This window comes from Lampetra fluviatilis, chromosome 8 (assembly GCF_964198595.1).
Source record: "Lampetra fluviatilis chromosome 8, kcLamFluv1.1, whole genome shotgun sequence".
Lineage (NCBI taxonomy): Eukaryota > Metazoa > Chordata > Hyperoartia > Petromyzontiformes > Petromyzontidae > Lampetra > Lampetra fluviatilis.
In genome coordinates this window covers 4,057,973-4,182,133 of record NC_136282.1, presented here as the reverse complement: position 1 = coordinate 4,182,133, position 124,161 = coordinate 4,057,973, and the positions used below count along the sequence as shown (strand labels likewise).

Here is a 124,161-nt window from a genome sequence, read left to right as displayed (position 1 = left end):
TTTTTGTACCAGTTGAAAGGGTAAAAACCTATTACTATATTTTGCCACTGGTAAAGTTCTCATAGTGTAAATGCTTACCCCGAGCTCTCAATACTCTGATAGTGCGCTATCTTTGAGTTGTACGCCTTTTGGGGTCATCTGGTCCAACACCAATGGAGACTAGGCTCTAAGAAAAGCTGTCTCGGGTATGGACCAATCAACTTCAAGGACAGTGCATATCATTATCATCATCAGAGTTGTTTATTTTTGTTTGCATTTTGACTGCTTGTGTTGTGGTTATTGCAAACATGATGCCTTGTATAAAGGTGTCAGTTTTTGTACCAGTTGAAAGGGTAAAAACCTATTACTATAAGTGTTAAATCGTGAATGTATAATTATTATCTAGATTTATATAATTCCTTCACCAAGGCGCTTTACAGGATTGATCAAATTGTACGCAAGATGATAATGGTTTGAGATGAAGAGTGGTGTTATTAAAAGTGGCGGTGTGTAGTTTTAGTGACAGTAGAACAGGCGGGGATGGTTGGGGTAGGCCTGGTCGTATCTAAAGGGCGGATAAATATTGAGGCATCGTATTTGGAAGACAAAGGGGGATGGCCAAGGGTGGGGACTGGGCAGTGGAAGAGGGCCTCTGCGAGCGAGTCCCCTGCACCGCAGACGACGTTCACGTCCGTGCAGCACAGCAGCAGATCCCCGGCCGGACCCACAGCGAGGAAGAGCGTGTAGCGCCGACTCGGCTCGTCTTCACGCTCAGCATGCCGACACGGCAAAGACTCCCCCGGCAGGAGCTCAGTCGCAGGTCCCTCCCATGCCGGGGGCCGCACGAAGTCTCGATGCCCTTGGGTAGCTGTAGCCCAGGCGGATGTGCGGCCCAGCGAAGGAGCCGCCCGACACTGGCGACGTAGCAGCCCAGCGAGCAATGGCCGGCGGCCAGGCCGCCAAGAGGATGCCGGGTGGACGTGTGAATAGGCAGGGGATACAAAGGGGGGGGGGGGGTTGCACCTCCAACCTGCCAGCTAGCGTCGTGCTTCCGCCATCCTGCTTCCAAAGTACATTCACCCATAGCCCAGTGGTGCTGGCTCAGTATTGGACTGTTGTTGGCTTCTGTAATGCACTGCCATACATATTAATGCAACAATTCTATGAGAATTGTAGATATTTAGGTCGTGTGGAATGTAACCATTGCGGGGAGCGGCAGTGTTGCGGTTGGTACGCTGCACTACGAACCCGGCCACCCGAGTTCGATTCCCACTCATGGCCAACAGTGATGATTATCTGAATCGGTCCTGGGCCTCCCCTAGGTCGATTTAGCCTCAAATGAGAATTTTTCACTTCTTTTCGCACCGTACATACCCAACCATGCGGATCGGAAATGCAGTGTGTAAACATCACCATTGAGGAGACAAAGGAGGTCGGGCGTGGTGCTGGCCTTCCAACCCCCTTGTGTGCCCTGCCGACCATAGTGCTCGCTAACAGCATTTGCCCTAACAGTCTGTTAAGGCTATACAGGGGATCTGTCTTTGGTGTAACCATAACAGTGGTATACCACGAAGGAGAGTGAACTCGGGTGGGCCAAAGGGATTCTAGATTTGAAGCTTTCGTGACTGCAAGGATTCATACTCTTAGGTTTTTTCGGTAAAGTCACGTAGGAAAAAATAAATATTAAAAATAATCATAGAAATAAAATAATAAATCACGACGTTTCGGAGGCAACACAAGTCTCCGTCATCAGTTGGGACCGTCACAGCTATAAGTCCCTCCCCCCTCCCCCTTAACTTGTATTTAAGAGCGTCTCTTGGAATTTTGCGTCACTTGATACAGTAAATTTAGCTGTGACGGTCCCACCTGATGACGGAGACTTGTGTTGCCTCCGAAACGTCGTGATTTATTATGTTATTTATATTAGTAGTTCTATCATTTTATTATTTATTTTTATCTACGTGACTTTACCGAAAATACCTAAGAGTATGAGCCAAAGGGACATTTGGTGGTGCAGGGCCTGCCCCAGCACACACCTAGCACCTTGCGTGGTGGAGAAACAAGAGCAGCACGGCATATAAAAAACACACCGAGGTCGTATCTCACAAAAGGTTTTAATGTTATGTGATCGACAAACCTCCCCCCCCCCCCCCCCATTTGCAGGTGTGGATCCATATCTGGCATCTGGAATTAGCATTCAGGTACATTACAGGATTAACATTCATTGCATATTACCAATGTACATTGTTATAATAATAGGGTTTTCCCCTTTTTTTTCTGGCAACAAAACTGAAACCTTTTTACAAGGATTCATGTCTGCATTAATCACAATACTTGCAGTCAAATGCAAACAAAAAAACACACTATGATAATATATGCATTGTCCTTGAAATTGATTTGTCCACACCAAGGGACGGCTTTCTTTTGAGCCTCGACCCAATTGGTGCTCGACCAGAGGACGCCAAAAGGCGTACATCTCAAAGACAATGCACTATCAAAGTAATGAGGGCTCGGGGTGAGGGGAAAAACCCTATTATTATATTTTGGTACTGGCAAAGGAGGTCTAAGAATGTACATTGTTTGTTATTACTTTACATTTTCAATTCAGTTTTACATACACTACCAATATGAATCTAGATTTGAAGTTTTTGTGAATGCAGGAGCTGAGAACTGATGGGGAGAGATTTGTGTTAACTATTATAGTAAAGTCACGTAGGTATAAAATACAAGTGATTTAATTTTATTGTATACCTACGTGACTTTACCGAAAGAACCAAAGAGTATGGATCCCTTCAGTCACGAAAACTTCAAATCTAGATTATTATAGTAAACAATACAAAATGCTGCACAGTAGCAGAAAATTATACATTACTCTTCATCTTCTAGCATATGACAAGTCGGTGTAAATTATACATCCGGGGTTAAGCTTGTGAGCCATGTGATAGCTTTGGGAGTAGCGCTAATACTGTCCAGTCCAACGGAGAGCAGGCCTAAAATGCAGTTGTTTGTGATGCGGTCCATTGTTTGATTCGAGTGGCCACAGTTATTGAACTGTGGGTCATATTAACTTTTTCCACTTGAGGAAGAGGTGTGCGCAGTCACTGTTCTGAAGTGGTTGATGAAGCCACCACAGTTTTCTTGGTAGATCAAAGCCGTGCGGAGCAGTGGTGGTGCCCTCGTTGAGGCTATTGTTAGGAACTTCAGTAAAACTCCACAGCATTCGCCAGCGGCCTTCAGTTGATCCCGTTCCGTCCAATATCCAATTGTCTCGCGCAATCCCAGATTGGTTTCCAGGATCTCGGACGAGTTTGTGGAGGGTCGAGCAGCTCTTGGTGTAATGGGAGGACAATGCTTTCTTGGATTTTGTCCCACTTGGCTTGATATCACAGCATCCCTGTGGAAGTTTGCTGGCCCAATGTTGGCCAAAACAGGAAGCCACTTGGTGGGAGTACGTTTCAGTGTGCCCACTATTGTTCTTTACTTGTGAACAACCCAAATGCTGATACTCCTAATAATAAGCCATTCTGTTTGGGTCATAGTCACATTTATACGAATACAGCCAATTTTAAATGGCACAAATGTGCTGATATTTTTTTCTCTAAATTCACCATGTACAAAATGTCCGAGTGTGATAAAAGAAAAACACGATTGTTTGTCGACATTAGTTCCAACTTGTAACAAGCCAGCTTTCAGACCGTCATTTTTTCTTTCAAATGAACTTGTCAGAACTTCGATCACATCGATGTTCTGAGGCTCCATAAATTTCAACGTGAAGTAATCTCCTGCAACGGGCGTCTTTCCCCAGAAGTAGCCACTTTCAGTGCTGTAGGCTTTCTCCGGCCGGTAGTCTTCGAACACCTTGATGTTTGTGTGAAAGGTGGCGGCAGGGTTATCGGCCACATTTGCGGTACTCTCCTGGAAATCGCCGTCCTTCAATTCATTCCGAGTGCCTTTGAAGGATGAGTAGAGGCCCATGTGCTGAAATAACGCCGGCTTGAAATTTATGGGATTGTTTTGTGTTAGAATAACACGGAAGTGCGTCAGAAGCCAATCGCACGGCATCTCCTGGTAGAACAGGAACAGAAATTGAGCAAGGGTGGGGAGGTCATTACCATGGTAGAGCTTGCCAATGTAGCCCAGTTTGGAGAATTCTAACGTCACCCAATATTTCTTTTGTCGTGAAGCAATGGCCTTCTGAATTGTGGTCAAAAAATTCTTTGCACATTTCAGATCATCTTCCAGCATGAGGTAGTAGTCAGCAAGGCTGGCACAGAAGCCAATTATGAATGAGTAATCAAGGTTCTGCTTGGAGCGGAAGCGCACTCGATCCGGAGGGTCATTGTAGTTGGCCTTGAGGCCCTCAAGGGAGGGGTAGATCTCCTCCGGTGCATGGATCAATAGAAGTCGCTTGGCTAGCACATGGTTCGGGAACATTTTCGTAATTATACGTGCCGTCATCTCGCACCACGCCATGTTAAAGTCGCACAAGTGCACCACTACTACCATCTGCTGAAGTTCCGTTGAGCTTGACTGCTCAAATATGGACCTCAGGGTGTCTATCAAGTATGGCTCATGTTTCCGGTTAACAGAACAAAGGCCAATCGCAAGGAACTCTGAAAGAAAAAAAGCACAGGCACTTACTCATTGAAAATGTGGCACGTGTGTGTTTGAGGTTGAATTTTATATACTACTTTGTAGTTTAAAACATGTAAAAACAGAATCTCTCTAGTCAAACATGGAGTGGTTCTGCTCTGTTATGCCGGGGACGAATCTCTTAAAAATAGCCACTGTAGACTTCCTCCAAAGTCGTATCCATTTTACCAACCCTGGAGGAAAGATGACCTTAATTTTCTCCCTGTGACTGGGTTTGGAACTCACAGCCTCTGCCTTAAGCTGAGCGATCTGCCACAGTGCAGATAAATGGTTGAAGGGGTCTATTTAGAATGCTAATAACACGATCACTTGGAATCCATCAGCTGACAGCTGCATCTAAATGTTCATAGAATACATTTATTTTTAAATGTAACAAACAATATTTCAATGGCTTGCCTTGTTAAAATAATGCAATTTGGTACCTTGAATTTATGGTCAGAAGTCATCTGCAATGTCAGGCAATAAAGCTATCCAAGTGATCATCCAGTATTCAAACTTCTGTTGTTTTAGAGTATTACAACAAATAACAGAGGTGGGTAGGTGTATTTGTTTAATTGTTAAAATCCATCATCGTTACTAGACATTAGAGATGTCACTATACAGCACTTACCCAAAGAGTCCAACCAAGCCACAAAGATAAATTGCCATCAGTAATTGAATGTATTAGCAAATGGGGAAATAAAATGTCAAAACAAAGCAATTACAAATAAAAAATATATGGAACTCAACTCTTTTCTGTTGTCAAGATGTCCTCTGTGATGTTGCTGAATTGGAGCCTTGTGGTATTAAACATCAGTATTCGAGAAGTGGCTTTGCCCTCGTGAGGATGTGAAGCTTCAGAGATGATGTCCAGCAGTTCTTGCGTAATCACTGGCGAGTTGATGTGTCTCTAAATCACAAACAATTCATAGTGAATACAAAACTGGGAATAACAATTTATCCGAACGCTCAACAACAACTGCAAATGCCCGTCTTTGCAGCCGGAAAAATGTTATCACGATGTGCGTGGACAGATGAAACCGATGTATCAGTGCTCTAATTAAGCCCAGTAACCAGTAGGGAGGTACTCTACTCAAGCAGAAAGGCAACAAATACTGAATATGCTTCACCACACATAGTAACTGGATTTGCAGGTGGCACCTGTCTCCAATGGTAGTGTTCACACACCCACACCAGGCACTTATTTAATGGAAAGTTGACCTAGTGGAGGGCCTGGACAGATTTGCATATCTATTTGCCACTGATGTTATCATTGGGCCGGCATCATACTGGGTTACTGGGATCACATCGCAGTGCACCAACTACTACACTGCACACGTCTTACTCACCCGTTATCAGCCACCCCACTATATGCTAGCACTCCACTCGGCGTTGCAAGCCACAGTGGAGGCTGCTGGGCAGCTTTTCTTCCAAAGGTCTCCATCCTCAAAACAATTGGCAGTTAAAGGGTTAAGTTCTTAATTTCCACTGCCACCGTTTACCCAGAAATTTCAACGGGTACACCATAATCTGCAAGTCACGTGTGGTAGGGTAAAGTGTTGGTATGTGCCCATCTCTTCCATGATGCCTGGCCAGTGTGGAAAAAGTAGGTTCTCGAGAGCAGATCTCCCCAGTGAAAGCACTTGTGTGCTTGGGTCGGGAACACAATATAGTATTCATGAGCACCATGTGAGACTCCTCATTGTTTTCGGACTATGTATGAATGCTTTCACCATTTCATGAACATACCGCCGTCTTGTATGGCTGTTCCCAGGACAGCACGAACGCCATTAAGAGCACGAGGCTGACGACGATGGTGAAGAGGAGCAGCACGCGGCCGCATTTCCATTGCAGCCTCATGCTCCTTGCAGACCTGCAGTCTGCCAGATGTGCAATATGTGCAATCCTCAACACGTGCATCCATTTACGATTATGGACATGATAAATAATTTTACCATTTTCAGAAAAAGGATGCTTTAACCTTCAACCTGTATTTGGCTCCAAATAGTAGGTTAAAGTAGGAAAGTAAATTTTTTATGGCAACTTACAAGTACAACATTTCATGGCTATAATCCATTATAAATATAGTTGGAATGTGCGTAGATTGCAATCAGCTCTATTCTATATTTACTGTGACATTAAATAGACTTTTGAGAAAATCACATCGCTCTGAACACACCAACTCCCCTCAGAGGTAGGGCCTGTAAAGTCGTTGTTATGAACTTGGGGGGCCGAGGGATATGGATGGTTCAGGGTCCATGCCAGCTCGTGCCTCGTTCCAGCCCTTGGTTATTACGTAGGTCATAAGAGTTACCCATTTATGAATGTACTTACTCAAGAAACTTCCGTTTTCCATTCAGACCAATTGTTGAGTTACAATTAGGTTGCAACAGGTTATAAGGGAGTAAAGGTTAAAATATAGTAAAGTATTCCCTCGTAAAGTATTCCCTCGTAATTCATGAACTTGCTAACCACAACTTTGGCCATCTGCGAGGGAAATAAAGTGATGAGAGATAAAGTTGTAAGATAAAGTAATGAGATACTTTCATATTTATGTATATATCATGTTTATTTGTGTTTACCATTTCTTTCGTGTTATAATAATTTGCACGTATTTAATAGCTTATGTATCTATTTAATGTAGTTCGTAAAAAAAAAGGGTTTCGTAGGACAATATCATCCACGAAATTTGATATTCACAAGCATCTCTGGAACATAATCCTCGTGAATAATTAAGGAATATTGTATTATAACTTGCAGTATGCGACTAACATTTTAAAAGCCATTTTGCAGTGAGATCTAAGACTTAACTCCTGTGAAACACACTATTGATGCGAGTTATTTTATGTATTAGTATGGAATGCAGCTGTTGTGACCAGTGGCAGAAGTGAGGCCACGGATGAGAGAAAGGTGGGGGACAATGTGGCTAATAAAGGGACGTGATCATGAGTGAAAAATAATCATTACAAAGGCCTTAATTCTAGATTTGAAGTTTTCGTGACTGCAAGGATCCATGCTCTTTGGTTCTTTCGGTGAAGTCACGTAGGTGAAAATAAAAATAATAAGAATTTTTCTTTTTTAGTTATTTTCATTTTTTTCACCTACATGACTTTACCGAAAGAACCAAAGAGTACAAAGGCCTTCTTTTGGGACCAGAGTTGATCAATAATTGAATAGTTTTCCATCTTTCAATTAACCATTTCACTGGGGGGCATGTTGGAGCTCTTCAACCACCACTTCATACAAATTCTAACACCGATATGTCCTATATGTTTGTTGTGTACGTTTACATCTGCCAGCCAGCTTTTTGTTTATGTTGTTAAATTGGAGAAAGTAGCATTGAACATTAATCTGAAATACTGCTTGATATTTTGACGTAAAATCACTAAATTAGAACAGGGGTAGGCAATCACTGCTTCGTGACGTAATGTGCATGTGTAGTGACATCACGGATGTCACTGTGTGGTGCCGGCCCTAGAGGGGCACGGCGTGCGATGTACTCACATTGCGGACATCACGTATATAGCGACATCGTGAATGTCACTGAGCAATGCCGGCTCTAGCGAGGCATGGCGTGCGATGCATTGTCATCGCGGACACCCCGTAGGTGGGTGTAGTACCAACCCTAGTGAGCGCTGGGATAGCGTAGTGGCACCACGCGTGGCGTGCAGTGCTGACTCATACAGGAGGGAGTGTGGGAGTGTCAGCCATGGGATGAGGTTACCCTAGGCCATGGCACTCTGGTTGACCCTGGAAGACACGTGACCAGCAAGATCTACACAAGGGCCCCAGGTGGGGGCTTGGGGGTGGTCACGTGTGAGATCCTACGGGAAGGGTCGAGGTTTCTTGAAGGTGGTCGTGGCCAAGGGCAGGGCCAGCCACATCCCAGGAGCATATAAACCGGGGGCCGCACAGGGGCCAGGGTTCAGCGTTGTTGTCGTCATCTGAAGAATCACGATCTACCTTCTACATCCAAGAAGAAGTCAACAACACGTGGATGAGGACTCCAGCCAGGGTCCTGTCCGTTGTAGCTACTCCCAGTAACCAGTGTAGTTAGCCTGGTGGTTCACCACCATAGGTTACCTGGTAAAGGGGCAGTAACCCCTTTGTGTTATGTGTTGGTGTAAATAAATGTGTTGCCTCCAAAGAGTAAGTCTGCGACTCAGTTGAATCCACTACATATGTATTCACATGCATTGTGGCTCTTGCAATAATGAGTTTTGTACCGAATTCGAATTTTTATCTTATTTTGGTTGCCAACCCCTGGCTTTTAATGGACTTTCGGTGTCTTGTGCAGTTTTACTAATCAATATATTACTACTCCGTTCTAAATCTATATCCTGCTGGAAATATATATTTCAACCTTGGGACGCAAGTTCGTACAATCGATAAATAACAAACCTCTCGAGAGCAAGTATAAATATTGTATTTAATTGATTGCACTGGTCAACACACTTTTTCTGGCATAAGGTATTCCAACGTTTGTAAGGTAATTTTGGGGTGCTGATTCCAAATCTGGCATCAGTTTTTGTTTATCACATCAGGTTTTTGAGATATGAAATATTGCATTTTCAATAAAAACGGCAGAATTAAAATATTAAATAAATGTGGATATCTACATAAAATGATATTATAAACACACTATCCTAAAAATACAGCACCATATTTTAACACTAAAACAGTCACTGACTCGCAACAACTTGCAATCATAAGTGACAGAGTTAATTTCGGGTAAAATCAATGAAAATATGGTATGCCGATAGCATAGATGTAATGGAGCAAACCTGAGACCAGATTTGGAATCAGCACCCTGAAATTAGTCTAAAACAGCTGCAAAAGTCCAGGCCAGAATTTTTTTTCTTTCTGTTGACCAGTGTTATTAAGACCCAGCTACACAACAAGAGTCAATCTTGAAGGCACCCCATAGGTTCTCCCTTATCGCCAGTGGTAGCGAATGTTTTCATGGAGAAATTTGAGACAGATGCCATCCAGACATCCACCCTACGTCCTTCCTTGTGGAAGAGATACGTACATGACACGTTCGTCATCTGGCCACATGGCCTGCACTGAACCAATTTCTCAACCACATCAATTCCATACACCCGTCTATCAAATGCATCAAGCACTGAACGAATTTCTCAACCACATCAATTCCATACACCCGTCTATCAAATGCATCATGGAAGTGGAAAAGGATGGCAAGCTACCGTTCTTGGATGTTTTGGTCGAGAAGAGACCTGATGGCTCGTTGGGACATTCGGTCTACAGGAAAGCCACTCACACGGATGCCTATATAAAGCCTGACTCCCACCACCATCCAGTCCAGAAGAATTCCCTCATCAAAACGCTACACCATAGGGCCCGTTGCATCTCCGACTACCACCACCTAGCTAGTGAGTTGGAGCACGTACACCAAGCCCTTAGGATGAACAGATACTTGGACCGTACAATCCGCAAAGCTGCCTCCCCAGCCATGGGGAGACAACCTTCTGAGGATCCAACCAAAACCATCACTTTACCATACATAGCAGGGGTTACCAAAAAGATTTCCAAAATCTTAAACAAACACAAGATCCAAGTTCGTTTCAACACAGTACACAAAATCCGTGATTTAATCCCATCTGTAAAGGATGTGATTCCTGACATGTGTAGGGGTGTTACGGAGGGGCTGTATACATAGGATCACACGGGAAACAAACACAGTGGGCGGGGCTTCGTGAGTGCACGGGGAGGTGCTCTCAACGACGTCCGCACCGGGCAGCCTGGGGGGCTGGCCCGGAGTTGTGATCCCCCGGGGGCCCCACCCCTCAGCGGGGGGTTTTGGTATAAAAGGGGATGAGCCGGAGAGCTCGGGGAACAATGTTAAAGCTAAACCAGTGAAGACCGAAGATCGTCTAGCTAGAGCCCTGGACTCCCCTGGGTCGCCGCCCTTGTCAGGGCCGCGCAGGACCGAGCCAGCGGCGTGGTCCCGAGAACCAGAGCTAGTGCTCTGGGACTCCGGGTACCGTAGCCCGACTTACCAGTGTCGGGCCAGACAGCCTCCCCTAGCCCATTAGTGGAGGACTAGGAGGCAGGTCAGAGATAGCTAGCAGTGTATTCCCAGCTAGCCGGGTGAGGGGGGCGATACCCCCTCCAGTGTTGTATGTCCGCGGTTGTGACAACTGTTGCGGAATAAATACGTGTGCCTCAACCCCGGCGTCCAAGAGTTCTCAACGATATTACATCTGGTGACAGAAGTGAACGACCACGAACATGGACACGCGCCGGACAGCTCGAGCTGGGGTACCGGAGGCGGAGGACACCGCTGAAATTGTGGAGCCCGAGACGGCTGAAGAAGGCATCGAGCAGCCGGGGCCGGACGCATCCTTACCGCAGCATCGGGATGAAGGGGAGCCGTCAACAGAAGGACTGAGGCTGGCTCACGCGAGACTGGTGGAGCTGCTGTACGCTGCTGCCGCCACGCTCGAACACATCACACAGCTGGGGGCTGGTGGACCGCCACGGGGCGAGGACAGCCGACGACCGGTGCGCCTTCCCGCCATTTCAACGGAGCCCAACTTTGAATCTCCCGCCATCGCCGCAGCAGCTGCTGAGGGCATGGCCGGCCTGCACCTCGGGTCCGACATCGGCCTCACAGGGGCTGCCGCGTCATCACCAGCGGACAGAGCGTCACCACTGGTGCGACCGGCGATGCCATCCGTCGTTCGCGCCGAAGCCCAGCCGAGTAACGGGGACAGCGGAGTGCGAGCTTCCACGGCGGCCGCTGCGCTGCACCAACGGCTACCTCCACTCAAAGAGTTTGTGGGCGAGGAGGGCGACTGGGGCGGCTTCCAGCGGCGCTTCCTTGCGCACCAGGAAATGGCGCAGTGGTCGGATGCCGAGGCTCTCTGCGCGCTGCCGGCGCTCCTCGACAGCGACGCCCTCGCCGCTTTTACATCGGCGCTGAAGGACAAACGCTCCACGCTACAGATGGTGCTGCAGTTGCTGGCTGCGGTCTACGGACCATCGTCGGAATGCAGGCAGCTCTTTTATGATCGCCAGCGGGGTGCAAAGGAGTCGCCCCTGGCGTACCGTACGAGTCTCCTGGCGCTGGCGAAGACGGCCTTCCCACGAATGGACGACGAATGTGTGGACGCGATGGTAACGGAAAAGATCCTCCTGCTGGCGGACGACCTGGACATCGCCGTCGTTGCACAGGAGGACACAGAAATGGGTTCCCTCCAGGCTGCGCGGCTCCTCCACGCCAACCTGCTGTCGCAGCGACGGAAGGCCAGCAGGGCAGCGGCCGGGCGTACGGTGGCTGCAGCCACCCTCCCGGCGGAGGAAGTTTGTGCCATCGACCATCGACTGCAGCAGAGGGTGGGAGTACGGGCGAGCCGGGATGGATCGAGCCGCTCCGACCATCCGTCATCGCCGCCTGCGCTCCCGCGCTGTTACAACTGCGGCATCCGGGGCCATGTCGCCTCGACAGGACGCCGGCCCTCCTCCCAAGCTCCATCAACATAACCCGGCGAGTCGCGGCACCCCTCATGTTTGGCCCACGCAAACACCCGTCACACACTCGCACACCGCAACGAACGGGGGGCCGACATTGCGCACCATCGCGCCAACACGCACCACTATGGGGACTCAGATCGAACCCAGGCAGTGGTCCGTGTTGGCCCATCGCGTTGTGGCTGCATCGTCGGGGTCGTCAGCCATGGTGGGGCACATTGACAGGGTTGAGGTGCGCATCCTGGTCGATACAGGAGCATCGGCGACCATCATTTCGGAACTAATTTACAATATTCTCCCTGTCCAGAGCCGTCCTTTACTGCCGGTTAACGTCCCATTCTATGCTGCTAACGGGGGCTCACTTGGCATCATTGGACAGATTCGAGCACAAATTTGTATCGGTGATATCAAATTGTCCGGCCCGATTTTTGTTTCCTCCTCGCTGGCGGTTCCGTGCCTGCTGGGGACGGACTTCTTGGGCAAAATGCCGATTCGTATTTTAATAGACCAGGACTGCATTGAGCTCCCGTCGGGACGACGCATGGCGTTTCTGCCGTCCCCTACTGCGGCTCGGACGGCATTCGCGACGGTACCGGCGGTCGTTGTTAAAACGGTTCGCGTACCGCCGGGGGCACAAATGTTGGTGCCTCTCAAACTTCGTCGGCCCTTTGCTAAAGGCATTGGGGACCAGGGAATTCTGCTGGGGCCATCTAGGGCCGGGGTTAGCGGACCTCATTTAATTCCGGCCCAGACCATCGTAAAATGGGACGGGGACCCTTTCATCGCGGTCCTCAATGTGGGGTCGCAGACAGTGGTGGTTCCTCAAGGGACCGTGCTTGCTCACGCAACGCCGGTGCCCTGTGAGGAACCTGTCGCGAATCACGTAGGCACTGTCCCTCTGCCGCATCCACATTCGGACACCAATAAAGGGTGGCTCGAGGCGCTTTGTGCGGGATCGACGGACCTGTCGGATTTAGAGCATCAAAAGCTTAGGACACTGCTGCGTGAATTTTCCGACGTTTTCAGTCAGAACAGATTCGATTTGGGCTGTACCCATCTGCTGCGTCACCATATTGATACAGGTGACAGCGCGCCAATACGCCAAAATCCTTTTCGGTTAAGTCCCGCCGAAAAGGACCATGTCAAATCGGCTGTTGATGACATGTTAGCCGCCGACATCATTTCTCCCTCTACCAGCACGTGGGGAGCGCCGATCGTCCTGGTTAAGAAACAGGATGGCTCGTTGCGGTTTTGCGTCGATTTTCGCCGCCTCAACAAAATTTCTGTTGCCAACGCATACCCGCTCCCACGGATTGACGAATCGCTGGACGCCTTGGCGGGAGCGCGATTCTTCTCCACATTGGATTTGCTTTCGGGATTCTGGCAGCTTCCTCTGGACAATGATTCTAAGCCTAAAACTGCATTCCGTACACCGCACGGTGTCTTCCAATTCAACCGGTTGCCGATGGGACTCCACTCGGCGCCGGCGACTTTCCAGCGATTGATGGAATTGGTTTTGGCTGGATTGCAATGGGACTCGTGCTTAATTTATTTGGATGACGTTATCGTCTTTAGCAGAACATTTGACGAGCATCTCCAGAGGTTGCGGGCGGTTTTCCTCAAAATGCGGGCTGCTAATTTGAAATTTAAACCCCAAAAATGTCATCTGTTACGCGAATCTGTGCATTATTTGGGACACATCGTTGGACGCTCAGGTATTGCTACCGATCCCGCCAAAACGCAGTGCGTCAGCTCCTGGCCGACTCCCACCTCTGTGGGAGAGGTCAGGAGTTTCATTGGATTCGCGTCGTATTACCGACGCTTTGTCGCGGATTTTGCGACAATTGCAAAGCCCCTACACGCTTTGACGTCAAAGGGGGTCCGCTTTCATTGGGGACAGGAGGAGGAGGCTGCTTTCCGCTCCCTTCGGGACGCTCTGGTTAAAGCTCCTCCCTTGGTTTACCCCGATTTTTCTAAACCCTTTGTGCTCGACACCGATGCGAGCAACACAGGTATTGGGGGCGTGCTTTCCCAGGTGGTTGACGGCGTGGAACGGGTAGTCGCGTACGGTAGTCGGGTGTTGTCTCCAGCGGAGCAAAGATATTGTGTCACCCATCGGGAACTGTTGGCAATTGTCTATTTCATCCAACAGTACCGCCCATATCTGTACGGTCAGCGTTTCACCATCCGTACAGATCATGCGGCACTACAGTACGCCCTGCGAGTTCAACAACCATCGGGACAATTGTCTCGATGGTTGGAGGTTCTCCAGGACTTTGATTTTGAAACCACGTACCGTAAGGGCGTTCGCCACACCAATGCGGACGCTCTGTCGCGCATGCCAACCACCCCTGAATGCGCATGCCTCCTGGGGTCGGGTCGTTGCAGGCATCCGGGTGAAATATCTGTTCCGGTCTTGGCGGCCGCAGACGACGCAGCGTCAATGACGAATTCGATCGCACAACAGGGATGAGATTCCCTGTTGGGGTTGCCTGTCACTGAATGGGGGCGCCTACAGATGGAGGATACCTCCCTCCTCGCGTTGCGTCGTCGCGTCGGGGATGCTGGGTGGGGGAGGGGTGATGCCGACGCATGGGAAATGGTCACGGGTCTGCTGATGAATTGGGACGGGAAATCCCATCGACACCGGCTGGTGGTCCCTTCTGGGTTACGGGGTAAGGTGGTGTGGGCCGCTCATGAGCGCCTCCTCCACCTGGGGACCGGGCATGACAAGGGATGTCGCAGATCTGTTGGGGTCATACCCTCAGTGTGCGCAACGGAAACCACCAGCACGGGAGTCTAAGCCGCCTTTGCAGTCTATCAGAGTCTCCAGAGTCAACGAACTTGTCGCGCTGGATATTCTGGGCCCATTCCCCGCCACCCCCAGGGGCAATAGATATTTGTTGACCGGGGTGGAGTACTTTACGCGCTGGCCTATGGCCTGGCCCCTGGCCAACCAGTCGGCAGCAGCCATCGTGGAGGCCTTTGTCCAGGGATACGTCCTGGACAAAGGTGCTCCGGAGCGGCTGCTGACCGACCAGGGCAAACATTTTTCCAGCAAACTGCTCCAACAAGTCTGTGAGCTCCTGGGCATGAAAAAAATTCGTACCTCTCCCTATCACCCGCAAACTGACGGGATGGTCGAGCGTCTGCACCGAACCATCACGTCCATGTTGTCACAGCAGGTTTCGGACTCACAGACCGATTGGGACCTGCAAATTCAAGGGGTCCTGGCAGCATACAGATTGGCCCCCCATGCGGCAACGGGATTTTCCCCCTTCTTCCTCATGTATGGCCGCGAACCTGACCCACCTGTTCGGGCCCAGCTGCAGATCCCCGCGCCGCAGGGTAAAACTAAATTGGCCGACCATGTTAAATTTAACCTTGCGAAATTAACAGAGGCACGGGATGCTGCCATGCAAAATTTCGACCTACGTCAGAAAGCTAATGAGCGGCTCAGACTGGGTCGCGCGCACGTGCTACAGTGGAAGCCGGGGGACAAGGCATGGCTGCACTGTCCCCAGGTACCACTCGCGACCTCCTCTAAACTGGTGCGGCCATGGCGGGGCCCTGTCGAGGTGGTTGAGGTTTTGCGGCCTCAGTGCGTACGCATCAAATGGGGGAAGCGCCGGTGGATTGTGCACCCCTCCAGATTGAAACCCTTCGTTGCGGTGCGAAGTCCCACTCCACACACGCGTGGCCAAACATGTGGGGGGTCGACCGACTCAAAGGGTCCGTCTCCGCTGCTCTCGCCTGACGTGTTGCCGGCTGTCCCGCCCCCAGGTGCACCAGGAATGACGGGCTCACGCCCGACAACCCCTACAGGGGATGCCGAGGGTCTCGCGACATCGAGAGGAGACTCACTCGGAAGTGGACAGTTGCCACCCGATGGCCCGCCATCCGGGGTTGCCCCGTGTGACGGGCCGGCTGCAAGAACGCGCGCAAGAATGCGCAGACTCTTGTGATGCACAAAAAGAAAAAAAAAATATTTTTCACATGTTATGTTCACTGTGTGCTGCGTCGGTGGTGTGTTCCTGGCACATTGGATTGTACGTATGTTGTGATCACTGTGTGTTGTGTGTGTGCTGGGGTTCCCTGCAAATTGTATATACGTTGGTTTTACGGAATTCGTATTTATTCGGGGGTGGGGTGCGTCGGGTTATTTTCCCTTCTTGCTTTTCTGGTTCTTGTTGTTGTTCTCGTTCGCGTTATTGTTGAAAAAAATTATGAGGCACACGCGGGGTCGAGGGGTAAATAAACTTTTATTGTCGTTTGTTGCAGCCGGGACGGCTGCGAGCTGTACGGGGGGGGGTGATGTAGGGGTGTTACGGAGGGGCTGTATACATAGAATCACACGAGAAACAAACACAGTGGGCGGGGCTTCGTGAGTGCACGGGGAGGTGCTCTCAACGACGTCCGCACCGGGCAGCCTGGGGGGCTGGCCCGGAGTTGTGATCCCCCGGGGGCCCCACCCCTCAGCGGGGGGTTTTGGTATAAAAGGGGATGAGCCGGAGAGCTCGGGGAACAATGTTAAAGCTAAACCAGTGAAGACCGAAGATCGTCTAGCTAGAGCCCTGGACTCCCCTGGGTCGCCGCCCTTGTCAGGGCCGCGCAGGACCGAGCCAGCGGCGTGGTCCCGAGAACCAGAGCTAGTGCTCTGGGACTCCGGGTACCGTAGCCCGACTTACCAGTGTCGGGCCAGACAGCCTCCCCTAGCCCGTTAGTGGAGGACTAGGAGGTAGGTCAGAGATAGCTAGCAGTGTATTCCCAGCTAGCCGGGTGAGGGGGCCGATACCCCCTCCAGTGTTGTATGTCCGCGGTTGTGACAACTGTTGCGGAATAAATACGTGTGCCTCAACCCCGGCGTCCAAGAGTTCTCAACGATATTACACATGCAATACCCTGGTGTCTACAAACTGAGTTATGGTTGTGGCAGCAGTTACATTGGGGAAACGAAACGACATGTCTCGGACCGCGTTCGTGAACACAAGGCAGATCTGAAACACGGTAGGACGAATACCTCTAGTGTTGCCGATCATTGTTTTAACGCTGTGGGCTCACACAAAATAGATTTTTCCCAGACGGAGGTACTCTGCAAACCTATCGGCTACCTTCAGAGATTTGTTCATGAAGCCATCCAGATAACTAAACACAGACACAACTTCAACCGAGAAGATGGGTACAAACTGAGCAATCATTGGAAGAACGTCATTAACCAGGTAAAGTCTTAACTGACTTTGATGTTTCCATCCTACCTGCCTATGTCAGCTGTTATTTCCGACTGTGTCTCTCTCTCTAGATGCCTCTCTCTTAGATCTCTCACATGTCCTTTGGATTGCACTCTCATGCTCACATGTCCTTTGGATTGCACTCTCATGCTCACATGTCCTTTGGATTGCCTCTCATGCTCACATGTCCTTTGGATTGCACTCTCATGCTCACATGCCCTTTGGATTGCACTCTCATGTTCACGTCCTTTGGATTGCACTCTCATGGTGCTAATCTCTCATTAACACTGCTGTTGTGAGCATATGAGGGCATGATACTCTTATGCAGCGACGGAAGCTCATTCATGCTAATCTCCCTGCCTAATCCCTCCCTCCCTAATCTCCCCCATTAACACAACTGACGTATTTACGTCCATGAATGGAATTCCTTTCCAGCTCAGACCCCGCTTGCTTGCCCATCGCCACATATATAACCTCTTGTTGTGACTGCTCTCTCGCTGGTTCAGCAGTTCCACTGCTGGATTAGATTTTTTCCGCCTGAGGACGACCGCTTGTGTTGCGATCGAAACGTTGTGATTTATTTTATTTTATACCTACGTGACTTCACCGAAAGAACCAAAGAGTATACAACAAGAGTCCCCGACACGTGGGGCTGAGTATGGTGAGCGGGGCTACTTGAGACAGTGGTGTGGTCGAAGCATCACGTTTCATGTTAAAAACACTTTGGCAGTTTGAATTTGCCTCACTGAAAGTTAAATTTTGTTTAAACAACAAATATAATAATTACACGAATGGACAAATAAAATGATTGCATGTGGAATTGTTTGAAAACAATCCAGTCAAAAAGACAAATGCTGCATGGGTAGATCTTAAATTATTATTATTTCGTGTCAATGCTGTACTATGCTACATTAGAGTACTCTATTGGGTTATAGTACAATGCAATGTCATGGTATATTGTATACAGATAGACTCCGAGATTATTTCGACTATAAGAGGTTTTTTTGGGCTAGAGCGCATAAATATATACGCGTCGTTAAACCCGCCAACACCCGACACAGTCAACTAGTAAGGGTTGTCACGTAAACAGAACGTGACAATTCGTCACTAGTACAGCACACCGGTGTGTTGCAGAGCCAAGACACAACATTTACAATCGGAGTACGACGTTTCGCCAGTATGTGCAGACTGAAGTCAAAACGGGGTTCCGCTTGGAAAAAGAGCTTTATAGCTCATCGGATTCCTCAATTTTAAATACATATTCTGATTCTGACATGTAATTGGCTTCCAAAGTTGCACTGAGCACAACGCGATGTCACCCATATGAGCAGACCATTGTATGCTAGTGTCAAGACATAATCACAATTTAACATGTACTATTAAGTGCCATTATACTTTACCATACAAATAATAACATTAATAAACTAATAACTTTTCCAGGTTAATACATCTGCCAGGGATTAAAATAACTAAAGGTTAAAAGGGTCTCCCTCAGCAAGGCTGGCAGAAGATAAACTGTAGGTAGCAGTGAAAATATATTGTGAGGTTAATCAAACACATTGATGTTTACACGTAGCGTTTGCAAGGTGCATGAATGCTTATCCTGCACAAAAGAACGTTCTTACTGCGTGTGTTAATTTGTTTACTTTTACTGGTAGGAACGAAGTGAACCAGCCTACAATAGATTATATCGTCCGTCCGTCCGTCCGTCCGTGTAGCAACATCGCCCCCTACTGCAAACACTTGGCAGGACCCTACAAAAACCTTTAGACTCAGTGACGCTTTCCTGGCTAAACAAGTGTAACATTCCCTTATAATTCCCTGAGATAGCTTTTAATAAAAACATTTAAATTAAAAATTAACTCACAGCGGCCTAAAGCCTACAGCTAGGCCTAAAGCCTAGAACTAGGCCTCAAACTCTCCCTTCGTATCGTACCCCCGCGTGTGTGAAAGGGAGTTAATGTTTAACAATGTTACATTCCCTGATGTTTTTTTTAAATAGAAACATTTACATTTAAAGCTTTTACATAAATAATTAAAACATTTAAATTAAAAATTAACTCACAGCGGCCTAAAGCCTACAGCTAGGCCTAAAGCCTAGAATTAGGCCTCAAACTCTCCCTTCGTATCGTCCGATTAGGTGTAACAACATCGCCCCCTACTGCAAACACTTGGCAGGACCCTACAAAAACTTTTAGACTCAGTGACGCTTTCCTGGCTAAACAAGTGTAACATTCCCTTATTTTATAATTCCCTGAGATAGCTTTTAATTAAAAAAAAACCTTTAGACTCAGTGACGCTTTCCTGGCTAAACAAGTGTAAGATTCCCTTATAATTCCCTGAGATAGCTTTTAATTAAAACATTTAAATTAAAATTTAACTCACAGCGGCCTAAAGCCTACAGCTAGGCCTAAAGCCTAGAACTAGGCCTCAACCTCTCCCTTCGTATCGTACCCCCGCGTGTGTGAAAGGGAGTTAATGTTTAGCAATGTTACATTCCCTGATGTTTTTTAAATAGAAACATTTACATTTAAAGCTTTTACATTAATAATTAAAACATTTCAATTAAAAATTAACTCACAGCGGCCTCAAGCCTACAGCTAGGCCTAAAGCCTAGAACTAGGCCTCAAACTCTCCCTTCGTATCGTCCGATTAGGTGTAGCAACATCGCCCCCTACTGCAAACACTTGGCAGGACACTACAAAAACCTTTACACTCAGTGAGGCTTTCCTGGCTAAACAAGTGTAATAATACATGATCTTTATATTCTTTGGTTATTCGTTCCTACCAGCCCACCCCGCAGGGACCTGTTATTCTTTGGTTATTCGTTCCTACCAGCCCACCCCGCAGGGACCTGTTATTGTACTTTTTTCTATCTACGCGACTTTACAGAACGAACTATAGAACAGTGTTCATGTTCAAGTTAGTGTTTCCTGAGAAAAATGAGTAACAAGGAATCTTTCACTGCTGTTGGCAGCCCTGATATGCAAATCCCACGGTTATAAGTTGAGCACTCCAACCACAAAACTGGGAACAAGTTTATCCGAACGCTCAACCACGAAAGCAAATGCCTGGCTTTGCAGCCGGAAGCATGTGATCACGATATGTAGATGGAAATGGTCTGTACAATGGTTGCAAAGTGTGGGTTTGTGTTTCACTATGCAATTCAGCAATGGACTCAGACACAACAGATATTACCCCATACTTATAAACAACAACCGCCATTCATCACTAAGTGGCCAGGCGATGTGCACGTTAGGGCCTGCTGGCAGGTCATGAGACAGACCCAGGTGCCATGGCTTGACTGGTCGATACACCATCTGTGCCCCCTACTCTGCCAACTTGCTTTGTTATAAGAGCAGAGATACACTTGTGACAAGCACTGTACTCTATACCTCAATACACCTATTCAGTTACAACTCCTTTGCTTTGGGAATGTAAAAGTGCAGCACTGTAAGGCTCTTAAGGTACCTATTACAAAACTAAAATAATGCCCCCCATTTAAGCAAGCTGTGGAAACGTAAGTACTGTGCAGTGGTCATTACATATTGGCATAACATTATTTTTGGATGCCGAAAATCTATGGGATATTGCATAATAGTGTTGCTATATGCTCTATACGGTATGGCAGCAGCAGTGGAACACATTTATTGTGCATGGCACTATGAACCGAACGACCTGAATTCAATTCCGAGCCTCAGCTGATAGTGGCAATTTATATCTGAACCAGTTCTGGGCAACAACCGCACAGATCAGTAAGGTGGTTTATTATCAAGCCTCATGACACAATCATCATCCAGCAGTGGACTGACCCAGGGCTGTAAATGTATTGAATGTATGTGTAGTGGTGGTATTGACGTGCGCCGACTGTGACAGTGATGGATCACGGGGCGGCGCGGGGTGCGGGGTTGGGCACGCGTTGTGGGCGTGGTGTGGACGCGCGCGCCGGGAGTGACAGATGACGGGGCGGCGCGGAGTGAGTGGTGAGGCACGATGAGATGTGGGAAAAGAGGATCGTAGCCAGCGCCCGGCGATTGGTCGAATAAGTGGGGGCTCGCAGCGACGTCCGCAGGTGGGGTATAAAGGGGGACGCGCGAGAGCACTCGGGGAGAGTTACCCAGTTGAAGACCCGAAGACGGAGCTGAAGACCTAGTGAAGCCGAGTAGCTCAGTGGCGTTAGTCGCCGAGTAGCTAAGTGGATGTTGGTCATCCGAGTAGCTCAGTGGCGTTAGTCGCCGAGTAGCTAAGTGGATGTTGGTCATCCGAGTAGCTCAGTGGGCGTTAGTCGCCAAGTAGCTAAGTGGGTGTTTGTCACCCGAGTACTAAGTGGATGTTGGTCATCCGAGTAGCTCAGTGGCGTTAGTCGCCAAGTAGCTAAGAGGATGTTGGTCATCCGAGTAGCTCAGTGGGCGTTAGTCGCCAAGTAGCTAAGTGGGTGTTTGTCACCCGAGTACTAAGTGGATGTTGGTCATCCGAGTAGCTCAGTGGGCGTTAGTCGCCAAGTAGCTAAGTGGGTGTTTGTCACCCGAGTACTAAGTGGATGTTGGTCATCCGAGTAGCTCAGTGGGCGTTAGTCGCCAAGTAGCTAAGTGGGTGGTTGTCACCCGAGATACAAAGTAGGTGTTAGTCACCTGTAACCAAGTTTGAAAATAAAGAGTGTGTTACCCGTGAAGTCGTCTCCCGCCGAGTTACTACATTACATATGCAACAATGCAGTACAAAACTTTCCACAATCATTGTTTCAATTCCTCACCATTACTGCCATATAATGTAATAAACATGCATCATATCACATAAAAACATTTTTAAATGTTTAATTTACCTGTTCATATAATTTGTTCAGCTACTTTTAGGTCCTGCAGCGAGAAAAAACCCATCGGGTAAATAATTTCAACTATTTATCTACTTATGTCATCACATGTAATTTCTAAGAAACATTTTCACAAAGAATCAAATTTAACAGATTGCTCATAATGCAAAACTGCCTCTTGCAGCTGTCATTCAAGCTTTTAGTCCAAGTATTTAATCCAGCTTTCAATTTCCAGCTGTCAAGAGCAAGGGCTGTCATAATTTTCGCAATGGACAATAACAACTTTGGGCTTTTACAGATTTACACTCTTTGGGGTGATTCATCGAAAAGCAAATTGCCCCATACAGTGAGGGAAAAAAATATTAGATCCCCTGCTGATTTTGTACGTTTGCCCACTGACAAAGAAATTATCAGTCTATAATTTAAATTATTTGGACAGTGAGAGACAGAATAACAACAACAAAATCCAAAAAAACGCACGTTAATTTTTTTTATAAATTGATTTGCATTTTAATGAGGGAAATAAGTATTTGACCCCCTCTCAATCAGAAAGATTTCTGGCTCCCATGTGTCTTTTATACAGGTAATGAGCTGAGATTAGGAGCACACTCTTAAAGGGAGTGCTCCTAATCTCAGCTTGTTACCTGTATAAAAGAGACCTGTTCACAGAAGCAATCAATCAATCAGATTCCAAACTCTCCACCATGGCCAAGACCAAAGAGCTCTCCAAGGATGTCAGGGACAAGATTGTAGACCTACACAAGGCTGGAATGGGCTACAAGACCATCGCCAAGCAGCTTGGTGAGAAGGTGACAACAGTTGGTGTGATTATTCGCAAATGGAAGAAACACAAAAGAACTGTCAATCTCCCTCGGCCTGGGGCTCCATTCAAGATCTCACCTCGTGGAGTTGCAATGATCATGAGAACGGTGAGGAATCAGCCCAGAACTACACGGGAGGATCTTGTCAATGATCTCAAGGCAGCTGGGACCATAGTCACCAAGAAAACAGTTGGTAACACACTACGCCGTGAAGGACTGAAATCGTGCAGCACCCGCAAGGTCCCCCTGCTCAAGAAAGCACATATACATGCCCGTCTGAAGTTTTCCAATGAACATCTGAATGATTCAGAGGACAACTGGGTGAAAGTGTTGTGGTCAGATGAGACCAAAATTGAACTCTTTGACATCAACTCAACTCGCCGTATTTGGAGGAGGAGGAATGCTGCCTATGAACACAAGAACACCATCCCCACCGTCAAACATGGAGGTGGAAACATTATGCTTTGGGGGTGTTTTTCTGCTAAGGGGACAGGACAACTTCACCGCATCAAAGGGACGATGGACGGGGCCATGTACCGTCAAATCTTGGGTGAGAACCTCCTTCCCTCAGCCAGGGCATTGAAAATGGGTCGTGGATGGGTATTCCAGCATGACAATGACCCAAAACACACGGCCAAGGCAACAAAGGAGTGGCTCAAGAAGAAGCACATTAAGGTCCTGGAGTGGCCTAGCCAGTCTCCAGACCTTAATCCCATAGAAAATCTGTGGAGGGAGCTGAAGGTTCGAGTTGCCAAACGTCAGCCTCGAAACCTTAATGACTTGTAGAAGATCTGCAAAGAGGAGTGGGACAAAATCCCTCCTGAGATGTGTGCAAACCTGGTGGCCAACTAGAAGAAACGTCTGACCTCTGTGATTGCCAACAAGGGTTTTGCCACCAAGTACTAAGTCATGTTTTGCAGAGGGGTCAAATACTTATTTCCCTCATTAAAATGTATACAAATTTTTACATGCGTTTTTCAGGATTTTTTTGTTGTTATTCTGTCTCTCACCGTTCAAATAAACCTACCATTAAATTATAGAGTGATCATTTCTTTGTCAGTGGGCAAATGTACAAAATCAGCAGGGGATCAAATACTTTTTTCCCTCACTGTATATCCACAACAACCAACCCACCGACATGCATAAAATTTGAATTAATTTAGAGTTGCCTAAGGTTGATGAATTTATACAGCAGTGTAATCGGGCACAAGGACATCACAAAGTATCGTAGATTAGTGGAAATAATGTGTAATAGGAGCCTATGTCGGATTCACATGGTGATCGGCTTTGCCGGTCCCGCTTTACAACCAATGGGGGGAGAGCCTGGGAGCATGGCCTCGGCGTGATCACGGGATGTCAGCTAGGTGATTGGTTTCGCTGGTCTTGGCCTCAGCCAATGGGAAGACAAGTCAGGGGCGTGGTCCCGGGAGTTGATGGGGGATCTGGAACATTCGGCGCAGGCTATTGAGGATTGGCTGGAGTGTACCACGTGACCCAGGCATTACATAAGGGGAGAGAGGCCACGCGCGAGTGGGGCTCCGGGTGCCACGTGGTGGTGTGTCTCTGGTGGCTGTCTGCCCACTTCCCGTTGCCTGCCAGCAACGGGGATTGTTTGTGAACTGCAAAGAAGTGAAATAAAAGGACCGATTCTACAAGCCGTCTCCAGCGTGTTATTACAAATGTACTATTTTTTTACTGGTAGGAGCCCACTGGTTCCACCAGCCCACAGGGGATTATTGTGTCCGTCCGTCGTGCAGGGAGGGGCTGGGTGGGGAGGGAGGGGCTGGGTGGGGAGGGGCTGGGTGGGGAGGGGCTGGGCTGGGTGGGGGGGTGTAAGGGGTGGGGCTGGGTGGGGAGGGGCTGGTCACCCCGTGGTGCCCTTATAAAACTCAACGTTTAACCTACTCACGCCGGCTTGTGCCCGCCCTCGGTCGGGCATATTTGCGGAATACACCACGCCGCCGTTGACCCTGGCCATTGACCGAGCAACCCAACGTTCCTACCAGCTCCCTCCGCAGCAATGTGTTTAAATACCACGTCAAAAGCTAGACATTGCAGTAGAAATGCTACACAAAAAGTAGGAAGCATTATGAATGTGATATTTTTTATATTTTAATTTATGTTACACAGCTAAACAATCTTGCGATGTTGTCTGTAAACCTAGCTGGCTGATAATACAAAAAAAAGCTTTGATGCGCTGTACAACATTAATAAGTTGCATTTCCTTAAAGCAGTATTTCACAATGCTTACTTTTAGACAACCGAATGAACCGGAAACAGCTTTGACGCATCTCCATAAGCAAGTTAACAAGGTCCATGACGTGCAAGTAAACCAATTCCTCCAGAATTAATGTGCAAGTACAACAAAAAAAGTAAAGTAAAACATGTAGTGTGTATTCACCTTTTAGAAAACGATTCTTTGACGAACGAGTCCTTTGGAAAACGCTGGGCTTTTATTCATTCCTCTATACAAAGAAACGCGCAGATGAGAGACAAAGCCACACCATTCTTTCAGACCGAAGTGCGCGTGACGATGTTGCCAGCCATTCAGCAGACGTTACACGGTTAAATATTTACATAAAAAAAAACTGTCGCAGATAAGACCGCGTTCTAGAAACTACACTGGAAGTCAATTTATTGCTGGGGTCATAAAAGGTGTCAAATTATTAACGGATTACAGTACAGGTAACTATTGACCTGTCTCTTTGGAAGAAAAACAGTCCATCGAATAAAAACAGAAAAGTGCACGATTTGTGATGAATATTGTACATAGTACACAGGCCAGCCACTTATGACTTTTTCTGAAATAGCAAAGGTACATATAACAGTATCCATAAGAGGTTTCTTGGGTTAGATCGCGTAAATATATGTGTCGTTAAACCCGCCACCACCTACGTGTTAAAATGTAAGTTTGTTCCAGCTAATTACTATCATAATTTCATATGGTACTCAAGTACTAGAAGTTTTGATGTTTGTACTTATGCATATAAACAGTACATGAGTGCAGTAGCGCTCACTTTAAAAATGGTTAAAGTACAGCAATTGGCTAAACATTTGTTTTACTAAAATAATCATGTAGGTTGAATCAACCATCAACCCTAAAACCTAAAGCAACACCAATTGTGTTAATATATATAAGTCAAGACGCCTGGGCAACCGACGAGCAAACAATCGAGATTCCTGCACCTCCGATGAGTACGCTTAGCTATGTACAATGCGAAGGAGTTCAACACACGTACAGATCTGAGCAACTATTCCTCATTGGAGCAGGAGGACGCTTTGCCTTGACCCAATCGCTATTGAAGAGTGTGCGTTCATAACGCGAATTGGATATAACGTGATGTATTAGGAAGCACGTTTTTTTCTATAACGTGGATGAGAATTGGATATAATGCGATTGAATGATAAGAACGACATCGCGTGAGTAGGAATAAGCGGTTGTATGGCCACCTCGGCAACGCACAAGGTGGGATGCTGCTGGATGCTTTCAGATGCTACCCAGACGCCTCAGTCTTTGTTCAGCCTGCATACGCATCTCTCATTATCACAAGCTGTGCTTTACCCCGTATTATATATAGTTTATTACAAGAATATTTTTCCATAAAGTGGTGTTCTTCAGGAATGCAACTACCACGTTGCAGGAGAACAGACTGTCCTCCAATTCCTCTCCCGACAACAAATTAAACCCCAGATCAAGTCAATATTACTCTCACCAACATCTTCAAGAGCCTCCATGGACTTGCCTCTGCCTCTTTTCTGCCATCGCAATATTCCCTCCATGCACTTTCCTCTCCGACAACCAAGGCCTTCTGTCGAAGCAGTGGGGACAGGTGTTCTTCATTGCAAGGCCCGCGGGCCACTGGCGTCCCCTGGTGGCCTTTAGTGCGGCCCCCGACAATATACAAATGTGAAAATACCCCATGCAGGCAGTGTGACGGCCCTCACATTGATGTCTTATTCACGAAAGTACCCCCCCCCCTTCAAAATTAGTGAAGAACACTGCAGTGGGAGGTCACCTTCTAAACCACTTCCCAAATGACCTTGAAGTCTTCCCCCCAGTCATTCATCCTTTCGACACTCTTTCCCCATTCAAGTCCAGGCCACTGTCGACTGGCTCATGGTCAACAATAGAGATGATCACTGCCTAACACCTGCTTGAGAATGGACACATTTTCACTTGACGACCTTTTTCTTAAAGCAAATTCTGAGTCTCCTTGAGCACAAAAAATGTTTTGACATAGCACCCTCATATTACAGTTGAATCAATTTGACGGAGCAAACTTCCTGGAAGATATTTTTCTTGTTGGGCTCTCCATATCAAGTGTAAATTATATGGTTTTAGTATGGCCATAGAGGGAACTGTAATCCAGTCTTCATCCGAGGCCAGAAACTTGGGAGTTATCGGAGACCCCAGTTTGAAATGAGGCCCACGTATGTATAATTACCCAAAACGCATTTTTTTCCCATTCACGCAACAAAGCTCAACTAAGACCCTATGCAGTTCCTTCCTAATGTAGAGAGGCTGGTGCATGCCTTCATTTAATCAAGGTAGGATTACTGCAATGCCTTCCTTGCTGGCGTTTCTAAAAGTGTTTTAAATAGACTACAAACGCAGTTGCCCAGATTTTAAATGTAAATCGTGTGACCGTATTACTCTTTCTTCCCTGCACTGGCTCCCTATAAAGTACAGAATCGTTTTCAAGGTTATTCTTCTCACGTTTAAGGCATTAAAGGGAGGTGGTTCCGAAATCTCGCCGATCTGCTTAAGCTTTATATACCACTGAGAAAACTAAGATCTGCTGATTCTGGTCTACTCGTTAATCTAAAGACCAGCATTTGTTCTATGAGACAGAGCTTTTTGCAGCTAGGCTCTGCCATTGTGGAATTTCCTTCTTCAGTCCATTTGGGAATCTGTGTCTGTTACCCTTTTAAATCACATCTTAAAACTCACCTGTTTTTAAAAGCTTTCTCCGTAATTTACGCTTCATGTAAAACGCCTTGAGCAAATTGCGCCATAGAAAACCAAGTTTATTTTTCTCATCTTCGCAAACAGCGTCTCATTTCACATTCAGCATGGGTATTATCCAGTTGACATTAACCTTGTGATCTCTGAGCAGCAATGCTACCAAAGCATGATCCTGAGCGAGGCGGCATGTGACACATACTTTTTCAGAACACATTGTTGGCTGGTCATGCTCAGTTAAACTAGATCCATGTGATCCAGCATTACTTTTCAATGTGAACGCTTCATGCAGTCCAAATGCATAACGTTCTGGGACCCATGTGACAATTTCGTAAAAAGTTACGTGCGCTTTAAATTTCAACACGAGCCAATTTGGCTATCCTTTTAAATAAAACGATAGGAATGCAATTTTAACAGTCTGGATCATATGGTTAGCAAAAGTCTGTTGAGGCTTTGCCACAATGTAATGTTCCAAAAAGTATTTGCAGACAAGTGAAGTATGCATTCTTCACAACTTGCTCCGACTTACTCTTCACTCTTTAGAAACACTACCTTCTTAATCTTCACATTTCCGATTAACACGGTCGACAACGTACCGTGCCAAGTTCAAAATGCATACATACATACTACTTGCTTGTGTTGAACCAGTGCTGCTGAAATTACACTTTTGGAAGATTATGTGCGCTCTTGGGGTGTTAAACACGCATTTTATTTTTTATATCGAGGAACAGATATGAAGGAGGCATATTGCATATTTATTTTACCATACATTCGATTGGTGGTTCCTCTCATGTTTAACAGGTGTCTGTAATTAACCTCCGTTAAGTCTACATATTTCCATATTGACATGTATTACAATTTACCAATTTTATATTGCATGTAACATTGTAAAACCTTCTAGTCCTGCGATAATATTCTTTTTTCACCTATGATTACCCGACCCGACCAACCCATTTTAGCATTGCCAACTTACCCACGACGCGACCCACTTTTATTAGACCTGCAACCCGATCTTGCACATTTTTTATACCTCCAATTGGATACTTAGACGATTCCAGCAGTTTTAAAGCACCAACTACCAAAAAAAAAAAATCTGATCATAAATATGAATTTTAAAGAGTTAACCACAAATAAAACAATATATAACCATGCCTAGCACACATTGTCGACTCTGCTAGTACATATATCTACAGAGTGGCTTGTTATGTAGCAATTAGTGTAGAAAGTTGTGCTTTATGAAAATTCATTTGAAAATGTCCCCGCTTCAAGTTCTTGTCAAATTCTGATTTACCCATCAAAAGATGTATCCTCCACACAATATAAACCTTGCTCTGACATTTGTTTTACCTCATCAGTCGACATAAAAAAAGTGGTAAAAAAAGTTAAATTAAGCTTAAAGGTCTGCTCTTTGGGTCTTTCGGTAAAGTCGTGTAGATATCTACGCGACTTCACCGAAAGCTTTAAGTCAAGATCTTACAGGTCTGGTAAGCCATCAACTCGACCACGTATTCACTTCGGCTCCAACACGCGCACTCGGACGCTGCGAGCACTATCCAAAAACAGTATGAAATGTAGTACTGTCCAATCTATAGAAAATGTTCATCTAGAAAGTGTGCGGGTCACCCGTGAGTCACCAGACATGACCCGAACTACAAGCCATTACAGTGGCTGCGTTTCGACCAGACGCGCAGGTTCCCACAGGTACCTGGCCCGAAATGCAGGACTTTAGCTCCCACCACTGTACTGTTGGCTTTATATAAAATTATTACAGTAGATGGCTTATGCCTGTGACCAAATAACCCAGTGTACCAAATATTGTCAAATATATAAGCCAAGTAGGGTTGCGCTTGGATGAAAAACCACCGTGTGCAAGATACATCTGCAACAGGCGTTGTGGGTAGTGCAGCAAACGACAATGTTCTGCAGGGCCCCCACTCCCACCAACACACATCAACCACCGTGGGCAAAATTAGTCAAATTTCTCACGGCCCGCAAGTTGTGAGGAAGCCCTCATCCAGCAATGGATAAAAACAAATGGGCTGTACAAATACATGGTTTATACAGCATCTGCTTATTCTTGACCTATTTTGCTAACGTTCTCACCGACATTTGTATAATATTTAATCTTGATCCAGTTTTCGAATTTAATGCTAAATATAGTACTCTACATATAGTCTGTGGTGTTTTATTTTGGACTGTTGATAAGGAAAGACTGGTGAATGTGAATAAATAAAATCTTTACTTGATGTGCCGTTGGTATGGGATATGTGGTATATTATACCACTTCAGCCACCAACAATTAGGGAATCAATATGACCCCTAATGATGACTTGTTGGCTTTGTCATCAATTATCCTATTTCTCTCAGTAGGTATCGATTCAGTATTTTGGTTTCCCATTAAGAAATGCTGATGCAGAAACAAGAAATGCTTTATTGTATACGTGCAACTTGCTTTGTGGACATAAGGGCAATAACACATTATTTTTTTGATATGTGGTGTCCAAAGACCGCACATTGCATTGTCACAGTACAACATTCTGGGGGACAATGTATCAGTATCCATTTGCGTACAATAAGTGTTCCAACAATGTGAGGCTTGAAGGAGTTGAACAGCGTATGAGAATATTGCCTTTCTCTATACTCTTTGGTTCTTTCGGTAAAGTTATGTAGGTAGAAACAATAATAGATCACGACGTGTCGATCGCCACACAAGCAATCGTCTTCAGGTGGGAGAAGACGATTGCTTGTGTGGTGATCAAAACGTCGTGATCTATTATTTTTTCTACCTACGTGACTTTACCTAAAGAACCAAAGAGTATGAATTCCTGCAGTCACGAAAGCATCAAATCAATATTGCCTTGACCATCAGAGTAGTTTTCCACCACCATTAAATCCATGTGCCACATTTTATGTGCATTTAATATGCTTACAAGACAGAAGGGCATGTATTAAACCGCTCTCTTGTCTGTACAGTCAGCAAAAACAGAGGACAAATATGTTGTAAGACAGGATCTTAAATACATTGCAAATAATTATGATAATCTTAATTGTCCAAAATAAAAACTTATCCCATAAAACCTTTCGAGGCTCTGGAGAGTGACATTATGTAATGGCAAATATGTAGCAAAGTTCTGAGATATAGGCACACAAGTGAAAAAGTCAGGTGTGAACCTCCATAAGAAAAACATGGTTGCTCCATGCACAAACAACAACTTAGTCACATTTAGTTCTTTCGGTAAAGTCACGTAGGTAGAAATAAAATAATATAAAATAAAACAAATCACGACCACTGCCTGAAACGTTACCGATCATATAGATATTTTATTGCTGATTGTTGAGTTATGTTATCTGCGCCTGTGCACTTCTGCCAAAGCAACAGCGCCAAATAATGTTTGTTTTAGGCCACATGCCGTTTGACAGTTTGTAATGTCAAAGGCCACTCGATTTCTGAGCTCGCTAGGTGAAGCTCAAAGTAGCTTAAGGGAAACGTCGTATGTTCATGTTAAATTTAGTCATAAAAAAGTCTGAGGGCATCCGTGAACTTTATTGGTCAGAATTTGATCAATACATTGGCACACTTCTAAACGTGACAACCTTGTCAGCTGGTTGAGGGGTGACAAGAATTTTGACATAACACGACGTGGCCTAAGCCAAAAAGAAAAGGATCAATGCATGAGTATGTAATTTTATGCAAAAACACTGCCTTAAATAAAAACATTTAATACGTAAAATATTTCAGTTGACGTTTCAGGAAATAGTCCTTCATAGCAGACATCGATTTAATGTGATATGAAGGGTCATTGTCAAAAATGTCGCCTACGAGATATATATTTTCATGGTTAGTGTTAGTGACAAATGTGTCCAGTCTTTTTGTTGATGGTGCTTGTTCACCACTGCCAACGCAATATTACCAACTAGCAGTGCGACTAACGCTCTGAACAGGTCATTACAGGTAACCCGCGCCACATCCCGCACAACACCACATGGCACGCTCGACCCGGTCCACCCCCCACGTGGAGTTTCTCGTGCTCCGGGACTCCTCCCCTGCGTGACGTCACCACGCAGCTGCTCCACGTGGCCCCGCCCCCCTCGTGCGCCGCAGAGTTGTCAACGGCGACCCCGGCAAGAAACGCGCGCGAACTTTAACAAAACCTCACCAGCCTCAGTTGTCAAAACGTTTCAGATCAAAACAACCGCAACACCTTAACCCACTGCTCCCGCAGCCGCTGTGCGAAATCAGCAAAGGTCTTAACCGCCGTATTAGAGGCAGATCCCATGTTTACCCATAGCGTGCGGTCACACACCATTCCTAGAAATCCCGCCGGAGCCTGTACGTAGGCCTCCCGCGGCATACAGCCGGGTTGGGGGTTCGGGCGACGATGTCCGAGAGCGGAGAGACTCGGCTGCCGATGCTTCAGCAGACAAAGGCGGCTTTGAGTCGATCGTGGGCCTTCGTGTCGCGGCACCTGAGTGTGTCCGAGGCGCACACGGTGGAGTTTTACAGCAGGGGGCTGTGGAGGTCATACCTGGGAGACGCAGAGCCCCGGGCGGTGCAGCAGCTGCTGCTGCGGCGAGATTCGAAGGGGAGGAATCTCGGGCAAGCGGAGACTCCGAGTGAAGGTGGAGGAGGTAACGAGGAGCCGCTCATTCATTCACACGTCAATGTTGCAGGCTACTATGACTAACCACCACGACTTCCTGTCACTACTACAACAGTACGGTTACCTAAGCAGTCTGCGTGTGAACCACACACCACTGCATTCCTATCACCAGTCGTGTATCACCACATCAACTGTCCACCACCACCACCCCTGTCCTGCATTGCCACCAGCACTGTCGCCTCTACCCACCGTCCAGTCTCCTACCACGACTGCCTCCTGTCGCCCTATCAGCACCCAGTATCCATTACATAACCCTCACCAACGATGTAATATCGCCACATGTACTCTTTTGTCACCATGACCACCACAACTACCTTCTGTACCACCACAATCCATGATAATCACCACAACCACGAATGCTTACCTGATCGTACTTTATTTATGTCCGCTGCCTCTTATCACCTACCACCACCACTTTCGCTTGGTTTGCTGAGCCTCAAGCATTTTCACTGAATCCCAAGAATCTCACTGTCGCTGTTCGGGTTGCAATTGCATCGTCGCTCTGCGTGATTGAGTCGAGTTCTGCTTCCCCCTGCGCGCGTCGGCCTTCTTATAGGAAGCAGCAGGGGAGAGATAGGGCAGCGGTAGAGGGGAGAGGGCACGGGGGTCGAGCAGACGAGGAGGCATTTAAGGGATCGATTGGACAATGGATCGCAGATGCAATTCGCTCACTCACGGTGCCATTCGGTCTAATTTGCAATTCATGGGCATCATGGCCATGGGCGCTTCGTTCGTTTGATGATGCTCGGATGCAAATCAAGTTGGTTTAAATTTGTGAGTCGTTCATTTATTGTGCTTCTATTTATTTCGCTGTAAATATCGGTCATCGTTTTCATTGTGCAGATCATTGGTTATTGCGGTCCGGTTTTGCGCGCGAGCATATTTAGAGTTTTAATTGTTACTACGACTACATTGTTGTTTCATGAACACAGGACTAGTTAGTTAAAGCACGTGTTTGAAGTGCAATTTATTGTGTTTCGTTGAGCAATTGGTGCCTTTCTTAAGTGTTATTTATTGTGATTCATTCGTTTACAAATTGGTCACGTTTTGACCGCTGAGGCTGGTGGGGTTTTGTTAAAGCATGAATTTGAGAATTCCAATTAATAAGGGCCAAAATGTTGCAGGGCAGGATTTGTAATTATTTCGGTCATTATTTTAATATGATTGTGTAGTTTGTAATCCCCGTACGGGTATTTTATTACGCGCTTTATTACGCGCGTGTGTGTATTGTGTATACATATGCTCTTTTGTGTCTATTTGTTTTGTGTGACAACCCAAAGTCCCAATCGGAATGCACCAGATAATTGCCTTATGGGGGAAATGTGCAGGCAGGAGTGAGATATTTCTGTTGGTGGGCATAAATTCAAATGAATCACACCTCCGATTAGCACGGTTGGTCACGTACGGTGCGAAAGAAGTTCAACATACATACAACTACCACTCCAAAGGAAAGCAAATATAGTAGGCTCAATCCATAATTGGCATTGAGCTCACTTATTAATAGCCACTTTAATTCAAAGCAATTGAAATGTGGAATGTACTTACATTATAGTGCACGATGTTTTATTACTATTATTAAGCAAGAGTAGGCCATTGCGTGTTTGACGTCGTCGTCCAAATTTGGTAATTTTTGAAATATTACCCGCAAATTACTCAACTTGAATATATAACACATAGCCATCATGTCCCCCGACTGTGAAAACTTGACAGGACTCTACTAAAACAAAGTCATGAGACTCGGTGAGGCTTTCCTCGATAACAAGCGTCGCTTTAAATATAATCTGCATTTTAAACCAAGCCAAGGGCTGTATACTGATGAATTAATGCATCTCAGTGTTAATTAATCCAAAGTCATGTAACCGAGTGAGAGCTCTTTGAGACAAATGAGACGTGGATATTTTAAGGCAATATATTAATTGGAAAATGCTGCAAGAAACAACCAAATATACCATTGGCTCCATCTGACATTGTTCAGTATAAGACAAAATTATTGAATGTTACTGTTGGCTATTTGCATTTTAATACTGTTATGTTCTTTGGGTCTTTCGGTAAAGTCACGTAGATAGGTTCGAATAAAATAAAATAGCAATTTTGTTTTAAACAACGGTTTTATTCACAACTTCGTTTAACTCACCCTCGAGAAGTACGTCAATGATGCGGCACCTGCTCCCACATCAACGCTTACTTGAAATAATTGGTTATTTTATAAATGAATCTTTAATGTACTGCTTTTTGTATGTGTGGAGTGATGGTAACTCGTTCACACGGAGCAGGCACGCCTGAGACGCACGGCGCCTGCATCTTGGGCGAGGCGATTCGTGAGTTTAGGGACCACGGCGTTTTTGATCTACACAAAAGTATATAATTAATAAGGCGTCCATACCAAAATGTAAATCGCTTTAAAGTAGCGAATTAGTTGATTAATTTATGCCGGTTTTGATACAGGCATGCATTCTCACCGGATCTGAGTACGTGTGCAAAATGTGGAATTGATTGGACACCAGGAAGTAGACTAAATTGTGATTACAAGATTTGACCACACAGGAATCAAGTTAAGTAAAACCGTTGGAAAACGACGTAGTTTTTTGTTATTTTTTGTTATTTTCTTTAAACCTATCTACGTGACTTTTACCGAAAGGCTCAAATAATATGAATTCCTGCAGTCACGAAAGCTTTAATACTTATTTGTTGACGGCATTTATGTAGGGCACCTTGAAAAATGTTCTCCCAGTGAACGTTCACTTGGTTCTTACAACTGATTTAAACATGGGACAAGGTCAACAGTTCTCTATGTAGCTTTCAGTCTCAAAGTACTGCACTGGGATGCAGAAAATGTGTAAGCACATGTCAGTACTGTACAATATGCTGTCTATCTTAAAATTTGCTTTTAATAAAAAATTTGTATTCAAGCTTATGGATGCTGAATCAAATTGAATAAAGAAGTTGTGAAGAAAACTATTTGATTTTGATATGAATACAAGACATCAATCACACTGGGCTGTGGTCAGGTGCTGTAGTGGTTTGAAGGAAGGGTTGGTGGATCACACTGAGATTATGCATGTTAAGACACATGTTCAAAGACAAGGAGGTATCTGTATAAGAGGCATTGCACCCAATTAGTCAGCTGCCTATTTCCGTGAAGTTTGAGTGTTAACCTATTATGCTTGTGATTTCTCTGGGTACTCATGTTTTTGCATATAACCAAAACATGCTCGTTAATGAATTGGTCAAATATCCTTATAAAGCAAGAGCCTTCTGGAAATTGGTTATGAGACTTAGGGCTTGTTATGGGGGAAATGATGTACATTATAGTTACATTTTCAGATTAGAATAAAACTTGCAAAAACAAAATTCTGAAATATATTTTAAAGGAAATGTGTAGAAAAAATGTAAACACACTGCCACCACAATCCTACACGTGTACATTACATCAATACGTACACACCAATGAAACATAAACACAAACAGTACTCTAATAGGAACACATCATCCTTAAAAAATAACACTGTACTCAATCAACTTCGATTGCATTTCATTTGCATGGTAAATGGAAAACCCACACAGAGAGCGCATTACAAGTAGGGCTTTGAAATTACTTTCTCTATCCTGCAGCATGGCTGAATTCCTAAGAGGGCTGGTGCCAGGCATGTACATGCGCGATACATTAACATGTTAATTATTTACACCTGCCCTCTTTTAAGTATCCACCACTGGGGTTTCTAAGCCACATTTTGCAAATGAATACTGTAGCTGGAAAAAGCCCAAGTGTTTACGATGCTTGCCAAGGCACCAGTGACATGTTCGAAACGTGGGTTGAGAGTATTTGGCTGCTATAAATTTCCATATGATAAGCGTACTTGGTAAAGCTATCATTTGTGGCCAGGTCGCTTCTGAAAAAGAATAGCCCAGTGGGCTTTACATGGTAAAATGGAAATTTATTTATTTATTGTGAATTGCTTATCTTTCCTGTACTTTGCACTCCTTTAGTTTTTTTGTATTAATTGTTGTAACTTTCTGACCCTCCCCTACTGGGCATCTGTCTATGAAAAATAGCTTAATAGCTCATCGGATTTCTCCAGGATAAATACATACTGTATTCTAATTTTGATTATCCCTGCAGCTGTCCAGTAATAACGTAAAAAAAAACTTTGTGCTTTTATTTGCAATAATAGGCATTTTTGTGCTGGTCTCTTTTGCCGATCTCTTAGATTTTTTAAAATATCCACAACTGAATTTGAAAAAAATCTGACTTGCCTAATTTTTCTGAAATTGTAATGTTGTGCTTTATGTAAAGGCAACAGTGAAATCTCAACAATCTCATCCTGATTCATAATCAACGTTTTTGGATTTAGATCGCGTTATTTATAAATGTGTCGTAACCCTCCACCACCCGACACGGCCAATCAGTAAAAAAGTGTCACTTTGACAAAAGACAAATAGTTCACTGCTTTAGCCCACCGGTGTGTTGAAGCGTGAAACCACAACATTTACAATTTGAGTACGACGTTTCGCTGCTAATTGCATCCAGCATCATCGGGCAATTCGCCAGAATGGTGAGGCTCTGCTCTGTCTCCCGTTCTTATATAGAGTTCTATATAAGAAGCTCTGCTCTGTCTCCCGTTCTTATATAGAGTTCTATATAAGAAGCTCTATATAAGAACTGGAGACAGCAGAGCCTCACCATTCTGGCAAATTGCCCGATGATGCTGGATGCAATTACCAGCGAAACGTCGTACTCAAATTGTAAATGTTGTGATTTCACGGTTCAACACACCGGTGGGCTAAAGCAGTGAACTATTTGTCTTTTGTCAACGTGACACTTTTTTACTGATTGGCCGTGTCGGGTGGTGGAGGGTTACGACACATTTATAAATAACGCGATCTAAACCCAAAAACGTTGATTATGAATAATATTGGTCGCGAAAGCCTACGTGTTTAATTCTCATCCTGATATGCAAAGGATGTATTGTGGAAATGAACCTTGAAAACCAACAGTTGATTTCTGAGTGAGTATAACCCAATGTTTAATTCTATCCATTATTAAGAGCAACAACGTAGTTGTGAAACAGGTAAACACTAGGCTTGATTCACACAATTAGAGGTGAAACATTCCAAAGAGGCATGCTCAAACAAGTTAAGAGTGGGACTCACATCCACCGGTGGTCCTGTCTTCAGTGGTGGAACATACATTTGTTTTACAAGGAGAGCCACATGACGCTGTATTCCTAAAACCCCAAAAAGGCTGCAATTTCATTCCGTATGTATGTATGTATGTTGAACTTCTTTTGCACCATATGTAGTCAACCGTGCTACTCAGAGGTGTGAGGGAAGGACAACAAACTAAACACAAAAAGCAGTTCTAAAGAAATTCGTTTTCAATGTAGATTTAAAAGTGCATAGCTCCAGTGGCTTCCTAATATAGGAAGCAAGAGCGTGCCAGACGGTCGCAGAAGCGCATCTGCTAGCACGTGATGCAGTGACCCTCTTTGTTCGATGGTTAGCCAAAAGTTGCTTGCGAGGATGACCGGAATTTGTATGATGGTTTATGCTCCTTGAAATCAGCAAGGTATTGTTGTTCATTCGAATAACGTTTCTGCTTTTAGCTGATGTTTAGATGGCTATTTTGGGATGTCACATTAAAAACTTTTAAAATCAAACCAATAGTTTTGAATTGGCGTCATTTGGAGCAGGAATTTAAGACTCATACTTAATTGTGGTCATGTCGTCCGATGCCTAAATGTTACTTAACACACCATTTTTGTTGATTGTATTTTGAATAATAAGTTCATATGAGATGGCTACCAACTTTTGACGTTTTGAGTTCTGCATCAATGTTCTGATGATATTTAAAAGGGACCTGTGGTTCAGTATGAAAAGCGATTAGCATGGTAGGCCACATATGGTGCGACAGAAGTTCAATATATATACATACAAAGTACAATTATGTTCTGAGACTCTTTAAGCTATCGATACATTTGGCTTTTGACTCTCAGCCAGCGTTTTGGTGAATCTGAGCCCACGATATTTACATTGACTACTACTTGCCCCACATCCTGGTTTTGTATCTATAGTCTCGTTAGATGGTATGTTTTATTATGCATCTCCGTTTAATTAATAGGCTCTGTGTCACTTACGCAATACGCTACATTAATATGACGCATTTTGTAAAGATTAAAAACCTTGCTCATTTCTGCTTTTTTTATTTTTTCACAAGTTGGTTAGATATTCAATTATGCAATTTTTGCTTTAAATTTCTGACTACAGCAATATTTTTTTTTTATTAAATCTAAATACACTATCATATACAGTGAGGGAAAAAAGTATTTGATCCCCTGCTGATTTTGTACGTTTGCCCACTTACAAAGAAATTATCAGTCTATAATTTTAATGGTAGGTTTATTTGAACAGTGAGAGACAGAATAACAACAATAAAATTACGAAAAACGCATATCAAAAATGTTATAAATTGATTTGCATTTTAATGAGGGAAATAAGTATTTGACCCCCTCTCAATCAGAAAGATTTCTGGCTCCCAGGTGTCTTTTATACAGGTAATGAGCTGAGATTAGGAGCACACTCTTAAAGGGAGTGCTCCTAATCTCAGCTTGTTACCTGTATAAAAGACACCTGTTCACAGAAGCAATCAATCAATCAGATTCCAAACTCTCCACCATGGCCAAGACCAAAGAGCTCTCCAAGGATGTCAGGGACAAGATTGTAGACCTACACAAGGCTGGAATGGGCTACAAGACCATTGCCAAGCAGCTTGGTGAGAAGGTGACAACAGTTGGTGCGATTATTCGCAAATGGAAGAAACACAAAAGAACTGTCAATCTCCCTCGGCCTGGGGCTCCATGCAAAATCTCACCTCGTGGAGTTGCAATGATCATGAGAACGGTGAGGAATCAGCCCAGAAATACACGGGATGATCCTGTCAATGATCTCAAGGCAGCTGGGACCATAGTCACCAAGAAAACAGTTGGTAACACACTACGCCGTGAAGGACAAATCCTGCAGCGCCCGCAAGGTCCCCCTGCTCAAAAAAGCACATATACATGCCCGTCTGAAGTTTGCCAAAGAACATCTGAATAATTCAGAGGACAACTGGGTGAAAGTGTTGTGGTCAGATGAGACCAAAATGGAGCTGTTTGGCATCAACTCAACTCGCCGTGTTTGGAGGAGGAGGAATGCTGCCTATGACCCCAAGAACACCATCCCCACCGTCAAACATGGAGGTGGAAACATTCTGCTTTAGGGGTGTTTTTCTGCTAAGGGGACAGGACAACTTCACCGCATCAAAGGGACGATGGACGGGGCCATGTACCGTCAAATCTTGGGTGAGAACCTCCTTCCCTCAGCCAGGGCATTGAAAATGGGTCGTGGATGGGATTCCAGCATGACAATGACCCAAAACACAAGGCCAAGGCAACAAAGGAGTGGCTCAAGAAGAAGCACATTAAGGTCCTGGAGTGGACTAGCCAGTCTCCAGACCTTAATCCCATAGAAAATCTGTGGAGGGAGATGAAGGTTCGAGTTGCCAAACGTCAGCCTCGAAACCTTAATGACTTGGAGAAGATCTGCAAAGAGGAGTGGGACAAACCTGGTGTCCAACTACAAGAAACGTCTGACCTCTGTGATTGCCAACAAGGGGTTTGCCACCAAGTACTAAGTCATGTATTGCAGAGGGGTCAAATACTTATTTCCCTCATTAAAATGCAAATCAATTTATAACATTTTTGACATGCGTTTTTCTGGATTTTGTTGTTGTTATTCTGTATCTCACTGTTCAAATAAACCTACCATTAAAATTATAGACTGATTATTTATTTGTCAGTGGGCAAACGTACAAAATCAGCAGGGGATCAAATACTTTTTTCCCTCACTATTTATGGACTGAAAATAAATTAATGTCTACAGTCAGACGTTTAACTGTTGTGTCATTCAGCTTGGGAATTATTTCTTTCACCTGTGTAATTTTTCTTCTTTGAAGCTGCACGTTTTTGGCAAAAATGTATTTAATTAGCAGCCGTGAAGAGCAAAGTCATTAGTTGTTGGTGTTGTTTTAGCACAGGGAATTGGCGGAGCGAGCTCTGCCGTAATGGATATCGAGCACTTCCTTCACGAGGCACAGTCCCATACACTCCCTGGCCTGGGCATCTGCGTGTCAGCGGATGAAGCCTTCACCATGTTTGGCACTGACGGATCAGTCGGTGAGTGACTACACAGGGCTGTGATGATGATTATGATTTGATGATGCCTTATCATGGAATAGCAATTTTTATAGGCTACTATACAGGACTGTGATGATGATGATATGATGATCCCTTATGGTGGAATAGCAATGTTGTATAGGATACTGTACTGGACACTGATGATGTGATGCCTTATGGAGGAAAATCAAAGTTTTATAGGCTACTAAACAGTGCTGTGATGATGATGTGATTATGCCTTATGATGGCATAGGAAATGTGGAGTGAATAAAAAAAAGAGTTTCTGGGGAATGATGTTCCGTTGTTTTAAGTTGCTGACCACATTTGCACTTAGAAGTGTCCTTGGACTTTATTTGAGCACAAGCGATTGCAGCGTCCGTGTGATGTATTATCACCCGCACAGGGACAACATGTGACATGTTGAGTCATTGACACGGCGGATTTTTTAGAGCAGGGGGCTGTGATGGCTAGCATGCTGGATTTGCAGTTCCGTGTTGAATCGTTCTAAATGAATGTCCCCAAAAAGAGGAGGGCCCCCCTAACGGTTGTTGCCTGTGCACTGTGTACTGTGTGTACATTACGTTTACCTGTCGATTCAACTGAGCCAAATGGTTCCATGTACGTTCATGCACAATAACTGTTAATTATACCCCATTTTGTGCAATATACAGCAGCATGGTTTTTAATGAGTTAACCAGCTCTTGTCTTCATTAGCAAATTTACTTTTGATCGTTTATAAGGGATACAATTGAATTGCAATCCACTTTAGATGTGTACAGTGTATAAGTGCAACAGCCTCTCAAGGCACTGAACAAAATAGTGGGACATGGTGCTTCACTAAGAAAATGAAGACATTCGTTTTTTTTCAGTGGAGGCAATCATAGGCACAGGAGCAGAGTACACACAGGATTTGGCAGCATGAATGAATTATCAGGGCTTGCGAGTTCCACACCACAGGAGTAACCCCCTCATAAAGCCACGTTACCTTAGGGCTTTCACAGTGGAGAGCAAGAGAAGCAGTGTAGAGCAAGATGAGAGGGGAGAAGTATAGGCAGGGGCGAGCACATGAAGGATTGTTAGAACGATATTTACGTTCTTTCGGGCCTGGAGTGGGAGTCAATGTAAGGATCAGAGTCCTGGGGTGATGTGATTGTATTTCCAGGTGCAGGTAAGAAGCCTGGTGGTGGCTTTTTTTATCCATTGGATTCGGAACATAGGGGATTTGGGGAGGCCCTAGAAAACACATTTGTCATAATTGAGTCAAGGTGTGATGAAGGCCATCTGGGGCAAGGGTTGAGGTCCTGTGGAGTTGAGATACGTGGGAGTGGGAAGGGAACAGGAGCTCAAAATCAATGATGACTCCAAGGTTACGCACTTTGTTGAAGGACACACGAGTGACTGGAAATGTAGAGTAGTTTGCGTATAAATTATAAATTGCAACTATTTCGGAATAATACTTTTAAATTGTAATGTGGTTAGAGCTAATTAAAAAAATGTGCATATAGTTTCATGAAATTATCCAAATAATGTTTTTGTAAAGGTGAATTGTGGTTCACGTTATAGCAGACGGCACGCTGTAATCAATCCACTTTAATATGTGCTGTGGCACACCAAACTCTGAAGGTGACAAGCTCAAATGCCAGTTTGGTGGTCAACTCAATCCATAATCTTTCCATTGCCAATAAACAAGTGCCACTGTTGGCATAGGGCCACCAATGGAGATGACCATAGGCCAATGCTTCTTGTGCAATGAGGCACAGTTTTGAAATTGACTTGGCATACTCTTGATGATGATACCCCCACACAAATTGTGATGTAGCTGCTTTAAAAGTACAGGTTATGTGACTAAGTAAAGCTTTCTGCTTGTATGATCTGCTTGTGTAGGTATTCCAGCCAGACCTGAGGACTTCATGAGCACCAAGAAGTCACACGAGGTGGAGCTCATGTCCAGAATGGTGGTAACGCTGGCACTGAAATGCAATGTATCACAGGTAAACGTCACGTAGGGTCACACCATAGATATGTGGGGTTGTACATGGTGATATCTTTTGTGTTTGGAAGCCAGGTCGGCTGTTTTACCTGTAACAAAAGCTTGTCCTTTTGCACGCAACAAAATTTGGTCTTGCACTTCACAAAGGTATTTATAGGTGATATAGAGACTTGATATAATAATTGATATTCAAAGGGTACAGAATAAGCATTTGATATTGGCATGATGAGTAAAAGGAGGCTTAAATCAAATAAACCATGAGCAATATAAAAGTGGTATGTTTTAAACAATCGTGTCTCTGGCTTTCATTTTGATCATTCATGACCAATATGCCTTGGCAAATGAGAGTTTTTGCCTCAGTGTCTCTTTCCTGACAAAATTAATTTCAATTCACCATTATATTTATCGTGACATCGCTGGATGTCACCATGCTGTGGGTGCAGTACCGGCCCTAGAGGGGCAAGGCGTGCGCTGAATAATAGCGCTGGATGGCACCACACTTTAAGTGCAGTGCCGACCCTACAAGACAGGGTGTGTGGGTGCCGACCGAAGGATAGGGTTGTGTGAGGCCATGACACTCTGGTTGACCTGGGAGGACACGTGACTGGTTGAGTTTACAGGGGGTCCCCAAGAGGGGACTAGGGGGGTCACGTGATTGGGACCCAGATCCTTCCTGAGGATTCTGGAAGGTGGACATGGCCAAGGGCGGAGCTGGCCACGCCACAGAGACTATGAGCCGGGTCCCGAGAGGGACCAGGGTTGTTGTTCATCCTGTAAGAAACCCTTCATCTACGATGTCCGTTCAACGAGTTTCCAACACGTGGACCCGGGCCGAAGTCGTTGGTCCCGATCCGTAGTAGCAGTTACGTAGTAACTAGTGTAGTTAGCCGGGTGGTCACCACCTTAGGTTGTTATTTTGTTAAGGGGAAGTTACCCTGTGTGTTGGAACTGAATAAATGTGTTGCCTCCAAAGTCTACGTCTGCGACTCAGTTGAACCCATTACACATTCATTACGTGTACAAAGGACATTCAAAGGTGCGGGAGAATCACAGAAAGAGAAAAGTCTGCAGATTTTAACAGAAAGTCAACACTGATGCCAACTTACGCAGTGAGAGAGGAGGGGAGTGAATTCCAGGAAACTGGAGCAACAGAGAAGCGACATTCGCCTCAGAGGCCCACTTGAGGCAGATCGGAGGTTGTGAGATGGGACAAGCAATGATACGGCAAAAGCTAAATAGGCCAGTTGACCCAGAACGTGTGTTACGTAGTTGTCGCTGGATTCATTTTGTAATGACAAGGTGCCATTTGTTGAACCAGGAGGGGTAATCACGAGTATGGGTGCGTTATTTATTAACCAACTAGAAGAGGGGCGTAACTGGGTTAAAGGTAAAAGGCGGGGTCAGTCGGGAAGCTCCGGTAACCTGCTCGAAGGTTCTGGAAGGGGGCGTGGCCGGAGGAGGGGCCTGGCCACGCCAGGAAGTATATAAGGGGTACGTGACCGAGGGTTTGGGGCTGTTGTGGGGTCCCGGGTCTTGGCTGCTGTCGCTGTGTTCGCCGTCATCTCTCTTCATCGTCAGCCACGTGGCCGATCCTCTGCACGGCTCCCATCGTTGTCGTCGTTATGTTACTCAGCCAGCTATATAGTTAGATGCCGACGATGGGGCTGTGTAAATGGGTCGGCTATGCGTAGCCGTGTATATGTGTTTGTTGCCCAGTGATTGTGCCTGAAGTGTGAGAATAAATGTGTCTTGGAAGTCGCTCACTACAATTTGATCATATTTAAACCTGAAGAAAAGCTTAAACGTACACAATGAATCATGGCGAGCTGCATGATGGAAATTACCGTACAGAGAGAGAAAGACGAACACGTGGATCAGAGAACAAATACTTTTAATAAAAGATAGTGGGCTTGGCCAAGACGCATTGCAGATGGATGAGGATGGTGATTAAATGGCAGCCGTAGGATGTAAAATACCCCAGCGCTATGACCACCACATAAATGTCGCGAATGAGTTCCGCTTGTGTGCAGGAGTAAGATAAATTGTGGCATCGCGGGATCATGAGGGATGGCAATGGCTTGGAGAGACGCACATCCAGCAGCGGATTTATCATGGCTGATGATGATGATGATGAAACTCTTGGCAGTGCAGATAAGGAATGCCACCTAGCGTTGAGAAATGGACTACTGAAGGGGCCTCCGAAGTAGTTCTATGATTTACATTTTCTGGGGTCATCTGACACAAGGTGATTTACTGCTTTCTGTGAGTGTTTCAGATGGCATTGTCTCATGACATGGCACAAAATGAATTTCATTGGGTTAAAGATGGAAAAATGATTGGTCCTTCACATGCAGTAATGGTCACTGCAAATCTTAATGTTTTCAATTAAACAACACAACTGGGAAATGTTATTAGCTAGCAACAGGTACTATGCTTGTGTAGCTATCGATCATATTGATGTCACCTTGTTGAATCGACCCACTTTCTAGACAATTTTCTATCGAATGATCAACCACGACTTTTAAGGCTGTGTTAATTACTTTCTAATTACCAAGCTAAAGTGATGATTGCGTGTTATTTATGTACTCGACAAAAAAACAGTGTTCTGAGGTCACATTGCTCAAATGCTAAGGCTCCAATACGCTGATTTGGCATTCTGTTTATTGCCTTGACTCTTTGCGACAGGTGATAGACCTCGGCTCTGGAAAAGGATACCTAAGCTCCTATCTCTCCATGCAGTTTGGCCTGAGGGTGTTTGGCATCGATTCATCTGCTGTCAACACGAGGTGAGAACTGTCCGGTTATAACTACAGCACAAGGCATTTGAAAGTTGATTCAGCGTTACATTTGTGCATTGCTTTTCAATCAATCCGTCTACGTTTGACATCGCTAGAAGGGATGAGAATAAAAATATACAAATGCAGTGCCTGGAATGGTGGTCATGCTCTTGAATTTCAGCATAGCTTGCTCTTGCACAGCAAAACTGTCTCTCAAGACCCACATTGATCACATGGCCAATGAAATAAAAAACACATTATTGGATTCCTATACAAAAACAAAGGGTGTACCCCACCTCGACTCTGCCTGAATATAGTTAATGTCACCATCCTGCCCATATTTGGTTATTGTAACACCATCTACCACCGAGCTTCCGCGTCTACCTTAAAATGTCTCGTTCCGTTGTACGACTCCAGTCCACTCCGTTTTGCCCTTGACCTTCCCTATAGAGTCTTGAGATTCAATGAGACGTGTAATCTCCATATATATAAAAGGCAAAGTTGTGAATGTGTGTCTGGTCAAAATGTTTAGTGTACTTCCCGACATGCAGCAAACTGAAAATTTGCCATGTGGGTACTTTCCAGACTGTACACCATGCAAAAATTATAAAAATACACTTTTGGGGGGGGGGGGGGGGCTCAATAATGCATATAATTTATGCACGGCAAGTGAGCTGTTACGTGAAATCTATCACGTAATCCGTGCATGTGGAAGCGTAACGCATTGTAGTGTAGTGGTTAGCGCGCTCTGCTACGAACCCGGTGACCCGAGTTCGATTCCCGCTCATGGCCACCACCAATGACGATTATTTGAATTGGTCCTGGGCCTCCCCTAGGTCGACTCAGCCTCAAACGAGTAACTGCTGTGGTGTGTGAACATTGCCACTGGGGAGACAAAGGCGGCCGGGCGTGCTGCTGTCACTCACCCCCTTGTGTGCCGTACCGGCCTTCATAGGTGCTCGATAATAGCACTTTCCCCTACAGTCTGTTAAAGCTATATGGGGGATCTTTGTCTTTGGAGCGGTAGTATAGTGGTTCGCGCGCTGCGCTACGAACCCAGCGACCAGAGTTCGATTCCCGATCACGGCCAACCCCCGGTGACGATTATTTGAACCTGTCCTGGGCCTCTCCTAGGCCGATTCAGCCTCAAACGAGTAACTGGTGTGTGAACATCGCCACTGGGGAGACAAAGGCGGCCGGGCGTGGTGGATCCAAGTCCCGGGCGAAGCCGGGTAGTACAGCTAGTTTTTTATATATGCAATTATAAACTGATATGAAACTTGGCACAAGTGCCTAGTGATGTCACCCTCACCATGCATGTAAGGCTACGACTTTGATATTGCTGCTTGTTGCTGCCTGCTTGATGTTTTGGGTCTGTGCTCAGTAACTGTGTAAACAAACTCAACTGATTCATTGCGAAGTTGGCATCGAACAGCTTCTGCTGCCTGCCACACTGGGCTGGCCCTGCCATGTCTCGGTTGTATAATACATACACATACAGAAAACCCGCAAAGAGTATTGCAACACTGATTAACCGTTGTGAATGCTTTGGGATGATTTTTTCAGGGGGGCTGCAGAGCGGAACCGCAAACTGGGCAAGTTCTGGAAGGGTTATAACAAGCGGGCATCCAAACCGGAGGAAAAATCTGCAGCCTGCAGCCCAGGGCCCAATGACAAATCTAACACTTGCAAACAGCAGACTCGTGGAGCTGTGATCAAGCTTGAAACGGCCAACGACTTCAGTTCTTCATCGACCATTGAAGTATGCGTGTGTAAACAAGGGACATTTTGCAATGAAGGCACCGTTAATGGATGTAAAGAAACGTCCTCGGATGACCACACGCAAAGTTATGAAAATGGCTTGAGCTTAACAGAAAGTATGCAAAATAAGTCTGCTGGAACAAACGTTAAACCCGAAGAAGGGTTTGTAGCTTCGTCAGAATTAAATAATTTTTTTAACAATCGAGATGGTGTGGCCTTAAGCATTGGCACAGATGTCTCTCCCGAGGGGGACCTCCTCCTAAAGGAACTTACAAAAATTATGGAAGTGCAAGATCTCCGTCCGAAAGACCTGAGTGTGGAAGAGAGGGCAAGAAGGAAGCAAGTCAACCTCGAGGCCAAGTCGAGCAAGGAAGGAGGCGTTAACGCACAGACGCTCCTCACCTGCTGGATCACTCCTGACACGGAGATTGGGCAGCTCATTACAGGGATGGAGGTAACGTCTGTGTTTATAACTACAACGTGCTGCTGACTTGCATGGTCAGCACAGTCAGGAGCAGGTTCGTTTAAGAAAAAAACAAGAGTGAATTTTCTTTTTTACTGCCACTCAGAGGAAAGGAAGATCTTGACATTTCAGTAAAATTGCCTTGAGGATTATAGGGAGACAATCTTAAATTGAAGACGATGAATGGAGTTTGGTTTATGTTGCTGATATTTCACTTCATGTCATTGGAGGGTGGTGATTGTGGCTAGCATTGGTGTACATATCAGTTTCACTTTCATTCAAGCATTTAAAGGATGATAATTGACTTCATATTCTAGTCATTAGTGCTACTCCAAGCAGTGACATTTTTATTGTGGACTTCGGGATTCTTGGTTGGCTCAGAGCGTCGATTAGATGTGTCTCAACAGTGGCCAACCATAGTAAAAACAGATTCTCATGGTTGGTGAATTCAATTATCTCAGAATAGTTTCCAATGACCACACAAACACCCATTGTATGCAATGTACTTTAACTCTTAACGTATCCACACTTTATATGTATGTACGTTGAACTTATTTCACACCGTACATAGATAACTGCTAGTCGGAGGTTGTGGGGGAACAATTCTAAATAAATGAGTTTTCAAAAGGCCCTAGGTATGTCTCTGAATACACTAGCAACTCACGAACTTAGTGTAATGAGCAACATCTGGTTGGAGTAATAGAGCCTTACTCGGTTGACAACTTGAGAGGTCCTGTGGTGTCTCTTACTGGGCCATTCCCCAGCACATGCTTCTGTCTGGGGAGAGGTCCCTATGTTGATGTTTTCAAGGAGACGCTTATAAATAGTACTCTTATTCATCCCTCACTCTCTTCAATATCATTTACTCTCACTCTTCACAATGACCCTCTCTCTTGGAAGTTGCCTTTTAAGATTGCCGATTCTCTCACCGACCTGACTGATGCACATTCATTGTTGAGAAAGTAAAACATTGGTATAAAATTGTTGCATTAGATGGCAAGAAGATCTAGAAACCTCATGAGTTGTGGTTTGTAATTGTCGTACGTGTATAGTGTACTCGTGCATAATTGTACTGCATTTTTCACCAGTCTATGCGAAGCAACATTTTTTTGTCATTCATTTATTATTATCACCCAGAGGTAACCTTCCTTAAGTCGACGCAGCATAAAACATTCTTTCAAATTAAATGACAGTGGCATAGAGGAGGTACACTTTACCTCCTAATTGCTTGGGCTAAGACATATGAGCTAACTTGCTTACTGCGCAACACTGAGTGTCCTTCAGGTCTGTCTGCTGGAGGGTCGTCTCCCTTTATGCTTACATGGAATAAAAAATGCATGAAAAATAGCCCTACCACACGAGAAGTTTGGGCAATCAGCATTACACGTTAAAGAGGGGGGGGAGAGAAAATTGGCCGAAGTCCACCTATGCCTGGTCTGCTTGTGGTTGCAACCAAAATCGTCAGCAGGATTTAACAAAACAATATTTCTGACCTAAGTAATTCTCTGACATCTCTTCCCTGTGCGGTGTGGTGGTAAGCTATTTTGTACATTGTGGCTGCTGGTAGGCCTCTTCACTTCCCTGATGTGCATCATTAGAGCTGTTGTACATGAACAACTAAATGCAAGACTGTGATGATGACGATCACTAAAATTACCAAGATGTTACTTCTGAAATGCTTTCACGGCATCTGCGTTTCTTGGCCCATCCTTGTCTAACCTTTTTGGGACAAATAGGTACACAAGCAGATTTTTAAAATATACTTATGGACATGAATGAATAGGGTGCATGTTACAGTATTAAAACAAGATGTGACCCAAGAAACTAATAGCTCCTGTAGGATACGTAACGAGGCTGTGTGTCCCGGCATGTGTGACACCACGAGATTAAAGCTTATTAATTGAGAACAATTATTTTTTTTTATAATCACTGTCAGGGTCTTGTCCTATCGATGCCATATTGACACCGCCACAATGATGCATGGCCATGTATGGGAGTGATGTCACTCGAAGTTCTTGACCGTGATTTTAATGGCCGTTTTCTTTTTGAAGAAGGTTAAAGTTCACGTCGGAGGGCAGCTTGGGAAACGTCGCCTGGGTACCATTATTGCGAGATCTCTTTGCGTTTTGGGTTGCTTTATGATACCAGCAATCTCAGCAGTCACTTTAAGTGAGGGACTATAGTGTTCAAAGAGGCCACAGAAATGTTTTTTTTTATGGGGGGTTCTCAACTTGGCTACCATAAACCCCCAAGGGCCTGCAAAGTGGTAAAGTTTCACAGACAAAAGAGGGTCGTATGTAAATATGTTGAACTTCATTCGCACTATACGTAGCCAGCCATGCTAATCGGAGGTGCGGGGAAAGGACAGCAAGCTAAACATAAAATTAGTTCTAAAGAAATTAGTTTTCGATCTAGATTTAATAGTGCATATTAGTGGCTTCCTAATATCGAAAGGAACAGCGTTCCAATAGGCCGCAGAAGCGCATCTGAAAGTGTGTGATGCAGTGACCGTCTTTGTTCGATGGCCAGCCTGAAGCCACTGCGAGGATGAACAGATGTGATGGTATACGCTCCTTGACGAAATCGGCAAGATATTTTGGTTCATTTGTGGCAAGCACTTTATGTGTAATGAGTGTGACCTTAGAATGTATTCGTTTGGCAACTGTAAGGCAATGCAGCTCGGTGAGCACTGGACAGACATGGTCAGATCTTGCAGTACCTGTCACGATACGTGCCAGAGAATTGTGTACACGCTGCAGCTTTGTAATCTTTTTGGCAGACATCCTTTAGAGTAGTGAGTTGCATTATCGAGCCTTGTCCGTGACAAATCCACACGAGCAAGCACCCACTTGCACCAAACTGCTGATCTAGCTTAATATAATATAGCCATACATATTATACGGTCCTTTTTCTTAAAAAGCTTCAATAGGTCAGAAAACTTTTTCACAAAGTTCCTGAAATGGTACATTTTGCCAATCCCTATATAATGAGTGTTTGCATTTGAGAGTTAAACAGAACTTGAAAAAAAGCAATGCATATCAAATGATGAATCTCTAAAATCATGCATATACAAATCAGGAACCTGTTTGCTGTACTGCCATCACTTGGCCACCTTGCAGGCTAGGAGTTTGATATTTTAATTTCATTTTTTGGTGCAATTGTGAACAACAGCCATATCAGACATTAGTACATCTAATCGGCATGATCAGTGGTTCACTTCAACTCAAAGACACAGTCCTGCAAGGTGTGTGGTGAAGTTAGGAGATGTCCATGTGCCCGGCATTTGAAGGCCTGAAGACCAGAATCTGTGCTTTTTGCCGACAATGTGTTCAGGGAGGCAGTTCCATATCCGGACAGCAGAGTGAAGGGGCTTCTGCCGAGGGAGCATGATCTGGCAACTGATGACATCTGCATGTCTCCACCAATCTTAATCTTATTAGTCACAGGCCTGTGCCATGAGGGATGTACGATGGAGCCGGGATACTTCCGCTGTGATCTATCTTGAGCAGAGTTTTCTCGCTCTCGCATGTCGATATTTAGTGCTTTGGCATCTGATGTAACGGAATAACGACATGCCTCTCTTTAGGTGCAGCACTCTTACGTGAACCACTCGGTTTCCAGTAGTAGGTCTCAAATTTAACTGTTTAATTTCCCATGCAGAGAACCATCTCAGCTAGTTCCAGCTTCACTTGTGTTCTTTAGCGGCTGCTGGTATTTCCTCTGCACTATGTCTATTACTTGATCATTTGATGCAAAATCTGACAATTAATTAAATGTAAATAGGTCTTAGTGAACATTGCTATAAGTTACCATATTAGTGCATAATTGAAGTAGTAATTATAAATAATACTTTACAATTAAAACTACTATTAACAATACAAACCGAGAGTATGACTTGTAAGGTTCATAGGTAGGTTTTGTATTTTGTAAGTTGATTTGTGACAACTGATAAGCTACAATAATCCGTACCTGCTGCTTGTGTGGCTCCCAGGGCAGCAATACGCGCGCTATGCACCTCTATCTCTTCCGTATCGAAGTTTTTCCAGATGTCCCCCGAACACCTGATAGATTAAATCTAGATCTGAAGTTTTCGTGACTACAGGGATCCATACTCTTTGGTTCTTTCGGTAAAGTCACGTAGGTATAAAATAAATTAAATTATTTTATTTTATACTTAAATAAATACATTTATTTTAATTTTATTTTTATACCTACGTGACTTTACTGATAGATTAACTTCTCTTACCACAGCTCTTCCGAGCTGTTTTAGCCACGCATCAGTCTTTTTTGTTTTTGATTATTTAAACAGTGAGAACTATTGGCTGAGTGTGACAGCACTAAGCTCAGTATTGATTTTGCATCCATTATTTGTGCAAACATTGGTTGATTTGGTCAGGGAATGCATGCAAATTAAAAGCATATTTTTTTTATCTAAACTATTTTTATTTTACCAGCTAAGACCCACTGAGCTATTTAGTTCTTTTTCAGTAGCGACCTGGCCGCAAATGATAGCTCAAGGAAGTGGCTTATTACGTGGACATGTATAGCAGCCAAATACTCTTAAACGCATGTTTCTAAATGTGGAGGGAAAAACTGGAGGACCCAGAGAAAAATCCATGCAACCATGGGGAGAGCATACAAACTCCAAATATACAGCAAGCGTCAGGGTCGGGATCAAATCCACGACCTCCTGCATACCAGGCGAGGTAGTTAACATCTCGCCACTGTGACAAGATGTTAAGAAAAGCGTTTGAATTTGGACAGAGTACATTGCGAACAGGAATGGCAGCTGATTAACTTTTGACAAATGGCAGCCACAGAGGGAACTCGCCAGAGAAAATGACTACCGTGGAGGTAGAGCAATGAGATCAACTGATGTTCAGGAGATGATCGACAAGGAGCAGTAGCAATGTGTAGTGGTGAGGCCTTCATCCAGCAGTGAGTAGATAATGGCTGATCATGGAATTCAAAAGATCTTTCGCAAGCGTTATGTTGTCAAGAATGTTATCATCAACGGATGTGATAAATATGCAGGTGAATGTATAAACGTATGTTTTAAAAGCAAAACCCCACAGATTCCCACCGTTAAAAAGGGTCAAATTTAAGAGTCACTTTCACTGCTTTAGCCGCTTTGATTTTTGTTATTAGATTTCAGTTGACTTCATTGGGTCAGCATGTCGTATTTCCTCTCGTATTCCCAATCGTTATATTTAGACGATAGAAATTGATCGCCACGTTATAATGTACTCTGCATGGAAAGTCAAATTGTTTCCAAGCTCAGCTGTGAACGGCTTAGCTCCCCTCTCCAGCAGATGGAATTTGAACTCTCACAGCCTTACGATTATGAGTCATTCGCCCTTACCACGGTGCCAACCAAATCGTTTATTAGAGGACTATCAATAATACATTTGCACAGAATGATGTGCACATTCTGTGCAAATGTATCAATAATACATTTGCACAGAATGTGCAAAGAATGTGCAAATGTATCAATAATACATCTGCACAGAATGTGCACATCATTGCTTGAATAAATAATCGAGTTCTGGGCTCCCTTCACTTCTTCCCCAAGGGCTCGCCTTTTGTGCACCATTAGACTTCATGGCCAACTCTAGATTTGAAGCTTTCGTGACTGCAAGGAATCATATTCTTAGGTTTTTTCGGTAAAGTCACGTAGGTAAAACATCAAAATTAATGAAAATAAAATAAAATTAATTTTGATGTTTTACCTACGTGACTTTACCGAAAAAACCTAAGAATATGATTCATGGCCAACGACGATCCATCACAACGTTTAAGCATATACACGAAATTGTAAAAACAACACCTTTTAAATTAAACGTTCTAATATGTGCACGCGTGTAAAAAGGTGTGCTCTTTCACACCGTCAAGTACTGTCCACGAGTTGCTTAACTATAATTAGCTTTGTAGTGTGACAATTATTACAAGTCATTATTAGGTTTTCTCAGTTTCTAGGTTGTATCAAGTGTTTTTTTTTACATATAGGCTTTCGCCCGATGATGATAGATGTAATTACCAGTGAAACGTCGTATTCAAATTGTAAAAGTTGTGGATTTACTCTCCAACACACGGTGGGCTGAAGTAGTAACTAATTGGTGCGTTGTTTACGTGACAAACCTTACTCGCTGTGTCGGGTGGTGGAGGGCTATGACACATTCATACTTACATGATGTAACCCAAAAACCTTTATTATGAAGTGTTTTTGTTCTGGTAACACTTTATCAGGCTTTCTGCTACTTGTTTTCTTTTCAGTTTTCGTCTATTTTTAGAATCCATTTTTTTTCTCCTAAATTGGATCCGGAAAAGGAAGAAACTAACAGTTGAATGCATAAGAGAGCAGACACAGGGAAAGGCAAAAGAGTTGTAAGTGAGGCAACAAAACAGAGAGATAGCAATCGATGCATTAATGAGATGGAGACTGCACAGAGGCACAAGGTATATGCAACAGAAGTGTAGACAGAAAAGACAGCAGATACAGAGAAAGAATAAAAACGTGAGAGAAATATATATGGCATGCTCTTGTGTTTAGCTGCTGTTGGAAAAGTGTTTATCTGCTAATCTGGCTGTGGTAATGTGCAGAGAGGTATGTGGTTGTTAAGCCAAACTGTGCTGGGTTTGATACCCATCTGTATGCATTTTTCAAGTAGGTTTGGGTCACCAGAACCTGTACTGTTCGGCTGGCTGTCTTCAGTAAGAATCAGTTTAACACGTAGGCTTTCGCGACCAGTATTATTCATAATAAAGACTTTTGTGTTAGATCGCGTAAGTATAAATGTGTCGCAACCCTCCACCACCCGACACGGCCAATCGGTAAAAAATGTGTCACGTTAACAAAACGACAATTAGTTACTTCTTCAGCCCACCGGTGTGTTCGCAACCCTCCACCACCGTGTCGGGTGGTGGAGGGTTGCGACACGTTTATACTTACACGATCTAACCCAAAAGCCTTTATTATTCAGTCAGAATGCTTGTAGGCAGACTAAACATCAGCACTGTCATGAACGAGATCATACTTCATGAGTAGAAAGCATGATCTAGTTAATGTGAAGCATTAAGCACACGCATGGTTGAAACAAAATTACACCATATGGGCATTTTTTATATTAAACATATCAATTTTATATTAAACATATCAATAACTTGTTATATAATTACACATGTTTCGTATCGATCCTCACCAACTGCTTAACTTGCGGTGTGGAAACCATGTGCTTTAAGGTTGAATGTAATTGCCTAATTTGACCCTGAAATTCAGACTCAAATTCTAACCACTCTTGATACATTTGTTATTTCCAGTGCTCTATTAAATGTATGCTTTGCACGTGTGAATATGGTTGCTTACTATTCAACAAGTCAAAAACGTGTAAGTGATTTCTTGCTCATATGAGCATTGCGACGATTCCCATCTTCTGTTTACAGCCTTTAGCCAGTCGTAGACATTCCACATTCCTTTGGCAGAAGCCAGTCTATCCAGAGGACAACCACTGTGTACTTCCCCACAAGATGGTACTAGTTTTAATAACCCGGAAGGGTGATGGGCTGAGTCAACCCCCAACCAGGATCCGATTGCGAGCTTCTCGCTCAACCGTTGAGGCTCCTGTCCAGGGTTTATTAGAGTGCTCCGCTGTTGTGTTTCAACGATTGTAAATTGGCAAAATTCTAAACCCTGGGCCAGTGTTCTTCAAAACAAGGCCCGCCGGCCACTGGCGGCGCCTGGTGGCCTTTAGTGCAGCCCCTGACGTGCGGGCCCACCCGACAATACACAAATGTGAAAACACTCCTTGCTGGCGGTATGGCGGCCCACACACTGATGATGTCTCGGTGAAAGTGTCCCCCCCCCCCTTCAAATTTTGTGAAGAACACGGCGCCTGCGTTAATGCACCCTGCGTTAATCCAGCCCTCCGTGTCGCCTACGGAATGAGTATCTGATGGGAGGAAGGGGGAGGCTGTGCGTGACGAGTCGAACGTGTCTGCACCGCAGACGGGGCTGCTGGTGGGGCTGCACACGTGCGGGGACCTGGCGGCCACCACGTTGCGGCTGTTCTCCGGGAGAGCGGCGCTGCGCGGCGTGTGCAGCGTGGGCTGCTGCTACCACCTGCTGACCGAGCCACCTCAGCTGCACAGCTCCCCGGCAGCAGGTACGGCCGGGTCCCCCCCCCCCCCCCTTGGCATCTGTCTCACTTGTACGTGTGCACCAAGATTCCCGCGATGTTACCGTTTCGCGATGAGATGTAAATTTTTCACGATGTGGCAATCGTCACGATATCCTTTTTCCCCGTAACTTTATGAATTTTTTTTTCACGAATGTATCGGAGAGTTTTTATGCTTTGTTGTACTTCCAGAACAATTAAGTAGCTCAAGCAATGTCTTCATATATCTGTCTCTACACGTAATATTAAAGTCTTTCAAACACAACCCATCAGCCACACAGCGAGTGCATCATTTTATCAGGATTGATGCGGTACAAGCAAAAACCCTGGACTGGTTTCGACATAGAGTGTCTCATCAGCAGAGTCAGACTCGTTTGAATCGATGCTGGTAAATTTCCAGATGTTATAGACAATGACACTCTCCTTGGGATATTGGTTCTAGTTTGATCCAAGCTTGATTGCTGATGAGATTATAATGATTTTTTTTGTGTTCAATACAAATATTGTTTACTTAAAAGTCCTTCAGCTGCAGTTCACATAAGCCTGCCTACATGAGTGGCAATCCTTTCAGTACCATTTTGTATAATTTGCAGTTCTATAGCAGTGGCACGTGTATTGCAGCTCCAAGCATCACCACAAGATCACTGGGATGGAGAACATTTTAAAAGTAACATAAACTAGCTTCTTCGGAAAAATTAAGCCATCCTTCAGTGTTACCCTTGCGAGACAGAAATTAAGCAATTACTTGCTGTTCCGATTGCATTACTACCTAACATCGATATCGTGGTTCAGTATCATTTCTACAGCTAACTCAGAACTAACAAACGAAATGGGCACCGCTCCCCACTCTCATTTTACCACAGAGACACTTTGACTTGAAAAAATCGATGCACTCCATTACATTGGTGTGCTTGGTATGCAGAGACCAAAGCTTCAAAGTAACTTCATCACAGCATTAGATTTGTAAAGTATTTTTTGTTGCCATCTCATCCCAACATTGTATCCTTATTAATGTCTTGTTTCGTGCGATGCAGACGATGAATCGCAGGCATATGGGTTTCCCATGAGTGACCATCTCAAGTCGCTTCACTGCACAATTGGAAGGAACGCGCGCATGTCTGCCTGCCTGGTAAGGGAGGCACGGTGTTTATTGCATACAGTACGATGTGGGTTTACCCACACCCCTTAGGAGCAAAGTGCAATGTGTGCATATGGCTCAGGTAGTGTGCTTGTATCAGTAGTTACCATTCATCTCCCACCCCCCACCTGCGTAACATAAGCATGTGTTGCTTATACCCGAACTGGGCCGGTTATGAAGTTTGCTTATAACCAGCGTCCACTGTATTGTGATGTTGGATCTGAAGCATTCAATAACACCGCGTTCAGCGAGGTTTTCCTGTAGCACAGATGGCCAGGCCTTGTGTGGTTCATGGGTCAGTCCTATTGAGTAGGTGTCTAGCTGAGTTCACTATTCTCATTCTGGTCGGACAAAGGTGTGTCTTAAGTCACGTGTTTGTTTGCATTGTCCAGTTTGCATCAGATACTGATACAATAAACTTGTGCTCAGAATGTACATCAGCTCTACAACACTGACTGATGTTAACCAACCTACAACTCAACCCCTCAAATTCCAAGACCATGGTTCCTTGCAACTCGTCAGACGTTATAATGCCTGAACGTGCCAGTTTGCATCATCGTGGAGGGCAGTTCCTCATGTTTAGTTTAATTTTCTTAGTGTCATCCGTGCATCGATGTAACCTTTTTGCTAAATATAGCATATTATATGTCTTGGATTGATTCTTTGATTGGTTTAGATAAGGGTTGGTTATCTGGATGTACTGTATACATTTGAAAAGTAGCAAATTCAAATCCTGATTATTGCCAACCCAACCCCATCATCCCTGTCAGTGCAGTAAAATAAGTATCACTTTGTGTGATGTTAACTGTATTTGTCCTTTGAAGAGAGTGGCCCCCAACCGTACAAATGGTGGAATTTCCACCTCTGGCTTGTGGCTGTTAACGTAGTTAAGCACGCCCCCGCGCTCGTGTAGCGTGGAGATGATTCCACTTTTGTCTCATACGAATTGCAACCTCGCTCGAGAGTAGAACACAAACGTGTTTGTCCTAAACTGTGCACCAATGCGCAATAAGTGACAGCTATTTATAGGAAGAATGACGGCAACACTTCCATTGAACACTTTCTAGGTAAGTTTTATTTATGTCACGTGGTGTAATTAAAACAATTCTGCTGATTCAGAGGCTTGGCAGTAATTTCTGCCATTTTGTATGCGTTTGCCCTGCATATTATCACGCTGGTGCATTGGACACAATGCCACATGCGTCATACATGATGCCTGAGCGGCGCTGATATGGCTTCTGTAAATGCTGTGTAGCAGTTAATCAGGACACTGACTGCGCAAGGAGAGTTAGTGGAGGCAAAATATCCACAAAAGTGGATTGCCAAATCTAAATGTGTGCATGTGCCTCGAGATATATAACTATGCCTAACCCAATTACAGAGATGACCATTGTTACCCCTGTAGAATATAGGAACAAGTGCTATCATTGAGGTTATGTTAAAGCAGACACAAAACATAATGGGGTGGTATGACCAGCACCATGCTTGCTCTGGGGGATGGTGTGACCAGCACCACGTTTACAAAGAAGGTTCTTGTTTATAACATGGGGCAGTTTACCAGCATTGAATCGAGAAAGCCTGACTCAGCTGACGAGACGCTTGTGTGTCAAAACCGATCCAGAGCTTGCGTGTAGTGAATCAATACTGTTGGTGCTATGCAATGGATAGACAAAGGCAGCAGATGTGCATCGCTTAATTATCAGGTACTCATTTTGTTCCGAATTAAACGAGGTCAATCTAAGGATGACATCCAGATGCTATTCCTTGCCGATGTTGTGCCTAAACAAAAGTTGACTCGGGTCCTCGGGACTGTAGGGTAGCGGGCTGACCACCAGAAAGTGATCTTCCAGAGCTACTAAATGAATTCTGCTATACCGATTGCATGTACACGAAGGGTGACCTGAAAGCACTCACAAATGAATGGTATTATTTGTGTTTGTTCACACGTCACCACATTGGTAAATGAGGTCATTTTCACAGATAAACACGATGAATAGGATCTGCCTCTACATAGAATCGGATAACACAGCGATCACTGTATTCGTATCTTCATTTCAACTGCAATTGTCTCGAACGTTTCCGGTTTCCATGGTCATCATTGCGAATGTTGTGGTTTTGTTTTCAGGCACCCGAACGAGTTACTTCTGGAAAGGGGGTACGATTTCATGTCTTTCTATTTGAGCTTTTATGAATACTGAATTAAGTAGAGGTTACGTTTCGTATAACACTAGGATGCATAAATGACCACATGCGTCAAAGCTAGCCGACTGCTAATTGTGGTAATTGTCTAAACACTGGTATGGGAAAGCACTCACCCCCATGTGCTCAAGGGAACGCTGATTCAATTTCGCTCTTTGGTTGTTCCCCAACCGTGGTTGTTATAACCACGGTTGGGGAACAACTCAGCACATCACTCCTCCAAGGTCAATGAAATGAGTTTAACTTTGTGGGTAGTTTACAGTGATTGTCTTATGGAGAGAATGAATCATATTATATGAATGTGAGGATTTCACCACTGACACATGGCTACCAACAGAAATGAGAGCCACCCCATGTGCATTTGAATGTGGGAGCATTTTGACTTGTCTTTTGACAGGAACCGAATGACAGAGTGTAACAATGCAAAGTGACAGTGGCATCTTCCCCAACATCATTTGATCCAGTTGAGTTTTATTTATGGGAGTATCTACAAAGGCCGTATTTTTGTAATTCATTCAAACATTCTAATTATGAGTTAGGATACATTTCTAGTGATCATCATTCATGCTTTCCATTCAGTGGTTTGATGTATAGAATAGTGTATAATTGGTAGGGCATATAAAATAGATGCAATGCACATGAGATTGTACAATCCAAAGTGACAGTGCAACATGTAAATAATCTGCGGCAAACATTCACGTCAGCATTATTGGATGTGACAGTTGCGTTGAGTGTAACTTTATCACCTCTTAAATTGAATGTAAAATGATAGATGATAGTTTACAGCAATCTTGTCAGGGGAAAATTAAATGGATCCAACTTTGCAAATTTCAAATTAACATCGCGATAGGAGAGAATACAGACCATCAGATAATTATTGAAGATGCAAATGCACATTTGATCGCAGTGTCACTATGTACTGCTGAATCCAACATTCAGGTTATGTTGAATCTGCACATTAGTCTTTCATTGCACACAGCAAAATGACTCCAGCAGTTAATGCTTTGAAACCTGTTGTTAAATTCCTTTACGTGACCAATACGTGATTGTAACTGGCTTTGAAAGCAGCTGTCAGCACACCTAAGTGTTTGATTATAAAATCCGGATGAAGCTATGTGGGCAACTTATGCACTTTAACTACTTTTGCTAGACCACGTTAAGATGTTTGCAATTAATAATGTGCATGTTATTAGCAAACTATAATGGACAATAAAACCCTACATTTTGCTATTTTGTCCAGCTTTTTACAGAATGTAATTCAGTATTTCTTTTAATAACATGTGTTCAGTTCCATTTTATTTGGTGACGTGGGTGAGTAAGATTTAGCGAAAGGCTGCTTTGCAAGAGAGACCTGCGGAGTACTGTATTAGAGATAGCACGGCGTAAGCATACAGAACCACAGTGATTCAAAATACCAAACAACAATAATTAGTCATGATAAAGTTTTTTCATTTAGGTTAGAGCGCGTAAATATAAAAAAAAACTTTTATATGAATAATATTGGTTGTGAAAGCCTACATGTTAAACAATAATAAAACAAATACAGAACAACAATAAAAAAAATTAACACAAGGGAGGTGCTTCAACATTCAAAGGTATACAATTGAGGGCATCACTTTACAGGACATGAGGAACAGCAATGAAAAACATCTAAGAATAAAAATATTGAGTTAGGCAGAGCATGCGAAGCACGTGCGCGTAAGTGGGTATACTAAATAAAGTAAGAAGCGTTAATAGTCTGAGGGGCGCACTTATTCTTTTCGGCAGTAAATTGCTCGATTGTGTTAAAATAACATACAGCAATTGCAGTCTCAAGAAGTTAACAGTATATGATAAAAGAGGAAAAGACGAATACAGTTTTGTGTTGTGCGTTATTGTTAAACTAATTTATTGTTCCTTTTTTGGCAGTTGCTCACTGAGTCACTGTTCTATCGAGCAGTGCTGCAGGTGCTCGTTGAAGACCATTATGGGAGCCTCAGCAGGTAGAATTATCACTGCTCACAACAGTGCGTGCTCAGCTCCCACGACCAAACTACAAGACGGTCAACACATCGCGCGCTTTCAATTGCACTTCTTCGGCCGTTTGGAACGCTCTTTCTTCCGATATTAGGAAGTCTATATTTAAACTCATTTCTCTTGGTCTGTTTGTTGTTTTTCGTTTATTGTCTTTCCCCTGTACCTCCGATTAGCATGGTTGGCTACGAACGGTGTGAAAGAAGTTCACCATACATACATCGTGATTTGCTAAGAAAGCACGAGTTGAAAATGTGGTTAGGTGGTTTATAGGGATAATTCCAATGTCAGAGTATGTAGCTGGCACTTTTGAGATCCTGGCCTTGAACAGACATAGTATATTAAATATATGTGACGCACTTTTAGTGGTTTGAACATATACAATTTATGTGCATCCACCAAAATTGGTTTACGTTTATGAACATCCTAGCCATGGCTTATTGGTACACTTACTGATGTTTTATGTTCTTTACACGTGTTGTTAGGAGTACATTTTTGAGAAATTGGATGAAAGGTTCAAACGTGTTTGTCATCACTGATCCCTCTAGCACCAAGCGTGTGGGCAAGACGTACGCAAAGTCCACCTCATTCCTGGACTACACCAGAAAGGCGCTGCAGAAGTTGGAATTGGATGACTCAAAGGTTGGTCAATGTGCATCACTCACATTTAAGAATCGGTGCGGATTTAATGGTTAGCACACTTGCACTGGACATTCCATATCCCCAGTACGGCGGTTGAAAGTGTGGGCAAGCTTTTTAAATCCACCCACCTCTGTTCTCCCAGCAGTACACGTGGTTACACCAGTTGCTTGGCAGGCCGTGTGTAATGGGGTAAAGTGTGGGTACTCCCATCTCTTTCAATATGTCTGCTCAGTGTGGAAGAGGTGGACAAATACCATCTAGGTTTTTCTAGAGCAATGGTTCTCAAACTTTTTCTGTTACTGTACCCCTATTTGAAATTTGTTTCAACCAAATATACCCCCTTGCCTGACCCAACATGGTTCTGAGCAATCAATGTATTAATAACGAACATCAATATTTTAACCAATTGCCAATTTTGTGAAGTATCCTAACAAGCAAGCAAATTAAAAAAAGTTAACGGACGCTCTGCCACGCGTAATGTAATTTGTTCGCGCTCGCTGGTTACTTTTGGAAACCATATTGTTTATGATCAATGATTTTAGAAAGGTATTTTATATAGTTATCGGTTACCATGTGGATTTCAACTTTATTGTAGTTATTTTATATTGACAGATCCATATCATATTCATACTCTATTCACCAATGTCTCGTGTATGATATTTATTTCACACATTCATAAATCAACTCGTGTACAAACCTGGGACATTTCCACGTGTACCCCCAGGGGTTCGTTGACCTCGGTTTGAGAACCACTGCTCTTGAGCTTCCTCTAGTGGTGGCACTTTGGCCAGCAGTGGCATGAGCAAGTAAGTGCAGGGGGCTACACCTTGCCTCGATATGATAAGCATCTGAAAGAATTGTCCTCAGAAATGTTCTACTTATGCCATATAACAGCTCGTGCACTGCCTTTCTCAAAGGTATTCCTAAGTCTGAAATGTGTCAATCATGTGTGTGTGTGTGCTTGTCTTGCTTTGTACAATATAACAATGTGACTTTGCCTGTTATCATATTCTCAGTTGAGTGATGCTGACATTCAAGATTACTACAGCAAATTCCTCCCTCGCTTGCCAGAGATGGAGGCCTTTAACATGGTAGGGTGACGCACCCTGTTTGTCAGGCCACAATTCACAGTTTAAATTTCGATTTAAAGCTTCCATTACTGCAGGGATTCATATTCTTGGTTCTTTCGGTAAAGTCACGTAAAAGGGAAATAATAAAATAATAAAAATATAAAACAATTGTTTTATTTTGATTATTTTATTAATGAAACTAAAACAATTGTTTTATTTTTATTTTATAAAAATGTGTTTTATTTGTATTATTTTATTATTTCCCTTCTACGTGACTTTACCAAAAGAACCAAGAATATACTTCAGAGTTTGGTCACATTCGTAAAACACGTGGACTTGGAACTGCTTCTTCCTGTACAATTGTGCACTGATTTACGTGCATTTTTTCTCTCTCCTCTGTGAACAGCTCAAGGTGATTCTTGCTCCTTGCATTGAGGGCATCATCCTAATGGACAGACTGTGCTTTCTCTTGGAACAGGTACAGGACTGAACCAAAAGTAAAGTTAGTTTGGGTTAATAACAGCATTCATTGGAAAGCAATCACTACCGTTTATTTTCATTTGCATTTGTTAAACCATAACCACAATATTCTGTTTTCTAAACGCCTTGGCCACTCTACATTGTATGAACGTGCACCTAGCCTGGCACAGGCAGAGTATTTACAACTACCATCTCGTGCTAAAAGGTGGTTATCAATATATATGTCTTCTTGGTGGTGGTAAAGGCTATGACCTAATTGCTCAGAATGTGCCCGACCTCACCAGACCTTGGAGGCTAAGCAGGTTTGAGCCTGGATAGTGCTTGGAAGGGTAAACATAGAGCACAACAGTGAGGTAGTAGGTGTTGTGGGCAGTACGGCTACTCCTCCCCCCACCTTCACCAACCGGCACTAACCATGGTGAAGTACGGTCAAATAACCCTCACTGCCTGAACAGATTGGTGGAGGTTCTTGTCCAGATGTGACATGACAAATGGGCTGTAAATGGTGTACATGGTGCTAAGACTATACTACTATTTACAGCACAAGTGCCATGGATTCAATGCGTACCGTTAACAATTACATATCTGTCTTGCACAGTCCTCGACGAGGTTTACTAAGCCTCACATTGGTATCTGAAGCAGTTATATCAACACCTGCACTGGGGATTTAATGGCTACATGTTGTCTTCTGCAGCAGCTGCATACCTTAAGAGCACCTGCCCCATCATTCTAAAAGTCAGCCGCATGTGTATTGTGTGTGTTACGTGGCTAACTGGAACAGTGGGCTAATAATGCCCTTGTCAGGGCATTAGACCACAGACATATTTGGCTTGGATTCATTTCAGCCACCTACGATTTCGACCAGAAGCATGCTGGTATTTTCAGCCCTGTCGGCAAGTGCACAAATGTGTGAATGTTTTGTCTCGTTCAGTTATAACAGCTGTAATTTGCAAACATTATGCATACTCTGCCCATCAGGAGCAGAGAAAGGACCCAGATTCGTGTTGCAGAGCATCATGGTTCAATTCTAGTGGCCACCCTGGTTATTACTGCAGGTGTTAACCATTACAAATAATTTTCGATTTAAAGCTTTCGTGACTGCAGGGATTCATCTTCTTGGTTCTTTCGGTAAAGTCACGTAGAAGGGAAGTAATAAAATAATAAAAATAAAACATAATAAAATCAAATAATTCTCACGACGTTTCGGCTACAACGCAAGCAGCCGTCTTCAGGTGAAGAATGAGACACTGCCAAGCTAGGAGCTTATATATAAGCTGAGTTGGAGGTGGAAGAAGAAGAGAGCCTTAACAAAATAATGTGCATATCAAGAGGAATTTAGCATATTCATGGAAAATGCGTAGGAGGTGGGCGGGGGGGTTTCAAAGTCATATTATGCCCATGCATTATGCAGGATCAGCAGCACCAAAGGGAGGGGGGTACCATTAACAAAGGGAGGGCATGTTAATAGTATGTAGAAGCAATGAAACATGTGAATGGGAAAACGGTGGCAGGAGATCCGCAGTGCAGCAAATAATGCATTCCCTGTGGAGAACACAAGATACACAGTTAATGCCAGTGAGTGGACTGCGGTTTGAAAGTCACCATAAACGTGAACAACAATCAGTTAAGATCCGAAGTGGTTTATTACGTCCTTCCAATGATTGCTGAGCCAGAATCCATCTTCTCGGTTGAAATTGTCTCTGTGTTTGTATATGTGGATCGCCTCATGAACGAATCTCTCATGGTAGCCAGATGGCTTGCAGAAAACCTCTGTCTTGGAGAAGTCAATGTCATGTGAACCCACTGAATTGTAACAGTGATCTGCCACGGCTGAGGTGTTTGTCCTACCGTGTTTCAGGTCAGCTTTATGTTCACGGATGCGGTCCGAGACATTGACTTCTCCAAGACAGAGGTTCTCTGCAAGCCATCTGGCTACCATGAGAGATTCGTTCATGAGGCGATCCACATATACAAACACAGAGACAATTTCAACCGAGAAGATGGATTCTGGCTCAGCAATCATTGGAAGGACGTAATAAACCACTTCGGATCTTAACTGATTGTTGTTCACGTTTATGGTGACTTTCAAACTGCAGTCCACTCACTGGCATTAACTGTGTATCTTGTGTTCTCCACAGGAAATGCATTATTTGCTCTGCTGCGGATCTCCTGCCACCGTTTTCCCATTCACATGTTTCATTGCTTCTACATACTATTAACATGCCCTCCCTTTGTTAATGGTACCCCCCTCCCTTTGGTGCTGCTGATCCTGCATAATGCATGGGCATAATATGACTTTGAAACCCCCCCGCCCACCTCCTACGCATTTCCCATGAATATGCTAAATTCCTCTTGATATGCACATTATTTTGTTAAGGCTCTCTTCTTCTTCCACCTCCAACTCAGCTTATATATAAGCTCCTAGCTTGGCAGTGTCTCATTCTTCACCTGAAGACGGCTGCTTGCGTTGTAGCCGAAAAGTCGTGAGAATTATTTGATTTTATTATGTTTTATTTTTATTATTTTATTACTTCCCTTCTACGTGACTTTACCGAAAGAACCAAGAAGACATTACAAATAAGCCGTCTGCTTCACAGTGAATGTTACAGTTCCCGTTACAAGTGTGGTAATAATGATAGCATTATTCATATTTTTTTGTGGTAATAAAATAAGCACCACCTTGTGTAATATCAATTGTAGGTTGCCAATTGATAAACCAGCCTGCCATAGGAATGTGGTATGTCCACCTTTCAGGCCTGTTAATGGAGATGAGCACTGCTCCATGCTTTTTGAGCCTCGGAGATTAATTGACTTTTGAACTTTTGTGCAATATTGTTGACATGCAACCAGCCACTCTAGAAAAACTTGAATGCACCGTTCAGTGGTGAAGAATGACACGTGAAGCAGTCGGCAGGAGGAAATTCAAACAGCCACATACATTGCGAAAAACATAAATAGACAACTTACCGAAGAGCAAATGAATAACATTAAGAAGCTGACGCTATATTTATATCTGTGCAGCTTTGTTATATGTTGCCATGAGCTGTTGCGATACGAGAAAAGTGCAATGTGTACGTGGAATACTTTTTTATCTGCTCGTGCGTTTGCAGGATTGTGTAAGCCAAGCAGCCCTGGTGCAGATGTTCCATCCGCTGACATCACCTCGCTGCTATGCACTCGTCGCTACCAGGCGGTGATATGACCTGTCCTTGGATTGATGGCAGTGGGCCGACCAATGCCCTCACAGCAATATTTATAGTGAATGCATCAGCATATCGTAATGGACAAGCTACAACCTTGTTTTTATACGTATTTATTTTATACACTTTTGTCTGGAACAAGTGCTTTTACTCATGAATTACCGCAGTGAAACGAATGTAATTGCTGTGTATAATGACCATCTTGTATGTTTATTTGTACAATTCTAAAGTTGTATGGTATTGCTTCGGAATGATTATTTTTAACATTTGAGGCACCAGGCTTGATGGAAGAAACCTATGTAAAGTATTTTATAACAATATTGTAAAATAAATATTTTATATCTATAGCTGCGTCTAAAGATGTTATATTGTGTACATGTTTTGCACTCGTACAACATACTACGTGGTTTAGTACGTGTAGGCTAAGGGAAGTATATAGGGGCAATTGCTCAACATTTAGCCCAGAAAACAGCAGCACTGGGGAGACAAAGGCGGCCAAACATGGTGTTGGTCACCCACCCCATCAAATATAAATTGGCTCTTGCCTTGTGGTGGTTACTGTGGCATGCACTGTCAATTAAAATATTCACACTTACAAACCAAAGTTTTGGTTCTAGATTTGAAGCTTTCGTGACTGCAAGGATTCATACTCTTTGTTTTTTTGGGCAAAGTCACATAGGTAAAAATAAAATAAATGGAAACAACTAAATTAAATCACGACGTTTCGGGCGCAACACAAGCGTCCGTCATCAGGTGGCGGACGCTTGTGTTGCGCTCGAAACGTGATTTAATTTTGTTGTTTTCATTTTTTTTACCTACGTGACTTTACCGAAAAAAACTGAGTATAAAAAGTTCTGGTACCCACTATTGGTCAGCAGGTGTCACCAAAGATCTGCAGTCTGGTTTGTTTTGACACTAAACAGTGTTGACTGACTTTTCACACAAATATTATTTCACAACCACGAGGTTATACGCGTGGTTATTTGAATCATGTTTACTGAACATTTCTTTTTTTGCTTTGCTTTGTACAGAACATTTCACCCCATAGTGTCAGTGTAATTTCAGTGATGTAAAAATGTGATTCAGTTTATGTGTCCATGCATTACATTCATGACAGAATATTAAGTCCATCTATCGTACCTGCAACTGTGTGAAGATTTCACATTGTTCCAGTTGCCTTTATCACTAATTCATACGAGTGATTGCTTTATTAAAGTATTCCTAATCTCTTAAATCAATCATGGTGTGAGAACAATTTGTAATTGTACTTCTAATATAGGATAGTTTTGGTTGCATGCTGGTTTTCAAAATTGTTAATTTATTGCACTGGCAAAAACTTCTCTTGCTCTTGCGATCAGTGTAAAAGGATGTTAACATCCACTGCAAATAACAAGACCTCTTGGTCATTACATAGAATACACGGGGCACTTTGTTTTATGTATTTTTGTTACCAAACATAGAATTTTATTAGACGAATATGCATGTAATGTCCCTGCCTCCTGTCGGCTGAAATTTCTCAGGAACAAATCGTCCAGGATAAGAGAAAAGTTTGTACTATGTTTTAAATGAATTTTCAGAGAATAGAAATGAAGTTCTCAGAAGCCATTTTCTCTATGAATCAAAGATTGCCTGCAATGTGCTCCCAATCAAAGAGAATAATGCCTCAATTCCTGCTCCCTGGGTTGTCGCTCTGACCTCTGCTCAAGTCTACGCTGTGATTGGTTCCACATAACTCTTGGCGCCAGAGTCTTGCCTTCATGTACCACACTGTGCTGTGTCTACAAGGCTCCATGTGTAGTGTCACACCCACGGAGGGCATCGAGGTGACCTTGTCTCATTTTTAGTTGTGGGCTTCTCATTTCAATCGAAATGACAGTCTTAATGTATTCTGACCCATTGGGTGAGAAACACGTTGCAACGAGGAATACGTTTCAGATTTCGTTTGTTTTTTAAAATATATTCTTACATTTTTAGGCCTAGTATCAAAATGTATGTTCTTGTTCTGATTGACTACATTTATATATTGCACAAATATAAACATTTTCATAATTTTGCAATGTTAATTGTTGAATTTTAAGTTTACCATGAAGTTCCATCGGTAAAACAATCATTTTTTACACTATGGGAACCTCATTTGCCAGTAAAAATATGATAATTGTTTTTTTTTTACCCTTCTATCTGGCAACAAAACTGACACCTTTTTACGCCTTTTGGCGTCATCTGGTCCAACCCATGTGAAACTAGGCTCTAAGGAAAGTTGTCTCGGGTGTGGACCAATCAACTTCAAGGACAGTGGACATTATCAGAGTTATGTCTATTGTTTGTATTATGACTGCAGGTATTGCGGTCTATGCAAACATGACTCCTTGTAAAAAGGTGTCAGTTTTGTTGCCAGATAGAAGGGTAAAAAAAAACAATAATCATTTTTTAGTTTTTTATTTACAAGCGTTTGAATGTAAAGGTGACGTTACATAAACAAGGATGTCACGTGGCTGCAATTTTGGTGAGCAAAATGTGGATGTGATGTCACCCAAGTGATGTGGCATTTTTGGATCCAAAACAATTAGATTATCTGAAATTATATCCAGGCCTGATTTTCATATATTTTCAGATTAATCTGAAAACTGTGTTTCGTGTGAAATGTCTGGAAGTGTTATATGACAAAATGCAAACTCGCTGACGCAACTTCATAATAGCATTGTGTAAAATAGCTAGACTAATCCTTCATGCCTTCTTTGTTCCGACGATAGTCATAGCCAAACATTTTAACCTACAGCAGATGTTTACGATGATCTTCAAGAGGTTTTGTTGATCTGTGCTTGTACACAACTGTACATGCCGTCCCCTGTATTTACACGAGTATATTTATTTGAACAGGTGCTGTGGTAATCAGTGCATCTGACTCACTCCGGAAATTGGGACTTCAAAATCTGGTTGTGGGATACCTTTACCCATCAAGCTTCCATCACCATCAGCCATAATCTATCCACTGTTGGATGAAGGCCTTGCCAAGCCATTTCCATCTCTTACATTCCTGTAATGCAAAAATCCATACAGCATTGACATATGAGCTGATTGCAATGTTTCATTGATGGTTATGCTCGTAATGTTATTGCTGCTGCTGGTGGTGGTAATGATGGCGATGTATTGATGAGTGCTGGGTTATTCACTGTCGGGTCAACTAATTCTGTATTTAGCTACATGATATTGATGATAATGCTGGTGATTACAGTGATGATGGTGATGATGATGACGATAACGATTTGCTCCGCGTCATTGCCATGACAGCGATACCTCCCATGTGATCGTATGAACAGCAGTGACCTGGAAATTATGGCAATTCCAGTATCACTGTGATTCGTGGGCTTGACCTGACCCAAAATGACCCTAAAGTGGACGGGTATCATACTTCCTATTACCTCCTATAGTCCGAGACGTTGCATGGATAAGAGAAGTGAGCCGGAAGTGGTGGAAAGTTCATCTGATTATTTATCCGTGTTTATCCATGCTTCTCCACTTGGATAACAAAAGTCAAATGCACAGGTAAACACGGATAATAGGATCCGCACTAATCACTGACCAAAATCAAATCGGATAAGGGGACATACATTGCACATTACCTTCCTTGTAAAGTGCATGTTTCATTGCACTTTTATCCGGGTTAAATATACATATACACTTTATATTTGTCACTCTTAAAACCACTGACGTAAATGTAACTGCCATAAAAGTTTGTTCAGTGTAGAAAAGTCTTCAAACTCTTTAGTTGAAGGGTTTTTTTATACATGATTTATGCCATCTAACACTTTTAAATGCGTGACATTTCATGAACCTGCGAATAGTTGTATTAACATTGCGTTAGCTAATTCCACACCGAGTATAATGTGTAAGTGCCAAATTAGAGTAATATTTCTTAAATTAACTAACTAGCATATCTCTAGGTGCTTTGGTTTTTCAAAGAGGATGGCTTAAATTTGTGGCCAGTGTTCTAAATTTGTATTTGTTTCATAAATCGAAGAATCGCTCATGAATGTAATTCTCATCTGCAGCTGCTGAAATGTGAAAGGGTTATATCGAAACTTTACATTCTTACGTGTGCTGTTTTTGTTTGTCCTACACAAACTCATATAGACTTGAGAATTCTGGGATGGGAAAGCATCATGAAAACAGCAGCAGGGATTGTCTTTCAAGAAAAGCTCAAAGGTCAACAGGAATGTTTTCTAAGATATGTCATATGGACAGAGTTTAAGAGGCTGGCAGTGCAGCATTCCTCAAAATGTGATACTGGATTTATTGTTGTGGCCTCTGGGAATGAAGGCCAAGCAGTAGGGAGCTAATTCTGTTCAATATCACACGCTGCCTACATGCCATAAAAATGCTTGCATTTTACCAAATAGTTCGCTGAAACTCTTTAGAGTGGGATATTGAAAATACAACGTTTTGCAAATATTTCCAAATATAGTTAGCCACAATATAAATGAATCGTAATCCTTATGAACATGTCACCATTAGCAACACAATACACTCATCCATCCCCTGGATGAAGTACTGGAATTGGTGTTAAACGATATGCTTGTGGACACGTAATCATAAATACAAATAAAACATTGATACCCATAAATAGGCCAACATGAAGATAAAGTGTACAGATTCATACTATCTCCTGTCTAGCATGTTAAACTGTCTCTGGGGTCCCATGAAATCATCCATGAAATCTGTTATGCCTTCCGACGTGCATATGTCCTTAGAAGTCATTTATTTTAAATATTTTATGAATGCTTACTTCCTTCTATGACGTGGATCAGAAACATGGGCATTGATGAAGAAAATGGAATCGCAGCTAAAAACCTATCCAAAGAACCGTGGATAATTATATGCTAAGAATTACTTTGAGAGACAAAATTATGAACGCATGGATCAGAGAACGCATGCAAGCTCGAGACATCACAATGTCAATAGAAGTTAAATTGCACAAGATATGTGATGGCTATAAACGATGGCGGCTGGTGGGCAAGAATAACAGTGGAGTGGCAGTCAAAGTGGGGAACGCACCTGAGGAAATGTCCAACCGGGCATAAAGCAGTAGATCGATCATGGCTGTTGACGATGCTGCATATTGCTGCTTTCTAAGCAGCATGAGATTACGTCGCGATTGTGTCACCGCCTTGGCCGAGAATATGTTTCGTTTATTGCTGGGTGTTTTTTTAACACAAGTTTTGGACAACACTTTAATCAGTTTTACCTGTTTATCATAAGCTCTGAATAGTAGCGCAGCTTTATACAACATTTACATTTTCATTGGAATATCTTTTAAGAATATTCTTGACCACGCGCAACAGACAGATGGACAGAGTTAACGCATTGACACTTTCAACTTTAGTTGGAAAGCAAAAAAAACAGATTCTGGGACAATTGTAATGACAAGTCCGGTTCAGACGCCACTCTCTACTGATGTGCATGGCTTTGAAAGTTGAGCTTAGGTTTCCTGGATGTGTAGTGCATTATCCTAACCAATGCACCATTGAGAATACGTTTTTCCCCTTTTATCTGGCAACAAAACAGGTGTTGTTAAAACACCAAACTGAAACCCTTTACAAGGAATCATGTGTGCATTAACCACAATACTTGTGGTCAAAATGCAAAGGAGGTCCCATGAGCAATCCTCTTCAGGAAGACGATTGCTTGTGTGGTGATCAAAACGTCGTGATCCATTATTTTTTCAACCGACGTGACATTACCGAAATAACCAAAGAGTATGGATTCCTGCAGTCACGAAAGCTTCAAATCAAGATTGAATGCATATATTATCAGAGTATGGTTTTTGCATTTTGACATTGTCGTTAATGCACACATGATTCCTTGGAAAAGGTTTCAGTGTGGTGTTTTAACAACTGAACACCTGTTTTGTTGCCAGATAGAAGGGAAAACGTATTTGCATATCTTGGTACTCGCAAAGGAGGTCCCATGATGTCAATGCACCATTGTTCCCAACATGTATATGTGTGTCCTGTGATATAGAGCAACAGCAGAACTAATATATATCTTCCACACGAATTGCACATTACGAAATGCTAAATATAAAATTCAGATTGGGCAAACTCTTGAGTTTGGATTGGGATTAATTAACCAAATTTCGATTGACTTTAGGTTCAGCTATGGATTTGTTCTTAAAAATATGCATTTTTCTCATTGCTAATATTTCAACTGCGTAATTTCAGCAAGAGTTCATACATACCTCCTGTGAATATTTCAGTTTCGGTAACCACTGACTGGACCTTTGTATATATACAGTACAGGAGTCAACTTAAAATAGTGACGATATAAAACTCAGTTCACTGCCCATCTAACAACGATTCCACGTGCGGTGTCTGATGGCATGGGAATTTAGCCATTGCATGGCAGTTTGGAAGACGTTGAAGGAGGGGTGGTGTCGGAGGGAGTGGAAAGGTCGTGTGGTGGAGGCGAAGACGTGTGTTGAGACAGGTGCCCCCCTTGTCCATTACACACAGAAGCCGGCTCCCCCGGTGAGGGCAAGGGGGTAATTGAGGCCGTTCTGGGTATCGGGTGCCTTGAGCCGAGCAAAGGCTTTGATCTTTGCAATCTGACTGCCATCTCGACGTGTTGAGAACGCGCGCCATAAACATGATAGATGGTCGAATTGTGGACAGGAAGAAGAGTCACGCAATTTACGAGGCATTCAGAGGGTTGGGGGAGGGAGAACTTGAGAGCAAAACGAGGGTAGTAGGTACATTAAACAGAGGAAGCGTGTTATTACGCAGGCCGTTGTCCCATCGGACCATGCTCAATTTAGCACACGAAAAAAGGGGAATACTGTAAATCCTGCCCTGCGAGTGCATCCCATGTGCGTTGAACAAGCTATGCCGTTCACAAATGACATACCTAATGGGGTCCTATGCAATTGCGGACGTCTGTAGCGATCATTTAGTGACTGAAAAGTGTTCTGTCCTGCAATCCTGCATTTAGTGTTTTGGCAGATGTGTCAGCTTAACACACACTGACCTTCTCTACTGCAGGGACAATGCCATTGCTTGCTTTTCACCTTTTTTGTGTTTTGTTTGTTGTCCTTTCCCCGCACCTCCGATTGACACGGTTGGCTACGTACGGTGCGAAATAAGTTAAACATACATAACTTTTATCAAGTCAGTACACACAAGGATACCCTCTAAGGGTAAACTATTATAATAATTGTGTAAAGTCTGTTTCAGGGTGGGGGGGGGGCAAAGAGTTTCCTTTTTTCTAAAATCGCCCCCACCTGTCTGCCCAACGACTCCGCACACCAACAACAACGTGGCAGCCACGGTCACTCGCGATGAAAACATCGACACAACGCTGACGCGCCATCAACAACACCAATGCCAAACTAGCGCTGATCCTTCGGGGTTCCCCAATGATTCCCTTCACCAACTAACACGACCAAGCAAAGCCAAATCTGGCCCCACCTGGCTCCCACCACGAATCATCTACACCCCTTAACTAACCGAACGCCGATCTCGGGAGATCCAACCCCCCAGCCTCACCCTCCCGTGCCCCTCGTCCCACCAACAACAGCCGTTATCGGCCACTAATTGTGCCAGACTCGGTGCACTTTGAGGCCATGTGAAGTGTGGAAGGCTCGCTGATAGGCCCTGCTGGCACCACGGATGTTTCCCTGGATGAGTGTCCTCAGAAGAGAGTGGGCCTCTCCAACCTTACGTTTGTGGAAATGTCCACAATCGGATGGAGGCCACAGATAGGAGAAGACCAGCACCCAGCGCTCACTTTGTTGTCGAAAAGTGTGTCTATCGTTCTGGATTTCAAGTTGAAAATCGGTTTTCTTGAAATGATCCTGCTTGTGAGGCAAATTTATATGGGAAATCTGCAAGTGCCGTTTTTTTTACAAGTTGCATAATAATGCAGGACTCAAAACTGCATGTGCATGTAGTTTTCCCCTCTTGTGGTATTGTGATACCTTCCCACGATGTCCTGGTGTTTTTTGTACCGTAGAGGTAGCAACCCCGCCCACAGCCCGTTTTACTTCAAGCCAAATGTCTCCCACTTTCAGGATTGCATATCACTTCTCATCAAAACCCATATTAGTAACGGCATGAACATTAAAGGACGCGTGAAAAACCTTAAGCTCGAAAGGAATGCTAATGCATTGTAACTTTTTTACATCTATTATAACATAAGTGGCATTTACAAGCTGTTCAGAATGTGGTTCAAGGCAATGCTGAATGCTAAGTAGTTTTGTGAAGTGAATCCACGTTCTTGTCATTCTCAATTTGGATGGGCGTTTTATTGTAATTAGAAAATGTTGCTAAACATAATAAGCTGTCAAATTCATCGGCCGAACTTTCCGGCCTGCCAACGGTATTATGTATTGTCGCCAACATTATAGCTGAGTGTACATTCAAATATTTCCATTATATGGGTGGCAGGATGGCACAGTCTCAACACCTGTGGTTCACAACAAGAAGTCCCTGGGATCAATTCCTGACTCGGACGCCTTCCTTTGTGAAGTTTAGATGCCCCCCTCCTTTTGTCCATGGGTCTCCTTTGGGTTCTCCAGTTTCTTTCCAAAGTTCAAGATGATACAATGTCACTGGTATTGGTCAAACATCTGAATGCTGAAAACGTACCTGTAAATTACTCAATTGAGATTACACAGACATCAACATCAGCCCCATCTCGAAGAACTTGACAAAACTTTGCTGAAAATAGTCTTAAGACTCAATGAAGCCTTCCTCAGTTCACAAGCGTAGTAATACATATTCATCGAATGTTTAACACTTATCATGTGGAAATGTTTAGCAACCAAATACTCTAACCGCATGTTTCTAAACGTGAAGGAAAAAAAATCCATGTAACCACGGGGAGAACGTGCAAACTCCAAACATGCAGGCATCAGGGGTCAGGGTCAAGCCCACGACTTCCTGTATGCCAGGCGAGGTAGTTAACATCTCGCCACCGTCATTCTGGTGGGCCCAGTGGTCCTGTCTAGTGGTGGCCCTCGTGGTCGCCTCTGATGGCCTTCATGGTTCAGCGGCCCTTGTGATCTTTCCGGTGGCCCTGGTTTTGGTGGTGACAGTCCCAGTAATCCTGCTGGTGTTGGCACTACTCTCCAGTAGTGGTCCTCGTGGAGTTTCCTGTGGTCCCGATGATTGTCCTGGGTGGCCCCACTGGTGGTCCTTTATATTCATGATAGCCCAGAGGGTTCGGTGCTACAGGTGGCCATCTGGATGGTCCAGTTGGTCCGCAATGGTCGAAGGTGATAATGGTGGCGCCTGGGCAGCAGTGACGGCTGTCTCCACAGATGACACACTCAGAATTCAGTACTGTGTGCATAGAGGTTAGTGACAATGTTGCACTGTTTTCATTTGTCCACATATTTCTTGTGCGTGATAAGGAAAATGCACGAACATACATGGAAAAATAGGATCCACCAGTCCTGTATTCCTTTCACTGTGTAAATGTTGGAAGTGTTACTCGGACTTTTTAATTAATGAAACATTTAATCTAAACTTGTTCGTGTCTGCATGAAGTGATTTTGTTCAATCTGCAAAAGCTACAATGTCTCAAATTTTATGCAAATTGTGGTATTCTTAACCTCCTAAAGGAGCTTGTAATATACAACAGACTGATTTTTTTTTCTTTTAAATGCAATTTTCTGCTCAAGCAATGTTACCTTAAAGCAATTGTGAATCCGGGCTCCCTACAGATTTAATTATACCTCTATTTATAATTGAATGAATCACTTTTGTTTTCATGTTTTGCTTTGTTAACGATGGAAATTAAAAGTTTCAAAAAAACTGAGCAATGAACATGAAACATGTTCTCAAGTGTACCCACATCTGCCCAGCAGATTTCCACAAGTGATGCAAGCAATGGCTTGACATAATTAGGACTTTCTCCAAGATGTTATGGCTGCACAACGTTCTGACGTTTACACTTGCAAAGGGCTGCCCACGTTTGTAAAAGTGACTGAAGGTAGCTCATAAGAGTCACTGTTAGTTGTGTGAGCACGTGTGCTGTGATGTGCTTGGCTTTTCATTGTAAAGGCTAAATGCCAAATGTCATTACAGATGTGCGTAGGCCTTGTGGAAAATCATTAACTACTCCAACATATTCCATTGTTAAGTTCAAGAAAGTTGTTTCTATTTGTAGTGATGTCAAATAAAGCAGAGCTGGTAAAAATACAATTGTATGCACCTCTTGTTTCATTGGACCTTTGCTGCTTTAAATGTCCACAAAGATTATCCAAAAGTGTTTATAATGACATATCCGTCATCAGGTGGGACAACCCCAGCAAGAAACTATTTTTTTTGCCCACTTCAGCAATTGATGACGGGCACTTGTATTGCGCCCGAAACGTCGTGATTTAATTTATTGTATACCTATGTGACTTTACCGAAAGAACCAAAGAGTATATACTGTAGTATCCAACGGGCATATGAACGTATTGACGGTACACCCGTGCGTGGTACTGTATATGAAAAACAATGTTTAGCAATCATTTATATTCCCGAAATTCGGAACCCCGGTCAACAAATGTTGAGGTGCGTCAAAATCAGTTCTCATGATGTCGAAGCACTCGGAAGACGAATGCCATGAGCAGCTGAACACGACGCTTCACACAGCCTGTTCCCATATAGCAGCCCAGCCTGATGCCCTAAACTTGGCCGGACGGTTCCTTGATTCATATCCGAAATCGTTTCTTGGCGGACGGTGGCATCAAAAGATTATGACTCGTGTCACGTGGTCGAATGAGAAAGCGGCTGTAAGTCTTGCGGTATTATCTATCGGCGGGTCAAGACGACGAAGATGATGATGCTCTAGTCTCACCTCAGGCTCGTAAGTCAACGGCAAGGTAGCTGCTGCTGCTTCTGCTGTTGCTCCAGGGTCAATTACCGACTGATAAACAAAATTTCAGATTTACATTTTAGACTTTTCTGAGGACCGATGTGTTATGCTGCACCGGTGTACCGCCAACACGTCCATATGCTAACCCCACAGTTCGAAGATTGTCAGTTCATATCCCAGTAAAGGTTTGATTCAGCCCGTTATACCGTTGGGGCCAATAAAATAGGTACTCCTCTGTGAGAACTAACAAAAAGATACCAATATACTTATCCCAAAGACAAGGAACAAAAACGTAAAATTGCAAAAGCATGTATAGATGTATGCTTGACATTACATTGAGAGACAGAAAGAGGAACACATGGATTAATGAACATACACAGTATGGATATAGGGGGCGCCCATATATGACGTCACGCGATTTTGGACGATTTTTGACCCCCCCCCCTTCGTCACACGGCGTCACAAAAAGTCAGCCCCCCCCTCAAATATGACGTCATAAAGCTCTGCCCCCCCAAAAAAAACATGCTTCAAATCGCTTTAAACTATTGTCATTGTAGTGCGTATTTAATGTGGCGCTGCACTCTGATGTTGTAGGAGAAAACATTTCTTAAAAAGTCTATTTAATTAATTAGAATGTGTTGTCTATATTTATTTAAAGTTGCGCATTTTGATGGACGTCACATTTCTAACCCCCCCTCGTCACACATCGTCACAAATGTCTGACCCCCCCCCCAGGTGCGTGACGTCATTTATGGACGGCCCCATACATGCAGTCATCGACTTACGAACGCCCGACTTACGAACACCCATACTTACGAAACCAGCTTCTATGAATATTTTTTTTTAAATCGACTTAAAACGCGAGCTCGCAATTGCAAACTGAACCGTGGAACTATTTTATTCAGAAGAGCCATCCTCTGCGAGATGGAATGAGTCGGCTCGCTCTGGGAGTGTTTGTGTGTGTGTGCGTGCACGTGTGTGTGTACAATTGTGCTGACTCATTGCCCCCCTTCTCACTACAGGCTCGCATCAGGGCTCAAGGTAAGTGAAAATAAACCAGTTTTTTTTAAAATAAATGTTACTCTATGTTTTATTTACTATAGCGTATTTTTACAGTGTTACATGCAAATGTATATTTCTTATTAGTTATGAGTTTAACAATGCTTCCGTTTTTGTTGAACTTTAACATTTCATAACACTGACGGTATGGGAATTTACATACAGGAACACCTCGCACTTTCGTCTGGTTAGGGACCAGAGCATGGACGAATGTCAAAGCAGAGCCTTTATTTAGCCTTGCTCAGTAAGTTTGACTATGTCAAGATTTTATTGCAAATTGAGAGCCTCATGGGTTCTTTTAGCTTTACTATCACCACACTTAGGACCCATTATGAATATATTAAAACACACAAATAAGTGTGTTACAGTAATCACTAAAATAAGCATAGTATGACTACTGTACACGTGTTTTATAATCACGAAAATAAATATAAACACTGTAGTACTATACTGTTATCACAAAACATATTGAATTGTTTACAGTATGCGTGTATTGCAGTAAATCAGAAACTTGCAAGTGAAAAGCAGACCGCGGCGTGATATTCATTGCATTAATGGGTGTGCAATTTGTAAGGGCGCGGTGACACAGACCAATTTCATTTTAAGGTTATAATCTCTTGTTCATCATGACGTCCTTTTACTTTGATGTCCCAACAGCGTTACGGAGATCGCGTGACGTATCCGCCTTTGCAGTGAGGGTTGTAAGTTGACACTGAGAAGGGGGGAGGAGGCGCCTCGCCCCTCATGTGGAGTGACGTCACCCGCTAATTATTATTAATGAGGGGGGCTGTTCTATGCGGAGTGACGGCTCATGATTATTAATGAGGGGGCGGGTGCTCCATGTGGAGTGACGTCACCCACTCATGATTATTAAGGAGGGGGGTCCATGTAGAGGACGTCACCTGTTGATGGTTATTAATGAGGGGGGCTGGTCGACATGGATTGACGTCACGCGCGGGACACACAGACATTATTGGCTCATTATAGTAGTAAATGCTCACTGAACGACTTCTATTCAAAGACTGAACGAAAAAGATGGCGCATGGCGCGAACATCGTGGAAGGTTTGGGATGAAATCGGACGAAAGAGGAAAGCCACGTGGACGAAATTTTAAATGTGGTTATAGTTGAAAACGGCAGAAAGAGCGAAGCGACGAAAGTCAAGTGGACGGAAGTCAAGGTATCGCTGCAGTCCATTATTGTGCTCCGACTTACGAACGAATCTCAGGTTACCTATTAGGTTCGTAACCCGAGGACTGCCCAATGTTGAAATTATTTTGCACCGTACGTAGCCAACCATTCTAATAGACTGGTTAAAGATACACCTCAAACATTGCTAGAAGGGATGATGCCCGATGGTCAAGGATAGACAGAATCAGAATATTTATGCTGGAGGAATCCGATTAGCTATGAAGCTCTTTTTCACAGATGTTCAGAATGGGCAGATTTGCGAGTTACAACAACAAAAATAGTCATTGAGTTGCAGCCAAGGAATGAAGTGCACCCAAAAGGATGTCCACAGAGGAGTGGAATGTTAAATAAAACACCGTTTGAGCTTCTGCACACAATTCAATTTATTTGTAAGATACCATACATCATATGCAGCAAGCAAATAATGTGATATTGATATGTATGAAAAAAACCACTGCAATTGTGTATGTTACGTGTTAACGTGTTTATTGTAAAGTATTACCAGTAACCAAAACACATTTCCACCACGAATATTTTTATCAAGGCTGCGTTATTTTTTATTAACATCAAATAAATCATTCGTAACGTCACAGAATCGCTATTTAACAAAAATAAAATTTCCCATAAATGCAAACCAATATAAACTCTTGTATACAAATCTGAAACAATTGTTTGCATATTTCTTAAATGATAAAATGCATATATTCCTCACTCGAAAATATATATCTTTTATACGAACTACACTTTAAAAAAACTTTACAGTCATTTCCATAGCATATAAACATAGCAGTTATACCACAATTAAATTCTGGCAGCTGGTCAAGTTGGATTTTGAAATGCTTGCAATCAGCGGTCGTGTAAATATTTTGCACACTTTACAATTCAATTCATTCTCATGCTTCTCGGTCTCAATTCAAATCAACGATTCTTTTTTTTTTGCCATTTGTGGTGAATGTAGCACCTCCGGTGGCTGTATAAATTACATAAAACCAATTGAATAAAACATAACAGGTAAAGGTGCAGCCCTGAAATTGCTTGCTCACACCACTGCGGACAGAAGGGCCTCTATTAGATGGAGCTCTAGAGAGCTGCGCTCATGGATATTTTGGTCTACTCTTCCACCCTGCCAGACGTTTTTTTAAGAGGTGGGAATACCCACACTTTACCCCACTGCACACGACCTTGATGGTCGACTAACTTACAACTTGTGAAGAATCAAAATCCATCGTATAAACTCGCAATATAAGAAGCATTCGTTACGTACAAAAGTATATTCTGCACTACGTCTTTTACGAATAGTTCACAAGTGCGGAGGGTTACCTAACCCTACCTCACAAAGGGTAGAGGGGATCGGGGACATACATGGAGGCCATGCCACATGTCTCATGGAATCTTTGCTGTAGATGTGTCCAGAGATTTGGCAGTGAGATCTCCTCACCATCCATTGATCGCTAGGGCAACCCTTGTGTGTGAAAAAATATTGGCTCCGTTGACAAGGAGACACTGTAGCCGAGGGGGTGGGATGTAAAGTCTGCAGAGTGCAACTTTCAATTCGCTGGCTCATGTTATAATGTGCTTTTTAAGACTCAGACACAATTAAATTTGTAATAAATTACAATTAATTATTGTTCAAAATGTTGTTTTACAACTCAAATTTAGTCGAATGTGTTGCCCAAACCATGTACCGATTTGATATATTTTACATGTCGAGCAAAGTTCCCTCTTGTCCCGCCTCCGTGGCTACGGCATTGCAGGTGTGATCAGTACTGTCCAACAGCTGGCCTTGGTATCCCACGGCTCTGAGCCAGTGTTTTGAAGGCAATCGTTGATAGATCATATATTCCCAAAGCTGCTGGGCTGGTAACCGATACTGTATTATAGAGCTGGCCTGAGGCTGTTATCCTCCTGTAAGCAAGGTGGGGTTTTTTAATCCAGCTACTGCAGTTTACTGCCATACCTCATTTAATAATTTGGTGATGTTGCGCTGACAGTTGTGCGCAAACACAGATTTAAAAAAACTCAACACATTCGTCAGTAACACTGCCTTAGAAGGAACACTATATAACGTGACGTTTCGGGCAATGGCCCTACTTAATGGCACATAGTCCAGAGATATGGCATGAATGATAAGAGTTTGGGATGGCAGTTTACATCATAGGAGCTGATTAAAATATATTTTTTCCGGAAAAAAAAACTTCAGGAAGCATTTCTAATATTTTCAGGAAACATTAAAAACATTTTTAATCTGGCCCCCATGGTATAAAGTGCAGTCTACAATTCTCATGCACTATACCTCTCTGGCCTCTAAATGTATGTGCTACAAAGAAGGGCCATTGTGCAAAACGCCACCGATTATATAGTTTTCTATTAAGACCACACGAAGTTATTGATAAGCGTGTTGAGATATTGTAATTATAATACAGGTGTTGATCTAATATCCCAATGCAAGACACTCCTGAAAAATAATGTTGATACTCAATTAAACTTTCTCGGATAAAATGCCCAAGTGTAATTATTACCAGCAAGATAATACAAACAAACTTACTAAATGTTAAGTTGACTCAAAGAAAGTGGTTTAAAATTATGAGTATAAAATACATTTCTTATCAATTAAACTGGAATGATAAAAATTCTAAATTATTTCACTTAAAATAACCTAAATAAAGATTATTTAAACTTTTGAGAAGTATTTTTTTCAATGTATAATCCTAAAACTTACATGTAAATAAATATTAAAATGTAATGGTAAAATTGACGGTTATTCAAATTTAGTCATTTAAATTGATCCTAATTTTTAAAATAAAAACCCAAAATTGTGCCGAAAACATCTATACATTTGAAATATGACATTTTGAATCACAATCCAAGTGGTGATAAAACAGCTATATCCAAGTGCTAATACCTAAGTGCGGGCAACTTATATTTTAATATATCATGATTCAGCTTTTACAGTGACCTATAGGTCCACCCTTTGTATGTAATTCATGCTTAAGCATATCGTTCAGATACAGGGTTTCTTCCATTTATATTTCATGATAATCATGATTGTAGAATATAATTTCCAGAAATCCTCACTGAGTCTTCAGTCTCTTCATCAGGAGTCGCATATTACAACATTCGACTAATTCTTTCTTCCTGAGAATTTGAATGTCAGTAGAAACTAGATTACATGAAAGAGACCCAAATGTATGTGGGTTAACATCCAAAACCTGGTAACCCATTTTATGTACTGCCATCACTTGGCCACTTCTCTTTCGAGCTGGTCGGGAGTCTCACAGCACATGATGAGATCCATGCAACGAATCCACCTCCCAGATTGCAGGTACCCGCCACAACGCCTGGCTTCGTCGCATCTACGGCTACACGACGCACGTCGTCCACTCGTGTTCGCAGGGCGACTCGGACTCCACCGGGTGATTCCGCCCCACCCCAGCTCCCGCTCTCAAGAGATCGCCCTCCTGGGCACCACCTGTCAGAGCCAAATTATTCTCGCACAGTGGCAGAGGGCCGCTCTGAGTCACCGGGGAAGTGGGCGATGGTGGTGGTGGTGGCCGGTACTCTGAGGCTGTTACCAACTTCCCGGGGACATGCGGACTCTGCTCTGGCAGTGGTGTGGTCATGATGGCTTCGTTCCCCTCTCCAGGGCTCTCGTGGGGCCTCAGGGCCAGGCTGCTCTCGACCAGGTTGCGCTCCACGAAGACCGGTCCGTTGATGGTCACCGTGATGAGCGGCCCATTTGGTGCTGAACAGGTTGAGGGGAGGGATGTGAGAGACAGAGTAGAGGGTGAGACAGCATTGTTTCTACTGAATATGCCAAACTCCATCATCATGCACCACTACAGTCTGCTATTCTGTTTGCCGATCTTTTTTGAAGTGCAAATCAATTAATTATATGATATAGCATATAAAAGATACTATTTAAACCTGTATTTCAATTTGGCATGACTTGGTGTTGCAAAATCATACATTGAAAGTGAATTATATGCACCAAGGGAAGTAGTATTTCAATACGTGCTTTGATGCTAAAGTAAATAAAATGCTGTATTCACAGAATTTATCTGATTAGGTCATTAGGACAATACTGGTCCCCACCATATGAATGTGGAATTTCCATCACTGACTCAAATTTTTGAATGGAGGTGAACACTACCCTTCTTTCATATACTGTATATAAATGTACTGTAATAGATGCAACTTAAAAAAAATTGTGCTCATCACACACAAAAGTCCAAATGTCTCTCTATTTAAACGAGCAAGGAGACACTTTTCCAATATCGGGCGATGGTCGAGGCCAATTTGGTTGAATTACCATTGGTACCTTGTACACAACGCTGCCCGTTCGATGGATACCAGATTGAATAAAAACCGCAATGACAAAGTGTGAACAATGAAGGTCACACACGTGGCTCAGTGTTTTCATCCATAAACCCATGTCATGTTGCCGCGGTCAATTATTGCATAAAAAATTATGCATGTAACATTATCGAATAAAAGAACATTTTAAATTGGGACAAATTGATGAAGAGCAATTTGTTATAATTATTTAAAGTAACAGATACAAATTAAACATACCAAAATAGAAATTACGAATTTCTTTTCTCGTGTCCCAAAGTAATTTACGTAATTTCACAGGATCTTTGTCTTCTGTTACATTTTGATGTTTGCATAAACATAGCATAATTATTCCCAATCTTGGTCCAATGACATGCATAAATTTCATAATTTTTTTGTGTAATTGGAGGCAAAGCAGTAATTATAAAATAGAGGTACATTGATGTATACAGTTTTAACAAGTCTTGTAAACATTGATTTGTCAACAACCAGGACATTATACTATCAAAATAATGTAATTGCAAGTGCAAATGTAAAATAAAATATATGCAAGACAAGACATTGGATACCTTAAATAAGCATTCATTCCATGTCAATGTCAATAACGCAAAAACAATTTTTAAGTGACACAGGATGTCTGTATCAGGTTAAAAAAACTATTGTATATCGATGACAAATCTTAGTTCGGTGTCAACTCAGCCCATCATTCTTCCAGGGTCATTAAATTAGTACCAGTTTCTTGAAAATCAATGGCAGTTATCCTATGTGTAGTGATGTATATTGAGTTACTACGGCGTCTAGCGCCAGCCACTGGAAGAAGAGTGACACTGCCCAAGTTAGCGTCTCTCTCTGGCAACAGAGGGTGTATGGCATAGAAGCGGGCCCTAGGGGGCATGCTTCTGGTGGCGGCCAGAGAGAGGGCACTTCAGCACATGGCAGTCTGGGTGAACCCGAGAGGGCACGTGACCAGGAAAGGGTAGCAAGGGGTACAAAGGGGTGGCGAGAGGGACACGTGACATAAGGCTCATATCCTTCTAGTAGGATCTAGAAGGGGGTGTGGCCTAGGGTGGAGCCAGGCCGCGCTCAGGGGCATAAAAGGGAAGTCCCGAGCGCCGATCCGGGCTGTCTTGTGGAATCAACCCACCGCGCTACATCTCCTCGATCTTCGCTCTTCAGTCATCACGTTCAGCATCGTGGGTCAGGCAGTACGTTACTGACCTGACCCGGTTATGTAGTTGCCCGTTGTGATTACGTCGTTAGTGGAAGTTGTTACCACCTATGTCGTTATCCCGTACGTTTATATAGTTACCCTGCCGGGTGTTGTAATAAACGTGATGCCTCCAAGGTCTAGTGTGTGTCTCCGTGGATGCCACTACATATGTATATACAGGGTGCTTCAAAAAATGTTCACACTTCCGAGAATTTGCAACAATCTTCTCCAGGTGGAGACCACCTGGAGAAGATTCCATGCATGTGTTGACAATGATGGCGAACAAGTGGAGACTCTTTGACTTTTTGAAGTTATTAACATACATGTGTCATCCTGTTACAGTGTATTATCCGTTCGTCTTCCATTAAAAACAAGAGTCCCATATACTTTTTTTAAACACCCTGTATGTTCCCCTCATATCAACTGTGGGATTTCTTCTACTGACCTGGAGTCACCAATGGAGATGGGCAATTAACAATGCTTATCTCCATGTCTATTTGATTCCACAAATATCTAGATGCCCCATGAACCCCTACACAGGCTCTTGGAGCAAGTGCCGTCATTGAGCTCCTGCAGGCCGGCACAGCACTAAGTGAGTGTTGTGGCTAGCACTGCAATTGTCTCTCCAGTGCTGATGTTTACACACTGCACGAGGTACGTATTTAAGGCTGAGTAGACCCAGAGAGGACCTGATCCCAGATAATTGTCTTTGATGTCAACAATAGCTGGGAATTCAATATTGGTCGCTGAGTACAAAGTGCAGACAAAATGCAGTGGATGAACAACTATGCCATCACGCAAACTCCGGTCACCCTCGCAATGGTTTTGGCGAGCCATCAAACAAAGATGGCCACTGCATTGCGCGCTTTCAGGTGCGCTTCTGCGGCCGTCTAGAATGCTCTTTCTTGAAATATGAGGAAGCCACTGGAGCTATGATGTACTTTTAAATCATCTAGATGGAAAACTAATTTCTTTAGAACTGCTTTTTGTGTTACGTTTGTTGTTTTTGCCCTGCACCTCCGATTAGCAAAATAATTTCAACACACACACTCACACGATGTGCTCACCTGCAAAGACATCGTTCTCAATGCTGCTTTGTTTCATTGGGAGAAAGTTATTCTCCTTTTGGTCGAGCGGAGATGACGACGACGCCGTCCGACCGCTGCCACCCGACAGGTTGTTGTAGCAGCTGCGAGGCGTGTCCACGTCCACTCCTCCACCGTTTATGATGCCGCTGCCCAGGCCACTGTCTCTCCGATCCGTATCGTATGTGGACGTGACCCGGGGCTCCTCTGCCGCCACCGACGGCAGGGGGGGGAGAGGGGGGCGGCCGTCGTTGCTTCTGAGGGCCACGTTACGCTCGACGCGCGGGGGCTCCTCCACCGGCCATCGGGCCACCGCCGCGTACCCCTCGTCGTCCACGTTACCAAATTGTTGCTGCTCCATGGGAATCCTGGGCCTCTGCTGAAAGAGGATTGAGATGTCTGTGACGAGGCGTCCGGCACGATGACTGGCTGTTTTGATTCACCATCACAGAATAAGTGGTCGTAGGGGGGCTTAGACTAAGGCATGACAGGCGATCATTCCCGTCACTTTTATCCTCTTTCGGGTTCTATCCCGACACCTCCCCTACCGTTCCCAATTTAACCACCAATCATTGGGTCCTTCCTGCTGAAATAAATTCGATCTAAATATAAAAGCTAAAAGTTACCCGAACTGCCCTCAACCAACACATTCTCCCTCTTTGAGTTTTGGCGGTCTTTGCCCTCAAAATACTCTCGGCCAATCACCATTGAACACCCCTGTGCTTCCACTAATCAGTCACAAGCTCCACAGCCGGCCAATCGGCATTGGCAGTCTGAGGCTCGGCTTTAACAGGGCCTCAGCATGAGATGATTGGTGGCTTTCCTATCCGTTTTGCATTTCAAACAATGGAGCCATCAAGCTGCTGTTTGGACATGGAGTAATTTAGTAAATAACAAGATACGCCTGTCAGCGATCCTATGAATGTATGTGAGATTCTGCTGTAGACAAGTCATCAAGGCCATCATGACTTTCTTTTCCATCTACCGTGAACATGACCATTTTGTCATTAATATCATGTCTGCCTCCTTTGTCTTAAAACATGTAAAAAACGACAATACTTTTTGATTGTCAAAATCAAAATGTCTCCCTGATAAAATGAGGAATGGGGACGTGCCCTGTTATAACTCAGTCCGGAGCCAGTAGTGAATGTTCTTTACAGGACAACCACTGATGGCTTCACCCAAAGTCACTCATGTCATCAATATCAGAAGTATGACAGATCAGGCAACCGATCGCCAGGATTTTATTTTACACATGCAACTGTAATTTTGTGTGGTTAGGGCATAAAATGTATTTTATTTCCATCGATTGCAATAATTCGCAGGTGATTGCCATCACATTTACTCACATTTGCTGAATTACTTGTGCACTTTTCAGAAGTGCCATTAAATATTACACAAGCGTTGCTTGCATTTCTTTGTGCATTGGGAAATAAACATACTATAAAATACATGCACCAATGTACACTATCAATAATAATATTTAATATATTACTGTGACAAAAGTTAAATGTTCCTTTCCAGCAGTTAATCAGTCGTTGTGCAAAGAAATGTACACGTTTGATGCTTATAATACTGCGCGAAAAGAATTGCAGTTACACGTCTTTTTGTACTCTTTGCAACTTTACGTACCATTTCCATGGGGGTGTATATTCCATTTTCTAAAAGTGAAAAAATAAACCATGTTAACAAACGGTTAGCATTTTATTAGTTCATGCATGAATTTTGTGTTCTCAACACAAATTGCCTAGCGTTAGAATATGCACCCTTTTGAAAGCTTTCCAAACTAAGGCTGAACATCTGAATATATTATCTCTGGGTGTTTGTCCGTCTGTCTGTTCGTCTGTCTGCAGCATGGGGGTCACGGTAACTCTCGCAAAAATTATACAATCAGAATAAAATTACAACATAAACTTACATTGCATTCAAGGATTTACCCAATAGAAAGCCAGCCATGAGGATAAAAGGGTTTCCTACATCCAGTGACATCGAAAAAATGTAAAAAGGAATTTGTAAATATGTGTACACTTTTTGCCCTGAATGCTGCCCTTCAACGTCTGTGCTGCATATTTGAACACGTTACATAATCCATGGGTGGCCATGTATTAGCCTAACTTTTCAATATCTTACTAGCACAAGCCTGGCTGCCGCCACAGGCTTTGATTACCTGAAGCAGCACCTCCAGGCCAAGGCAAATGCATTCTGTCCTTGGTGTTCACACTGATTACAATAGAAATTCTAAAACAAAAATACTCGCACCATCGTTTCAACTGCTGCAGTGGTAGATCGAACCAATAACGTCAAGGTTGCAATTCCATGGTGCGAACCAATACACCTGTAAAGCAGCATCCTCTTCGTACAACTTTTCAAGTACAAATGTCATATATAGTACACGAGTGTGTATATATATACAACCGCTTATGTCAATAACTTGTTATCCAAGTGTTGTACTTTTCTCGTCAGTCGATTTTTCATCAAATTCAAACAGAAGGGTAGGGACAGGGTATTGCGAAATGAGTTCAAGTGTGCGCACACGTGTAGCTCACTTTCATTATCCATTCGTTTCTTGAAGAACTTGTAGATCAATATGCCGACGACAATGATCACAAAAACACCTCCTCCAATTGCGATTGTTTCGGCTGAGAAGAGAACAAGAGTAGATGGAATAGCAGCCCATTGAGACGCCAACATTACACGGTGTTTCCGACGTGCGAACACCCGAGTGAAATCTAGTCGTTAGCGAACACGTCAGACAATACGCAATAGACAGATAATTTAATTCATAGCAGTGGCAGCAACTAACCCCAGAGCCACCGCATCAAGCATACACCCACACACATCACTCTGACTGCTCGGCTTAGCTGGCTTTACTACATGGCCCTGGTCATAAAATAATAAAAGAGTTGCCTCGTACAAGTGCAGCACTTTGTCTCAAATTCACTAAATCGAGATTAAGGCCGAAATCGAAATCCAATGACTCCTTGCTCATATGAGCACGTGGTAGTGCTCATCTCCATTGGGTGCCATGGTGGCGAGATGTTACCTGCCTTGCCTGCTATGTAAGGAGGTCGTGGGTTCGATCCCGACCTCGATTTCTGGATAATTGGAGTTTGCATGTTCTCCCCATGGTCACGTTGATTTTTCTCCAGGTCCTCCAATTTGTACCTCCTCATTTTGAAACGCGTGTTTAGAGTATATGGCTGCAATACATTACCACGTGATAAACCACTTCGCTGAGCTATTATTTGTGGCCAGGTCACTTCTGAAAAAGAACTATATAGCTCAGTGGGCCTTACCATTTTAAAATTAAACATAGTTTATGGTTGTATTTTATATCCCTGAGCCTGTGCTGGAAATTCCACACTCACTTGGCAGGGACAGTATTGCAGGAGTGCACCATAAAATAGTACTCATTGTATTGACCCCAGCTGAGTTTTCCCCCTGACTCGGTAAAACTCATAACCTTTCAGTTGTTAATCTGCAATGGACACACCTGGTCAGATATTATATATGGTTGAACACATCTGAAATCAAGTTACGTAAGTTGAAGACTCACACTTAACACTTCATTGTTGTACCCTTAACGTGAATTGACCCTTCATACTGTATGCATTGTACATGCAGATGGAAATTGACATATTAGTCTGCCGGATAATTGTGACCCAATACAGTATACCATTCTCATAAATGTGTGCTTGGTCCTACTGTATTTAAATATGAGATACATACGGACACAGTGTAAACAGCAAAGGTACTTTGACTTGAAATATCTTGTATAATAAAACCCAATAAAAATGTAGAAACTACTGCATTAGAGAAAACTTTCTCCATATGCAGTCTTTCAAAGTCCAATAATTGCTGTGCCATATGCAGTGCACGTCAATTTCATTGAAATTGTATTAATGTTACCGATATCATTTATATTTCTTCATTGTCGAATCACTGTCACTTGAGTGCACAACATTGGCTATTTCCACTGTGTGCCATTGTATTGCTATTCCAAAGCCAATCGGTTAGTTGGTGGTGTACATTTTGATTGCACGGGAGGTTAAACGACCTCTTCGTAGCCAACGATCAGCCCGAATTCACAGCACGTGCACTGCTTTCACATTGAATCTGCACTGAACTGGAGAGCGGCGAGCCCAAGTGGTGCAACTTTGCCGGACCGTGATGCACGCAGACCCGCTCGTGGCAAAAATTGATGAGAAACAGCTGCGATGAAGCCAAGCGTAAAATAAGATGTTTTTAATCATGAGTTGTTCACTTCAATGGACTGTGCACGTAGCATTCAGGACACTTGTTCCTCCTGCCACACTACAGGCATTGACAAATTGGCGCCAATGAGTGGCGCTATAGCATAAGGGAGAGGCCCTGCGTAGTGTCAGAGTACATGAGGCAAAATGGTATTTAAATACTGCACATTATATATATTAAAAGTACGTGAAGCATATATTTGCAAAAAACATCGTCTTCATATTACATTAAGTGAATCGTCTTCATTGTCCAACTGGTCTCTCGTTCGGGAGGAGTAAAACTATTGCAGAGAAAATTGCAAGATATTTGAAATCTACATTTAAGACGGCTTGTAAAAAGAATCCCAACAAATGAACACACAAAAACGGAATACGCGTCAAAAACAACAACAGAGCACAGAGGGATGGCTGCGGTGCACAGAGTGTGAACTACGGGAGCAACCCGCACTCATTACCTGCCACACCTGGAGGTTGCGCTGGCACCGCTCCACCGGTGATGGGAACGAAAGTCGTACCCGGCGCGGCTGAGCAGAGAGAGACACAGGCGGTGGTCAGCGGGTGTGGTGCAAAGTGTGAAGGCGCACAAAATGCAACTCACGGGGCCCTCAAGTTTAAAACAAAGGTAAGGGTGCAGCCCCGCAATTGCTTGCTCACATCACTGCTGGCAGAAGATCGAAAACTAATTTATTGAAAACTGAATTCTTTTGAACCGCTTTTTGTGTTTAGTTTGTTGTCCTTCCCCCGCACCTTCGATTAGCACACTTGGCCACATACAGTGCGAAATAAGTTCAACACACATACAGAAGGACCTCCACAAGAGACAGTTGTAGACAATCGCTCTCAAGGATATTTTTCTTCCACCCCAGAAGAGAAGGCAAACACACGACACGCTTTACACCACCACACGCTGCTGTGACCTGCAGATTGACTAACTGGTGTTAACCATTTACTATACGGCTGGGTGGACAGATGCAGGGCGGTTTAAACGTGCTCCTTTGTTTCAACTGCATGAATACATTGACTGAATGGTTGAATTTCCAGATTCCTAGTCCAGTGTGCTAACCGTTACACCGCCACAGCATCGCAAACCACACTCGTACCTGGCACATTTGAAGGCTGCCCTGGCAATGCTCGACCACTGATGGTCGGAATTAAATCTGTCCTCCGGGTGGTTGAAAAGAAAGGGGCACAGGTGTCATCAGTGGTTGCGGTTCCTTGGATAAGAAGATCCCTTCCTAGGCTGGAGCAGCTGGGGAACATGAATGCAATGATCAGCACATTAAGTAATGCACATCGTTTTCCCAGCGGGGAGCAGACGCACTTTCAAAGTTCCTTTGAGAACTCCTTGTTTTTTTTTTCTGACAAGCTCATTAAGTACAGTGATTTACAATGAAAATATGCTCGTTTAGGTCGCCTCTTATGTTTTTAATCTTGATTTGAAGCTTTCGTGACTGCACGAATCCATACTCTTTGGTTCTTTCGGTAAAGTCACGTAGGTAGAAAAAATTAAATAAAATCAGGTGCTTTCCCACCTGATGATGGACGCTTGTGTTGCGCCCGAAACGTCATGATTTATTTTATTTTATCTTATGTCTTTATTTTCTTTATGTCATGTGTGTTTTGGTTATACCCCTCTGTCTCTCTCCTTGTCAACCCTTCCGGCTTACTTAAAACATAAAAGGAACCCTTTCCTCTTTCAGTGGGACCCCGTATGGTTTGGGGTTGCGAGCCCGTTCTCCATCTTTTTATCCCATGACTTTTATAACCGGTTTGGCTAATGTTGACGGTGTGCACGCGCATCACAACGTGCTGTAACGGGCCCGCACAATGCCTCAATAATAAAACCTTTAAAAAGTACGGTACTTTCCAAACCTGTTGCCTTGTACGCTATAATTTCCAGCAAGTAATTCAAAGCAGAGGGTGTCTCCCCTCGTTCAAATACACGTGGGAAGGCCAAGCCCTGACACAGTTTTGGAAATTCCACATTCTCATGGTGGGGGTGAGGGTGGGGTTTAGTTTTCCCATTGGACCTAGCAAGTACACTTGTGATGAAGACCCACTGTGCACACTTTATGAATGATAAATTCTAATTTTTATACTTTTATATAATAGAATTACTGCAAGGTGGCCAGATAAAACTGTCCTAGCACAATATAAATCATTCTATAGAATTTGATACTCACTTAAGAAGTATAACAGTTATCATTAGATAATATAATCAAAATGTTTTCTACATCTGATTATTTATTAAAGTAGTTCTTAATTTTCGATTTAAAGCTTTCGTGACTGCAGGGATTCATTTTCTTGGTTCTTTCGGTAAAGTCACGTAGAAGGAAAATAATAAAAATAAAACATAATATAATAAAATTCTCACGACGTTTCGGCCACAACGCAAGCAGCCGTCCTCAGGTGAAGAAACAGAGCTGTCAGAAAGACAGCGTCTTACTTAAGTCGTGAGAATTGTATTATATTATGTTTTATTTTTATTATTTTATTATTTACCTTCTACGTGACTTTACCGAAAGAACCAAGAATATAGTTCTCAGTTTATTTCCCCGTTTAACACTCGAGCAATACATCAGAAATATAAGGTCATGTGTCATTAATATTTCTTTGTGTCTTATTCATTGTAATTTTTTTTAAATAACCCATTATGATAATTGATTTGATGGTCATTGTTGGCAATCTGCGTAGGTGCTCGCTAATGATAGGCGTCCCCACAGTCTGTCGGCTACATGGGGGATCTTTGTCTTTGTTGATGCAGGTGGTGTTACTGGTGTTTGTGATGCTGGTGGTACAGATGCTGGTGCTGATATGGCTGGCAGCTGCACTCATGATTGGGAGCCTGCTGCCTATGAAATAATAAAAAAACCCATACTCCATGTTATGGTATGACTTGTTCTTTGAAAGGTGATAGGCTTACTTTGTGTGAGGGATGCATGTCTTCACTGAGGAGGTGGTGTTGGAAAAGGTCCCAGATGGACAGGGCCTGCACTGTGCATCTGAAGATTCTGTTCCTGTAGAAAGACATCAGATGGTTGTAAATTACTTCTGTATAAACGTGTCAGTCAAGAAATATGTATTTTACATATTCATTATTTATGTAACATTCCATTGTGGATCAAACACATACTCGTGAAAACTGGTTAATATGATTGCATTTATTAGGTTAAATAAAAATATATAAAAGCTGCATATTTCTCAGTCGGAGAGAAAATGAAAGCAAGGATATTTCTGCCATTTTATTTTTCTCGTTATTTTGGTCATAGTAACACAAGACTAAACCAGAGATCGAGACACAGGGCCGGTATATAAAGCGGTTTACTTAATTGGGTAACACCACACAGCTACATCAGCCGCTACTGGCAGGCTATTTCTTTCTGTAACACAGCACCTTTGTGATAGCCTTGGAATAAGAGAGGCACGAATACCAAATGAACTAAATGATGATTATTCTTGGTTCTTTCGGTAAAGTCACGTAGAAGGGAAATAATAAAATAATAAAAATATAAAACAATACAAATTCTCACGACGTGTCTAGATCTCTAGCTTACAGTCTTGTGTTACTATGACCAAAATAGCGAGAAAAATAAAATGGCAGAAATCTCCTTGCTTTCATTTTCTCTCGAACTGAGAAACATACAGCTTTTATGTATTTTTATTTAACCTTGCAGTCGAAACGTCGTGAGAATTTTTATTGTTTTATATTTTTATTATTTCCCTTCTACGTGACTTTACCGAAAGAACCAAGAATATGAATCCCTGCAGCCACGAAAGCTTTAAATGCAATTATTAATTATGATTATTATTATTCTTATTTCATCAAGCATTCTGAAATTCCCAATAAGCTCAACTGTGCAGTGACCATGTCAGGAAGTAGGTTCATAACCTGCCTATGTAGACCTGTATGTATGCATGTTGAACTTCTTTCGCACCATACGTAGCCATCCGTGCTAATCGGCAGTGCGGAGAAGGACACCATTGTCACTTTACATAAGTAGCTCTCAAAAATTATTCGGATAATTGCAAAACACTCGCTAAAAATTAATTGGCCAAGTATCTCAACGCAGTACACTCCTGAAATAAAATATATCGTAACAGCCTTGGGTGGTAGTATATCTACACACACGAAACATCATAATTAAAGGAATAACGAAGTGATGTACAACTCGTGGACTTGCACACACCACAACTAAGCAGACGTGCCTTCCCATTAAATAAAAACTGTCTCTTTACATTTCATTACTTTTATTCATTTACTACTTATCTTTCTTATGCTGTTCTTTGTGCACGGTTGCACTTTATTTTCACGCGGTTGTAATTTACTTTGCTCAGGCGGTGTTAGCCGCTGAGGGCGTGACGCGTTTCTTTTACAATTCTTGTTGCTCTCTGCCCCCCTGCACCGTTCCCGTTCTGCTGTAATGTGCACTGATGCCTACTCTTTAGAGGGCGATATTGGCACATACATCTGAAAATTGATTGATTGAAGTCAAGTAAATTTGTTTTTGTTTACACACCAGCGCCTTTCTGGCACAAAGTGCTATCGTCGTATTAATACTCAAATATAAAAATAGAACATTCTATACAATGACAAACATATATCTATACTATAGTTGTTTAAATTCCAAAAATAATCACAAGTTGTGGCTTGTGTTGTATGCAAGTGCTAAGAGATGTGTTGTTGTTGTTGAGTTGTGACGTGAATGTAGTGATGATGGAGTGGAGCGTGCAGATTGCTTCGAGGAGGTTGTTCCAGAGGTGTGGTGCTGCAAATGAGAAAAATCTGTCCAACCACGTGGTTTGTGTGTTTGTGTTTTGGTGGTTGGAAGGGTGTTGGGAATGAGGAACGACGTGTTTTGTTGTTTTGCTTGACCTGTATGAGGTGTCTGATGTAAGGTAAAGCTTGGTTGTGTATTGCTTTGTATGTTAATGGGATTATTTTGAAGCGAATTCCGTGTTTGATTGGGAGCCAGTTGAAGTTTTTTAGAGTTTTGTGTGATGTCGGATGATTTGTGGAGGTTGAAAACTGTAGCTGTGTTTGAGGTATGCTGAAAAGTAGGGAGTTGCACTAATCTAGCCGTGAGGTTATGAATGCGTGTTCAAAGAATTACCTCTCCTTCATGTAGATGTTTGGGGCGATCTGTTTGATATTGTGCAGATGGTAGTGTGCAGTTTTGTGATTTACAGTTACGGCTGGATCCTTGAGACAACGATTTATTTATAACTGCATTGGTCAAAAGAAAAGTGGTCAGCAGTTAACCACCACTAAGCCAGTGGCAATTACGTAACGCTTGACAGTTTAGTTATCACAACAGTCTTGTAACTGAAGGGCATCAGCAAATAAAATGAAATCTACCATTTGCTGTAGAGAGGACAATGAACACTGTGATGATTCACAAGCATCTGACTGCTTGTGCCAATGTCAGAACTGCAATTTCAAATACCCCCCCCCCACACACACACACAAATTATGAATAATGAAAGACTATCCATCTGTAGAGAGGACAATGAACGCTGTGATGATTCACAAGCAACTGACTGCTTTGTGCCAATGTCACAACTGGTGTTTCAAACAAACCCCCACAAATGATGAATAATTAATGACTCAAAGCTCTGCTGAAGACAAAAGACCCGATCTCAATTGGTTCCCATCTCATTTGAAGAATTTTTTAAAATAAGTTATTTGCTCTATGAGATCTCTTTTTCTTCTTCTTTAGTGCTGCCTAACGGCGTGTGCGACTTCACGATGATATTGGTCCCGGTCTAGCACGGCGTGTAGAGTTTGTGCTGCTGTTGTTAATTGTAGCCATGTTTTGATGTTACTGAGCCATGTCGTTTTTGGCCGTCCTGGTCGTTTTTTCCCTTCGATTTTTCCTTCCAGGATTAGCTTTAATAGCTGGTATTTGTGGTCGTTTCGGGCAATGTGGCCTAGGTAGTAACACTTCCTGCTAATGATGGTCTTCAGCAGTTGCCTGTCAGTGCCCATATCTTGCAGAACTTGTGTATTGGTGGTTTTGGCTGTCCATGGGATTTTCAGCATTCTTCGATACAGCCACATCTCGAAAGCTTCGAGCCTTTTTGTTGCTGTTATTGTCAGTGTCCACGTCTCAACTCCGTACAGCAAAATTGACCAGATGTAGCATTTCAGTGTGCGCAGTTTCAGTGATGTACTCAAGTTGCGGTCTGCAAGGAGTGTTTTCCATTTAATAAATGCTTGCCTTGCTTGTTCAATTCTGCTCTTGATTTCGACTTCATGGTTCAACTGATCGTCAATGATTACACCAAGGTATTTAAATCGGTGTACTTGTTCCAATTTTTCGCTACCAAGCTTGATTGTTATTTCGCTTGTAGTTCGGCTGACCTTCATAACCTTTGTTTTCTTTTTATTAATTCGTAAGCCCCATATTTGACTCTCTGTGGCAACCTCGTCCAAGATTTGTTGTAGGTCTTGTTCCGAATCGGCCAGCAGTGCAGTGTCGTCGGCATACCTGATGTTGTTGATGTATTGTCCATTGACTTTAATACCAATGTTTTTATCTGCTAGTGTTCGATCAAAAATCTGCTCCGAGTAGATGTTGAAAAGACTGGGTGAAAGTGGGCAGCCTTGTCGTACACCTTTTTGTATTGGTGTTGGGTCTGTCAATTCGTTGTCATATCGGAGTTGGGCTGTTTGCTTCCAATAAAGAGCAATGATGAAGTTGATGTCGTTTTTATCTAGTCCCAGTTGTTTTAATAGAGCTGCTAGTCGGTCGTGGTCGACTGAGTCAAAGGCTTTCTCGTAATCTATGAAGCAGATGTACACTTCTTTCTGATGTTCGTAGCATCGCTGTAGTAGTATCTGTAGACAGAAGATTGCTTCTCTTGTGCCTAGTCCTTTGCAGAAGCCAAACTGTGTGTTCTTCAATGCATTTTCGCATGTGGAGCGTATGCGCTGTTGGATCACCTTCAGGAAGACTTTCAGCACGTGGCTCATCAAGCTTATCAGTCTGTAGTCCTCGCATTTCCGGCTTGTTGCTTTCTTTGGTATGGCCACAAAGATGGATTGTAGCCAGTCGGATGGAATTGTATTGCCATTGTATATTTAATTGTACCAATTAGTCAGTTGTCGTATGTTGTTACTGTCTAATAGTTTGAGCAATTCTACATGGATTGTGTCGGGCCCGCACGCTTTGCCTGACTTAGCTGTTTTGATTGCATGTTCTACTTCTGATGTTAAAATGTGTAGAGCGTCTTTCGACATCTGTTGGTCTTTTTCTGCAGGTGTTCTCATGGCGCCATAGAGCTTGTGTATATAGTTTGTCCAGGTGTCCATTTTTTCAGTGGCAAAATATAGTAGTAGGTTTTTACCCTTTTTAAACTGGTACAAAACTGACACCTTTATTCAAGGCATCATGTTTGCAATAACCACAACACAAGTAGTCAAAAAAGCAAACAAAAAGAAGCAACTCTGATAATGATAATAATATGCACTGTCCTTGAAGTTGATTGGTCCACACCCGAGACGGCTTTCTTTAGAGCCTAGTCCCCATTGGTGTTGGACCAGATGACACCAGCAGGCGTACAACTCAAACACAGTGCAATATCAGAGTATTGAGAGCTCGGGGTAAGCATTTACACTATGAGATCTCTTTTACCAGTGGCAAAATATAGTAGTAGGTGTTTACCCTTTTTAAACTGGTACAAAACTGACACCTTTATTCAAGGCATCATGTTTGCAATAACCACAACACAAGTAGTCAAAAAAGCAAACAAAAAGAAGCAACTCTGATAATGATAATAATATGCACTGTCCTTGAAGTTGATTGGTCCACACCCGAGACGGCTTTCTTTAGATCTCGGGTGTGGACCAATCAACTTCAAGGACAGTGTATATTATTATCATTATCAGAGTTGCTTCTTTTTGTTAGCTTTTTTGACTACTTGTGTTGTGGTTATTGCAAACATGATGCCTTGAATAAAGGTGTCAGTTTTGTACCAGTTTAAAAAGGGTAAAAACCTACTACTATAAGTGATTTGCTTTTACTTCACACTTGTAATGTATCATGTAATGTATCAAGCATAATGCTTGTACCTGACCATATAAATTATTCAATTCCATGCTATTGCATTGCATTCCAGGGGATAGAATTTTGGAATAAGCTTTGTCTGCAACAGATGTCACACACTACGTGTCATGGAAAGCTCATAGTTGTGTGTGCCTTCATATTGGCACACCTTCTTATGCAAGTTGGAAAAGGTGTTGTAATGTAAGCACACACTTATAGTCAGTCACCGTTCTCCTTAACCTTTCCAACATGCATGACACACTGAGACCACTCAGCTCCGGATAAGCCTTCTCACGGAATAAATGAATGCCAATTTCATCTCAGCGTGGCCCAAGTCAAGTGTCTAGGCAAAGTGAAAGCTGCTGAAAAAAAATGCTCCATTCCGTTGGGATAACAGGAGCTGTTCAGTTTCACTCTTGACTGGCACACGCGTATTTTTTTTCTCTCCTGCAGAGATGACACACTCGACATGCGCAGCGTCGTGTCTCGGCTCATCTATAAGAGCCCTTGCATTGCATGCTTGAGAATCAAACCCATTATTGCAGCTAATGTGAATTCGCTGGCTCAAGGAAAGCGATATTGACTTTGTCAGATCAATGAGTCGCAATGATGAGATTTTAGAGGAGCCCTAGATAGCAGCCCATGACAAGGCCGATTCGCGTGTGCATTGAGTTTGATGTTCTTAATTAAATCAAAGGACCTCAGCTGAATTGGATCAGTACTTTGACACACAATTTGGCCAGTGTAGGAGATACATGTGTTAATAGTAACGTGCTACTTTAATCAGAATACAGTACTGAAGGCAAGTACTGGTTATTTCATATTATACATTTGTGTAATAAGATTAGCCAGCGGTTGTTTTTTTTTGTATTTCAATTGTGCTATTGCTATCAAGTCATGAGACCACGTGGCTGAATGTAAATTTGCAAAGCACTGGATAACTTGTGTTAGAGAAGAGCCCGTGGAAACAGATACTATAGAAGTGCTTTTGAACCTCCATTCACGTGACTTTTTTGTATTCACACACGAGAGGAAGCACCTTCACACACACCTTATTCTGGAAAATTGTTTATCATACTGCAGACACACTGATATGTCGAATTGTTAGAGCTAGAATCGAGTCAAACTAAGTGAAACCCCAACTTGTTTGCGTGTGAATACGGTGACTGGGCTGGGACTATGGAGGAGGCTCGTGAAGGATGCTCCCGGGCAGTTGGAGGCAGTCGCCCTTCAACAACAACTGAGGGCAGAGGAGCGACGCTCACATCAACGAGCGGAACGCCGGGTGGCTAAAATACTGCAAGTGGGCACAGTAGGGGGTACAGCTGGTACATCTACCAATCATCTCAGTCAGCCAAACCGATGGCTCCTGGGTCTGTCCCGAGTCCTCCTGTCAGCGAGCCTTCGACACTTCACGTGGCCTCAAAGTGCACCTGGCCTGGCACAGGCACCGTGGTGACGTCACCATCACTTAGTGATGAATGGCGGGTATTAGTATTGGTTTTGAGCTGGGACTACCAACTCACTACACTTGAGAATCCAGTTTAATCACAGGTGGCTGCCCAGATTCGAACCCAGGATCTGCACTGCCACCTTGTCTCCTCCATTGGACTTGTTTGTAATATTACCATGTACTTTCATTTTTTTTTTACAAATATGAAAACGTAATAATAGAGAGATGCATGTATTTGCTGACTGGATTAATTTGAGAATAGCAACCCATGAGTATAGACCATGCTTACAACCTATTAAGTGTCATTCTAATACACCAGGGTTGATTTTTATGACAGATGCTTTCCACCCCGATCATGTCACAAAGCCAACAACTTTAGTGTCGTACTATTATTACCAAGGCTACATCAAAGTAAGACCATATTTGTTAATTTGAAGAAAGTAATCATACAAGTTATTAAGTCAGCAAATTATATCGATTTTTAAACCACATGCCTGTGATTACGTTACTACTGCTAAAATCTGCAAGTTATCAGTAATGAAAAAATGTTTAATGGCGATATTTGTGATACTGCATTTGCAGTGTTGCACAATTACAATAAAAAACTCAACACATTCGTTAATAACACTGCCTTAAATGGAAAAGGCAATGTCCCTGTAGTGGACATTCTCCATGTGCTATGCCGAAAGGGCCATTGCCCAAAACGGTGCCTGTTATATATGTGTAGTGTAATAGCGCCGGCTGGTGGACAGCAGCGGCAACTGTGGTGGACAGACAGCACACACGCCGGTGAGCATGAGCACGGTGTGTTGGCAGAGAGGTGGAACTAGGGTAAGGGTCACGAAGGACCCCATCTGGAGGTCTCTAGAACCTGCTAGTGGGTTCGAGAAGGGAGGCGCAGTCAGGGTGGAGCCAGGCTGCGCTGGTAGCATAAAAGGAGCTGAGAGCGGGAGCTCGAGGCTGTCAGTTCTGGGAATGGACTCGCCTCGTCCTTACTGTCGTCTCGTCGCCGTCGTCGCTAAACATCTCCGCTAGATATTGCGCTACGAAGGATAGTAGTTGGCTATCTCAGCCAGCGCCGTCAGTGTTAGATGGCCAGTGTTGTGTACAGGCTGGGCTGAGCTACTGTGGGGAGTGTGTGGACGAGACCGTGAAGTTGTTAATAAAGAAGGTGCCTCCTAGAAACTCTGTCTCTAAATCGTTGACACTACATTTCTATTATTTAAGGGCCACAATGTGTTGAGTTTTTTGGTTATCTGTAAAAAAGTAGCCCACTGTGAGCACAGCTCTAGTGCATGGAGCCGCATCTCACCATGACTGGAGACCTCAGAGCCAGGGCCACAGACGCTGTATTCCTGACAGCGCAGACAGCTGCCATGCACAGCGCTGCCCTCCACACAAAACGACCCTTCCCGACAAATCACTGCATTGTCACCAGCGTCTTGAGTTACATCTGTAAATTCACATGCAAAATATACGGAATTATTAATACGGTAATTACATCATCTCAATAACAAAAAATCGTCAAATTGCAATGAGCTTCGGGAAGTACTCAATACCATTGATAGCCATAAATTAGTGGTGATGGAAATTCCACATTCCTATGGTGCAGGACAGTCTCTCCATAACAGTGATGCTTTAGGGCACTTCACTTCCCAATGCAAAAGTAATGTTGTTGGCCCTGGAGGATAATGGTATGAGTCGACTTCCGATAGAGATTTCAACCCACGACCTTTTTGTCGGTTGAGTGCTTGCCACTGTCACCTGGCTAGACAACTGTCCGTGTGCTGACAATAAATCTCGAATCTGCATGTACAGTATGTTTTCTTGCAATATGAAATGATGCATACATTGTAATGCGTAAAAAGTTTAACATTTGCCAAATGGTGGCATTTAGCACCCATATAACGCTGATAAGCATTAACATGCATGGCAAATGGCATTTAACAACACGATAAGGTGGTGAAACAAGCACCACATCCATCAATGATATGGCCACACTACTCCGTATATTTGTTTTGACCAAGGCAATGCCTAACTCAGCCTAATGTCTTGGCTCATATCTGAAATGACACTGATATTCCTATCAGGAAATGTGAAATAATTGCAGACATATAGAATAAAATGACTCGCTAAGCACGTCCCAGTTTTTGTTAAAGCACAATAAATAAAGCGGAAATGGGCAGCACACACCATGAGAAAAGCTGAATAGAGAGAAATAGATCACATTAACCAGGGAGTGGAGACTGAGAGAAGGCAAGAGATGCAGAGGAAGCAGGAAGAGATAGCAACACCTAGATCCAGCAGAAGCAGGGAAGCAATGGTGTCATATGTTGGCATCAATGGCCTAGACGAAGGTGACATCTTTATCTCTAGATTTGAAATATAAATAAAGGATTCTCCAAAATAGAATTTACATTTTCTGTCGTTATAAGAGAGCACTTTACAACGTGACTCTTACTTCCTACAGGTAATTCAATGCCTACCACAAGGCACGATTGGTTAGCCATCACATAACGTGAGATGTTCGAAAACCTCAACTCGAATTAAGCTTCACGTAAATGAGAGTCAGACACAGTGCTATTTATAGTACACTTCTTGGAGGTGCAGTCTACTTGAAGCCATACGACCGTTAATTGGGAACGTACATCAACGCGTGACATTTTTAAGCAAATGTACATTGTCACATATTGTCAGTCACTATCGGGTAAATACTTGGATGCCTTACTTTTTGGGACCCCTGTCGTGTTTGAACTTGCACAAATTACGTCAGCCTTGCTTGTCCCAGCTTGCCACACACCTGCTTCACATCTGCCACAACACATACGCAGCATGTAGCTTGTTATATTTTAGGTACAAAACATAATTGTCATCCTTCCAGATATATGAATTGATCCGTCAGTGCCTAAAATTGTTAAAAATGTGTTATTTGTATAAAAAAAATTATACCATCACATTTATATATCATGTTATTGACAAAGATTAGAAACAAATGAAAGTAATTATTATAGTCACACGATTTTAATAATAAAAATGTGTCAATGCATATGTTGCCTTTCATATGTCTACCCACGTTGAAATATAAAATAATTATTTACACAACCACTTTGACTCCAGATCCTTCTGGGAAAAGTATCATATCAAGCGCATTCATTCAGGACATGCCCACTCTGGACCGGTTTTGACACACAATGTTCTCATCAGCAGAGTCAGGTTTAGTTGAATCAATGCTGGTGAACCGCCAGACGTTAAAGGTAAGAACCCTCTCTTCAAGAAATCGGTCCTTGTTCAACGTACAATTACATAAAATATGACTCAAAATAATAATTAGCATCAGAATTGTGATAGATTGCTCAGAAATAGACCTATTGTGCAATTATATATCCCATTCGGAAGGGTGGTTGAGTGAATCAGTGCGCTAATGCCTTCACAATCCAATGTCTTTGCCAGTGAGATAAGGATGCAGAGCACAATTTCCAATCCCCTCTACAGTATGGTGCATCCAGAATGCCCGCCTCCACACCATTCCCACCATCTCCTTAAGGCGAATATTTTAAGCAAGATCCCATGGGTATCTCACTCTGCTGTTGCTCAATATTTGGCATTTGGAAGGAGCAGTAGGGCACTACATGCTATGCGTAGTCACTATATTGGCCTGCGGGGTGTTAATGGATAATCCCTATTTTCTATTCACTGAGGCCTTTTTCATGGCAAGAATAAGGTGTAGAAAACCCTGACAGAATTTGTGTTTGAAACATGGCATTGTCCCTTTACTAAAGGCATTCATAGGTCCAACTAATGAGCCACATAGGCTCAGTATTTCAAATACCCTACCTCAGCATTTCATTAAGGACCACACATAGCATTTCCTCTGCCACTGCATTAGTTACACGTTAAATATTTGTGCAGAACTAATATGGCACAGTACTCAGCCCACAACTAAAATAAATGAGTTCAAATCCCAGTTCGGGGTTAACAGTCTCTTGTCCCTCCCAGGTCGATTAAATATATACCAATATATGGCAAGTTACGAGTGGTCAGATCGAGAGAATGGCTTCTGCCATAAAGAAAGTGGAACGTCCAATGCTAGTATATGGCCACGAGCTCAACCCATTATCCAATTGAGTGTGGAAACACTTTCATTTTGACTCTGTATTGGACACCTTCAGAGGCCATAATTAAGCTTGAAGTGGTAGCAGCCCATGTGTAAAGCCTGCAGAGGGCCTCACCAAAGATTATTAACCTGCAGTCTTGAGCGATCACCCACGTGTTTTTATCACCACCTACCAGTAAATCAATGCATACCTTGTTTATTAACTTGCATGGAAATGTAGGTCAGAGGAATAAATACATATTTGACTTTTGATGCTCACATCACACTGAGCTGCGATGATCCCAAATACCTGGAGGTCACTCGGAGTGCTGTGGATAGGATGGACATGTACCCTGAACCAAGTGGCTGCATTTTTATTTACATAGTTATTGCTGCACAGCTACATGAAAACTGTCAAATCACACTTGGCACATGAACATCACAACTGGCAAAATATACACTCAGGATAAAAATGCAGTAGTGGGGCATTCCCAGACACCTGAAACTGTTTAACCTTATGCAAAATGTGGCAGCTTGCAGCATGTAAATAAAGTGGGTTCTGGTAGTCGTTTAATGTTTTGATTGTAACAAATGTGGCGTTAATGTGCCAATTATTTGGCAATTGAATACCACCTTGGAACCATATAATGATGAATGGTTTAAATATATATTTCAAACTCTTCACTATTACAACATAATTAAGCAGATTTATGGCCCAAATTCCCTGCAGTCATATCATATAACATATGATAAAGTGATCACAGCCTTATGATATCACAGGGTTGTGAGAGATAGTGCTGTATTGGAGAGGCATTTATCCAGCAGTTATTTGACCATGGCTGATTGATGATGATGGTCACAGCCAGCTTTCAAAAGCCGGTATCTTGGCAATTAACCTTTGCTCATATGCATGCCGCTTTTAGAGCTTGAACAAAAAAGCACATCGCACCAAATATCTACGTCATACTTTTTGGGATTACATCATTTTGTGCAATCAATAGTGTTGCACAGACTAATTATTCTTCACACGAGCCTGTGCTGTACAAGCCGCAATCAAGAGGATGCTACTGCTCTCTAACAAACACGGGCTCCACGTTTGCCAATGCAGTTTGTGTTTCTTCAAGGCCTTTGTACCCAGGAGCCTGAGGCAAAGACATTTGTAGTCTCGGCCTTGGGGTGAGCAAAGCGTTCGTTATACCCACCGGGAGTGTGGTTTGCATGGCTCCGTCTTTGAATTCTTGTTGGAGAAGCTGCCTTTCGGACATTTCTTGCAAGTTGTGTTCGTCATCTGGGTCCCTGAGAGATTGTGAGAAAGTGTAAAAGATCCCTATTGAAGATCTTACCATCACACTTAAGTTAACATCACTATAATTGCAAGTGCCTTTACAAGGATGCAATAGGCAATGCTTGACTAGTGTCTTGTAATTCATGCGTGAAATTGCTTTTCTTGTTACAATCACCTCGGGCACTTTGTATCAGGGCATTACATATCCTGTATTTAATTCCCATGCTACAGGTTAACGTGATGTATTGCAATGTGCATGTATTAGAATTGTTGCAGAGCGGTGGTGCAGGGGCTGTGAGCCCAGTGACCCGAGATTGAGTCCTAGGCGTGACGAGCATCAATGATCCACATCCCTTCACCAACCCACACTAACCCAAATGACTGTCACGGTGTGGGCAGACCTTCATCCAGGAGGGGGCTGGCAAAGGACCAAACATTATTACTTTACTTATTTTTACCTTTTCATGTAACTATTTTGTTTTCATCAGGTAAGCCCCACTGAGCTATGTAGCTCTTTTTCATAAGCAACCTCTCCACAAATGATAGCTCAATGAAGTGGCTCATCATGTGGAAATGTATAGCAGCCAAATACTCTAAACGCGTGTTTTAAAATGCACAAGATGTAACATTACAAAAGCCCTGATAACCCAGAACATTGCACCAAGTTTGATATTTTCACTGCATTGTATATTCCAAATTGCATATGTCCTGGTTAAATTAAAAACACTGCTCACGTCACATGATGGAAGCAGATGCATTTTATTTACTTGTCTTACTTTTGGTTTCTTTCCATGAAGCCTCACGCAAATGAATAGCTATTAGGAGAATAATGGGTTTTGGCATCCCAATAAAATTGGTCCATAAAAAAATACCACTTGTCAACAAACCAAAGTCCAAAGCTATTATGGTGATTTAATGGATGCTTCTGTGCATGCAATGCTTTGCTCTTTTGTGCACTTCACCAATTGAATTTCAACCATGACGATGGAAATGCAACGTGCAACGTCACGGATATATAAATATAGTAAATGTTGTACTCCATTTAATTGTTGTACAAACGTAATGCAATTGCAGATACAAAACAGAACAATCTGTTAACCCATGTAAATCTGTCAAATTAACCCATGTGACCCTGTCGCCAAGCAACCACACTGTTTTCCCTATCCTTATTATAACTACTACTACTACTACCCACTTTCAACATGTGGGGATACCCGATTACAGATGAATCAGAAAATCAGGGCTGGACATGAAATATTGACCTGGTGGCATTGGGTGACAGCACCTTCGTGCCCGTTAAACTGTTGCATAATGTGCACGGTCTGAGAGGCCTAAAATAAATATATGTGGAAGTCTCCATGAGATGAAAAAAATATACTTACCACTCTTTAAGTGGTTATATTTGGTTTCTGGTTTAAGCTATTATACTGGACTGGGCACCTATGAAAAAATGCTTTATAGCTCATTGGATTCCTCCAGTATGAATAAATATTCGGATTCAATGCTCAGCACTAGATGACTACTGTATTATACCAGGTTACAGCTGACTGTGGAAGCACCAAAGTTGAAATGATGGACAAGGGCAATCGAGTTTAATTTTGGCTGCAGCAGGACCCCATCAATGAGATTTGGGAAATGTAATTTTTTTTAAATTAAAGTTACAACGGTAGTGACCTCTTAATAATAGTAGAGGACCTTGATTGTATTTACAATGTGTATTTATTTTTCGCAACATGAGGCTATGTTCCACAAATGTGCATTTTGTTTTTGCGTTCAGTTAAAATGAATGTTGAACTTTCATGCATTCAATGCCATTGTTTCCCTGACACACTTACCTCGACTGACAACGCCCTCTCCACTCGGGCAGCTTTTATGGGAAGAACACTGTTTGCAGCTGTTTTCAGAAAAATATGTGCAGTACATTCCATCCTTGCACCCACAAATGGCATTTCCTTCAGGACCGCATGGCCTCTTGACTTGCAGGGAGGCTGTACCACGACACACAACAAGAGAGAAAAGGTGAGCATTGGGCATTTCAGGAAACTATTTATGTGCAAGTGGCATTTATTTGCATGCATATCGACTCTGGTACATAGAGGCAAGGAAGACAGATATACAATGCTGAATAAAGCTAGCAGCCAAATCAGACCAAGACAACTTAAATTTCTTGTTAAAGTCAAAGTCTCCCCCTTCCCAAAACGGACAGCACACGGTATCCACCTGTTTTGTTGGCCAAGAACCAATGCTGGAAATTACACATTCAAGTTTTATTTAAATCAGGCCAAGCCTCCAGTAAATCACATGATGTATGCGTGGCCCTCAGACTCAAAATCCCTCCCCTATCCCCACGCCCTGTGCAAATACACGCTCCTCCCTGTATCTCACTTCATGCTCGCTCCTAATCTCTCCATCTCTTCCCTCTATTTTTTTTCGACCAGAGGAAACAAGAAGATGCTCGGTGTAGTCGGCACTTTGCTTCATTCATCATTTCGTTTTGTATGCTTTGCTTTATGTAACCCCCCCCCCCCCCCTTTTTTTAATGAAAGATTTAACAAAATATTTCTCGCTCTGCTCTCCTTACCCCTTCCCTCTCTCTCCACCCCCCTCTCTGCCCCCCCCCTCTCTCTCTACCCCCTCTCTTCCTACTCCATGTCGCTCTCTCTCTCTCTCGCTCTCTCTTTCTTTCGTGTTGTGCGCGGTGCTTTTAGCGCCACAGCGCGTGGATTTTTAGCATTTAATTTCATTTGTTTGCTGGTGACTTTGTGTATTTCATATCGAAATCGCCTCCAGTGCTGTTGCTGCTGGCGGCAATGAAAGTTGTTTAAAAGTCAAAAGTCTCTCTCTGTCTCTCTCTTTTTTCTCTCTTCCTGCTGGTCATCTTAAGCCGTGTCCTCTCTGTCCCGGCATCCCTTCCCTTTTGCCGGTCCTCTTGCCCTGTCTGCGCTTTTGCACAGCTAACTCCACTCCCCTTCCCATGGTGTGCCACGGGTAAAATGTCTTTTACAATGCAATTTTCACTGATCTTTACATTGGCCAAAGCGTATCACCTAGTCTGACTTAAATGCAATTTTAATGTGGCATTTCAATTTTGAAAACATGTAAAATAATAAATATATATTCATGCCTTGCTTCGTGCTTTGATTTCTACTGAGTCTTGTACAAGTGAATTGGCGATACTAAGGCATACATGAAAATGGAGAAAACATTACCCATCTCAAATTTGCTGATGACATGGTCATTGTAACACCAATGGCAAGGAATTCGAGGAAATGTAAAAACTTTTTAACAAAGCATACAAAGTTGGATTCCAGATATTTGTACATATATATGAGCAAAAGACAAAATCGAATGCGACAAATACACTAATCGATTGGAAATAACTGAGAGAGACAAGTGGAAAACACGGCAAAATATTTATACATAGGGAAGTTATTGAATGCTTATCGGGATCAAGATGTATATAAAGATGAGGATGAGAGAAAAAGTTGGATGGAGCTCTTTTGGAAATCTGAACTTAATCATGAAAAATAATCCACCAATATCCATAAGAAAGTTGTTTAATGAACGTCGACTACCTCCTATGACATCTTGCTCACAAACATGTTCATTAATGGAGAGAATCAAATGAAAAAAACTGAAACGTGTACAAAGAGGCATGGTGAGATGCTTGCACTGGCAGAAAAACGTATCTTCCCTCCTAAACAACAATTGATTTCCCATCATACCTGCCCGGCTAATTAGATCATCAGTAAACTTGCCAGTCTTCAATAGGAAGCACTCAAGAGATGGCTCAGGGGTAAATTGTCAGAAGACCTATTGGGAAGAACCAGCACGGCTAAAATCCTGGCTTCTTCGTTGGTCACCAGCGATAAAACATTCAACTGTAGTTAAAATTCAGGTCTGCCGCCAGTTGCTGAACAAACATCCATTGCAAAGATGATTAATTTTAACTTCACTCGCCCAACCTAGCCCAGCTCAAAAATGGAACATGCTACACAATCCACTCTTAAAGAAGCGTGGCGTGGAGCAGCATCTGGCGGCTCAGTGAACGCGATCAAATGATGAAACCTCATTTTGTAAGGTGACGATTTTGGAATGGTAAGTTTTAGTCAAAAGGCCGTGGTGTGGCAAGTCAAAGAAAGGTTATGAAATCGGGTGGCATGGTCTCCCCCACCCACTACCACCCACCCCTAAAGCCCCCACCCCATGTTTCACAAATATTTAAAAAAGGATTGTGTTTATGTATCCCCATTTCTCGGTGTTGCTATCTCTGTCTGTCCGTGTATCTCTGCGGACTGATTGGCAGGGCTGGTTTTTCCACAGGTATAATCCTGGAAGCACCCTATCTCATGTGTTTCATCAGCCAATGTTTCACTTCAGACTTTCTAATTCACGATTTACATGGCCGTAGTGACCTCCGTGACCAATTCATAGCCTTAAGTCATTGAGTCAATATTGTTCTGTGCTATCAATTGGGATTGTGGATTTCAAAGATCGCACATCCACGAAGTGCATACATGCAGATTCTAAACACGTGACTTCATGTTCTATAATCCAATATTTAATCAGTTCTAGACGTTAATAACTGTACGGTAATCAAAAGTGGCGTTGCCTTTAAGCAGGTTTTCATACGGAAAGCTTCAAATTGCATACATATGAACTGACAATTGCACACATGCAGTTTAAACCCAGGCAAATCCTTGAGATGTTTACATAAAATATTAATATTTGAATACATGCACGTTTGTTTAAAAATACAAGAACTTAGTTTGACATTATACAATATATTTTTAATACGTATATACACACACACAATATGTACGTGATTATTTCAAACGTGCATAATGAAACGTCACTGAAATTCTGAAATTGAATTTAAATGCTCTGCAAACAGAATATTCTTCGGTTATATTGAAAGGTCATGGTACAGTGAAGCCAAGTCAGTGTTAAAATCTGGCCAAGAATTTCATTATGGAAATGTCAGCCCAGCATTGTACACAGCAACAACCAAGCAGAGAAAGGGTCAGCCACAACATTTTACTTTGAATGTCAATTTTCCAAATGCCAATCACTGTGGGTGAGGCCTCTGTGCCAAGGTTTTTCAGTTGTTGCACTTCATTAAAAGTCATCATCGAGCAACTTGTGAATTCGTCAGTAAATCAATCAATCGTGAGCATGATACTCTCTAGCTGCTCACTCACGCGTGCGATTCTTTTGTGCTATTATTTGATGTTCATAAAAAGGCAACGTCTCCAATGCTGAAGAGCACACGCACATATTAGAATACAAGTAGCACTTATCGGAGGTGGTTGAAATAAACACACGTGTTTCGTGCTAACTAGAACGGGGCATTCTAACGCTGGCTCAGGCTCACCAATCAATCAGAATCAGAATCTGTATTTATCTTGGAGGAATCTGATGAGCTATGAAGCTCTTTTTCACAGATGTCCAGTAAGTTACGATGAAGACAGGCACCACCAACCATTTGGCCATGGATATACGGGCATATTGCAGCAAATACACAGTCTGCATGCACACAGGTATCGTGTCCTTAAATTAATGTGATGACTATACCTGGGATAATCTTATAATATTGAATCTGTTTATATATAATAAAAAAAAAATGTTTCATTAGTTATTCACGTTAAAAATAGGAATAACCACATAGCAACATCGCCCCTTACTGGCAGACTAATTTGCATCTGCGTCCCACACAGGGATAGTTAACACTGGGATCCCCTTGGCTAGACTGCAGCCGGGCATTGGAATGGTTAAGTTCAGATGTGATGTAAGGCAATTGGCATCGCTAAGGCATTCAAACTCTCCGTAACAGAAACATGCCCACTGTTCCAACTGCCCCGCGGGGAGCTTGAACCAGCGGCTTCTGGATAGCAAGTCCGCTGTGCTGATCATTAACACCACAGCAGCCTCTTAGTATTACTATCATATGTTAAACTGTTGTTAGTTTTGAGGATGAGATTTTTTATTACTTTAAATGGCAAACATATAGAATAATCAGTGACTTTCATCATCTAACTGAGGTTTCCTACTACAAGGATGTGTTTTAAAACAATTCCATAACACAATTCCATAACACATTTTAACCAATAAACACGTCAACTGTGTACGTATGCCCTTTATAGTTTACATTATTGCAACACGTACATGAGAATTTCCAATTGCGTCACATCTCACCATTCATGTATTGTGGAAACGTCCATAACTCAAAGTCATGTAGCAAGGTGACATTTGCATGATGCGTAGGCTTCCACACGCAAATGGAAAGTTCATGCTTCGTTAATCACGTCCGACCTAACCGCCACACCTCTATGCTTACTGCCTACGCACGTTGCCAAACGATTCGCAGATAAGAAATGGCATGCGACCATAAACACTGAAACACTCATTTGTATCGTGTGACGCTTGTGTGAGTGATAATTTAGCCATAGGCAATATCAGAGAGCTCATGTCACTCAATCGTAGGTCCATGCCACATTCCTTCAATATGTAATCCAAACATGAATTGCCACTGTATTTTGTTTATTGTAATAGAGTGATGCTGTGATTTCCAATCCTTCGATTAATACTTTTTTTCCCAAAAGTATTGTATTAACAAAATGACTCAAGTACACACACAGAGGATATGAAAGGAGGTTGACACCAGCACAAACACACCACGGGTTACAGTGCAATGGAAACGTGTCTAAACCGCGTGTTTCAACTAACTGTTTTTCGATTTATACATTTAAAACTAGCTTCAGGACAACTATATTAAATTCATTATTATGCATAATTCTACGACTTTTAAAATTCTAATATTAGTACAAAGCAACGGAGTATAAATGTACATATATATCCTGTATATAAAAAAGAACAAAATGCTTTCCCACTCAGGGTGTCAGTCATCTCATTTTCCAGCTCTGAAACAGGGGTGGAAATTCCACATTACTCTGATGGGGAGGGTAAGAGCTGTGGCTTGTGTACTGTACAATGAACCCAGCCGTCTGAGTTCTATTCTCAGTCAAGGATAACGTCAGTGGTACTGTTAAGTGATTTCTGAAACTGGTCTTGGTCAAATCCCCTTCACCATCTGCAGTGGTGGTCTTCAACTTACGGAAATTCCAAGTTCCTATTTGGGGGCCGAGATTCCACAGGAAACCGTTATTGTTGTTCACAATGGTCACTTCTCTAATTGGCCGCCTTCAATATTCGTGGGCTGCTAATGTGAAACCAAAGTGTTTTCCACTGAATTGCGGTTTTGTGACCTCTCCACACACCAGCAGCGTGCTTCACCCGCCACAGTTTGACGTCACATCAGCTCGTTGATAAGGCATCACAAATCAGCACTTGGATTTTGAATGCAATTTGAATGAGGCAGCCTGGGGGGGAGGCCTGTGCAGTGAAGTTTCCCCTTCGTTTACATTTTTATTTGCCTCGTGGTAATGGCGTTAATATTCATCACAGTGTGCGCATTACATCACGTAACATAATGAGCAGCACGGGTGCAGCCAGAATGTCCGTTATTGACCTGTCTTGCATGGCTTACAAAGAAGCGGCATGGCAGGCACACGTCCATGAGTGTGTCAACCGTTCATTATTCACATGGCCTGCTGCATGTATGTAGACCTTCTTTCACCAACCGTGCTCATCGGAGGCGCTGGGGAAGGACAACCCATTTTAGCGTGGATTTTTCTCCAGGTCCTCCAGTTTTTCCCCTCCACATTTAGAAACATGCGTTACGAGTGTTTGGCTGCTATAAATGGCCACATAATAAGCCACTTCATTGGGCTATTATATGTGGCCAGGTTACTTCAGAAAAAGAGCTATATAGCTTAGTGGGCCTTATCTGGTAAAATAAAAAAAGAGTTTAGTTTAATATGAGAAACTGTGTAAGGCCACCCTTTAGTGCTTTCCTATTACGGTTGGTATGCTTGAAGATAAAACACCAACGACCCCCACCTCTGAATTCGCTCTGGCGACTTACAGCATGACTTCAGTCCTGGGGGAAGCGTTAGCACTCGTGGGTCATCCGTGGAGTCTCTCCGAGTGACACAGAGCGAGTGCCTGAGCGAACGCGTTTGTCTGCAACTCGTTAAAACAGGCGACGGTTATCATTTGTCTCCCATTAATGTGCCTACACCATCTGAGGTTTTGTCACACTGTGGCCTCTGTGACTTTTCCGCACACGGTGTTGACTGTTAGTGTCACATCGTAGACGATGCGTACACAGGTGGGGCTCCTGTTGAGCTGTCAACAATTACATCTCAATACGGGTATCAACACTTGCAGTCTCCCACCCCCAACCTCCCGACTCTGCACAGATGTTTCCAGTCTGAGCAAGCATTCAGGAAGGGGCAATTTGATGAATCAGTAATTACGAGTAATTCTACCATTCGGCCATGACACTGGCACATAAATGGTGTGCTGTTACTAACACCATCATGGGATTTTTTCATGCCCTGCACATTATACATCACAAGTTGGTCTTGCTTGATAAATTTCCTGATATGCATTCTCGGGGTTGTGATGTTTCATATGAATCTATGCCTGAGCCTTGAACTCAAAAGCCAAATGCACTGACCATTGAGCTGCCATGACTAGGTTTTAAAAAAGAAAACACTAGTGTCAAAATTCAAATGTACTGAGTCATTGGGAAAAAACATGGATTTATTTGAATGGGGTTGGTTTAAAAAAAAAATCATTGCATAATCGCAGGGAATTATGTTTGCTGAATGGTCCGATGCATGAGGCAGCAATAGGCAGCGGCGGAACATGGTCGCTGCAAACTGAACGTATGCTTCTGTTTCATATCGTATGGAGATGCAATTTAAAGTTAAACATTTTGGAGCCTGCTTAATGCGCTTTAGCTCCATATTTTAAAAACAAACGGTATCAGTGCGAGATTTAAATTTCACATTTGACTTATCAAATACTCCTCCATTACAAAACACGCGTGTTATGTATATTAAACTTCTTTTGCACCGTACGTCGCCAACCATGCTAATCAGAGGTGCAGGGGAAGGACAACAAACTAAACACAAAACAAATCTGTTCTAAAGAAATTCGTTTTCATTCTAGATTTAAAAGTGCATAGCTCCAGTGTCTTCATAATAATAACTTCATTACATACCGTAATTTTAAGAGTGAGAAACAATACATTTGGCTCTGCTATTTATCTCCTCCGAAGACCCAGCATTTCTGGGAACCACTCTCATTGCCAGTGGCCCCTTGTGGGGGGCTGGGCTTTGCGGGAGCCTTGCGCTCAGAATGTGTCATAACGCAGATTTCTATTCACACGTGGTTATCGACATTGGTGTAATAACAAATGTGTCTCGACGTGGCAATTTTTCTAATGATTTAAATTCCATTTGCATTCACGCGGTTGGTAAGCGATCCTAACTGTGCACCACATTTACATTGAAATTTGATTTTCACTCCAGTGTGTGTGCGTAAGACTCTGCGGGCATGAGATATTGAGCGTGTTGGTTTAGTAGACTTGTGCAGCTGTCAACGTGGATTAATTCCATTTTGGGGCACCGAGCAGCACTTGTAATTAATGCAATACACTGTGATCTGCGGTCACGTGATAGTGTGTACACGAACGTTAATGATCATCATTGTATTCAACAGCTAGTAATTACTACACTTCATTTGGCGTTGTTTTATATACGTGTTATGAAAAGTAAACATGCCTGTGATAAATAATGAAAACCATTCAATGGGATAATTTTCCATTTAACTGCAGGTAACATATTGTCGAGCAAAATTGATTTCATTCCTACAGTTTTCCATTTGCAACCTTATTGTATTTTTAATGGCATACATATAAATAAATGGTAATTTATTTATTATACAACGTGACTTTATGGTAAACAACCATTTCACTTAAAATTATAAAATAAATCCTGAATCTGAAAGTTGCTGATTTAATATTATTAACACTAGCATAGGCTTTTATTAATATGCATTTGTATTTAACACATTTGCGTCTGTATTGTGCGAAAGGAGTTAAGTCACGAAGTGAATACAAACATTCCTTCTGAGCCTTAACTCAGCAGAGCCACACATCGCCTCTAGGAATCACCGTGGATGATGAAGCCACAGAACAAATTTTAAATGTGTTCCTCTTACTCACAGCCACACCGTGCTCATTCCTGCTCTTTTAATAGTGGACACAGCCCATCATCACAACAAAATATACAGTAAATAGGGAATGACAAAATTACTGTGATTTTTTTTTAAGGATAGGCTCAATGTTGCATATGAGAATGAATTTTATTCACAAGTGGCTATGCTGGTTTGAATTCTTTAATTTAGCCTGTGCAATGAAACAGACATTCCCTCTTATAAACGGGCCTGTAATTACCAACTTAATTTGTATAATGGGCGAGCTGGGTGGTGCGTGGTGCAGTGATAGATTGGTGTCTTGCATTCAGAAAAATACGGATTCATATCATTGCAAATTTTAGACAACCCTTCATCCATCTGGGGTCTATAAAATGAGTACCACATTAGTTGTTGTCCTATGGAAAGGCTCACTGCCCACCATAGGAATGTGGAATTTCCACCACTTGCTCTTCGGCATAAAGACGAGATGAGAACCACCCAACCCTTAATTCTGCAGGAAAGCAGTTTAATAGTTGTATTATGTCCTTTAGACGAACGTGGCATGCTACCATTACAATAAGAGTTACCAACATATGAATGTGTGAGTGTGAGCACGAGAGATTGAAGCAATTGAGTGTAGCCACAAAGCACGCTCACCATTGTTGCACGTTCTGCAGAGCCAGCAACTCGTCTCTGAATTCTCGTATGGTAGATAGTGGTTTGGTGGACAAGGTAAGCACTTGACGTTTGAGGTGGTCGTGCAGCGACTTTGTAAAACGTAGCCTGGGCGAAAAAGAAAACACATGTCAAAACACATTGACAGATAATTAGATGTTTATATGTTATTAGTTTAAGGGCGAAACAAATTCCAATGCAAACATTCTAGATTTCAGCATGTATTTCATTGCATTGTTTATAAAAGGAAAAGGTGCAGCCCTAAAATTTATATCTCACCCCACAACTGACGGAAGGGAATCAACCAGAGGGAGCTTTAAAGGGCTGCTCCAGAGAGAAATGTAGCCTACACTTCCATGAGAGCCAGACATCTTGGAAGAGGTGAGAGTATCCACACTTTATCCCACCACACACGCAACCAGTCTTAGATTAATTCTGGTGTACCCATTTATATTTTTGGGTGGACAGCGACAGGAGAATTTTAATGGTTCCAATGGCGAGCCAGGAGTTGGAAATGGTGACCTCTGGATCGCAAGTCGATTGTACTAAACATTACACCAAGGCGGATTATGTATAGTTCATAATTTGATGCACTTCTGCCCCTGAGCTCCACCACTCACAGCTGTTTTGATACCTTCAGATGCACAATTGAGTCAAAACTCATTCGAGCGACACAAATTAACACAAACCTCCCCTCTTGTAATGGTATTTGCCTGTGAGTGAAGGACACAACTGAAAGTGAATCCCAAGCAGGGTTTGAAAAAAAAATATGAGTGTGGACATTGCAAAATGTTTCTTTTTGTCATTAAGGGTAAAAAATAAATCTGGCTGTAATTGTATGATATGTCAATGCCTGGCTGTGGGTAGACAGGAAACACTGGTGTTTTCATGAAGAAGAAAAAAAACATGGACAGAATGTTTGACCCTAGGCTTGTTTGTGCACATTTGCATGTCTGTGGAATACAACCAAACCAAGTGGCATTTCCTTGACGTGTACCTTGATACAGATCGGCATATACCCAGAAACTGCTGGCATAAATAGCCCCCGAACCAGTTGACGTACATTTTTTAAAACATGCAATTCTTTATTTGTCAGTGTTTTTCATAAATGTTTTTGTATTTTTCTTAACTTTATCCCGATTATGCCAGCAGCATCTTCAGGAGACAACTGATCAATGTGGATCTCTCACGGAGTGGTATAACCGTTTGTGACAGCAAACGGCCCGCAAAAGTGGACATGACAGAGCTACCTCTGAAATCCCTTAAAGTGACCCACGGTACACATAGTGGGGATGCAGCACTTTCCCAGTTGGCTCTTTAACTTCGTCACATCACAATTCAAGCAAACAGTTTACATTCTTAGGGCCAGAATTTTGCCAAATGAAGTGGAGAACAACATGTCATGTGGTGGGTATTTTTTGTGTGTGCAGTAATTGGTGCCTGAGACCAATCAACTCACGACACTTGAGAATGCGGTTTAATCGCAGGCAGCTTCCTGGCTTCGAACCCAGCTTTTAACCGGAATCAGATCAGTGGTCTGACCTCTGATCCACCTGGCCCCCTCAATGTAGGGCATTATTTGCATGATATTTATAAAATACAGGCACATTTTAAAGTCATACAATCATTTATCCTGTAAAGCTACCCATAATATACGCATAACAAATATACGATTCCAACTATTTACCCATGCTAGCCTCATCGAGTCTCTTTTCTTTTTGCAAAAAGTACTACATTGGGATGTTTGGTCAATACCATTTGGCAACACTAAAAGCTGTATATATTGTCAGCGTATAAAGATGGGGCATCTAAATATGCCAAACATTTGGCCAATGCAATTTTGTTTTCCATTGATTTTGATGTTATTGTGGATCTATCTGAATGTTTCAGCTAATTTTTATGAATGTTTCTTAATACGAGTACAATACTCCACTTAATGCAATGTCATCACCCCTCTATACGCGATCATGGATCACATTGCAATGCGTCAAGCTAAAACGCCTTCGATCGTTTGAAAATTATGCCCCTATTAAAGTGGTTAATTTCTGAACAAATCCAAGTAGTTATTATACTGTAAGTAATTGTAATACAAATGTTTAGTGCACTTAAATTACGATAAGTACACCATAATTTACGAGGCTTTAATAGCACACAAATAAATATCATGTTTCTTCAGTCATTTCAAATTGTATCTTGCAGAGAGCAACTCTAATTTTACATGCTATATTTTACATGACTTTTCAACCCTGCATTGGTGTTTTTTTTATTCATTATTTAGTCAAAATAGGTGATTTTATTGTTCTTGCAAATGTCTTCAATGACATGGGCACATGCTGAGTAATGCTGCAGTGTGTTTGACGTCTCATCTATAAAAAGATGCATATTTCAGCAGGACCTGATGACATTATCAGGATGACAGTGTGCCAACCACGATGAAACCCAGAAGTTCAAATTGAAAATGTATACATGTCTTCGAGATAAACCTTCATATAAAAGTGTAACTTTACTCACTCCACTGCAACACATTATGATGATATCAGGTACAGAGTAGGCGAGCCTTTCCAAAAGCCAATATTGATAAATGTATTATTATTATTGCACAGAGTAGCTCTGTGATAGCAGACTGAGCCATATGCACATTCATGTGTTTAGAACAGGATCACTCGCAGATCCGTGTTGTGTTTCTGGGTTGTGCTGCAGAGCTTCTTCAACAGTCCCCAAAACACACACCAAAGGGCTAAACTGCACACACCGCGATAACCAAAATATGAGGGCGGCGTCTAGACAGAGTGTTTGGGAAAAAATGACTAGCCTCCTACATTTGTTAGTCACAGTGCCACACACTGACTGACATTCTCTGCATAGAATGAGGGTATTTGTATTACAATATTTCACACGTTGCCTTGAAAAAGAATTATTTTATGTCAGTGTTCTTCCTAGGCAGTCCTGAGCCAGTTCTGTAGAATTTACGATCCTATGGGGGGGAACAAGTCACTCCACATGTTGATCTTCACTCTATCAGACTTGGATAAATGAGAGGTTGATTTAACCATGGCCGACTCATGACTACTGAATCAGTGCTGTTGTACAATCTTCCGATGTAGTAATGTGTTTATGCCTTCTCATGATATCACAAGACAGTTTAACATCATCCTAATTTAATATCTTCCTGTAATAACTGCGGTAGAATTAAAATTCTAAATTAGTTAAGTGTGTTGATTTGTGATGTTCTTATTATCCAGTATACATATATATTACCAAATTCTATTAGCCAAATTAACCTTTATGTCCCATTAAACATTGTACTGAGTGCTAAAAATCAGAACACCCCCATATGGTAAGACAGGCAAGCCCGCGAATGAAAAACCACCCCATCCATTATTGGTACATTATTTAGCGCTACCTTTAAAGTCACTCGAAGTGAATTTCCCCACGTATCTTGCCATCCTTCTCAACCCATGCAACTTGACATGTTTTACCTCCCAGATGAGTTCACCCCTTAACTGTCCCTCCTACTCACTCACAGTATTTATGATTGGGGTCAGGGCAATTTCTGTTTGGCCAACTGTATGGAATGCACTAAGTCTTTTATAGTGCTCTACTAGGTACTATTGGTAACTAGATGGATATAGAGCATATTTTGTCATGGCCATTTAAGCTAAGCTAATCTTTATAGTTTCATTACGTAAGTAGTTTTTTTAATTGAATATCGACACTTTTATTGACGTTACTATTTTTTATTTTACCAGGTAAGGCCCACTTAGCTATATAGGTCCTTTTCAGAAGAGACCTGGCCACAAATGATAGCCCAATGAAGTGGCTAATCATGTGGAAATTTATAGCAGCCAAATACTTGAAACACATGTTTATAAATGTGGAGGGAAAACCCAGAGGACCTGCAACAAATCCATGCGACCACGGAGAGAACATCCAAACTCCAAATATACAGGCGTCAGTATTGGAATCGAACCCATGACCTCGTGTATACCAGGCAAGGTAGTTGACATCTCGACATCGAGATATTAACACCTTATCAGTCTCACCATGAATCGAGTCGTCTTGCCAATGACATCTGATACACCAGCAGCATATATTTAACAAGCCTGACTCTGCTGATGATACTGTTAATGAGGTTTAGACTGCTCCAGAGTTTGCTTCTGGATAATATTTGTCTGGAGAGCCAATAGGTCGATGGAGTTCTGCTCAGATATAAATGCCTGTGCTTGTTATTCAACCAGTGCTTATGTTTGATAGATTAACTTTGACAGTCATATAAAACTGATGATATGCTTGTTATTTATTCAGTGGTGTGCTAAAGTAGTTTAAGTTATATTCTTGGTTATTTCGGTAAAGTCACGTAGAAGGGAAATAATAAAATAATAAAAATAATACATTTTTCTTATTATGTAACAATAAAAATTTTTTATTTTATTATTTCCCTTCTACGTGACTTTACCGAAAGAACCAAGAATATGAATCCCTGTAGTCACGAAAGCTTTACATCGAAAAATACTTTAAGTTATATTCATATGATAAACGTTTGTGTCCTAGACGATGGATATTTAATAGGCATGGTTCAAACCAATGATTAAAAAAATAGAATCTCTATTTGTCCTGGAGGAATCCGATGAGCTATGAAGCTCTTTTTCACAAAGAACCCAAAATAAGGCTGAACTCGAGAACATGCCTGGATAATTATATATTGGTTTAGAGTGCTAAGTATGCTTAGTTGGAATGTTTTACTCACTGTGCTTTTTGCTGTGCTCGTGCATCATTAATAAAGGTGATTTATTTTTATTTTTTACAATTTACCAGACGATTAAACTGTGAATGAGGAGAGTAGCGAGTATGTTCCATACAATATGATGGTCCTTTGTTAGTCTGAAAATGATTTAGATACCGCATTACTCACGCGAAGTTTGACTTCCTCTTTAACGTCAGCAAAATTAACAGAACCTCGTAATATTCTCAATGGCTAAACGCTTGGCTCGGAATTCTGTGTGAAGTATAGCACAGTACTGTGGCTGCCATCGACAATGGAGCGCTCCAAATGACTAAAAACAATAATCCCCTGTGTGACACACCCGTGAGTGACTGTGTGCCAATTAGGTGATTGTCCAGAGTGTTGGGGAATATGTTTTTTTAACAAGGTCAGTCATTTACTCCGAGTAAAAATAGACAATGGCACCACAGTAGAGCCTTATTTCTTTATATTACAGCAGATGCATTGCTTACGAATACAATACTATGTTTCGCGTGTAATAGCAATCGTGTGAATATTACCATGGTGGAATGGTCACCACACCGGACTAGCAAACCGGAGGTCACCCGTTAAAATTGATCTCCCGGCAAAATCAGATGAAACAATGGTACAGCTTAAATTCCCTCCCTCCTCCGTCCTACCCAGCAGTGCAAATGAGCACAAGCACAGTTCGTCGATTGGCTAGCCGCGTGTGGTCCAAGACCTCTGGGCAGTGTTGAAGAGTAGGCCAAATACCCGATAGACAGCGGCTTTCTCCAGCTCACTTCAGGTTGTAAATATTTCGTGTAATGTTGCCAGAATCTATGATAATCAATGACTTAATGCATTGTCAAGTGCCTATTAATACCATTTTGTATGGCCTTGCACACTTTGCGATGCAGTGAATTGAAGGACAGGTCGATCGATCATTTGGAGATGAGTCGTGGGGTTCTTGAGACACCACCCCTGCTGGACATTGAGGTCCCTTCAGGACATAGTACAGCAAGTCGCTTTATGAGTATTTCCAGCACTGCAGGGTTTTTTTACCTCACTGGCAAAAATACAGAGAGAAAAGGGCCAAATGTCTCAAAGCAGATCTTTCCTCAAAAAGTCCCAGGAGGCTTGGTAAGGCTTTTCTGGATAACTCCCCCTGCCGCCCACCCCAAATATATGACTTGTATTACTATGACTCTCTCTCTCCCAACCACCATGATGTGCCAAAGTCCATCTGTGTTTTCCTTCAGCATGATAGTCACAACCTGACATAAGCGTGTGTCTTCTTGTCTCTCTGAGTTACCTCAAAGTACTGGTGTTCTATGCCCCGCCGTGCGCAGTTTTAACCTTCATGGATAGCCGTTGAAGCCGTTCGTTATAAGATGAAAAACAATTTACATTCACATGACTCTCTTTGGGTTTTCTGAAATGCATTGATTCTACATTTCTTTATTATTTAATATACGGTCAAAATGCAATAGCTCAATGCATTCCAATTAACCTTGGGTACACATGTGCAAATATCCAGCTTTCGGTTAAAACTTAAGAAGAACGTTTTATTTACTCAATTTTTTGTTACCTATATCTACCAAATGAATTGGTAATGCTGCTGCATTGGCAGTGGTGCACAAGCACAATAAACGAAAACAAACTCAACACGTCCATCAATTCCATTGTTGCCTACAAAGAGAAATATATAATAGGCGATATTTCAGAATTACAGGTATTGCCTTTGGTAATTTGAATACAACACCACATACCGCATAACCAATTACTTCCCACCACTAAATATACATCAAAAGACATTTAAATTCACAAAGTACACGTAATAATACTGTACCTTTTGGACACTTATCTTTGATGGGATCACACCGTTTAGCCATCTTGAAAAAAAACACAAAACAGAATAAAGTTAATTTGACACAGTCCAGAAGATACGCACGAAGTTACAGTTTTATTCCCTGCAGGCAAATCCCCAGACGTCATGTAGAGTCACGATAATACTTGTACTGATGACACTCAGTTATACTTTACTCTAACCTGCGATCAGGGCCCACTCAGCCCTGCCAATTGTACATCTACCTAACAGTCCTGGTGGTAAAATTACCTTCTACATGTCAAACAATCAGCGTCATTAACTATTTTTCATTCTTCCCTAAAACTCACTTATTTAACCCTTGCTAATCCAACCTCCCCTTCCCCCTCCCTTTCCCAGCATGAACACCATCATCCCTCTTCCCAACTTTCTTACCCATTCATCACACTCACTCAACATCAACCACTCATTATCGCGCTCATCATCGTTTATTTCACCCATGATCATCATATTCATCATCTCATCTCATCACACCGTTTCAATGTAAAATTGCTAATTCTCTATTCAGTGCCTTGGTTAAGGTGATATATAAATGAAAATAAGATGAACCCCGAAAAATCTATAGCTTTTTTCCTACGCACCAGGGAGCGGCTTACTATGACGTCGCTCCTTAAAAACCTACTCACCCCTGGCTCCACCATCAGTCCCTCAAGTCATTTGAAAATCCTCGGCATCACCTTGGATTCCACATTCTCACTCGACAACCACGTGCTCAGCATAATACAGATGTGGCAATCACCGTCTCAACAGGGGCTTATGGCACATCCACCCAATGTTGACGACTGCCGCAGCAAACATTCTGGCTCGCAGCATTGCTGGCACTCACCTTGATTAATGCAAAGCCATCCTTACACGGACTGAAGTAAAACGCCTCGACAAACCACACAGCGACTTTAACAACAACCTGTCCTGGACATGAGGCATGGCCGTACGGCGTCCGTGGCTTCACTAAAAACCTTCCACTTGCCTCTACCATCAAATCAAGGACACGGTGCAACATCGCTATCGTGTGCCAGCTCTCTCTATCAAGGTCTCCCGCCATACCTCCCCAACCTTCTCTCGCTCCACTGACCACGGGAAACTGCCACGTCCTGCAGAGTACATTGAGCAACTTAGTCATCGTACTCAGAACCACGACTGTCCTGCCTTAGCCATCTGGAAGTCTCTCCCACTGCACATACTCAGCATCCAGGCACCATTG

At 42.8% G+C, this 124,161-nt stretch overlaps 2 protein-coding genes across 3 annotated transcripts; one reads left to right on the top strand and one right to left on the bottom strand.

The window, feature by feature from the left end:
* Positions 1-3,324: 3,324 nt before the first annotated feature.
* LOC144933782 (alpha-1,3-mannosyl-glycoprotein 4-beta-N-acetylglucosaminyltransferase C-like) lies at positions 3,325-32,572 on the bottom strand. The gene is made up of 5 exons (XM_078858889.1): positions 32,454-32,572; positions 25,366-25,429; positions 6,361-6,491; positions 5,362-5,521; positions 3,325-4,592 (listed from the first exon to the last, which is right to left on the bottom strand). The coding sequence occupies exons 3-5, from the start codon at positions 6,469-6,471 to the stop codon at positions 3,457-3,459; spliced, it is 1,407 nt and encodes a 468-aa protein (XP_078715015.1). The 5' UTR covers positions 6,472-6,491; positions 25,366-25,429; positions 32,454-32,572; the 3' UTR covers positions 3,325-3,456.
* Positions 31,947-67,411, top strand: METTL25 (methyltransferase like 25). 2 transcript variants are annotated; one of them, XM_078858887.1, is made up of 13 exons: positions 31,947-32,556; positions 40,655-40,798; positions 42,683-42,789; positions 45,474-45,574; positions 47,132-47,780; positions 55,792-55,948; positions 56,995-57,089; positions 59,224-59,253; positions 61,206-61,279; positions 61,859-61,952; positions 62,969-63,043; positions 63,429-63,500; positions 66,613-67,411. In XM_078858887.1, exons 1-13 carry the CDS (start codon positions 32,307-32,309, stop codon positions 66,697-66,699), a joined length of 1,935 nt encoding a protein of 644 aa, XP_078715013.1. In that variant the 5' UTR covers positions 31,947-32,306; the 3' UTR covers positions 66,700-67,411. The 2 variants fall into 2 exon arrangements, with proteins under 2 accessions (XP_078715013.1, XP_078715014.1); XM_078858888.1 differs by lacking the exon at positions 40,655-40,798.
* The last annotated feature ends 56,750 nt before the right edge of the window (positions 67,412-124,161 follow it).

Coding starts and splice junctions, on each gene's coding strand:
- LOC144933782 (XM_078858889.1), bottom strand. CDS start 6,471: ATGAGGCTGCAATGGAAATGCGGCCGCGTGCTGCTCCTCTTCACCATC. Junction 5,522..6,360: donor AACAGCCATACAAGACGGCG/GTATGTTCATGA, acceptor TTTGTGATTTAG/AGACACATCAACTCGCCAGT. Junction 4,593..5,361: donor CATCTTGACAACAGAAAAGA/GTTGAGTTCCAT, acceptor TTTTTCTTTCAG/AGTTCCTTGCGATTGGCCTT.
- METTL25 (XM_078858887.1), top strand. CDS start 32,307: ATGTCCGAGAGCGGAGAGACTCGGCTGCCGATGCTTCAGCAGACAAAG. Junction 47,781..55,791: donor AGCTCATTACAGGGATGGAG/GTAACGTCTGTG, acceptor TCTGCACCGCAG/ACGGGGCTGCTGGTGGGGCT. Junction 63,044..63,428: donor AGATGGAGGCCTTTAACATG/GTAGGGTGACGC, acceptor CTCTGTGAACAG/CTCAAGGTGATTCTTGCTCC.